This window comes from Prosopis cineraria, unplaced genomic scaffold, assembly GCF_029017545.1.
Source record: "Prosopis cineraria cultivar Desert tree isolate PC_DT_omini unplaced genomic scaffold, ASM2901754v1 PC11, whole genome shotgun sequence".
In the NCBI taxonomy this organism is placed as follows: Eukaryota; Viridiplantae; Streptophyta; class Magnoliopsida; order Fabales; family Fabaceae; genus Prosopis; species Prosopis cineraria.
In genome coordinates this window covers 2,655,137-2,774,596 of record NW_026555342.1, presented here as the reverse complement: position 1 = coordinate 2,774,596, position 119,460 = coordinate 2,655,137, and the positions used below count along the sequence as shown (strand labels likewise).

Below are 119,460 nucleotides of genomic sequence, written 5' to 3'. Positions count from 1 at the left end.
CGGGGACAGTGGCAGGAGCTTGCAGCAAGTTGCAATTGGAGAGTTTTTGTATCGGTGTACATTCAGTATGATGTTGAAGTTGCACAGATGAAGAGGGAAAAGAGTGAAGATGATGATAAAGAGAAGCAGATGGAGAAGATGAAGAAGCTGCCAGATCCATTTCAAGCCGCATTTGCATCAGCATTGTCATTTAGCATTGGAGCTCTGGTTCCTCCGCTTGCTGCTGCATTCATATTAGGTTATAATTAAGGCTAACAGTGGTTATCATTGTGGCTACTTTTGCTTTGATATGTTTTGGATTTTTGGGAGCTGTTTAGGAAAGACTCACACTGAGATCTTGTGTGAGGGTTGTGTTTGGGGGATGGATAGCTATGGCCATCACTTTTGGGTTAACCAAGGTACTGTGTTCTTGGGGACTGGAGCTGTATGGATGAATTCATTTGCTTTATTTTTGCTGCATAAGGTTAGGTTCTTAACAAGAATCTAACCAAGCTATGTTTTGTTCTCTACTTGTTTGTTTTGTAAACATTTTTGTTTCTGGAACAAAAAATAAAAAGTAGAGGCTGCTGCGTTTTTTTTTTTTTTTAAATGAGTTAGAAAATGTTAAACTTAAAAAGAGATAGTGCTGTGAAGAGAGAAAAAGTTTATTTCAGCAATGTATTAATAACTAGACAAGCTTTTGAACCAGATAAGACGTTGGTTTAAAATTTATAGATAAAATAGTAGTAAAGAATCTCATGAACAAAACATTTTATTAAATAATTAAAATCCTAATTCAATGATTTATTAATTCAATTGGTTGAGTTGACTCAACAATTTAAATCGGTTTTGTGAAGCCCATTTAGAAAATAAATGTGGTGGCAATTTTGTAATTAAATTATTTAATGTTGTGCTTTTTAAGCTGATTGTTTAAATAATTGGGTTTAAAATTACTTTCCAGGCTGGTTAAAATACCAATTGATCTTGAAAGCAATATTATTAAACTCATAAGTTTAAGTAAATTTGTGATGAAAAGTAAACTCGTATCGTACTTGGATCATAAACTCGTAAGAGTTAACCTCTATCAACAAATAACCATTAAAATATGATTGTAATTTAATTTAAATATATTAAAAATATACATAATTGAAATTAATTCTTTATCATATACAAGGCATAAAAATTTTAAAATACGAGAATTTATTTTTAGTATTTTTGTTTTTTTATTAATATTAGTTTTTATGTTTATAAGTTTTTTTTTTGAACCAAATTTTATAACTTTTAGAATGAATTTTTCATAATATATACTTAACTTGCTCAACTTATAAAAAAAAAAATTAATGACTTTAATAAGTTTAACTAAACTTATATTCAATCTAAGTTTATGAATTAGTTGATACAATTTTATAAATTAAAAATATAAAAATAATAAATTTAAAAATAAATTTATAAATTTAATTAAATTTATATTTAATTTAAATTTATAAATAAATTGATATAATTTTATAAATTAACAATGTAAAAAGATTAAATTCATAGTGAAATTGAGAGTTTGACAATTATTTTAAAAGGTGTATCATTTACATCTCCTCCGAGCCAGCCGGTCTAGAAAGATTAACCAAATAGGAAGCAACCCCTGCGCCTTTCAGATTTCCCACGATTGCTCTCTTCTCCTTTCCATCGTCGCTTCCCCGTTGCCTCCACCTTCCTCCGCCCATGCTTCGTCTTATCCGGCACCTTACCCACCATTGGCGACGTCCTCTTCTTCTTCTTCGTGCTAGGGCACAGAACGCCCCTTTTGCCTCTTATCGCTCCTTCTTGTAGTAATCCTGTTTGCCCTATTTTCTAGGAACTACCTCCTCCTCCTCTTCCTTCTCGTGTTCTCGTTTTCACATTCAGCTCATATTTAAAAAAATTCTGGCACCGCTAGATCTTATCTAAATACTGCAGAGCAGAGGCGAGTTTGCACTCCCCAGCCTCCATCGTGTTGTTCTACTAATTTCCCTCACATTATGCAGTTATTCGTTTCTAATTCTTCGTCGGTCGCTCTGCTCGTTTTCCTGTGGACTCTGAAATCTCCCATTTGTCTTTGTTTTGGGTTGGGTTCAGATTAGTGAGTCTCCATAGTAAGGAAAAGCAGAATAGGAAAAATGGGAAGTGTCTTCGTGCAAGAGTTGGAGGGCAGGTCTTACAGATGCAAGTTCTGCAAAACCCATTTGGCCCAAGCCGATGATCTCATCTCTTGGATGTTATTCCTTTTCTATCGGTAATTAGAGACCTTCAGTTTTTTGATTGGGAAGAACGATTCTTTATTCTTTTTAATGTTCGTAAATTTTAGGAAGGACGATTCTTTATTCCTGGTTATTGTAAATTTATTTTTAAAATTCTCCTGTAGTAAATAGGCACCAAGTCTTTATTATGAATTTCTGATGATTAAAATGTTGATGGATCATGGTTATGTGGTAATGCAGGATACACATGTTTTTGAGAGAGCAATATTGATACATATGTTTTTTGCTTCATTCTCAATGTTCAAGATGTTTTTCCTAGGGCTAATTTCTCTCAATATTGAGAGAGCAATATTGATTCAGTTGTTTTTGGGAGAGCAATATTGAACGATTCTTTATTCTCAAAGTTCAAGAAGTTTTTTGCTCGTGCTAATTTCTCTCAACTTTTTAAGTAATTGTTACTTCTAGCTTGAACTTTGAGTCATTGTCTCTTTTGCCTGCTGACACACAATGCTGAAAATAGAGTAGAGTACTCTAGTTCCGAAACAAGGGTTATTTTTTGAGAGAGCATATGATCCAAAACACTTCGCTCTCTCTCTCTCTCTGCAGTGACATGGTTTTTAAGCTAATTATGTGTTGAAATAGCTCTTTAGTTGTTTTCATGTTGATTGATAAAGCCTTGGTTTTTCTAGTTCTGATAAAGCCTTGGTTTTTCTTCATCTACCATTCTGTTATGGAGTCTAATATCTTCATTCTTTCCTTTTATTTATTGGTTCCCATTTCATTTATCTGATCTACAGGTTCCTTTTATTTAACTATGAGTTTTCCCTCCAAGAAAAGGAATTGACGAATGAGTTTTCACTTCTAGAGTGAATATGAAGTCTCCTACTGTGGAGGTAACCTATTTGAGATTTTATTTTAAAATAAGCTTGTTTTTATTAATAAAAATATGTATATCCTTTTCTTTCTTTCCCCCTTCTTTCTCTTTTTGGGTGGATGTAATGGCAAGTACAAAGCTTGAAAGTAAACACCAAAATGACAGAGCACCAAGAACTCTTCTCTGTCCTTCCTTTTAAGGTAAGGTTGCTACTTTAATTTTTGTTTTGTTTTTATATATAGCAGGAAACAAATATGTTATATATTTCATGTAAAATTGAATCTTGATATGTGATCTTGTAGTGCCATTATTTATTATTATCATGCTCCCACGCCCTACTTAACTATGACTCAGACGGGATCCTTGTGAGCAGGGTAAGGGAAGAAACCAATATTAGTTATATATACTAACATATGCGTAGAAATATTATCCTTTGCATTGGGTAATATGAAAATTAGCATTTTCTTTAATGAACTCCCATCGGCAGTTCTTTACATTGGTGGTGTAGTATTTGAAATAATTTCAACACTTCTAGAATCTGATTCTCCACTGTTTGGTCAGTTTGATTAGTCTATAGATACATTCATACATTATCAGCAAGTTACTGCTGATAAAATTGTGTCCACGGAGCATTTAGTTTGAGAAATTGATTGTTCTTGATGCTCTTTTACATTTGCTTATTGAATTTTTATTTATTAGCAAGTTACAATGAAAGCTAAGAGAATTGACAATGCTTCAGAGGAAATCAATGTAAATGTCAATATCAAATATATAATTTAGAATATAGTCTAAGTATTATATGTCAAACAGCGCGATTTAGTCTTCACAATGACATTGTATATGTGCTGATTTATTGAAGCATGACAAGCAAGCAAAAATGCTCCACCTGCACACGTACGTGAGTGCCAGACTACTTAGTTGACAAAACAACGTACAGGCTAGGGAAATGGTCAGGCTTGCCAGGGATGCAATGGGAAATAATATTCAAGCTTGGTGTTGCTTCTTGGTGATTTGCGCTCACTTTTGTTATTCTCAGGCTATTTCTGTGGTTAATTTGCGAAGCTCTTAATGGGAAAATTGATCAGACCTAGTTAATGCTGTCAATGTTAGCTTGCTTAGTTTCAATTGTTCATTGTGCTTGTTGTTGCTATATTTGGAAAAATTCTCTTTTCTGCTATTCACACTGTTTTTTATCATTGAACATCGATTGCTTGATTTGTGAACATACAAGAGTTGGATTGGAGATAATTTAAATATGTCGTTGTTTGAATATAGGGGCTTTTTTTTGGATTGGAGAATTTGGAGGTAATTTAAATAAGTTGTTGTTTAAATATAGGGGCTTTTTTTTTTTATTCCAATCCAAAAAAAAAAGTCCCTAAATGTCTTTTTTTTTTTAGATGTCACTTTCTAAACAAGTTGTACTTTCTAAGTTGGTTCTAAGTTACAACAGAAAGTAGACTTTCTAAACCATTTTTAGCCGATTTAGAAAATCTTTTTTATACTAGTGCAATTTTAATACTATGCATTTCAATGATTAGATAAATAGAATCTCAAAAACATGTGCCAAGAAGAATACCCTAAGTCAATGGTAGAGCCAAGACTTCAGCTTTGGGGCTCAATTTAATTTAAAAATTGATCATATAAAAATAAAATTTAATAATTTTGAAAAATTAATTCCATGCCTTATAATTAATTAAAGGCAACATTTTTGTTTTATTACAATAGTTGAAAATTGCAGCTAAAAGTGTGAAAATTGTTGTAAAAAACTAAAAGTAACATTTTTAAACTTATACTTATTCCGGTGTTATTTGTTATAAAAGGTTATAGGTTTTGCACTCTGTAGTCATACTTTTCAAAATCTATTGTTTATATTTTAAAAATAAGCAATAGTTTACATATCAATATGTTGCAATAATTTTAAAATGTTGTCTATCATATAATCATAATAATAGGTAGTTAAGAACTGTTGTATGTATATAAAATAGAAAAAAAATTAAGATTAAGATTTCTATCTATATCTGGTGTTTGAACCTCGAGCCTCAAGGAATCAAGGAAGTTAAAAATAACTTTTACCACTTTTTCAAATTTACTATCATATCATTTGGTGTGCAAATTATTTTATATATAGATAATTTTTTTAAAGTGATTTTTTAATTTAACTAATTAATAATTTAATAAATCAATCAATTAATTTTTTAATTAACAAAAGTATAGCAAAAAATATTAAAAAGTGTAAAAATAAATGGCTTTTATGTATAAAAACACAATACGCAATGATTATTAAATGTTGTAAAAAAAAATTTAAAGGTAACAATTATGTAATTGTTGCCTATCAAAAAAGGAAATAGTTTTTAAATGTTGTAAAAAAAATCATTTTATTACTTATTTAAAAAATACAATTCAACAATTTAAAAGTATTGCTTATTCTATGTTAGGTAACATTTTTCAAGTGGTGTCAAATATTTGTTGTTTAAATTAATAATCAATTGCAATGTTTGAAAAATGTTCCTTATTTACACATTAAACAATACTTTTAGAATTGGTACGAAGCGTTAGAAGCAAAAAATGTTATAGTGATTGTGATGTCATGTTTTGAAAAATCATTGAATATGAAATAAAAATAAAAAATTTTAAAAATTATTGTGAAAAAGATGGGTTTGATATTGAAAATGAAAAGTAAACAATGACATTGTTTTATAAAATTAATATTGTTGTTTATTAGGTTTAAGACTTAAGACTAGAGTTTAATAGGCTTGAGTGAAGTTATTGTATCTGAAAAAGTTGAAGTTAAATAAATTTGAAGGATATTGTCAATATATTCAAATACAATATATATATATATATATATATATAAGGAAATTCGTTTTCAAATAAAAGAAAGAATACTGACACATATCAAATACGTAAATAAAGGACCAAAGATATATGAGCGAATATCTTTCATATATAATTATATATATATATGAAGATAAATATATGTGCATTTTTTTATTGCCGTGGGCTTAATACTGCGCTCAGCTTTTTGTTGATAAAAACAAAAACTTGTGTCAATGGTTTTCTCCCTCAGACCCATGAAAAGGACGAAACAAAAGAGGTTGTCCTAGATTTCTCTCTCCTGTATGACTACCCAATTTCTGTGTTTTCATTCTTCCCTATAGTTACTGGATCATTCCACACATTTTCATTTGTTTCACTTTTCTCCCTCACACACAGGGAGTCAGACTTTTTAAATTAGTGGGACAAAATGTCAAAACTTTTCCTATGTACTTACGTGAAATTTCACTCAACTAAGGAGTGCCAAAGCAAGAAGTTGGGGTAGAATTCTAGTACGGATGCATTCCCTCCTTTCAGTGTATTGAGGTCAAACTTTTATTCTTGAATTACTTTGAAGGATAACAGTGATAGTATCTAATAATAAGAAGAAAAAATTATTAATCTTAAGTAGAGTGTCCACCGTTCAGTCATAGCCTGTTTGATTATTAGAAAGATTGTTAATGGAATGGAATGGAAATGGCAATTAGGTTTGGGTAAATATTTCCTTATATTTTCGAACCTATGAATGACAATTAGGTTAAAAGATATTAAGCTTGGAATGCGTCTAATCAAGCGACTTGTGCTATTTTGATTAAGTAAACTATTCTCAACCATTCTTAATATAAAGAGTTTGATAGGGGCTGTTTGTTAAAATAGAATCCAAATCCATGGTGGTTTCTGGTTTTGTTGGATCAATAGCCTAGCTTGCAGCATGGCAATAAGAGAATTAGTGTGAGTGTACGCTCAGTATGAAGTTTGAGATTTCACAGATCAGGAGAGAAATGAGTGAGAATGATGAAAGGAAGAATAATAATAGTGCCAAAATGCATATCAAGCAGCATCTGCATCAGCATTAATTATTATTTTGCACAGGAGCACCGATTCCTCCGCTTGCTGCGGCATTCATTACAGATCACAAGATAAGGCTAATGTTGGTTGTGGCTGTGGCTTCGTTGGCTTTGACAGTGTTTGGATATGTGGGAGCTGTGTTGGGAAAGGCTTGTATTTTGAGAACTTGTGTGAAGGCTCAAGGCTGTATTTGAAGGGTGGATATAGCTATGGCAATCATTTTTGGGTTAACCAAGTTCTTGTGGATTGAGCCTATAATTTGAATGAAGTAATTTGCTTTATTTTGCTGTATGAGGTCAGGCTCTCAACATGAGAATCTTAAAAAAATGATGTTTCATTCTCTTGTGTTGAAGTATAATGGGATATTGTTGTGGGGAGAGAAGTGATCATTTTAGTCGGTGACAGATGCAAGAGAGACTATGGGAGCCATGGCTCCCTGAATTTTCAAATTTTATTTGGTATTATATAGGTGGTCTGCATTTCTGTCCCCCAAAATTTATACAAATTTTATGCCATAAATGCTTTTCAATCCTAGTCCTCCTCATTACTAAATCCTGGAACTGCTTTGGATTTTAGTGATCTAATGTAAAGAATTTATCCTAACTCAAAAGTACTATGATTGAGGGTATGTTCAAGTAAAACATAGGCGAGTTTATTCCAGTATACTAGGTTTAAAATTTTATTCTTAAAATACTCTGAAAGATAATAGCAAACAAAAGCTATTTTTTTTATTGCTCACAGCTATCTTTCAATTGGAGGCAATCTTATTCGAGACAAGATTAAGTATTAAATGCGAGCACCTCTTTTAATGAAGATTCAAATCTTGGCTCACCATATTGGGAAAGACTAGCCCCTTCCACTAGATCTAACCCCATTGGTCAACAAAAGCCCATTAAATAAGACAAAGAGAGGGAAGAATGGTACAATTTGTTTGATAAAGAATAATATATAATGATTAATGCCTCTTCTCTATTCTTACTTTCTTTTGCCTTTTCCTCCTTGTCTATTAGCTGAAAACAGATGTATTGAATTATGCTAAACACAGATGTATTCTTAATTTCACTTATTTTTATAGTTTGTAATTATTTTTTCGTAATTCGATACCCTTTTATAATTTATAGTTATTTTTTATTAATCCCAAGAGTTGAAACGAACAATCACTCAGCACCAACTTGCGAAGCTTTATCATGATTTCACAAAAATGAAAAATGATTCTTATCATTTATTTTATTATAAATCCTATCGTATTAAGGTAGTATTTCTTAAAAATATGCAATTAATACGTGTTCTTGATTCTTGGATTTAAAAAAATATGATCCTATTAACTTCAGGCGTTGATTAAGAACAAAAAGGAATATGGCTTTGTTACGTGACTCTTGAGCACCTGCAGCTACTTCGAACTTCAGTGACGAGAGATGCAAACAAATCATCAGGAAACTTTCTCCCGATCAGAATCTTAACTTGTTGATTGTGCTTGTGCATAAAATATTATTTGAAAAGATTATTGATCCTGTCGTGACATACTCCAGTTTTGACATAAATCCGAAAGGAATTAAACTCACAATTATTGTAAGTTTATATTCTCAGGAAGATATTCTGATTCTGAACAATTTTCCTTCATGCATACAAATAGACACTATTTTCTGGATATTTTATAGTCAAAGATGAGTACTGAAATAATAGTTAGCTTCATTTATTTAAAATTAACTCAGTTTTTGTCCTTTGAGAAAGACAAAGTGAAGAACTTCGAAATAATATTCCCAATCCTATATCATTTGGCTGATGCTATAACCCAAAAAGTCTCCAGAAACGAACCTACAAATAAATGAATCACCTCATCAATAACACTCATCCCCCAGAATTTTCATCCCTTCTCATTATAAGTCCTTGAATCTCCACACCCTTTCCTGCAATCTTAAGCCAAGAAATCTTTGATTTTTCTTCTGAGTTCTTCAGCTTTCTTGAGCTTCTTTGATCTTTCCTCTTCTTGTCTGCCATGGCCGCCATTTTACCCTGTGGTTTGGTATCCCTCAACCATGTAGGAGTAGCTCCAAGCCCAATCCAACCAAATTATGAAGATGATCATGAACAAACCACCCAAACTCCAAAGGAAGAAACTGGTGAGCGCGACTACTCTCAAAGGGGTCAATGGCTTCGTGCTGCAATATTGGGAGCCAATGATGGTTTGCTTTCAGTTGCTGCACTGATGATGGGTGTAGGAGCTGTTAAAACAGAAGCCAAAGCAATGGTGCTTTCTGGTTTTGCGGGGGCAGTGGCAGGAGCTTGCAGTATGGCAATAGGAGAGTTTGTATCAGTGTACACTCAGTATGATGTTGAAGTTGCACAGATGAAGAGGGAAATGAGTGAAGATGATGAAGAGAAGCAGATGGAGAAGATAAAGGATGTGAAACTGCCAAATCCATTTCAAGCAGCATTTGCATCAGCTTTGTCATTTAGCGTAGGAGCATTGATTCCTCTGCTTGCTGCTGCATTCATATCAGATTATAAGATAAGGCTAATGGTGGTTGTGGCTGTGGCTTCACTGGCTTTGATAATGTTTGGATATGTGGGAGCTGTGTTGGGAAAGGCTCCCATTTTGAGGTCATGTGTGAGGGTTGTGTGTGGAGGATTGATAGCTATGGGTATCACTTTTGGGTTGACCAAGTTACTGGGTTGTCGTGGATTGCAGCTTTATGAATGAATTGTGACCAACCCATTTCCTTATTTTCATTGAATAAGGTTAGTTTCTCATGATAAGAATCTAACCAAGTTACGTTCTATTCTTTGTTTTATAATTATAATATTGAAAATATTAGTTGCTGTTATTATCAGTTAATTAGTTACTGTTAGTGATTATAGCAGTTAGAGGGTAGGTAAGGGTATTATATGAGAAATTATACGATTAAAGGCCTATATATAGGACTACCTATGTAAATCAATCTATGGTTATCCTAAATGAGAATCTTTCAGCATATCATTCAGTAATCCATCTTGTCTCTCTCTGTTCTCTCTCTCTCTCTCTCTCGTCTCTCTAAAATCTCTCTTCTCCTGTGTTCTTCTCTCTTCTTTCCCTCTATTTCTCTTTCTTTCCGGGTTACAAACATCCAACACTTTCCTTGTTAGTTGTCATCATTGAATTCTATTTTATCTAACTAATAAATGTTGATCATTAACTGATTATTTGTTAATTGATGTCAGTGAAAGATTACATCTTTGATCATTATTCAGTCTCATAATGTAATGCTGCGACATACAAATTCACTTTCCTCTTTCATGATTGATTGCATTTTCCTCTTTTCCTTTTGAAAAAAATAGAAGGATAATGGGATGTTGAATTGAACAGAGAAATCATTATTTCAGTGACCAGAGGTAAAGAATATCAAAGGAATGTGCCAAAAAAAAAAATCCCTTTGGGTGACATTTAGCATGTAGTTATCAGCATTTCTTAAGTATTTGGAAATTAAAAATCCCTAAAGAAAAATTAAACTTGATATACATATGCTATATAATAAAATACACAAAGCCACAAGTAACAACTCATACATGGAAGTGACAGATTACAGTAGCTTTGCAAATGAAATGATATAAATATTCTTGAAAACCTTCAAATTGGGCCCTTGAAGGCTTGAAAGTTGAAATAAATGTTTTCTTTTCTTTTTTGGGTAAATAATGATAAGTGTATCTCCAAAACATTCACGAGTTTAGGTGATGGTGAATTGTCATCCAACTCTAAAGCTTAGATCTTGGAGTTGCATCCTCAATGGTTCAGAAGGCCATAATACACGAGACATGGCATTACATCTTCAGTAAAGTTGTCAAGGACCAGAGTTCATGAGGGAGAGAAATCAAGGAAGAAGTGTCATGCTGAAAAATCTGACGCATGGCATTACATCTCTGCCTAATTTCCAATCACACTGAGCCTCACCTTTTGCATTTGAAACACCTCTGGTTTGGGGAATCCAGTAATTAAAGCAACGAAGTTCTGACCCATTGGAAATCCAACACTCACGTTAGGTTGGCAAGGTTCCCCATACTGCTCGTGACATTATTATCCAAGTCCGTAGCTGATATTTTAAGTTGGCGTGGTTGGGAAGAAAGGCGTTGGCAGGTGTTGAAAGATTTGGAAAGAAGCTAATTGTCAAGGTAGTCAGATAATTTTGGCATCCTTTGATAAATTTTGGTACCCATTGGAAAATTTGGAAAGCATTCCCAAACTTGACCAAGCCCTCCTTTATGTCTGTTGTCCAGTGATAGTAGTTGTTGTGCTGATGTAGTTGCCGTTGCAGATAACTTATTTTGAAGTTTTTGGTCTTTGTGCCTTGGTTTGAAGACAATTTCTGATTACCCAAAGGTCCCTAGTGTTTAGCTGAATTTTTGGTACTTTAAGCAATGTCAGTGTAAGATTTTCTGTCCAGGACCATTCTTTTTTTTTTTTGGGTGAAGTTGAACTCATAAAGCTGTGTTCTTGATCTTAGGACAATAGTTGATCTTTTTATGCTTACTTGTTCAAGTTGTAATAGTTTATCTTGATATATATCATATATATGTAACACAGCAGAGCATTCTTAGAGCTGCTACTTGCCTACTTTCTCTGTGAATTTTCTTCTTCTTCCTTTTCCAACACGGAAACATAGGAAAAAATGATCTTTGTGGGATTGTGCATGAAAGAAATCAAGGAAGAAAACCTCACCTAAAAAACTATAAACCCTTGAGAGATGTGAGTGATCGTTGTAATGGCTACAAGCAGCAATATTTCTGCACCTTCTCCATTTTTCACGGTAGAAAACTATCGTGTGGTCCGTGAAGATGGAAGCAAAACTTAGGGTTCTGCTACTGTGGGAAGCTGTTGGGTCAGACTTTGAAACCGCATTTCTAGAGAATCCAACCTTGAATCAGCTCAAAATGTACGAAGAAAATGTCTGCAGAAAATTTAGAGCATTAAGTAGTCTTCATTCAATAGTAAATGAAACTGCTTTTAGTAGTACCATGGCATGCAAAACAGTAAAGGACGTTGAGGAGAAGTTGAAGTCAGAATTTCAAGGAAATGAAAAGACGAAGCAGATACAGATCTTCAATTTGAGGAAGGAGTTTGAACTTCTCAGAATGAAAGAGACTGAGAATCTTAAGGAGTGCATTGATAGAGTCATGAAAGTTGTTGATCAAGTGAGGCTAATGATTTCGGGTAAAAAGTTACACCCCACACACACACACTCTTATGTAATCTACATCCCATTTTACTTTATTTGTAAAACTTGCATACAACAACTCATACACTCTTAAGACATTGACGTAGAAGATGACATAAGCATTGTAACTGAAATGTCGTAACTACTCTTCAAAATCTTTAAATGGGCTCATTGAAACAGTTCTTTCCGTTTTTGGTAAATGATGCCAGAAATATACAGAATGCAAGACGTGCATGGCTCTGCATAGCTTGAAATCAATTGGAGATTGTTACCGAGTTTAAGCAGTTTTACAGCTGTAACTGATTAAGTTAATCTGTAATTATCAATGCAACACGTCATTTGGACTTACTCATTCTCTCACTCTTTCTATTTTGCTATCTATTTGGATTTCAATTGAGTATAATTGAATGTTAAAAAAATAAATTGATATAATTGATTTTGATTATAATTAATTATGTTATAATGTTATCATGTTTGGATATTATTTTTCAGAAATTAATTTTGATAAAATTAAAGATGTTTGGATGATTTAATCAAAATTAATTTTAAATGTGCAAATTATCATAAAAGACATTGTCCTTTAAGATATTAATATTAATATAATTGCATATAATATTATTAAAGTTGTTAAATTCTATTTAACAAATAAAATATGCATAATATTGATCCAGTTGATGTTTATATAATATTTAATATATATATATATATATATATGATTAATTATGAAAATTATTTTTTTTACCAACAATTATGAAAATTATATTTGAAAATCATATTAAAATTTACACACTCACTCCCAAACATATCAACATGAGATGGGAAGGCATGATTTCTTCACTTTAACTGCACGTAATTTTCTCTTAAATAAAGGCTCTCAAACAGAGATGTAATTTTCTCTTAAATAAAGGCTCTCAAACAGAGATGAGAAGATGTGATGTCATTGTGAGGGAACTTTTCTGTTTTTTGAGTGATGTTCACAAGCCAAGCAATGCCACCGCCCCCACAGGGGTATGTTTGAAAATTTAACCATTATGACAAAATAATGATGACACCAAGAGTTATACGTGAAAATTGAAAAGTGATCCTATCAGCTTATACAAAAATTGAGTTTCTGAGATAAAATCAAATTTTTTTTAAAAACAAAAGGGGCGTTTGGGTTTCTTTTCTCAAAGCCATGGTGCCTGTTTGGATAAAGTTTTTAATCAATTTTAGAGGTTAAAATCATAGTTTTATGAACATTTATTTGAACATCCCTATTGTACATGTTAAAATCAATTATATACCTAAATTTACGTTTTTCTAAAAAGATCTAAATACCCATTATACATGCAAAAATCAATTTTGAACCTAAAATCATATTTTTCTTTAAAATAGCCAAACACATTTATATATGTCAAAATCAATTATAAACTCAAAAATATGATTTGTAAAATAATTTATGTGAATTTTAGATAAATTTTTAAAAAATATAATTGAAATATAAATTGAAAAGTAATTAATAGTAGCTTATAAGATAACCATAATTTTGGGCTCATAATTGATTTTGGCATGTATGGAAGCGTTTGAATATTTTTAAGAAAATCATAATTTTGTATTCATAATTAATTTTGGCATGTATGATGGGTGTTTAAATTTTTTTGAAAAATATGGTTTTAAATTCATAATTGATTTTGATATGTAGCAAGAATATTTAGATATATTTTCACAGAACCATGATTTTACTTGATTTTCAATTATGCTTCTCAATTCTACTTTTTAATTTTGATTAAAATTAATTTTATAAATTAAGTATGTGCCTATTTGGATTAGAATTGGATATAATTGATTATAAAAATAATTAATTAATATGATTAATTTTAATTATAATTAATTATGTTATAATCCAATTTATTTAGATATTAAAATTAATTTGAGCTATACAAATTTTCGCAAGGGACGTTACTTTTTAAAATTAAATTATTGATAAAGTTATATTTAATATTATTAAATTTGTTAAACTTTATTTAAGAAGTAAAATATATTATTTAACTATAAAATTAAATTTAAAAGCAATCTCTCAGAGCTTATTTTAAAATGTGACTCTACCTCAATAATTAATTATAACTTTTTTTGCTGTTTGAGTATTTTTTTTCAAAACTCAATTATTTAGGCCCCAAAATTGATTAATATAATAATCCAAATAGGTTATATATATCACATAATATAATCAATTATATTCAAAATTAATCATACTAATTAATTTTTTTCATAATCAATTGTATACAACTGAAATCTAAACACATCATGGTTTAGGTTTTGCATAATTGATTATATGGCATTATTAAGCACACGCTCCCAATACGGTTGAGAGATAACGAGATTACAACCATCTCTCATGGGTTGACTTTGGAGTTGCAGCTTTAGCCGTTCAGAGGGCCCTACTACTTGTACCTCTTGTAAGGAAGTCAGGGACCAAAGCTCGTTAGGGAGAGCAGTCAACCTCCGACACTCTGCGATGATCAAACATCTGAGGCATGGCATTACATCTTTACCTAATTCCTAGCGATAGAGCTCCAAATGTCTCATTTGAAACACTTCTAGTTGGGGAAACCCAGCAATGCAACAAAGCTCTAACTCAGATCTTGAGGCATTCGAAAACTCGAATGAAGATAGTTTCAAAATTCTGAGGTTGTTAAGACTCCCCAAAGTGCTGATGACATCGTTACTTAAGTTCATGCCCAAGATTGCTAGTTTGGTAAGGTTGAAAGGAAAGGCATTGACAGACGTTGGAATTTCTGGACAACCATAAATCTTCAATGCATTCAGATAATTGAGGTTTGGAAGGTTTTTCCACAATTGACCAAGCCCTTGTTTATGCTTGTTATCCTCATAGAAATGCAACCCCAATCTCCTTAGCTTTGGGAATACACCTTTCCCTATCAGAGACACAACAGCTGATTTTTTGTTTATGGCGACACAGGATAGGGTTTGTAGATTCCACATGATATTACTTTCTACATCTGGAAAATCAGGCAAGACCACAGGTCCAGCCGTATGAAGATGCCTCAGTCTCTTGAGCTTCCACATTCCACTGGTGAAGGGTATGGATATATTATAATGTGAACGCCCCAAGTCCAATGTTTCTAGATTCCAAAGATTGCATAGGAATTTAGGAATCTCCCTAACAAAAATTCGACCAAAGCTTGTCTCTATGTCTATTCTTAAGTACCTTAGATGCACGAACTTGTCCAAATGGGGAGGGATCTTATTACAGTGGTAAATAGGAAGCCCCAAATCCAACACTCGAACAAGCTGAAAACATTTCACAAGCCTTTTTGACTTGTTTGAATCAAGGTGGTAGTAGGAGTCTCGATAAAAGCAGAGCACAGAACGAGTACCAGAATGATCTTTGTTGCTTGAAACAAGATAATCAGACACGCTATATTGAATGGATAGCCTGCGAGGTTTGGTTTGCTCCAGAATGTCCACATCCCTACAAACTTCAGAAACCTTTTCCTCCTTGCTCTCGGATATGCAAAGTTCTCTTAGAAGATCATGGATACGACATGTCTTGATTCCCCCATCGCTTCTCCTTCTCCCTACTTGGATTAAGCTACGATCAATGAGCTCATCCAAGTAGTCCTCTGCAACATCCTCTGCAATTCTGGAACCATTATGAAGAATGAATCCTTCTGCAACCCATAGCTGGATCAAGCGTCTAACAGGAATCTCGTAATCTTCAGGAAACATGCCAAAATATAGAAAGCATGGCTTCAATCTTCGAGGCAAGCTATCATAACTGAGTTCAAGTACTATATCCTGGACTTGGGTCTCTGGTTGGGTGAGATACGAGTTGACATGGCCCATGATCTTGGACCATTCTCGGAATGTCTTATCCTTGTTTGCCAGAATTCCTGCTAGCACCACAATGGAGATTGGCAAGCCACCACAACTTTTTACCATATGCTTACCTAGCGGCTCTAGATTTGAAGGCATGTCCTCTCCTCGGAACACCTTCTTTGAGAAAAGCTCCCAACTTTCTTCTTCATTAAGAAAAGGGAGATAGTAGGGAGGAGATGAGCTGGCATGAGAAGCCACCTCTTTCAAACGACTGGTAATCAAGATCCTACTGCTCTTATTGTAATCTGGAAAAGCACATTGTAGGTCATCCCAATGTTGAGGTTTCCATATGTCATCCAAGACTACAAGATACCTCTTCCCTTTTAAACACCCTCGCACCTTGTCTTTCAGTTCCTCCTCACTCAAACCATAATCATCCTCGAATTTAAGTTTGCCTTTGCCCTTTGATCTCTTCTTATGCTTGCTATTGCTGTTTTCATAACATGTATTTGCAGAGATTGACGTCAAGCATTTAAGAAGGGCGTGCAAAAGCTCTCTAGGTCTATAGTCGTTAGACACATAAACCCAAGCACGACAATCGAAGTAATTCTTGACATCATGACTGTTATAGATCTTACGAGCAAGAGTAGTTTTACCTAATCCGCCCATACCTATAATGGACACCACATCAAGACGTGAAGCTCCTTGCTTGAGGCGATTGATTACTTCAGTTGAGTCATGGTGAAACCCCACCACATCTTCTTCCTCCACGTCCCTCCTACGCTTATACAATAGTTGTAATTCCTCTGTTGAAGATCCTGCTGCTTCCTGGGTGTCGTATTTGATTCTGTTCTCATAAATCTGATTGATGGTGGCTTTAATGTTGTCTATTTTCTCTGCAACATGGTGTAGCAGCTTTGCATGGTCAACGCCATGGAACATCCTGGACAACCAACTTCTCCTTCGGTATCTGGCAACGTTGGCAACAAAGGTGTCGATGACGTCCTCAGCTTCATGTGCGACATCTGTGATCTGACGCACAACCTCTTGTTCGATTTCCTTCTTCATCTTGTCCTGCTCGCAGCTCTTGAGGAAGACACTCATCATTCTGAGCTCGCTCTGAAGGGAATTCACTTTGTCCTCCACGCCACATAGCAAATGGGCTTCGTGTTGCACAAGCCGAGACAAGTTCTCCAGCACAAAACTTAGTAAGCTATCTGCCATGACGTCGTCTGTAGAATGAACCCTAGAACGGAGAAACAAATGAAGGAAATTTTGAAGCACAAGCATGGCAAATAAAGACGTTTGAGGATTTATTTATACGACTCTGTATTGCACTTCTACGAGGTTGCCTCGAAGACTTTGGGGTCAAGAGTTTAATGATAACAGAGAAAAGAAAAAGCGTGTGGGGTCTGAAAATGGAGGGAGGGTGGAAGCGTGTGGGTCCATCAAAGACTTTGGGCAGAGACTTCATAATGGAAGCCATTTTTGACTATGGTATTCACGGGACGGGACGGGACCGGGACCGTGTCCCGTCTCGAGAAAAAAATTGAGATTGAATTTTGGTCCCGTGTCCTATCCCGTCTCGGAAGTCGTCCCGTCCCGTTAAAAGTCGGGACGGGATCGGGATAAGATCGGGACGTCCCGCCGTCCCGATAAATGGAATAATATCGAAAAAAGATCTGGATAATAACATTCATTAAAATTTTAAATCATATAATTTATTAAATTTAAAATTAAAACAACACAAATACATAAATAACAATAATTTAAAATCAATTATTGAATTATATTAATCATAACTACACATTATAATAATAAATACAAATGATCTTTATACTATAAGATTAGTAACAACAGACAAGTCAATCATAACATCAAATCATTGTTCTTCTACTTTAGTGAAGATGTACTAAGCTAATTACTCTTCTAAAAATAAGCAAAAAATACGTTGTAAATAAAAGTTATTAAATAGATATATATATAAGAATAAATTATATTAATATAATTAATATATTATAAAGAAAGATATCGTCATGTTTACTCCATGCCATTAAAATTATCAATATAAAAAAACTTTAGTTTTAAATAAGAATTGTAAGTATTAAAATTATAATTGATATAATTAATATAAGTATAAATTATATTAATATAATTTATATATTTAAAATAAAAAATAATATATATAATATTCGGGACGGGACGGGACGTCCCGATGGTAATCCCGTGTCCCGTCCCGTCCCAAACCTCTTTCCTGTCCCGTCCCGATTATTTTCGGGCCGGGACAAGACCCGTCCCGATATGATTGGAACAATATCGGACCAATCGGGACGGGTTTAGATTGAACACCCCTATTTTTGACAAGAAATTTTAATAAGTTCAACTTGTTTTTAAAAAATAATAATAAGAAGTGGGATTAAGATTTTTAAATTATTTTTTTCTTTATAAAAAATTTAATAAATAGGATCAATAGTATGGACAATTTAGGTTCAATATAAATGATTTAAATTTAATATTAAAAATTATCAAAAAAGTTAATATTAAATTTTTTTGGCCAAAAAAGTATATTTGAATATTATAAAAAAATTTAACATTAAATTTGGATCTGTGAAGATGGGGAGTGTAAGCAGAGCAAAGCCAAGACTTTGGGTTAAATTTGGGGTTTTGAAGTGACAAAAGAAGCGTGTGGGTCCATCAAAGACTTTGGGCCAAGACTCCCTTTTTTTTACCACCAGAGGGGCCATTTTAGACAAGAAATTTAATAAGTTCAATTTTTTTTAATAAATAAGGAGTAGGATTAAAATTTTTAAATTAATTTTTCTTACCCTTTTCTCTTATATCTTATTTTTTAAAAAAATTATAATTCCTCTTGTTCATTTAAAAAAAAAATAAATTCGTTAAACCCTCCTATGTATTGTAACCAATCATTAGTACTTAGTGGTGTGTGTATACCCTCCTATGTATCAAGCATCATCTAAAAATACATTTTGATCTATTTTATAAATCACTAACCGATAAAATTATTTTATTTTAAATTAAAATTTTTAAATTACTCTTGAAAAATGAGAGAGAGGAGACATAAAAAATAATATTATATAATTTATTTATTTTTTACTTTTAACTAATTGAGGGTTATGTTTAAAACTTTACTTACTTTTTTTATTTTATATTAATATTGATGAGGTTGATAAAAATGATTTATAAATAAAACTGAAAAGAATCTGTTGGGGGGGGGGGAGTGTTCTGTGATTTTTATTTTTTTTAAACCTGTCTTAGCTTTTTTAATAACTTGAAAGAAAAAAAGCCATGTGCCGCAGTAAACTTATTGTCAAAAAAAAGTGATAAAAGTAATTGAGAGGTTGAGTATGTTGTAATTATTGGTCTGCATGATTTTAACCTTTAATTTTTTGTTAGAAAAAATAATGAAAAGAAATTTATTTTTCAATCTTTTAATCACAGAAAATGTTAAAAAGAGACTAATCTTACTAAAAACAAAAAAAACAAAAACAAAAAGACTAATCTCCTTAAAGATATAAAAAACTTACAAGTACACCTCTATCAATTTTTTTTTTGTATTTTTTTTGAAGACAATTATGTTTAAAGTACGATCGAACATTAAATGTGAGATATTCTTTAAATAAAAATTTAAATATTAATTCATTATATTATGACAAATTAGTCTCTTCTGTTAAATCTAGTTCTTGTAAGTCTCAATTATGTTTGTTTCATATATAAAAAGAGTCAAGATCTAAAAAACTTCTAGCCATTTTGCTTAAAGGAAACAAATCCCTATCACTCATCACGCCGAACTCAAGCAGGTATTTACACATATTTAATATTTTTTCAAATAATATTATTATATTCGAGAAATTCTTATTTAATATGAGTTTTTATTTTTTAAAATAAAATATATATTTTCAAAATAATTATTCATTTGATCTTGACTAGATTAAAAAAAACACACACAATGTTTTTCCTCAGCGTTGAGGGTGAGTCAGCTAGATAAAGGCAAATACATAACAATGCCTTGTAGAGGAAGCACCTAATACGCTAAAATGGAATATCTTGACTAATGTACAAGAGTGTCGTGTGGGTTGTGCACTCAAAAAATAATAATAATAAGTGGGGAAAATCTCAATTCTAAGAAATGGAAAATCATAAATAATAACATTTAAATATCACAAATAACCAAAATCAGGACCATAAAATTATGAGATTAAATTTTAGGATCATGGTCATTTTTTATAGTTTTAAAAGTAATACCATGACTAAAATGTTTATGTCTGAAATGCCAATTTAAAATTTATTAATGCTAAAATTATTTCAAATGGGTTGAAAATTTAGTTGAGAGAGATGATGAAATCACTATGAAAATATTTTTACTCCCACACTTGCAATTGGCTAACAAATTTCTTAGTGTTGAAATCATTTCAATTAGGTTGGAAATTTAGTTAAGGGATTGTGAAATTACTTTATTTGAGTTTAAAAAAATTGTACTCTCAGACTTGCAAGCTTAATCACCAAACTTGGATATTTTGGTTAACTTATTTTTAAAAAAAATACTAAAATTAATTTTCATAATCCTGATTAATTATTTGCAACATTCGGATGTCCAGAACAAGTATGGGGCGGGTCAAGTCCCGGCCCATACTTGTTATAACCAGCAGTCCAGCACTAATCTTTCTTGTAAAAAAAGAGAAAAATAATTCTAGCATCCTATATTTTTTATGATTTAAAATTTGGCACTCACACGTGTAACCCCAGATCCGTTCCCCAAATGAACCCAAGTCTTTGTTAATGGTGAAAGATACTCTTCATATTAAGCTCTTTAAAAGCATGCATTAAAACCCCAAAAAACAAATTGTTGGGCCTATAGTGGATTAACTAGATGCACGACTTTTGAGCATTTATTTGCATATTTTCATAAAATAATGTTAATTAGACACAATTAGAAAAAATACGACAAAAAAAAAATAAGGTTTCAGTTTCTCATCATGATAATCTAACCAACTTATATTCTGTGTATGTGTGTATGTGCTATAATTAACTGAATATTTGTTAATATTTTGCTACTGTAGAAAATGGATTCCTTGGACTTGAAGTACTCATCGTTAATGAACCATTCAAATTCAAATTAGACAGTTTAATTTAATTTTTCTCATTATTATATCTTTAATATTTTTTTGTAATAGATGCAAAATAAAAATTAAAAATAATGTTCTAGTTACCACTATTTTCATAAATAAAAAAGTAAAATTATCTTTTTAAAAATTAAAAATAGAACATTTTTAATCTACATGTCCCAATTATTTATTTTTTAAATAAAGACAACATTTGAAAAATTATAATTTTAAACTTTTAATCTCAAGCATGAGCACAGAACACTAAATCCTAACCGTGTACTCATATTTGAGAGGAGTATTGAATGTAGATGAATTGATCAAAAGAATATTCTCACGCAGAACCTTTTTTTTTTTATTCAATCCTTAAATATTATGAGAAACTTGGAGTATTACCCCCACCTAGGGCTGTGCAAGAGCCTGATAATTCAATCCAACCCAATGAAACTATATCTGGTCTAGTTTAAAAAAAATTGGCCAAATTCAAAAAAAGCCAACCAAATTAGATTTTCTATTCGAGTCGAATTGAATTAGAAACTGAACAATTGAACTGTTTGGTCCAGTCTAATCCCTTTATTTTTTTAAAGAGCCATTTTTTAAGATTTTCCTTTCTAGAGTTGTATTATCATTCAATTCACCAGTTCCTCCATTTCTCTTCTAATATGTTGCTTGCAATATTGGCCTCTTGCTTTTCTGAAGAAGAATTCCTCAAATCTATATTCACAAAGTTGACTTTGTGTCTTTCTTCACTTCATATCTTTATTGTAACCATGATAATTTAATAACCTTTCTTTCTAGTTTCTACCATTCCTCTCATGCTGAAACATTCAAATGACTCGCTGGTTCTCCCTCCCATTATTATCCTTCCAAAACTTCCCATTCTCCTCTCATGATAATACTGTAGTTTTCGTATAACATGCACCCTGTGCACTTTTGATTTCTTAATGTGATCATTGCTGGTGACAGCGTCAGGACCTTAGTTTATGGGTACAACATTTTTAAAATTAATTATTTAAATATAATTAAAAAATTGAACTTAAAATTTTTAAAATTTAGCTAAGAGATGCAAAATATTTAGGTTAAAAGATCCAAAATATTAGAATACATAGACTTTTTTAATAATTTTCTCTGAGCCCAAGGGATACATTTGCCCACCTCGACTTCAATGTAGCACCGCCTATGATCATTGCCATATTTTATTTTCTGCATAATACGGTAGTTTTTTGCTTTTCTTTTGTGGTTTATTTAATTATCTGTTTTATTTTTGTTGCATCAATTTATTCTTATTGGTAATTTTGTTGTGTTTTATCCTTGTGAAGGTTGTTATGGAACTATGATTATGGACTGCAACATTAATGCTTTTCTATTGTTGTTGAATGTTGTTGGAGATTGTTATCATTTTATTGTGATTAGGTTTTAACATTTTGTGATAAGTTTTATGATTATAGGTATTTTTGTACCAATTGAATTGTTGCTTCCCAAAAAATTAAAATACAAATAAAAAACAAATTCAAATACTAGATTACCTAAACTAGTCTTTCAATTTTATAGATCAAGTTTAGTCCAATTCATCTTGAATTCTTTTTAAATTGTACTAGATAATGTGTTGCCTAACCTAATTTCTTCCCTAAAATAGACTAAACATCAAGTTATGTATGGGACTGTCATTAATAATGATGGTTTTATGGGTATTTCAAGAATACCTTTAATATTTTTATTTAATGTGTTAGTATATACTATAATTTGAATTCAAAATTCTAAATATTTCAATTTTTTTTTAGTCAAGATCAAGAGTAACTTTAAGACTTTTTTTTTTGGGGGGGGGGACTCCTATATCGATGTCATATAGAAAAGTTTAATGTGCTTAACTTTTTTTTTTTTAAGCTTTTGGGCCAAAACTTGTTTTTGATATTATGCAGGAAAAATGATTTTAAAATTTCATACAAGGAATTTAAATAAATTTTTTATGAAATTATAAAATCACTCAAAAATCTTATATTCTTTACTAAAATTGTCAACCGCTAAAATTTATTAATTATTACTACTTAATATTAATTGAACAACTCTATTAATAACTTTTTTAGTAGTAATTGACAATTTTACAATAATAAATTAACGACATGAGATTTCAAATTTATTTTATAATTTTATGATTCGTTTCTATACATAAACTATTCCTTGTGTAAAACCTTGGAGTGTTTCTTTTCCATAAAATTAAATAGGTGTAAATAGTGACTCAAATTTCACTATAATAATGTTTAAGACTTGATTAATTATATTGTCTAATTTGTTTGATCAGAAAATTATATTGTCTAATTAACAATGAGTTTTATTCCATTTATTTTTTTTTCCATATTACAATATGAAACACTTTAAAATTCCATACTTGATTCAATAATTGGGACTTTGTTGGTTTGTGTGTCGCATGGGTATCGTATATAGGAACCCCCTACGTCTATCATTTGAGGATTTTTTTTTTAATAAATATATATTTGTGATTTTTTAAAACAAATTTAAGGACACCTGATGTAAACTTCTAATAAATTATGAGCTTTGATTCTGATATTTATAGTTAACAATATCAACATTGGAAAAAAATCATGAGCACGAAAGATAAAGATAATTAATTAAAGAATAAAAAATTAAATTAACGCCTAAATATAGATTTATTAATATCTCAAACTCTAAACTCATTTTTAGCAAAATATTTTTTTTAATTTTTTAAAACAGTACAATCTAATTTTTATTGTTAATAAAAATTAATTTTGACTATCAGTTAACTAAAAGATAATATAAAAGGACACCAAAGATTATAAAAAATGATCAAAAAAATTTTATTAGTCTTGTTTTACAATTTTTAAATCCTTATTTATAATTTTTGAGTTCTTTTCGGTATTTTTCAGTTTATTTTTTATTATTTTTTTGTCAGTTGTCTCTTAAAGTTAATTTTTGTTAACAATAGATATTAAATTACATCATTTTAAAGAGTTGAAAGGAATATTATATTAAAATTAAGTTTAAAATCTTAAATACTTTTGACTTATAAATTAGAGACCAATTTTCCATTCAAACATTAATTAAATTGACACAGGTTAAGAAAAAAAATAAGAAAAATTGTGTTTGTTTAGTAAAAATGGTTATGTATAAAGAATTCAAAACCACTAATCCACATTGTATATTGCTTACCTTAAATCTCTCTCTCTCTCTCTCTCTCTCTCTCTCTCACTCACACGTGCGAACACATTCAATCACTACTTGGGTTCGAGATATTTTTTCTGTACATAGATTTAAAACATTGACCTTACTTTTAGAAAATATGATCTCTTCCACTCGGTCTAATTAATCATGCATCGTTGGTTTCTCAATATTATGTTTAGCTAGTTCAATATTTATCTTTGCCAAAAAATTAAATAATTAATTAAGCATGTAAGATTATTTTAATTAATCAAATATTATTTAAATAATTAAGCATGTTGAAGCATTTTTCTGTCATTCCATTTTCTTGGAGTGCGAAAATTCAAGAGAATATAATGAAATTTTTTTAATTAAACAATGACAAATAATTTAGAAAGAAACTAAACTTTATGGAGCGCGGATACCACGAGAAAGGCACAAGTTGGTTCCTTAATTTATTCTTTTACTTCGATCTTTAATTAAAAAATTAAAATTTATAGAGGGACAATGAAGCTTTTGGACCATTATTAAATTTTTTTCAATTATCAAATTGGTCCTTAAAACACAAATTAAGAAGTTTTTATAATTATATTTTCAACTATACCCATACTTTATTTATTACTTTTTTTTTAAAAAAATGATGCATAGCATTTTTCAATTATTATTATTAAGGTGGAAAAATGTAAACTTTTTTAAAAGATCAAGGTTTTACTAAATTTTTTTAAGCCGTAAAATAATCATCAATATTATATATTTTGATTTAGAGGGAGTAACTATTTTTATTAGTATGTGAATTATCGTCGGAAGTCTCTTACAATTTGAATTGAAAAGAGTATATATAAGTGTGTGTATTGCAAACTAAAAATTTTAACAAATTTTTTTTAAAAGACTATATACAATAATAAAATGTAAATGATAGTGAGAGGACAGGTCATGTAATGATAGAGAGAAATTAAATAACATTGTGATTGACATGAATAAAGTCTTTTATCCACATTCTTCCTTCTCTCTTATTTTATGTATGGCTATGATATCTTTATCATTTTTACCTTTCTATAATCCACAATTATTCTAATCCATTTTATTTTTTTAATCAAATCATTTCATTATATTACATTTCTATTCAACAATAAAACCACCTCAAAGAAGATTGGATTGTAACTTTAAACAGCATTATAAAAAAAAATTGAACAGATCACCAATCCACTAATTGAAAACCCACGAAGCACTAATTCATGTTTCCACTCTGGGAAATGTTTCTTAGTCAACAAGGAATTGGAAAAAAAGTATTCTCTTCTTTTAATTTATTGTTTAGTTTGCCCGTTTGCTTGTGCCTTCTGCGTGGAATCCACACTCCCTCCGATAATATATAATTATATCACTCATCATTTCATCATTAATTTCTTAATCATGAATTTGTTGTTTAATCATACTGCTAATCAACAGATAGGCTTCCACTAACCTTGCTTGTGCAAGCCACACTCCCTTCATTTTTAAAATTGCCACACTTTGTATTTCTCTATATATGATTAATTATGTATACCCTTTTGCTTCTTATCTCCTCAAACGAGGGAATCCAAATCCAATTACATTACAGGACCGATTCTTATCGATCTAATTATATAAGCACATTCTAGGATATTATTATTAGACATATTATTAATCAAAATCAAACCAATTACCTTAAATTTTTGAGCTAAATATGTGGTTGTGTTTGGTGCCATGACGAAAAGGGACGCTAAGGGATTGTAGAAAACCAGACGCAAATCGTTGAGATAATATGTATTATGCTTTTGTTGTTATTGTATTTTTCAACTGTGGCCATTGTGTTTAATTTGTTTTTTTTTTCCATCTAAGGTTTAAATGTATGATGATTATTTTTTTTATTATTAGGCATATTTATGTTTATCTATACTTCAAGTCTAATAAGTTTTCATGCTAGAGGGGGATGTTATATATATATATATATATATATTAAAAAAATAATCCCAAATTTTCATTTATCGGTATAAATTTTTGAAAGAGTATTTATGAATAATTTAGATGGAAAAAAAATCACAATGAAACTACTATGCATAGTTAACTAGTGGTATATGGAGCTAATAGTTTAATGGAAGAATGAGAATAAACTCTCAAAATTGAAGAGGCAATTAATAACAGTTAGATCATCAATAACCTTTTTTAAAGAATACATTATAAATATTAATTTATACAGTTATAAACAAAAATTGTAATTATAAATTGAGAATTACATTTAAAATTTAAATATCTTATTTATAATTGCAACTCCTAAATTAATAATTATTTGAATTGATATTTGCTATTTATATTTCAAATAAATTTATCAAAGATGCAATTATCATTAATGGTCACTTCTAGGACTTAATTGTCATTCTTCCTAATTTGTAATTAGTGCTTAGGAATGCAACTGCCTTAAATGTTTATTGAAAAACTTTGGTTCCTCATGTTTCTACTTGGCTCAAATCAAATTAGTTAGAGTTTAATTTGAATCCAGCTAGTTTTGACAAGATATGAGTTCATGACTATAATGAAATAAGGATATATATATATATATATATATGAGATAGACACACATGCATATACTTATGCACTTATATATATATATATCTCTCTCTCTCTTAGTATATACAAAGTATTCATTTTTGAAGAATTATTAAACAAAATAAGTCATCACCGTTCTGAGTGCTCTCCACTCTATCACCACTACTTCATCACTAAATGATTGAGGCCCATAATCTCCAATGCAACCCAATGCTATTGCTATATGACACTTCTCTATATAATACCTTCTTCTCAATAAGAGTCATGTACTTCAAAAACACTTCCTTCCTTGAAATTTCTCTTCAATTCTATCTTCACCATTAACATATATCTATGGCTTCTTCTCATCATAATAACCCTAAGGAAACCCTACCAAGCCATGTTGAGATCCCTGTAATTAACCCTAATGAAGAAGAAGACCACATCAACACCATTAACTACTCTCAAAGGGCACAATGGCTTAGGGCTGCAATGTTAGGAGCCAATGATGGGCTGGTTACTGTGACTTCACTCATGATAGGTGTTGGTGCTGTCAGACAAGACATCAGAGCCATGCTCCTCGCCGGCTTCGCGGGTCTAGTCGCCGGAGCTTGTAGCATGGCCATAGGGGAGTTTGTGTCAGTGTACACTCAGAGAGACATAGAGTTAGCTCAGATGAAGAGAGAAAGAGCAGCTAACAACAACACAAAAGAGGTTGAAGATGATGAGAAGGACAAGCTTCCGAATCCAGTTCAGGCTGCCGCAGCATCAGCGCTGGCATTTTCCGCCGGTGCAGTGGTGCCGCTGGTCGGAGCTGTGTTTATAAGGGATTATAGGGTGAGGATGGCGGTGGTGGCTGCCCTGGCTAGCTTGGCATTGATGGTTTTCGGTGGCGTCGGAGCGGTGATCGGAAAAACTTCAGTGAGAGGGTCTTGTGTTAGGGTTGTGATCGGAGGTTGGATGGCCATGGCTATCACTTTTGGCTTGACCAAGTTAATTGGCTTCACCGGACTTTGATTATTATGAATATTATTAAGTCTGTCATGAAGCAAATGAATGCACAAACTTGCATGCTAGGTCAACAAATAGTACGGAAAATCATTTTAATTTTTCTTTCTTTCTTTGTTTCTTTTTCTTTTTTCTTTTTCCCTTTACTGATCCTCCCAGATAATGTAGGGGTTGTTGGATTGAATGAGATAAGCAGAGGAATTAGTTCCCTCTAAGCATTTCCCTTTTCCTTTTATCCATTTTTATTCAAAAAAAAAATATTGATAAAAGGCGCTAATATTAAGTACTAAATTATATTTATGAACAATTATATTAATATATGAAGATTAAAATTATGAAAACATCACGAGCAATGTTATATAATAGTGAATGTTGAGTTTTAATGAGATAGCAAGAATATAAATTTGGAATGGTAAAAATAAAAATGTTAAGATGGATGTATGAATATATACGTAAAGATAAATTTGAAATAAGCATGTAAGAGAAAAAGTGAGTGAGATATTTATTGAGGGGACAATGGTAAAAAATTATTTAAAGATAGTTTGGACATATATAAAGAAAATTGTGAGAGGCACTTGTGAATAAAGTGGAACAAATAACTTTCAACTTCATTAAAAAGGGTAAAGGAAGGTTAAAAAAAATACTTTTGAAAATTATTGAGTGATACCTCTCTTAGTTAATATTTCTAAAAGTTTGATAAATGATAAAGTATAATGGTATCATACAATTTATGCAGCCGAACCTACCTAGTAGAATAATGCTTATTATTATTGTACCAATGAGGGTTGGGTCAAATGTAGGGGATTAGTCCTTTGCAACATAACGAAACAATATTCAAATCTCTACTAAGAGATGTATCCACATTTAGTGAGTGATTGTATCTTGAATAGAATTGCTTTCAATGAGAGGAAAAGTATAAACAATCAAAAATCAAAATTTTTTGAAAACCTCTAGGCACCGATTAAGTTGTTATATAGCTAACTGGAAGTTGTTTTCCTATATAATGCATGGATTTAGTTAAGTTCCAAATTTTTTGCCATATCCAAGAGAGAATATTCCTGAGTTCCCTCATTGCAAAGAATCTAACATTTCTTGTCGTATTAGCCCTATTTTAAAAAGATTTTATGAAAGCACCATCATAAAGGAGGCCTGAATAAAAGCATATTCTCTACCCACCCCCACCTGGGTTTTACTAACAATGAAATCCCATATCATTTACCATCTCATCATTTTCCATCCATCCCCCACTTTTGCAGCACCTTGTTGCAATCTGTTGTTCTGACGAACCAAGTTTGCCCTACTCAATATAAAATTTATATACCAAAAGCATCCTTACAATTTCTGTTAAAATTTTCAAGTTTCATATTCAGGTGGTGACTTGTTGCAGCCGAAGAGTTTGAAGCTTAAAGGACCATGCATGTCCATTCTTCTGTCAGCAACAGAGGAACAATAAAAGGAATCCAAAAAAGACAATGGTTATTAGCCAAGAATCTTCCAAGAATACAAACCAGAGCTGAAATGTAACAAATGAGAAAGTAGTTGTGCTACTTGTTACTCAAACATCCTAAAACAAGACACCAAATGGGTATTCTATATGTAAGACTTTTCTCTCCAAATCAGAAGCAAAATCCAAAGACAAAAACTTCACTATGGTCATTTAAAAACCCATACGAACACAAACTCTTTCTATACCTCCTAGGATGAAACTGGTAATTCAGTGGTAACTATGTATATGCTCTCCCATGCATGTCACAACTCACAAGATACTCAGCCCATAGAGCATAATGGAATTTGACCACAACAGGTCATGCACAAGATTTCAACAAGCTTAAAAATCAGCATTTTGGAACATAAAAAGGGTATGGTGTATGTGCAGTGTATTGCACATCAGAACATTGATATCAGAGATCCATCCATTGAACAATCTCAGAACATAGTCATTGTGAATGATAATTGAAGGGATAATGGTAACTCCTCCAGTCTAAAAGATGAAAAATCACATTTACAGTTCCATTACAGCCATGATGAACAACATATATTAAGAGTGAAATTGCATGCCTCAATGAGAAGAAAAAAAATTCTATCCAGAACGAAAGCCTCCTGTTCCTCTCTGCTCATAAGGTCCAGTGCGATCACGACTATATCGATCATTTCCATAATCTCCATGTCTACCAGCATCCCTGTATCGCCCACCAGAATAACGATCAGCATTCCTATCAGGACCATAACGACCTCCACCGCCACTGCCACCATATCTACTTTCTCTGCCACCATACTTTCCACCTCTTCCCCCTTCACCAGGGCACTCTCTAGCGAAATGACCAGGTTTGCCACACTTGAAGCACTCACCACCATTAGAACCTCGACCACCCCCATAATCTCGGTAATGATTACGATCACGACCATGTTCTCGGTACCGATCACTATCATCTCTAGCTGATCCTTGTTGAGGTTTTGCCTTGTCAACAGTAATAGTTCGACCATCTAAATTCTGCCCATTCATGGCCTCAATGGCATCTTCCATAGCTTTCTGATCATCAAATGTTACAAATCCAAAACCACGAGATCGACCAGAGAACTTGTCAACAGCAACCTAGATCGAGGATATAAATGTAATGCCTTAAGAATATATGTCTGTTCAAAAGCAAGATGCATATAAATAGACAATGAACAGGTACACCCAATCATATATGATGCTTGAAAAGCTAGCTTCCACTTATAATATGTCAAAAAGCTCTTCTTCTGGTTTACTGAATTTTGATTTGAAGCCAGGACTTAGTAGAATTTACATTTATCTCACTATATCAGAAAGGATAGAAGAGAAACTGGAAACCCAATCAAAAAGTATAACATAGGCAGCATAAACGAATTTCTAAGGGGAAAAAAAAATCAACAATAACTTTCTTTTGAGTTGGCAAATGTCGAAACATTTGTAGGCACAGCTCGAACCCACAGGGTAAACATCACAAGTCGTGCCAGTTGAACCAAAGGTTCTTGGCTAATCAACAATAACTGTAAACAGTACAAGTGCAATGATAATACTGATAATACAGAAATATAGAATATGTTACCCGGGCTTCAAGAAGGTTTCCAAACTTTTCAAATGAATCCATTAACTTTCTATCAGATGTTGACCATGAAAGGCCACCAATGAAGCAGCGATACTCTTCTACTTCAGCCATTTTAAACTGCGTATTTTGAAGGAGAAAAATAATTACCACATAAAATTTTCAATTAGAAAGCCAGGGACAGCCATTCCACACAATCCACATAAGTAAGTAGATGATGAAACCTACTCAACACATGATAAAACCCTGTCAACTTCAAGCAAGGAGTAGGAAAATAAGACTCCCAATAAGTTTACAAACTTCACACGAAAAATATATAGAACTCTAGTTTGTATCAACTTCATTTATGATTAGGTCGATGGTTGATCCAAACCTTCATTTTTTTATATGATAATCTAAAACAATTTTTTTCAAAACCATTTAAAGTTTATGACTTCTGCTCCGAAGTTAAGCTAAAATGTCTATCTATCCACATTTGTGTGCGTGAACACACTTCTCTTGAAAAGAAACAAAATCAAGTAGCTTATAAAAAAAAAAATCAATAACTTCGCTAACACTGTGATTCCCTCAATAAATAGTCAAGACCTGCAAAACGTGACCCTAACCAAAACCAGTCACCATCTTCAGCGATTCTTCATTCTAGGGCCAGAAAATCCCGAACGCTACAATTCTCCAACCTCGTTCCAAAAAAAAAAAAAAAACCCGAATAGAGCCTAATGAAAAATTTCTAAGCAAATAGTCACGCTCAAAACGTTGCGGAATCAATATAATTCAAATCGGAACCACGCAAATTCCGGAGAAACAAAATCTTGACAGGAACAAAATCTCTTAGAAAACGTCAAAACGAAGACCCTTACCGGAGGAGAGAGAATTGTTCTGCGAATACGTCAAGAGTTGATTCGCCGTGGAGGAAAAGCAACGCAGAGTGAGAGTGAAGGACGATAAGTCGATAACAGAATGGAATCGGCAGCAGCTCTGCTTAGTGCGCGCGCACGCATATCATATATATATATATGTATGTATGTATGTGTGTGTGTGTGTGTGTGTGTGTGTGTGTGTCACACGTGCCAATTTTATAGGTATATGTAATTATTCAATATTATGACTATATTTTTTGCCAGAAATTTTAGCGCAATTATATTCATAATAAATTAATTCATTATTTTTAAAATTATACATTTTTAGTGAATTTATATTTTAACAAATTAGTTAATTATTTTTAAAATTCAAAACACGTTGTTTTTATTGAGTGTGCTAAATGCTCATTAAGACTGAGAGTAATCCTGACTCTTCATTTTATTTTAAAATATGTGTCATTCATTTCATTTAATTTTTAAATATTTTAATATTATATTTATTAATTTAAAAAATATAATTTTTTTAATATTTTATCTAGGCTGTCATGACTATTTATTAGAAAATGAGCACCATAATACCCATCACTTTTGAAGAGGTTTAGATCATTTAAATTTAAAAATTTTTATTTTTATTTTATATTTAGTAAAATAAAATTTATAAAATATAAAAAATTTAATAAATCTATTCATTATCAATCTGGCTAATATAAATTTAATTTAAAAAATTTAATTTAATATTAAAAATTTTTATAATTTGATTGTCCAGATTGACTTAGTTCAGATATAATTTGAATAATCTAATTTAATACTAAAAAATTATAAATTAATCATTTACATGTGTTCTAGATAGTTCAAATTTAATATTAAAATTTTTATATTTTTAATTAATAAATGTAATATTAAAAATATTTAAAATTAATTTAAACAAATGATAAAAATTATTTTAAAATGAAATAGAGGACTAGAATTAAGATAAGAAAGAGCACCAAATGCACACGCCTCTTATAAGAGAGATCGGACAATTCCATGAATGTTTGCGAACTTGATAGCAAAAGAGGGACCTTAAGGTAAGAGTTGAAATAGGTTAGGCCGAGTTATATTTTGATCAAATAAGTCTAAATCTGCATGATAAATTAGAAGTTTGAGTCTGATCTAAAGTTTGTATAAGACATTTTTCACAGCTTAGGCTTGAGTCTGTCTAAAGCCTAATTTAACTTGAAAGTTTATTTAAAAGCCTACTTAAAAAATAAATTTTTTAAATAGGCTCGCATTTTAATTTTAAATATCTTAAATATACTTTAACATTATTATAATATATAATTTATAACTTGATTTATAAATTATAATATATAATGATTGAAAGGACTGACTATCTACAATATAATTTAACAATAAAATAACAATATTAATATTAATATATAATATGATTGAAAATATAACTAGAAATACAAAAAAAAATAGATTGATTAAAAATTAAATGATAAAACTAATATGTTTGTGATATATTACATAATATATATATATATATATATATGTTGGCTTGTTGGGCTCGTAGGTTAGGCCTTGAAAAAATAGGTTTGATCTTTTTAACTAAATAGGCTTAACTAAAAGTTTGAATCTGGCCTGCGTCTATTTAATAAGTAAGCTTGAAATAGGTTGGGCTGTAGGTAGAGCTGGGAATAAAAGTTAGGTCGAGCTTAAAGGCCTTATTTAAATAAGGGTTCAGGCTTTAAAAATAATTTTTTTAAAATAACTAAACTTGAAGACTTAGCCCTGATAAGCACTATAAAAAAGGGTTCGGGCCTAGGTATCTTTTCAAGCCTTATTATACTATTATTAATTTTTTTCTTTAATGAAACATGCCTTTAAAACCAATGACCTGCTCACTTGAAACTCTAATCCTACATATATTATATTATCATTAATTTTAATTTATTATAAAATTAATTTAATATAATTTGATAAGTATCAGTGTATAGTATAAAATTTTTGATATTTTTATTTTCCTATAATTATTATGTTTGTGTATTTATAAAAAATGAATTATTTTTTAACCAAGATTTAAATTTTATTACTAAATTTCTAAATGTGTATTGTTTAATTTCTCAAATATTATGAGAATTTTAATTTTTTTAATTTTAAAATATTTTAATTAATTTGTAGTGCTTAATTTTATTTTAATTTTTTAAAATTTTTTTATAATAGGGCTTACGAGCCTGGCCTTGAGCCCTTTAAATAAGAGTTAGGTTTTGAAAAAAGAGTTTAAAATAAAAAATCCAGCTTAAGAGCTGAGTCTATAAGTTTTTCAACTCTAGTTGGAGGCCTCTGTTATGGGTTTGGTTTATTTTCACCCCTACCCTAAGGTAATGCTGGGTTACATGTGTTTGGAAAAGTAACTAAACTAATCAAATTAAACTTTCAAAAGCTAATTGGTATAGTATCTTCACAGCTAAACTAATAAAATTCTGAAATTAGAGCTAATTGTGCTATTCAAAAATTATAAGTATGATAATTTATCTCTCAAAATTTATATAACACATAGGAAAACTATTTGTCTTTAACATGTAATCTGAAATATAAACTAATAAAAGAAATACTCCCTTAGCCCAAAAAAATGTAAGTAATTTTTTAAAGAGTTAGATGTTCAAAAATATAAAGTATTTTTAATTTTTTAAGATGTAATCATTGTCTTTTTTTTAAAAAAATGTCCTTATTAAATAAATCATTTTATATTCATTTTTTTGTAAATTTTTATATTCAATTTAAGGTAAAATATCTTATTAAATAAGGATAACTGTAAAAAAATAGAGGTAGTTTGACGACAAATAATTATATTATTAAGGCTTAAATTTAGTTAAAAATATTTTATATTTTTTAGCCGAGGGTAAAATATTTTGTTTCCAACGTGATACAAATGTACAAGAGATACCATAATAAAAAGGAAGAACAAAAGATTTATTCGCTATCATAATAGGTAGATCTAATTAAAGGAAAATAAATCTAAAGAAAAATAAATTTCAAATAGATTTATAAAATAATTCGCATATTTAGAATCTTTTATATACATACTTACATATTACATATTTGTAGTCAGTATCCATTGTTTTACAAAATAATACGCATATATGTTTTTTTAATTGTTTTTCCTATCCGTTTAAGAAAGAATAATCTTTTTAAATGAGTCAGTTTGAATTTCAAATAGATAGAGTTATAATTTTTTTAACCGACACATTTATAATTTATTAGAAAATATATATTAATTTTATTGCAAGATTTTTTTTTGAAAAAAAAAAGACATGTGTCATGAATATACGAATTTGCATAGAGGGACATATGTCATGAATATACAGCTTGTTTTATGAATTCATTTCCAATATATTTAAGAAATATTAATCCTTTTCCAAATGGGTCAATTTGAATTTCAATAAATTTTGAATCAATATAATATGATTTTTAGGTAATCAATGAATAAGTAAATTTTCTCATTAAATTTTGGGTTTCGGAAATAATTATTATCTATTGTTATCAAAACATATTTTATCTATTTTTATTAAAAATCCTAATTTACAATATTTTATTTAGCAGTTATCCTACTGAAAATTATTGTTTAATATAGTGCTTCTTATTATTAAAATCTAGAAAATTTTAAAATTTTAAATCAACTGAATTTTAAACCTGTATTTTTTTAAGAGAGCAACATAATGCACATTTTCAAATTAAATAAGATAAATTGATTACACAGTCTAAGGAGGTAAATGAGAGAAAATGCTATAAAACTGTAGAGATTCATGAAAATATTACGTAAAATTTTTCTACAACTAAATATTAATTTGAATTTCAAATAAATTGTCTAGTTTTAGGAAAATAAAATATATAAAACTAGTAACCACCTTTTTATTTTATATTACACATAGTTTTTTATTTCCAAGCCTGACTTGTGAAAATAAAAATAGAACTTAATTTTATTATTGTACAAAAATATAAAATAATTTTATTACTCTTTTTTAAATGATTAAATTTTTCATTACTACTTTTATATATAAAATGACAAGTAGCCTATTATCTTACTTATATATATATATATATATATAAAATTTTGTCAAGTACAAAAATATTTTTATATTGAGATTTTATTGTCGTTCTCTCAAAAATCTTTCTATAAGAAGAGTGAAACTGAAAATAAGAAAAGGTAAACGAAGAGGATAATTATTAACTATACTAAATATATAGATATATGATTAAATTAAAGAATTGATTAATTATTTATATAAATTATACACGTACTATACTGGCTTTTTAAAATTATATATTTATTATATTTTAATTTAAAACTATAGTTTTTTTTAATCATGATTTAAAACAATAGTTTGCAGTTTCTACTATCCCCTGAAGGAATGTGTTTTGGCCAAAAAAAAAAAATAAAGAGAAAATTGCGAAAGGATATATTTTGAAAAATAGTAAAAATTAGAAACTAATTAAACTTAAAAATCGGAATTTGAAGTCTTGAATCACAAGCTTGCGCCTCAAACAAAGCATTAGATAAGAGTTGAGTTGCCAAGTCAAATTAATTAAAAAGATGATTATCTCCTTTTTCCTTTCCTATTTTCTTTTTCTCCCCTTCCTTTTTTTTTTATTATTATAAGATCAGCATTTTGACGGTTAGGATTTAATTTTTTATTGATTTAAACAGAAAATAAGAAAGAGAGAGAATCGTGCCATCATCAAGTCACAACATCAACAGAAGCCACAAATCTGCAGCTAATTTTCTGTTCATGATATTATATTTTCCTTTCTCGATTTTTCGCGCCACTCAGACTTACCCATCTCCTTCTCTTTTCTTATTCTTTGCCATACTCTTCTTCTGCAGAAGCTCTCAATGATCATTAACTCTCTGATAAGGTACGTCCAAAGAAACAATTAATGCAAAAATATGCCTGGACTCATCACAGAAGAAAATATAATGCCAGTTCTTGATAAGTAAGAAATTGAAAAGTGGTGCTAATTCTAGAAATTCCAATTCATCAAGATTTGGTTGTAGCTTTGACATCTTTAGTTTAAACCGAGGAAGATGAGTTTGTACCTTGCATTTAAATTTATGCTTGTTGAATATTTTTGCACTCACGTGTTTTGTTAATTCTGTTTTCAGATTTACCACCCTTTTAAAAATTGAACTACTGATTTTATTCGAACAAAAAAACGTTGAAGAAATTTTTGTTTTTAATGGGAAGGTTTTAATTCTTTGGAGTTTTCATTATACGTCACACAATATATTCAAGGAATATAAAAGTGTCCAGGAGATGCCACGTGGTTAATTCATTAGAGTTTTTTTTTTTTGGGCATTCAGGGACTATCATGGGGCTTTCCCTCTTTTTTTCTGAACTCTTCATGAGTACAAACTATTTAGGAGAGAATTGAATGACTGTCTTAAAAAGATCCCTTCATCTTGTTAATCTTGTACCTCTTGTTATTTTACCGGGGAGTTTTATTTATTTTTTATAATTTCATAATTATTTTTTCCTTTATGATTTACTTGAATTCTCCTAATGTGAGCTTCCTAGCTAATAGGTTTTAGTCAGGTTAGACTAGTAATGCTTTAAACTTGATAAATTGAATAATATTCTTTTTTATTCTTGATTTGAGGTATTTCTTGACTTCTTTATCAAAATTTGTTATCTGCATCTCAGGAGCGATGTAGATTATATGATTTACTAAGATGAGCCCTTATTTGAAGGTGGAACCTGGCCTAAAAAATTGGGTTGACGAGGAGAACATACATGTCTCTTTATTTTCGGGGCAAAAGGTTCTGCAATCTAGAACTAGCAACAAGGATAATCCTTATGAAAAGGAAGCATTGCCAACTGAACAGACTACTTCCTCTGGAGGAGATGAGGATGTGGAAGTTAATATAACTGGGGGTGCAAAGTCTAGTGAGGCTTTGATAATGAGAGATTCTTATGATGATGTCACTGAGTCTTTCAGTTCTTTTAGTGATTCCGGATCTAGCACAGAGAATACTTTACTATTCAGTGATGATGAAGTGGTATCACATATTTATGCCAACAATCCATTCTCATCCATGTTTTATCAATATTGTGAGCCATCTCTAAAGAGGTTTGTTTTTGTTTTGATTTCTTTTCATGCATGTCTTCTTTGTCTTGCTTGCAAGAACTAAGAAAACAAAACTGGAAGAAAAGAGATAAGATGAACTTCATACCATATAATTTTACATGTACCTATTCCTAATTATCCACATGCATTCAGGGGTTCATTATCTCTGATTATTGATTTATCCCATTAAGAAAAGTGGTATAGTCTAGCTATAATATTTCCATGCCGACAACTTGGCTCTCATACTAAATATGATGAAGAACCCTGCCCCAAAAGCTATTTGTTGAAGTGAGATAAGAACCTATCTAACTACCTTACTGAATATCTCATTCTACCCAATGTGGAACTTGGTATCCCTTACTACAAAGTATTCATCTATTGGCCACTATGGAAAGTTGACATCCTAATGGCTGTACTCTATGACACTTAACTCAGCTTTCCATAAGTCAAAATCTTTCATGGGTAATCCTCTTCGGAATTATTGACAACCTGATTTTGATACCAATTGATGAATACTTGAGTGGAATAAGAAATTCTACCTAAAACGCTAATTGTTGAGATGGAGAACTAAACTATTTAAATACTCATTAAGTATCCCATATTACTCAATGTATAACTTGGTATCCCATACTACTAAGTCTCCATCAATTAGCCCTTCATGGAAAGCTAACTCATACACATATTATATCATATTCAAGAGCTCTCAATTTCATTCAATGGCATTTCATGATGACGATGAACATTAACTCTCAAAATTAATGGTAAAATATACCTTCACCAATCACAAGTGCAAAAGAAAATAATATAATACCAAGTCAAGAAATAAAAACTTGATAAGTAAGGAATTGAAAAGGGACCCAAAAAGGGGGTGTCGATTTTAGAAATTCCAATTCAACAAGCTTTGCTATTACAAGTACTTAAATGGGATGGGGAACCCTACCTTAAAAGTTATTTGTTGAGATAAGAGAACTAACCTCATGATACTTAACTTGGCCTTCTATCGATCAGAACTCTCTATGAGCAGCCCTCCTTAAAACCGTTGATGACTTAGTTTTGATACCAATTGATGGGTACCTAAGTAGGATGGGGAATCCGATCCCAAAAAACTAGCTATAGAAATTATAGAATCAACTTACTTAAATACCCTATTGAGTACCCCATATTATTCAATGTGGGAATTAATATTCTGTATTATCAAGTTTCTATCAATTAGTCCCTATAGAAAGTTGACGTCCCAATGGCTACACTCTATGGCACTTAAATTATTGACTTTCTGCTAGTCAAAACCTTTCATGGGTAGCCAACAACTTGATTCTAATACCAATTAATGGGTATCTAAGTTGGATAGGAAACTCTACTCTTAAAAGTAGTTGTTGAGGTGGAAAACAACTCACTTAAATACCCTATTGAACTTCCCTACTATTCAATGTGGGACTTAGTGTTCTATACTACCAAATCTCCATAATTGGCCCTCTATGAAAAGTTAACATTTGCATTCCATGGCACTTAACTCGGCTTCCTGGTGGTCAAAACCTTTCAAATGTAGCCCTCTTCAAAATCACTGACAACTTGACTCTAATACCAATTGATAAGTATCTAGGTAAGATGGAAAACCCTACTTCAAAAACTAGCTATTGAAGTGCATAATAAACCCACTTAGATACCTATCAAAAACAGTGACAATGTTGGTGAAAGCTTATATTTTCCGATCAGGTTGTAAAAACGTTCCTTGGGTTTTGGTGCTGTAATATCAAATTTTATGTTTTGAAATCTTAATAGTTAATGATGCATTACTTACTATTCATTTGAAAGCTTATATTTTCCGATCAGGTTGTAAAAACGTTCCTTGGGTTTTGGTGCTGTAATATCAAATTTTATGTTTTGAAATCTTAATTATTAATGATGCATTACTTAACATTCATTTTATGTAAGATGGCCTTTTTGTAAGTACAAATTTTAAATTTATTTGTTGACATAATTAAGCTACTGATTTGGGTCATATTTTTCTTCAAATGACATTCTTTTGGTTGATATGAGTTTCATAAGATTACCAATTGCTTACATGGTTTGTTCTATTAAATGTTCAGGAGGAAGAAGTTGACAAGTCATTGGAAGAGTTTCATACGTCCTTTGAGGTGGCGTTGTAAGTGGATAGAATTACAACTGAAGAAACTTCGATCTCAAGAACTTAAATATGAAAAAGAAATTGCAGCATATGATTATAGAAGGCAGATTATGTCAGCAAATTTCGCATCAGATGGAATTGATACCAAGTTAGCACCTCTAACTGGGGGAATTTGTGGGAAAAAAGTAATGAAGAGGAAGAAACGGAAGAGAGTTGAGGAGACATGTAATTTAGCCTCTTATACATCTGACCATCGTGTGCTCTCATATTATGGTATGAAGTTTCTGGGTTGGTTTCTGTTTTCAGTTTTTATTATTGCATATTTTATTTACAGTCATAATCAAATATCCCTATTTTCTTCTCTAATTTTACAGAAGAAAAGTACTCTGCTAGTCATGCTCCTTTGAAAAAAGCCAATAGTTGTTTGAATAATGTCAAAGGAGTTGTTGAAGGTGAGTACCAAATTTACAATATTTGACACGCTTATATTTAAGTTGTGGATGAAAAAGTTCAAATAATTCTTTTGCAATATCATTGCTCACACCTTTCTTTGTGTTTCATTGATAACAGCACGGAATCCTGAGAGTAATGAAGAGATCAAGTGTAATGATGACATATTCTCTCATCTTGAGAATGATTTATTGTCTTCTATTGACCATAATGATACTGATAAGTTCTTGGTGAGCTTCTTTGAAAAGATTGAAGCGGCACAATCTGAAGTTCTCAATTTGAAAACTCGTATTGATAAGATTGTTAGTGAAAATCAAGAGAAGTCCAATCATGTAAATAATTTGAACATGCTAAGGCCATCTGATGACTTGAATCTGTACAATCCAAATTCTTCTTCTCCTGACAGAATCAAAAACACATTTTCAGCTAGAAATCAGTTCATGGAAAAAACCAAAGAATCAGTTAAAGTGCGGAAATCAGTTTCCCCTCCGGACTTTGTTGCCAAGAATAATTCTGTGCCTAATTTGCTGTCTAACAATTTGAAATTTTGGTCTGCTTCAAAATCCAATGTCTCTGGGAAGAAAAGGGGGATGAGGAAGAAATCTGGCTCAAATTGGTGGACTGGATCTAGTCTGGTTAAGCCAAATTTGAAAAGATAGTTATCAATCAAGATTGCCAGAGAACAGGAAATTTCATTTAGATGTTGACAACTGCTTCTGCCAAACGTGTAAATTCTGGTTGTGTCAATTTACATATCCTTTATCTTCCATCAAGAATAGTTCAACTTTGCTTGGTGTCAAAATGCAAATCACCTGATTTTCTTCAAAGGAAGCTTTCATTCCACTTTGTTAGGTGATGATTTATATTCATAGGGATACTATTTCTTGATCATATATATTTCCCAAGGCCTCCCTTTTTTAAGAAAAAACATAATCATTAATCCCTATAATTTTATTGGATTTTGTTTTTAGTCTGTAGTTTTTTTAGTGTTTTCTGTTCCTATAGTTTTGATAAAATTAAATGAAATCTATTATACAGTTTCAATGTTTTCACACTGGAAAAAAATATAAATACTAAAAGTAAAATCTAATAAAACTATTGGGATTAATGATTGTATTTTTTTTTTTAAGGTTAGAGATTATAATAATTTGACTCTTCAAATCACGTTTACCAGCAAGTGACATTGAACATGTACCTGCGACAGGAGCATAAGAGTTGTGTAAACAATAAATGTTATTCATTCTGACTTGGGCCGATATCATACTCGTCATGCATCTTCCCTCCCTCTGTTATTTGAGCTCATTTTTAGCTTCACATTGATGATTTTTAGATCAATTCGAAGGGAACGCGCTTTATCAAAATATCTTATAGCACCATTATGTATTCTCTACACATTATCTTTGTCGAGTACTGCTCAAGTTCTCTAAGGGACTGAAATGAAAAGTGCTTCTCATGCATGAAAGGATTGTGAAGGAGCCTATTTTTCTTGTGAAGGTTATTATTGTTGTTGTTGTTGTTGTTGTGCCAAGGATTTATGAAAGTTGATTTTATGCTCTGAGATATTATGTGATGTCTTAAACACTTTGATATTACATGTAATTTGGATAGCAAAGTAGGCACTTAAATTTATATATTTGTTAAATTTAGTTTCAATCAAACCAAAAAAACTAAATTTTAAAATTTAAAATAAGTTAAAAATATTCATAATGAGAAATAGTTGCAGGATGAATAATATAAAATAATTCCATGACACTGAGCGTGGAATAAAAGAAACTCCACTAAAAATATAAGTAATAAAATATATAATTTTATATTATGTATTATGATAAAAATTTGAAATTTAAAATAAAAGAGAAAATGATAGGTTATCAATGAGAGGTTGGCACACTGAATGTGGACTACAACCCTCAAGAAAGAGAACTTAGGTTTGATTCTTTAGAATGACCCTATTTAAAGATGGCAAGTTCTATGACAAATAAGGGTGAACCTAGGTTTATCCGAAGGGGCATTGTGGCCTCTCGAACTTGTCCACCCCCTTAATATATATTAAGAGTATAGCCAATTGATAGTAAATGAGGAATTTTTGGGCTCCCAATCCCAATTTTTTTTTTAAAAAAAATCTTTCAAAACACACTCACACACATATTAATATTCATACACTAGTGCTCTATGCACCTATATATGCATGTATTTATCTAGTTTTATTTATATGACATAGAGAAAATTAATTTTAATCCTATTTACATGTCATTTTATTATTTTTTATATTCACATTTACTTTTTTTGGCCTTCTTAAATACTAGAACAAATTATTACAAATAATTCCTTTGACTTTGTTAGGGGTAAAAGAGGTAAAAATTTATTCAATTTTAATACAAAATAAATAAAGTTTAAGGTTTTCTTTTTTTTTTTCCTAATATAATATACTGAAAATGACTTATGAATATAATTGAAAGGGACCAACAAGAGTGGGGTCTAATAGAAGAGGTTAGTTCTTCACAATGTGATGAATCAAAATTTAAATCCTATTAAAAGATGTGCTTACATTTAGTGCTCGAGTGTCTCAAATAGGCTTGCTTTAAAAAGAAAATACCTATGAATAATAGAAAAAACAATTGGATAGAGGATATATGATTGCTTTAATTATTTTTTATTTAAAAATATGATATAATTATAAGGTATTATTATCTAATAAAATCAATTATTCCAAATATTAATATATATATATATATATATTATATAAATTAATTTTTTTAACAAATTTGGCCCTCCTCTATATGTACCTTGATTTTGCCCGTGAGGGAGATGCCCTCTCTACTACATTGTTAGCTGCCACAAAGAGCTAAAGCCATGGGGACACTTCGAGGGGCCCCTCAATTGCAAAATGACTAATTAGGATGGGTATCAAGAAAAAAATAGAGAGAGAAAATAATAAGTTTTAAAATATTAAATTAACGGTATATAAGTCTTGATGTATTATTTGTAATTAAAATTCTTAAATTTATAATTATTTAAAAATATTTTTTAACTTATTTTTTAAAAATTTCATCAAGAAAACATAACTTTACATCCATGTATTTTACTCATAATTTACTATTGGTTCATATACTTTTTTTTAGTGTTTTGGTTGCTATATTTTTATTTTTTATTATTTTAGGTTCTTTTAAGATTTTTATACTTTGTTAATGGAGAGATTTAAAGCAATAAAAAATAAAATATAAAGATCAAAAATATAAAAAAATACAAATATTAATAACAAAATATAAGTAAAACATAAGGTTTAAAGTTATATTTTTTCAATTTTATCCAAACATAAGTTCATTAATAATTCTCCCAAGACAAAATACAATATTTTTTATTTTTTTAAAACGGAGTTCAAGTTTAGTATGGACTATTCACTTAGGAAAATGGAGCGTGAAAAAGTTCAGGGTTTTGGGTTTTGCAAGATCCTTTCCTTCTTTGGGTTTCTTCATTTTCCAATTCTTCATTTCGAGTTCTTACGAGACTTGCTTGAAAAACGAAGACAGCGACGAAGAAGCCATGTGGTATTTGTGTGTATTCTATCACAGATTATTGGATTACAGGAAACCCGAAGTAGAATCACTTGCAGAGCTTTTTGGTGCTTTTGGGGACGACCAAAATGGCGACGAGTTTTGCTGCAAAAATAAATCTTTGCAGTGGAGACTTCCTCTACACCACCACGAAGATTCTCCTTTCCATTTTGTCGATCTTCCATCAGAACCCGTTGCTCGAAACATTGCCAACCGAAGTGAGTTTTGGTTTTTCACCTCTGTTCCCATTGCTTTTGATCTGGATTTCATAAGGTTTTGTTTTGTGCTGTGAATCAGTTATGTGGGTTTGGTTTGACTTTCATGTTTGCTGGAAATTATAGGTATACTTGTAAAGGGAATGTATGAGCTGTGGGGTGAAGGAGATAATTATGAGGAATTGAAGGATTCCATCTTGAAATTCCCAGATGACATGAAGTTGCCATACTTAGATTCTAACAGCACTTTCAAGATTACTGTTGATAGCTTTGGGAAGGTCATGAGCCTCCAGGAGCAAAAGGAACTTATTCAGGGACTTTCATATATTCCTTTCAAGGTGGGTCTCCTTTAATTTTATTGTCTTTGCATTAAAATTTTGGTGCAATCTTTTGATTCAGTGTATTGGGCTTTTTCTTCCCCTTAAAACAGTACATTTTCTTCATAGTCCTATATGGACAGCTTTGGTTGAGTTTCTTTTAGATAGAAAAACTGAAATTTGGGGAGACTCACTTTTTTAAGAGTCTGGATTTTGAGTAGCATGTTGCGTGAGAGGACTTTTTGTAGTAACATGGCATCCAGCTGCTGGCTCCTTCATTAGTGATTTAATATATTATTGTTAACATTTTAAAACGCTACTTGAGTCATTGATGTGCATTGCCATTTTGTAAAAGATGATATTATCTATTCTTGTTTTTGAAAACTACACTATAGCTTCTGTGAGAAGATTCAATTCTTTCGTTATTTAATCTCGAGCAGCTTTTTTACCATTATTTCCCTGAACTTTTCAAACTATTTTATCTGTTTGTATTTGAGCCTTCCCTATTTCGCTTAGCCTCATGTTGGTTTCCATTTTGAGCTTGCATGAAGGCTTCCTAAAGATTTATTTACTTTTTAGCTTATGAAGTCAAGCAATTTAATATGCATATAGTCTCTCATTATTCATTACTCTTCCTTTATCAAACTAAATTCTTTACAAAATTGTATCCTTTCTCTGTCATTTATTTGCAGGGACAAGTTAAGTTAAAAAATCCTGATCACAACTTCTGGCTTATGGAAACTGATGATTATGGATCCAATAATGGCCTCCCTCCAATTGTCCAAAAGCGAATCTTCTTTGGTCGTGAAATTGGTGGTGCTGATAGGAAGCTTATACCTACATATCAGTTGAAAAGCCGCAATTATCTTGGGCCAACAGCCATGGATGCTGAAATGGCCTTTCTAATGGCCAACCAAGCACTTGCTACACCAGGAAAACTGATATATGACCCTTTTGTTGGAACTGGAAGCATTCTTGTTGCTGCAGCCCATTTTGGAGCAATAACCATGGTGTGCTTCTCTTTCTTCTTCTTTGGGTGACTTCTTTTGTTGTTATTTACACTGCTTTGCTCTTTGAAGACTGAAAATGTATGCATGCGTGCAGCAGAATACCTTTAACATGAATGATATAAACTTTTTAGGGTGCAGACATTGACATTAGGGTAGTACGTGATGGGCGTGGACCTGACTGTAATGTTTGGAGTAATTTTAAGCAGGTAAATGTGCTAAATGCTATTACTATTATGATTTGGTATGTGTGGAACATTATGTTCATTTGATCAGTTTAATTCAGCAGCAACATACATATCTGAATATGCATCTTATAAACTTAAATGTGCATCTTGCAGTACGGATTGCCCATGCCAATAGCTCTATTAAGGGCTGACAATAACCTTCCTCCCTGGCGTCCAGGGCTAAAAGAGGTAACTTTCTGAAATAATTTCTTCTTATCTTAACTGTGATTAATTTTTTGTCCAGTCTGTATTGCTTTCTAATTTGGCTCTTATCTATATCATCTCTCAATTCTATCATAAAGATAATTGATATCATGTGATTGTTTGTGCCTTTTATCTCAAGTAAATTATCAATCTTGATATAACATTTGTAGTGGTTGATTTTTTTCTTCTATTGTAGTAGTCCTCTGATATTCTTTAATTTTTCTATCATTACATTATGTGAGGGTTTGATTGGTTTCACTGTAAATTTTGTTTATAACCCCTTTGAGCAGTAGACTTGATGCTAGATGTGTTTCCTGCAAGGACTGGGCCTATATTTTCTAGACTTGGGTCTTTGTGATCTTACTTGTAAGCTTTGGCTTTTCTGTCAAGTGTTTAAATTAAGATTTGAAAGTAAATAAATTAAAACGCTTTTTTCACTCGATAATTTGAAATATGTCCCGAAAAAAAGATTTGACAAACTACCTTAGAACCCTCCCCTTTCATTTGTATAATAATTGTATTGGTTGTTTTATGTATATGACCACATCTTGACTACATGGACTTGCTGATTTTCCTCGAATAAATAACTGCAAATCTAAAATCTTGCTATTGGAAAATAAATGTGTCTTATTTCATCACGTCGCAAACTTGCTAAAGACCCTATGGCCTCTGGCATTTGTACGCGTAACATTTTTTCCATTGGGAAGTTTAGTCCAGAGGCTGAAGCATATTGAGGTTATCTGGAAGAATGACATACCAAGAGATGGGGGGATGTTTAAGAAAACATTGCAACTTTGAATATATGTTTTCTTTCAAAAGGGGGAAGGATTAGTCTGATCAGGTGCAGATCCTGACTCATAAAGTTTGTCGTGACGTCACTGCATTCAATTCAAACTCTATGCTGTGTTGGAAATGTTGTATTGAAGAAGATGTATTGGTTAGAATTACTATTGCCCGGCAAAAAAGGTTAGATTCTAATGGGATTAGAATAGTGCCTAACAAGTTCCTCTATTGAATTAATGACTTAATAATTCCAGACTGGGTTGATAGAGAGGAAAACATATTATAGATGGCTAGGAGCAATATCGGAACATGAAGCATTTGTGAATTAAGCATAAGCGTAAAGTTGGCTAACAAAATACGGACAAGCACTGGATCCAGGAAGGAACGGGGATCATTAATCCTAACTTTGTTGACAATATCCGGCTTCAATGAAAAGTTACATGCTTTTGATAGGTCGCTTTTTGAAATATATCAGAGTGAAAAAGAAAAAAAAAAAATTTCCCACCAACTTTCAATCTCAGTTGCCCCAGTCTGGGAACTGAGATTTGTTGCAGGAAATGGCCAAGTCTGAGAATTCAGATTGGAAGCAGTTTAGTGGGGGTAAAAGAGAATGCATGAGTACATGACATATTTATCCAGTGTGTTGTGGAGCTTAATTTGTAAAACATGGTTTAAAGACTCTGCAAACTTGTGCCATTGTTTTTTTTTTTTTTTGAAAATTATCATTTGCCTAATTCATCTTCGTAACTTCTTCTTTGTTGTTTTAGACATACTGTTTTGTCAATTCATACATAACTTTAATGTCTATTATAATAGGTATTTGATGCCATAATATGTGACCCTCCTTATGGAGTTCGAGCAGGGGGTCGCAAATCCGGTGGCCGGAAACTGCTCAAGGGGGCAGTGGAACCTTATGTTGTTCCTGATGACAAGAGGACAGACCACATACCGTCTACAGCACCCTATAGTTTAGCTGAGTGCGTGCACGATTTGCTTGACCTTGCCGCCCGGATGCTTGTTCCTGGGGGCAGGCTTGTGTTCTTCTATCCTGTATTAAGAGAGGATGATTCTGCAGAAACCCATTTTCCTGAGCATCCATGTTTCAGACTGATTTCTTCTTCCGAGCAGATTCTTAGCTCACGATACAGCAGAGTTCTGTTGACCATGGTGAAGACAGGCTCCTACACAGAGGAAATTGCTGAGGCAGCCAGGATCAAACATGTTGAGTTTAGGGAAAACCATCTAAAGTGGTTAGAAGACGGTAACCTTCACTCTGCAGTTTTCAGTCCAGCTGATGCTCAGTTTACAGCCACGGGTGATTCCAAATGCAGTAAAGATCCAAAACCTAAATACAGAGGAAAATATGTTTAGCTTTGATACTGTAGTGTTCAGTGTCCAAGAAGCAGGGCAGATTGAAGCCAGTATGCCCACATTCTCAGTTTTGTTTCTTTTATTATGACATTCTGCCTCACTTCATAGCTACTCCCTTGGCACCATAATATAAGACATCTTTTAAAAGTCTTACTTGATCTAAAATATAGTACATTGGATAACTTTTATATTTATTTTTCCAACTATACTCATACTTTATTTATTATTCTTTTTGAAAAAAATCATGTATTGAAAATTTAAATTACTATTATCAATGCTCTTATATAAGATATTTAATGAGGATATAAATAAAAAGATATGGACATTTTTATAAATTTAAGATTTCAATTATAATTTATATTATGGTTCGAAAGAAGTACCTCTTTGGTGCTTACTCTTGTAATGCTTCATTTTGAAGCCATATTGCAACTATAGCTTCTATTTGATGGGGGAAAGAATTACTTAAAAGGTATACCTTCAGTCATGAATACTTTTTCCAATTCTAAATTTAAGGTTCATTTGATGGCTTTGATTTGGTTGTGAATATAAGGTCTCATTCCCTCTATTAAATTTTTATTTTCTATGATATTTTTATTCATTGAGGCGTTTCTATCCCTACACTTTAAATTTTAATCATTAAATGGTAGGGATATTTTTGAACAAGTGTCGCAAGTTTTTTACATATTTTTTGACCAAACAATTTTTTTACATATTAATTACAACTAATCCATTTACTTCGTCCGATTCAAACTATAAAACACTTGCAATTGTATTTTACATATTGATAAAAGTAGTGATTTCCTTACTTCCATGAAAAATATATATTATCCTTTTTGCCTTTATTTTCTTTACTATGAACAGTGAGAAAAAAGTGTTTATTCAGATTATATTTTTCTTGCTCACATTAATCAATACAAGATTAACTTTGGAGGCCACTGTTTTTTTTTTTAAAACAAAAAACTTGGATGTCATCAAAAGAGGTGAGTTTTTATGTAATTTAGAAGTATCTAAAAGGGATAATTTCAATAAGACCCTTGAATCATATTTATTTAAATTTAGAACTCTTAAAATTTTGAAATTTCACTGTAGTTTGAGAATATTGATTTGATATTAAATTTTTTTAAAAAAATATAAAATTGCTCCTCATTTAAGTCAATATCAAAATTGCTCTGCTTCATTTGTTGGTTAAGTATAATTATGTTTGAAATTAAAAAAATTAAGATTAAATTAGCCTGATAATTAATGAAATAAATTTGTTTTGTAAAAATAAATATTAACTTTGTGAGGGACAATTTGAAAAAAATGTGATAAACACTTCTTGAAATTTTTAATTTTGGTTATAAATAAAAATAAAGGGGGAGGGAGTATGAATCAAGTGAATACGAAGGCTAACCATAATTTATCCTCTTTTAACATTTTCAATTTTCTTACACACATCATGTCATTGCTTATATTTCTCCTTGGTTTTACGTGGCCATTCAAATTTCATTGGTCTTCCTCATACCTTCCAAAATGACACAATTATAACCAATTAGTCTTTAATTTATCCATTATAAGATTTTAAATCTTTATTTAGAAATTCAGGATATTATTGAGACTCTATAGCGCAAAATTGCATAACTAAATGGTTAGTTTTCACCTTGAAATACAACCATTTAATAATAGATATTTAGTTTTATAATTATGTTAAATTACTAATCTTACTTTCAAAATTCTTTTTTTGGTTCTCTGCGTACCCTCAAATCAAGGGTAGCACAGTGTTGTTCCTCCCTCATATATTAAAAATGCAGCAATGCTGCACGTTGGTTAAATATCCTTTAATTTGATAGTTAGTTGATTAAAAAAAATACACAAAATGACTAAAAAAATTACAAAACATAACCAAGAAAATTATTGAAGAGGACCTTATGAAAAAATTAATATTAAAGTATCCTAAATTACAAATAAATTCTAATAGACTAATGTTATTTCTTATACTCATAAAAAGATAAAAATATCACTTTAACTAACCACTTTGATCAACTACTGGGTAATTATTAGATCACCAATGTTAAAAATATCAGAAAGTAATTAAAAATATTATATTTTGTTTTAATAAAATCTTATTAAATATTGAAAATTTTAATATTTACTAATTTAATTATTATTTATAAATATTCCTCCTAAATTTGTAAATACTTGTTATAGTCTTTTTTGTGTTTTAAATGTACATATTAAATAAAAAATTATACATATATTGTACATGACTTGCCATCATGGCATATATTTCAATAAAAAATTGTACATTAACTATCAACATTGAATATGTCTAGGGTTTTGTCATTTTGGATTTTCTCCGGTCTTCAATAAAAGGAAAGTTTGAAGAGTCACCCAAACCTGAATTTATTTTTTCAAGACTTAATAAGACCAAGTTTTAAAGCCCGATTATCAAAAAAATTTAAAATTTTAAATCAAAACCTTTCTAAAACAAGCTTAAATGAACGGCTCTTTAAGCCTAACGTTTAATTTTTAACAATATTGATACCATATAGTTGTATGAGTGAGATATGGGGCAAAAGGTTGAATAGTTGATATAGATAGACCTTTATAGGAAACTATATGCTATATGCATACACATAGATGTGCTTTTATTATCGGATATATATGGAGAGACCCAAAAACACTGGCATGGTGACGAGTGACCTAATTAACAGTAACAATGACAATAATGCATTGCATCCCTAATTTTGCATTCTCCTCCTCTGCAGCTTGCAGCTTGGCATTTTGGGTTGCATTCTTCATTTTTGCAGTTAGGAGATCGATTATCCTTGCAACATTTTATTCCCTCCTCTGCTTCTTGACCTGAAATATAATTTGTATAATAAGTCAACAATATATATGGCTTATAATTTCTTAATAATTAATTTGTAATTACAAAGGAAAAAAAAAAGAAAAACAGACCTGATGATAACATGATCATCAGAAAAAGCACAAGACAGAAGATTTTTGCAGAAGCCATTTTGAAAAATTTACTGGAGAATTGGTGTGTCAATGATGTTGCAAAAGAATTATGGGTGGGTTACTTATTTATACTAGTTTAGCACAACACCATTAATTAATTAGCTTATTAGCTTGTTCTAGAAATGTCACCGATTCATTTTTCAGTTAAGTTCATGGATTTCTTACCAATGTTAACAGTATTTAAAATAGTAATTAGCAAATGATTAGAAATCAAGGCACTATTTTTAGTTATCCTCTTAACTTCTTCCTCTCATTATTTTGTGGGAAAAAAGAAACTAGGAAATACAGGTCCTGTTTTGTCCTCTCCATTTTGGTTGTCGCCAAAATTATAACTTTTCCTATTAATAAAAACAGCTCATATTTATATTTTTCTTTTCCTTTTAACTAAAATCAAGTGTAGTACCTGTTCTTATCAGTTTAAAAACAAGTCCTGTTTTTCATTCCCTCCAATGTGAAAAATATTAAAGAATAAAAAAAACCTAAAGTTGTTTTTGTTTTCTTATATTTAAAAACAAAAAATAGAAATAAATTTTAAAATAATAGATATTTTGAAAACAACTAACTGAACAAGTTTTTGTTTTAAAAATTTAATAACAAAAAATAGTTTTTAAAATTAAAAATCAAATAGGCTCATAACATACACAATACAAAAGCAAGGCAGTTGTTCGGTATATTGAAAACATTTCTTTTTCTAAAATGAAAATATGAAAGGGAATGGAATTAGACTTTAAAATTAAAGTACGTTTGGCGTGTCAAAGAAAAAATCAGTGGTGTTATTATAGGATAATTTTTGTTTGGCATACGTGCATTTTGATTATGGAACTGGAATGCAGGACTTAAGATTGCAAAAGACATTAATACCCCTCTAGTCATCTTCACACTTTTAGAACATATTTTGCCAGTAACATGGAACAATAGTTCATAATGTAAGTTTCCTCAAATCAAACAAATATAATAAAAACAGATCAGCAACATGAATAACCTGAAGTCCTGAATCCAATTATAGCCTATTTTAGGGCATGTTTAAAAGATTAGAATGGAATGGAACCGAATGTTTCACCCAAAAAAAAAAAAAAAAAGAGTGCGACGGAACGGTCACAAGTGGAATGGAAATGGAACTAAGAATATGGGTTAGCTTGAATAATTTATTATATGAATTGGTTTGAATTGCAAAAAAAAAAAAAAGGTTATTACCTAAATAAGAATGAGTTTTGATGATCATGTTACTGGCAATGGTAAATAAACAAATAATGTTGAAAATCAAAACAAGTGAAAAATTTCTTGTGCCTTAAAATTTGGCAAATAAGTCCTATAAAAATAAGTTGAGACTAAAAAATATTTTTAATTATGTTATAATGTGAATTTAAAGTTGTATGGAATAATAACATGTATTATATAGGTATATATATTTTTTTATTTTTTTGAAAAAGGAATATAAGTTAAATAGGTTGTTTAATTAGCTTATTTTTTTAGTTTCTCAATGTATCTCTACAATTAGCAATCATAAGACTAATTTTTTGAGGAGTCCCACTACCATTTAAGGAGTTGTCATCTTTCAAGAGATGCTCTCCATACACACAATCATGGGTCAAATTCTTGAATAATGCTTAAGGGGTTTAGGTTCTATTATCTATGTCACACTCGGTTGGTTAGTTAGTCCTTTTAATTGATACTATTAAAAAAGTACAAATTAGCAAGAAATTATTTATTCCTCTCTAAAATGTTAAAGTTGCAAGGGATGTTAATTTTATAACTTGACTTAAATTAGAGAGGAAAAATAATGAAGAATTATCAATCTTTATAAAATAAGCTAATTAGTAAGAAAAATAACGAAACATTTTTATACATATTTAAAATGAGAAAATTAGTGAGGGATTTAGTAAAAGATTCTATTTCTAACTAATTACTATAAAAAATTTTTGAAGACTTTTAATTATATACATAATTATTTTCATTTCAAAAATAAAAAATATAGTTAAAAATTAACTAAAATATTCATTAAAAATCATTTAATATTTGATTCATTTTAAGTTCATTTTCCTAACAAAAATAATATTTTATTAAAAATATAATATAAAGAATCATATAAATGTAAATATAAATTATTTTATCATACAAACAATTGAAAATAAAATATAATATACATGTGAATTTTTCAAAATATATTATTTGATAAATGCATATAGTTAAGTAACATATATTTAATTTTTTATATAATAACCATATGTATATTTCAGTTCAACTAAGGCTTGGAAAGTACAGAAGTTAAATATATACATGTTTAGTAAGGGAATGTATTCCATTGTTAAAATTAGTAAACTTATTTTTGGCTATAAAATTAACAAGAGATGAAATCACTCACTAATTCCCATCTAATAAGGGTCCCTCTTCGGTGCTCGATGAGTTGCTCATCAATCAAAACAAAATTGGGTCCAGACTTTTATAAATTTAAATTTAAATTTATTAAAATAAAAATTTATAATTTTTTTTATAAATATGCTCATCATCAATTTGGATAGTATTGATCTAATTTGGGTGATGTAATTTAATATCATAATTTTTTAAAATTAATTATTTATATCTACTCTAAATAGTCCATATTCAATATTAAATTTTTATCTGTAAGGTCCAGATTTAAGTTTTTTATTTTTTATTTTAATAAATATAATATTAAAAAATAAAATATATAATATTTTAACTATAACTTTTTTAAAAATATTTTTTTAAAATTATAAATTAAAAATTTTAAATATGAACTATATAGAATAAATTTGAATAGTCAATATGTAAAAAAACATAAAAATTATATTATTAAATTGGACCTCCCAGATTAAATATAGACTAGATCAGTCATAAAAAATTTATTAAAAATTTTTAATAATTTTTATAAATTTTTATTTTAAAAATATAAAATAAAAATATTAAATTAATTCCTTAAATCTGGACCATCCATATTAAAAATTTAGATGGTCCAGATTGCACAATCCTGATGAGCACCCAAGAACGATCCTTCTTTTTTGGTTACGGTTTAAGTCTCAAATTAGACAACATGAAATATTTAATTTGTGTCATGTTAATGAAGATTGAATGTAATTCAAAAGCCAAAAAAGTGTAGGATAATAAGGCAAAGAAGGGAAGAAAAGAACCCTGATGATAATATGATTATGATAAAGAACACAAGATGAAAAGTTTTTGCAGAAGCCATTCTGAAAATTAAAATTACTCAAGATTGGTATATTAATAATGGAAGAATATTGTAAATAAATAATATACCGAAATAATAGAGTCATGTCAGAGTCTTACTGAATCTGAACGTAATAAAATCTACTTAATTATCCACACGAATCAAATTACTAGAGTCCTATCTAAGGTATACTGAAGAAAGAAAGAGAGGAAGAAGAAGAAAGGTGTTTGCTTTGAGGTGAATTCTTTCAGCCACCCACTTCTATTTATAAGGCTGCTGCCAAAAAGAAAAACCCATTCATGATAATTTGCCATGTAATAGAGAGACTAATTTGATTAGAATAATTACAATAAATATGGGGAATGACTTCCTTTTTGGAACCAATCAGGAATTAGTTCCTAATTTCTGGTCAACCATAATCCATTCGGAATATGTTAGATCTTCACTGATTGCTCCAACATAATGACCAAATTCCCATCAAAGATGTCTTAGTAAATTCCAGCAAATGATGTCGAAAAAGAATTATGGGCGGGCTATTTATACTGTGCTTGGAATTTCTAATTGTTCAGTTTTGCTCAACAACAACATTTCTTAGCAAATTAACTTGTTTTAGAATGCAATTGATCCATCAGTTAGATTTTAGTTAATTTCAAGGATTTATTGTCAACATTAAAAGGATTTAAAATAGGATTTAGCAACTGATTTATAATCAAAATAATTATTTTTCGTAGCCAGTTTTATTGGATTCAAAAGTTCTGGATGGGGCCAAATTGGTATTTGTTAGATCTTGGGCACATTCATGTTATCCATTTGGATCTGACTTATGAGCCAAGTGGTGATACTCTACCGAGCACTTTGACCCAAGATATTGATACTTTAACTTGGTGCAACTCTATGTGTTTGCTAGATGATTTTCTTTTATCTTTTTTCCTTATAACTATTGTAGTCATTTAATTTTCCTTTTTCTTTTATTTTAGTGTATATATCTGTCAACTTGACTTTATTTAAAAAAAATAACTACTTTTAGTTTTTCTATCTAATTTCTTTCTCTCATATTTGCAACAAAGGCCCTGACTTGAAACTGCCACCATCTCTAATTATAAGAACCAATTTTCAAGGTTACTGTAATTAGAATTATTAAAAGACATTTTCACATATGTTCTAATGAATGTAATTATAAGAATCAATTTTTTTATTTCGACCAAAAAAAAGAATATAGTTAAACTCTCAAGACCGACTTCTTTTAAAAAAGAATTGAAAGTTTTTAAAGTTGTAACTATTATGACATATAATTGAGGGTAAACTTGGAAACAAAATAAATCTAGACCTCAACAAAAAATCTCATGTTTTCTTGATATCTCGAAATAAGAAAATTAGGCTTCCATACAGAGAGTGTATGTTGTACAGATTTTTTATGAGAGGAAAACATGTTTGGTGTGTAAAAAAATTATAAAATCCCAAGATAATTTTTATTCTCTCTGGTCCTTAATATAGGTTACTTTTAATTATCTCACTGAAACCAATAAAATCATTAGAATTGTCTAAAAATTAAATAACTTTTTTCAAAAATATTATATCCCTACTTAAAAGTATGATTAACAACAGACATTTTCTCAGTATGGTCGTAAACGAGAGCGATTTTTTAAAATACTAATTAAGGCTCGACCTTTTATTCAGCAACTAATACATAGGATTACTGATTTGTTTTAAAAAAGGACTCATATAGGACAGGCAATATTTATCGTTGGCATGTGTGTTTTAATGATGAAATGCACTGCCTTCTTTTAAAATAATTGTCTTTTTTACACATGTTAATTGCATTTCTTAATTTGTGTAATATTTTGAAACTGTTGAAGCAATACTTAAGAATGCAAAAGGTATTAATGCCCCTCTGATCATCTTCTTGACTCTAATCAACCAGATTTGGAGCAACACCAAGTTTTCCCAAATCAAACAAATCGTGAACCAAAATTCAAAAATAATAAAACAAGTCAGCAACATGGGGAAGGTCCTTCTAAAATACTCTTGACGTAGGACATTAAATTGAACCCAACAAAAATTGTATCAATAAAATTACAGGATAAATTAGAGAGACATGAAACCCCAAAAAAAAAAAAAAAAACTACAAGGACTTACACTAAAATATATTAAAACGACCAATAGTTGTGTTTGACTATTTTCCCTTTTAAAAATTCCAACACTTCCACTTTATATCAATAAGCTTTTTCCGAAAAATCAATATATTAATATTGCAATTTATCAATACACACACACATATAACAAGAATATATTGAAATTTAGTTGAAAAAATGTTGAACCAATATATTAATATTATAGTTCTTGTAATGAAGGTCTTATACGCCGGCCGGGTATTATTTTCTCTTCTAAGTTTCCAATTTTATTCTTTAGCAACTTCAGAGTGAGATAGTTCAATGTATTATTATTTCTTATTTTTAGGATAATTTTTTACTTTTTCTTTAAAAAAATATTGAAATTCTAGTCACCCCTTCCATTCCATTCCATCCCACAAGCAAAACAAAACACACCCAAACGTAAATTTAGCTGCCAATGTCATACACTGGATAGTTGTAAGGGCAAAAAATAGACCCTGATGCATATATGTTATGTCACAGTACACATAAATAATCAACAAAGTAAAAGTTGAAATATCCATATATATATATATATATATATTTTCATTTACTCACGCACATATAGATGTGTTTATGTATATCTATATATATATCTAACAGTAACAATGACAATAATGCAATCCATTTCTAATTTTACATTCTCCTCCTCTGCAGCTAGCTTGGCATCTTGTGTTGCATTCTGCATTTCTGCAATTAGGAGTGTGATAATCCGTGCAGCAGTTTATTCCCTCAGCCACATCCATATTGTGACCTGAAAATACAAAATATATAATAAGTCACTATCATTTACAAATCAGAGCAAAGAATTAATTTATTTATTTGAATATGGAAAGGAGGGGTTTCTTCTTAAGTATTCTTATTTCATTCATTTCCTCTCTAACATAGCATTTTGAGTCATGCCAATACTATAAATAATATGGTCTAAGCCTCAAGTTAAACAATATGAAATATCTGGTTTTACATTAATGAACATTGAATGTAATTAACCAAAAGAAAAGGAAGAAAAGAAGACCTGATGATAATATGATAATGAGAAACAACACAAGATAGAAAGTTTTCGCAGAAGCCATTCTGAAAAATTACTCAGAAATTGGTATATTGATTAATGATGTTTTGCAAAGAATTATGGGCGGGCTATTTATACTGTGCTTGGAAATTTTAATTATTCAGTTTAACTCAACAATATTTGTTAGCTTATTGTCTTGTTTAAGAATAATAATGCAATTGATCCATATGTTTGGTTTCAGTTAATTTTAAGGATTTATTATCAGCGTTAAAAGGATTTAAAATAGTATTTAACAACTGATTTGAAATCAAAATAACTATCTTTAGTTGGTCTCTCTAACTTCTACCACTCATAATATTTGAAGAGAAAAGAAACTAGAAATAATGAAACATAATATACCCCTGAAAGCAACAAAGACAATCTTTTTCTTTCTTTTTTTTTTTTTAAAGCATCAATTTCATTAAAATAAAATGAATACATAAAAACGACTTAAATTAACCGAGATTAATTTGAGTTCAGAATATTTCATAAAAAAAAAAACTCGAGACAACAATAAGAAAAAAATACATAATAAACTAACAAGTCTAACAACTTTCAATTAAGTGGCAACTGAAATTTTTAAATGTACGAATGCAAGTGCTGCTTCCAACTTAAACTCACTTGTTTTGTTGATCGCCTTGGCTTTGGAAAAGCACTGTTTTCTTAGCTAACAAAGACCCTCACATGATACTTCCTTCATATGCATCGTTGCCCATTCCTACAAGCTAAGACCTTCATATATGATCTTCTTCCATCACTAATTATAAGAGCCAATTTTGAGGGGTTAGTGTTTCTAGTTATATTACAAAGTATGAGAAATAATTAAAAAAATATTTTCACATATGTCCTGGTGACGAATGATTAAAATCCCCTGGCCCACCTCGTTTTTTTCATACATAAAATGGGAAATTTAATTAATTAAAGAGTAAGAGTACAAGCAACGTTTTTAGAACCGGACTGAACATTGAACCGAAAAAGTCAGCGGTTTACGGTTCATATGGTTTAACCGGGTTGGACCAATGGTCCAACCGGTGATGTAATAATTAAATTAAAAAAATTATATATGTATATAATAATTTAAATATAAGAAATACATATGAAATTACTATTTAACTTAAAAAAATTAAATATTTTAAGTTTATCATGACTTAACAAGCCACATGATACAACATAATATCAAATGATTAAAAAAAATTGGTCATTTTTAAAAAAATGATAAAAAAATAAAAAAAAGTTTTTTTTGAACAGTCTAGTTTTTGAAAACCGAATCCGATTCCCAGCTTGATTCTGATTCCCGGTCCGACCACCGGTTCAAAATGGCTCAACCTGGCTCAACTCCTAAAATGGTTTTTCCCTATGAACTAGACCAGAAACCAGACTGGTCGAAGGTCGGACTGATCTGACCGTTTAGTCCGGTTCGATTTTCAAAATACTGAGTACAAGGCATGGCCAATTCCTAAATATTCATCAAATAAGTGGCAACTTCGGGTGGATGTGGAGGCGTCACTCTTTCAATCTTGTAGTGCGACTTGTGGAGGTCTAGCCAGAAACCACAGAGGTGAATGGTTAGGTGGTTTTACTTGTAGTTTGGATTATCTATCGATCACAATTGCTGAAATTAAAGCCATCAAATGTGGCTTGAAATTATGCGTAGACATGAACTTGGATAAGGTAAAAATCTTTACAGATTCCATGGATGCTGTGCATTACATTTACAGATGCGTTAATCAAACCCATCCTTTTTTTGAAGACATTCTTGAGGTTCAGGGGACTTTGTGTTCTCATGAAGGATATAAACTTTTATATGCTCCTCGTGAACAAATGACCTGTGCAGACTTTTTGGTGAAAATAGCTCAGGATTTTAACAGGGACTTTGTTTTTCTTGAGGATATTCCTACTGGTTGTGAGGCGCTCATTTTATCTGACTATAATGGGGGTCTATCCCACTAATTCCTAGCAAACTTGAATTTTCTTTTGTTTTACTAGCTCTGGCTAGTCTAGTTTGATGAGAAAAAAAAAATAAGTGGCAACTAAAATTTTTAAATGCACGAATGCAAGTGCTACTTCCAACTTAAGCTGACTTGTTTTGTTGATCGTCGTAGCTTTGGAAAAGCACTATTCTATTAACTAACAAAGACCCTCACATGATACTTTCTTCATATGTATCGATGCCCATTCCCATAAGCTAAGACCTTCATAGGGAGACTGGTTTCAGTGCTCATCACTATGGTGAGATTTGGACCATTCAGATTTTGATCTGGATGGTCCAGATTTAAAGGATTATTATATATTTTTATTTTCATATTTATTAAAATAAAAACATATAAAAATTATAAAATAATTTAATAAATTTTTTATTTTTAATATGGCCTAAATTTAATTTAGAGGATTCAATTTAATACTAAAATTTTTATAATTGATATATATTAACTATCTAGATGTACTCTGCACAGGCCATATTACAGTTAATCTGACTTGTGCAGAATATATCTGGATAGTTAATATATATAAATTATAAAAATTTTAATATTAACTTGGATCCTCTAAATTAAATCTAAGCCATACTAAAAATAAAAAATTTATTAAAATTATTTTATAATTTTTATATTTTTTATTTTAATAAATATAATATGTAATAATATTTAAAATCTGGACCATCCAAATCAAAATCTGGATGGTCCAGATCTCACCATGATGCTCATCACTGTGATGAGCACCGAAACCAGTCTCCTTCATAGGATCTTCTTTCATCTCAAATTATAAGAGAGCTAATTTGAAGGGTTAGTGTTCCTAGTTATATAAGACCCTTTACAAAGTATGAGAAATAATTAAAAAAAATATTTTCACATATGTCCTGGTGACGAATGATTAAAATCCCCTGGCCCACCTCCTTTTTTATAAATATAAAATGGGGAAATTTAATTAATTAAAGAGTAAGAGTACAAGTCATGGCCAATTCCTAAATATTCATCAATTGGAAAATGACCAAAATTGTAAAGACTGAAATGAACACATTGGTTAAAAGATATCCACACAGAGAAGTATTGTGCTCAATGAGATTGTGTGAATATAGCAGGATCATCACGGCAGGAGGTTTTTTTTAAAAAAAAAAAAATAGCATTGGACGAAAATGTTCCTATCCTTTGAAGTTTGGAGAGATCAGGGGTGGATGTTACCCAGTAAAAGAACAACCTTTATTAGAGAAACAAACAGTTTATGTTTTTGCATTTGTGATTGGAGGGAATAAATCATTTGAAGAATTAAGATTGTTGGAATATGTGATATGTAGATGAAGCCGAAATAAGAAGACAAGATTGTTATTCATTTTGCCAATCTTGTTTTCGTAGTGTGGCAATGATCAGTCTCATGGACTTGGGATCGTGTTGGTGTTAAGAATGGAAATGACCACCTGAGACCAAGGATAGAGGGTAAATGAACAAGAATATCATAAGAATATCAGTTCTTAAGTTAAAATCTCAAAACTTGATTTAATAGGTCTTTCCATTTTATTATACTTCATTTATCCTAATTTATAAGGTATTTTTTTTTTTTACAAAATTACTTATACCAATAAAGTTTATTAACTATATTTTATCATCTTAATTTTTTTTATAATCTTTCAAAAATACTGCTCATTAATAAAAGATTAATGAGTACTCAAAACCAAGTTACCTTTGGAAAGCTATATAGTGGATGAAAATATGATTCGAAATTTCTGTGGCATCACTGAAAACATTTAACGTTGTGAAAATCATGTCATTTAATTGAGGGTAAAATTTGAAAAAAGAAAAACAATTCTAGACATGAACAAACATCACATGTTTTCTCGGCATCGGTGAATAAGAAAATTGGCTCTCTCTCTCTCTCTTTCTCTGTTTTTTTTTTTTTTTTATAAACAAAGGGGACGGAGCCCAAACTAAGCTAATGAAACAGAAACAACACGAAAGTGTGTGCCACCCTCAATATCTCGATGAATCCATTGTAAAAAATTTGCTGTTATATAGAGGGGGTATGAGTTGTGAAAATTTTTTATTAAGTGAAAGCAAGGGAATGTGAATAAGAAAGGAAATGAAATTAGGCTTTAAAAGTATGTTTAATGTATAAAATCAAATTATGGAATCCCAAAATAATTTTTATTTGGTATGTATATTTTAGGCTAAAATATATTAAACTCTTGTAAACTTTGAGATAATTATATATGACATCCCTCATCATTTAAGTTTAAAATTAATTTCCTTAACTCATTTTGTTTTTCAAAACTCCTTGCCATTAATTAACTATTATTTTCTTAATATAGTTATTGACATGTCATATTAATACAATATACATTGCACATGACATGAAAAAATATTTTTTTTCACACAATTTAAGAAGAGGTAAAATTATAATTTTTATTTTTAACAAACATGACAATGTTCTCTGTTTTTTTTTTTAGTTAAGTGATATTGTTCTCATTGTTCTCAGGTAATACAATTTAAGAGAAAAATTATAATTTTATTATTTTTATCAATTAAAATAGCCTTTTATATTAAACAAATGAAAAGAAAAATATTTAAAAACTGTCATTAATAATAATCATATAAATAAAAATTTATACTTTAATACAAAAAACTTATGATATTTTGCAATTTATTTTTAACAAAATTGATAGAAATCAACGATAGCAAAAAAAATATCTTATTCTAAAGCAGAACATACTTTTTATTTGAATAAGTACTGATAATTTTATTCAAAGGAGAAAATAACAACTACAAACAAATAAGAGTTTGAAGAAAATAAACAAAAAAGGTGCCAAAATTTATATGACTTTTATCAATGATAGCTTTTAATTATTTTTCTTTTCATTTGTTTAATATAAAACACTATTTTAATTGATAGAAATAATAAAATTATAATTTTATTTCTCTAAAACTATAATGCACAAATACTGATACTCATATTGAATATGTCCGAATAAGGTATGTCAATATTTTCATTTTTAATAATATAGGATACAACTCGTTTATGATACGTACAAACATGCATGCATGCATATAAAATCATAAAAATTTAAAAATATAATTTTAATTTATAAAATATCCAAACTAGTATATATATATTTATAATAATACTAAGTAAAACATAATTATCAATTATACTTCTATTCTATCTGTACTTAATTGCCTACCCTCTGATCCCACTAATAGGTTATTATCAATCTTTTCTCCTCATCAACTATCCTACAAAAAAATGATAACTTCTATATTTGGTTCTACTTACAACTTGCTTATAATTTATAACTTTATATATCATAAGATTACATTTTGACATTGTTATAATTACAAAAAATGTAATCTTTATTCTTTTATTACATTTAAAAATTATTATTTTAAGGAAAATCTAATCTTTGACTTTAAAAGCAAATTAAAAAATATATTAGTAATAAAAATTTTAATATTGCAATCTTTAATAAAATTTAATTTATTAAAAATTTCTCATGGCTTTTGAAGTATCAATTCATGATTTAGAAGTATTGAATATGTATCTAGAGTTAAAATGATTTTAAATTAAAAAATAATATTCTAATACTTTTTGGATACGTACCGAAAAAGTATCAATAAGTACCAATATCAAATGCGATACAGGTATGGATATATAAGAAAATTAAAAATATCGGTGCTTTATAGCTCTAAAAGATAGTCTAGAGAAAAAATTATCCTACTTAACAATTTAGTACTCCTTAAAAATAAGTACAAGATAATATTAAACCTTAACCCATACTATTAATATTAGGATAATCTACATTACTGAAACTTTTTTTTCAAAATATATTATATTTTGAGATGCCAAATCACCTCAAAATAATATCTTTTAATAAGGGATGGATAAAGTATATTAGTTATTAATCTCAGCTTTATTTGATAATTCAATGTGGAAACTTAAATCCACTCACACTTAAAAAAGGCACAAATACATATAGTTAGGGTTAGTTTCATTTTGTGACTCAAACATGCGCAATACAAGCTTTCAAATCCTGAGCAAAACCTGCATCTGATATTATTTGTTAGGAATGAGAAGCATCTGATCAAAAACATGATGATGGAATAATTGATGATGAGTAATGAAAAAACCCTACATCTTAATTTAAAATTTTGAAACTCAAGTTGAGTCATCCTTTATTATATATCAATTATTAAACTCAACTTTATTCAATGAGACTTCTGACATCAATTGAAATCCATTCGCACAACCAAATACTTTGCATTACGTTTTTATTGCCAAGGAGCAAAGAATCTGTACGAGGATGGAATTGTCGTGAAAATGCCAGAAGACGGAAAAAGAGGAAGCAGAATCAGGTGGGAAGCTTCACTTTGTCTCAACCAAATATTGTAAGATGATGATAAGTTTGATGACATGTTCATCAAAGGTTGGAGAGATCAAAGAATCTACGAGCCACTGTGAGATATCTGAGATATGCAAGCAATCCACTTTTAATGACAATACCCAACCAAATTACCATTGCAAAGCTACAGTGGATGAAAATATGATTCGAAATTTCTGTGGCATCGCTGAAAGCATTGAAGTTGTGACAATCATGACATTTAATTGAGGGCAAAATTATTTAAAAAAAAATACTAAAATTCTCTTGTAGACATTAAACTGAACACAGCAGGCTATTTCAGCCTTTAAAAAAATAAGTTGCTGATACGTCAAAATTTTCCATTAGTATGTGGTAAGAAGGAAGGTTAAATCATTTTCATGAAATTTTCTTTCTCCGGAAAAGAGAGTTGTTTCACACTAGACATTTCAAAATTCAGATTTTCTCTCCTTTCTTTCTATTTCTCAAGTTCTTGAGTAAATCAAACAGCACATTGATTTTTCATGTTAGAAAAATCTAATGTGAAGGAAAGACTATTGATGATGGAACATAGTCAAGCAAGAACTTCATACTAAAAATAATTAACGGCCACACCAATAATATTTAGTCATGCTAGAATCAACAACAAAATATAATCATCACAATAAATTTATAGGCAAATTCCACTATCAAAAATTCAGATATTGATATACAGATAATACATGCTACATGCGGTTAATTCTAAATAATTGCCTTCAATAACCATACATAGATGTTAAAGAAAGATGAACAGAACAAATAGATTCTCTTACGTTATTGTAAGATATAATAAATGCGCTCTCATTATTTTCTTCTATTTTTCTTTTATTATCTGAAATGCCAACTTTAACATCTTTCATGTTAATTTTGAATTCTAAGGCAAGGCCTTACCAAAAGTTCAAAATTGTTTCTGTAAATTCAAGGGATATGTATTAATTAAATGGCTAATTTTTCCAGAAAATTTCATGATCGAGCATTAATTAATCAAGTTGAGATTGAAAAAGTCAAAGGACGTAAACTAAAACAAAGGAACGACCAAAAATATAGGGGAGCCAACAATATGTGTTCCAATATAGTAATAATATATTTTAATTAATTTTCATTCACACATTTTCATGCTACAAAAAAGGGCAATACATGGCCAAATGGTTGGCCCTTTTGAGGTCATCTTCCCTGTAAAGGATTGAAGGAAAGCTAGTATGTAGCAGAGGAAAGGGAAGAAATGAAGAATTAGGAAGAGTGGATAGAAAAATAAAAATTATAGAGAAATTATTTTACAAAAAAAAAATATCTCCTCTTCTGTTTCCTTACATCTTTAATTTTCCCTTCCCTCTTTAACATTACCTCTTACCTTTAACAACACTGTATACTATCAACACAGGTAATTAACCCCATTTTTTCCTTATTTATTATATATTTATACTTGTATTGTATTATCTTTGTATTTTGCATTCACAATTGTTCCTTGTTTACTTATTCTCTTCCATTGTTTTCTTTCATATGTGATTTGGGACAGGGATTCAATCTAACCGAAAAAGAGATTATCCCCTACATCAGAAAAACCAAGGGACAAATTAACCCCAAAAAAAAAATCAATGAGAATTTGCTAATAGTGCTATAATCACAAGTTCTATTCATGAAAACTGGGGTTTTTTTTTTTTTATGTTCACTCAAATGATTTCTCTAAGTATTTCAAGAGCAGCAAGAACTTAATATGGTGAATCCACAGAAAAAGCTGAGAGAAAAGTATACAGAGTATGAAATTCATGCTGAAGAATCATGAAGCCGCTTAAAGGAGCTTTATCATCTTCTTCAGTCCTTAGATTAGGCTGAATTTTTAAATTGTGTATAGAAAGAATAAAAGAAGTACGCAAAGAAAGTATGAAGATTAATGGCAATATCTTCCATGAATCAAAAACAAAACAAGATTATTTTCATCTTTAGACCAATGTTGACAAGTTTTGAACTAATCATTTTCAGGTGATAACGACATCAGAAACTTAATTGACCACCCAAAAGGATAGAAAAAATGGCTCCAAGCAAGATCAAGAAAGCCTTAGGGGCAATGAAGGATCAGACAACCATAAGTCTAGCAAAAGTAGGAAGCAGTACCTCACTTGCAGACCTTGAAGTTGCCATAGTGAAGGCCACAAGGCACAATGAGCATCCTGCAGAAGAGAAGTACATCAGAGAAATCCTCAGCTTAACTTGCTACTCTCGTACCTACATCAGCGCCTGCGTCTCCACGCTCTCCAAACGCCTCAACAAAACTCGGAACTGGACCGTGGCCATGAAAACCCTCATCCTCATCCAGAGGCTTCTCTATGAAGGTGATCCTGCATATGAGCAGGAGATCTTCTTCTCAACTCGTCGAGGAACTCGTATTCTAAACATGTCTGATTTTCGTGACCATGGCAAGTCAAACTCATGGGACTTCTCTGCGTTTGTTCGCACATATGCACTATACTTGGATGAGAGGCTTGAGTATAGGATGCAGAATCGGCGAGGAAAGAGGAGCACATTTGGATGTGATGAAGAAGAAGATGAAAACAGAGACAAAGATAAAGAGAAACAGAAAGAAAAGGATAAAGAATCAGTTATGAGATCCACACCAATACGTGACATGAAGACAGAACAAATCTTTTCAAGGTTGCAGCATTTGCAGTTGCTACTTGAGCGCTTTTTAGCTTGCCGTCCCACAGGTTAGGATTCATCAGAGCCCTCCATTTTTTAACTATTTTAGATTTAGCTCTCTATGGATCATCCAGCAGAGTACCTTAATTCAGATTGGATTTCAAAACTTTGTGCAGTTACAGTTAAGATTCACGAGACCGTATACATGTTACTATAATACAACTAGCTAGAAGAAATCTCATGTTCCTTTCAATTTAACAGGAGCTGCAAAAACCCATAGAATTGTGATAGTGTCTTTGTACCCCATTGTGAAGGACAGCTTCCAGACATACAGTGACATAACAGAAATACTCAGTAATTTACTCGATCGATTCGAAGACTTGGAGATCCAAGACTGCATTAAAGTCTATGACATTTCCTGCCGTGTCGGAAAGCAGTTCGATGAGCTAGACTTGTTCTACTGCTGGTGCAAGAGTACAGGCATTGCAAGGTCTTCAGAGTACCCACAAATTGAGAAGATCACATCAAAGCAGCTAGAGTTTATGGATGAATATATCAAAGAACAGTCAGCTTTAGCACAAGGCAAGACGGCTAAAGTAGAAGAGAAAGATGAACAAGAAGAAGAAAAAGAAGAAGAAGCTGTGGTTCAACAAACAGAAGAAGAAGTGAATGCAATAAAAGCACTACCACCTCCAGAGGAGGAACTAAAGGTTGAAGAAGTGATTGAAGAACCAATCAAAGAAGAACCTAAAGAGCAAGAACAAAAAGTAGCTGATTTGCTACATTTAGGAGATGACATACCTACCACAGGAGAACAAGGGGATAAGCTTGCCTTGGCCTTGTTTGATGGTGCTGCACCAGCAACAGCAAGTACCACCCAAGCTCTTCCATGGCATGCTTTTGATGAAGAAGCAGATTGGGAAACAGCATTGGTGCAGTCAACTAGCAACCTACCAAACCAAAAGCCAGCACTGGGAGGTGGATTTGATACACTGTTGCTGGACGGCATGTATAAGCAAGCAGAAGTAAATGCAGCCATGCAAGGACCAGGGTTCGGAGTCACTGGAAGTGCCAGCAGTATGGCGCTCGGGTCAGCAGGGAAGCCGGCAATGCTAGCATTACCGGCACCGCCAACATCCGGAGGTTGTGCAGGTTTTGGGACAGCAAATTCAGATCCATTTGCAGCTTCACTAGGTGTGGCACCTCCATCCTATGTGCAAATGTCAGAGATGGAGAAGAAACAGAGGTTGCTGATGGAGGAACAGGTAATATGGCAGCAATATGCAAGAGAAGGCATGCAAGGAGAGGCTACATTGTCAAGGCTAGAACGGAATGCTTACATGGGAGCATGTGCCCAACCTAACCCAGGAAGTAATTGTCGATGAATGTTCTAGCTTTGAGAGTTTTGCTCAGTCCTCTAGGAACTCTTGTTTTCATATCAAGACCAGGTGCAAAAACATGTCATTTGGATAGTGGCAAGTCACGATTATTAATCCCTAAAATCTAAACAGCTGATTGCAGAAACATGACAAAATTAAATCATTGAGGGGGAATGAATCGTCCCAAAATTGCTTCAAAGACTGTTCCAAGATAAACATGGGGAAACAAAAAATGAAAAAATAAAAAGCTTCAAAAGCGTCATAGGACATTGGAGTCCCAAAGTGTTTGTTCATTGTTGTACAGAAAAACTGATATTAATTCAAGTTATAAATGCATGGTCCGCACTCGAGAAATGATAAACAACATACAAACTTCCCAGCAGGCCCCACTCATTTACGTACTTCATCAGAATTTACAAGAGTTATCGCCATTTTTTTTTTTTTTTTGAGGTAGCCGATTTATAAACTGCACCATAAAGATCCAATTACAATTAAGTTTTAGACAACTAATTATTATACAAATCAGTCTCTCATTTGTTGGGTGTTCCAACTTTTGAAGGGTAACGAACTTCTTGTTGAACAACATCAGCATCAATATCAACCAAAAAGTTTCAAACTTACAGATTAGGTGAGAAAATATAAATTGAAAAACATATTCCCTCCACTTAAAAATATAACCAAATTTCACTACTCAATGAAAGAGTAACTCTATCTTTTTATATTTAACTCTATCAAACATCCTATAATAAATATAAAGTTATTATCAACAGAGATACTTTAAAACAATAATAATAATTACACATCAAAAAATTAAAAATACCTTATATTTTTTAACATATAACTCCTCAAAATTGGAGAGAGTACTTCCTAAATGTAATTTCAGTGAGATCAAAGACTAACGATTCGATCCAAGGATTTTGTTCACTCGAATCAAAAAAAGAAGAGGAAAATAAAACAATTAATTAATAATATAAAAAAGATATGAAAGACCTGGAAGCAATAAACTAATATTAGCAAAAGCAATCCTCCAACACGAGATAATTTTCATTAATAGCATATAGCTATTAGATATCCAAAGAGAAACAAAATATTCCAAACGTTTTGAACATCCGAAATGAGAACATAGCTACGTAAAATGAAGACAACATTGACACCATAAATCCTATTTTTGAAACTAGAACAGAGAAGTTCCCTTCCCCTTCTTATCCCCTCCGATCTCAAAGTGCTTGCACCTCTGCAGAACGAATTTAAACAATCAGTCAGTAACATACGACACGACAGAAAAAATAACACATTTGAAACATGCCATGTTTGATTTGCTAACCTTAATAGGATGTTGAGATACGTGTTTGCAACCCTGGCACTGCAGCCTCAAGACAATCTTCTTGGTGGTCTTAGCCTATTCAAACAAAATTAATTGACCACAGGAAATTAAAACTAGTTCCCAATAACATGACCTACATTAATATTTTGGAGATTCAGTGTTGTTGAGTGAAACAGGAAGACAGCTTACCTTTTTGTGGAACACAGGCTTTGTCTGTCCACCATAACCTGACTGTTTACGGTCATAACGGCGCTTTCCCTGAGCTGCAAGGCTATCCTTGCCCTTCTTGTATTGTGTAACCTTGTGCAGGGTGTGTTTCCTGCACTCCTTACTCTTGCAGTAAGTCTTCTTGGTCTTGGGAACGTTCACCTACATAACAACATAATTGTAACATTTACCAATAAAGAATATCAAAATGATACATCTCACAAATTAGTCCAGAACCCAGATTCCTTGAGTTTCAGTATTGACCAAAACTTAAAAAAAAAAATCAGCACAGATGAATTCCACGAAAATAAACGGATATTTACAGGCTAGCACTAACAACATACAACACCTACAATCAACAAAAATTGAAAAGCTCAAGAAATTGAAAGAAATCATATACTCATCAACTTAAACCTTGCAGTATGCTATTTTTCCGGAAATAACAAAAGGAAACGAAAAGAAACAAGACAAGAAAATAAAAAATAAAGAAGGGAATCACAAATTGCAAATAAAAATGCTTGCTAATTTCATTATCAGAACTACGCAGAAACATATATGAGGTAGTGATCCAATTTATTCCCTAAGATGAATAATACTGAAGACAGTGAAAAAAAAAACGCGAAGAAGACGGCGAAGAAGAAGATGATGATGGTGATGGTGATGAAGAAGAAGAAGGCGGTTACCATGATGCCGATCAACCCTGAGCTCGGCGCCGCTAAGGAGTGAAGAAGACGAGACGCGATGGTTACCAGGTTTTCATTAATAGAAAGAGAGATAGATGTTGGTTTAGGGTTAGGGGCGATGGTTCAGGCCCATGGGAGTTGGGCCCACCTTTGAGTCCAACAAATGTCGAAATCTAAAGTTTTTATTAAGGAGAAACTCAAATAATAATTTTTTTCAGTTGAACTGATATTTCATATTTTAAAAGAAGATAAGATTAATATAAATGATATTAATTTTAAAAAACCAGATAATTTTTTTAATTTTAATATTTATGGTTTTAAAGATAACTGTGATCTTATATTTGATCAGATAAACTTATTCAAAATTTTTAGTGTACAGTAAATTGGAGAATTGAGAATTCTATGTAGCCCAACTTTGCTGGAGAAAATTTTTAAGTAAATTTTAATACTATGAAAGAGACGTTTGAATTAGGTCTAGAAAAGGCATTGATTCCTCATGACATTGCAAATTAAAGTTCAAATTCTTGCTAGAAAGGTGCCTATCCATGCCCGATCATCCCTCAAATAAAATTACCTTAAAAAAAATATATTTATGATCAATCAAAAAAGGGTTAACATATAATTTAAACCTTAAACTATAAGTCAAGAGGTAATTTAAATTCTAAACTTTAAAAAAGTATATTTTAAATTCTAAACAATTAAAATTAGGATAATTTCACTCCTACCATTAACTTTCAACAAACATTCTATCAAATTCATTTGAAAAAAATTATACTTTAAACTCTAATTTGATGAAAGTTTGTTGAAGTTGATGATAAGCGTGAAGTTACTCCAACTTTAATAATTTAAAGTTTGAAATGTATTTTTTTTAAAAGTTTAAAGTTTAAATCGTCTCTCGACCTATTGTTCAATATCCATATTGCATATTAATTCATCAAAAAAAGATATACATGTAGTCTACTTTATTTAAGCTAAATTTAAAGAATACTTATTTAAATAACTCATTATTAAGGAAATGTATGTGAAAATTTTGAAAATAAAATAAAATTATATATAGTTTAAAAATTTAAGAAGATATATTTGTAATTTACTCTTTGAATTAAATGAATATTTTATGTTTTCAGTTATGAGTGTATTAATAGTTTTAATAAAAAATAAGATTTGTTAAATCGACTTTCACCATTTAATGCTAGTTAAGGGCAACTTTTGTTTAAACTTTTTTCATGAAAGAAATATTTTTTAAAAAAAAATTTGTAAAAGTTTATGATGTTTGTTTAATTTTTTTAAAAATAAATTAGAAAATAAAAATAAATTTCTGATTATTTTTAAAAAATTATTTTAAGTAGTTTCTAAAAATAATTTGGTGTGGTAGATAAGAAAAAATTTCATAATAATGTAAAGATACCCGAAGATATAATAAAAGTTTAAAATAACTAAATAATAACTTTTTTATTATTATAACTAATTCTACCTGCTTTTCATAAAATTTCTATAAAATAAATTTCTTTTTACAAAATCTATAATCTCTGGCAAACAAAAAATCTATAATCTATTTAAATTTTACTTATTTTTTAATCTTAAAACAAACATGCAGCCAAAAACTACAGTCTCATTTGAATATATTCATAATTGGTAAGATGTTGTCTTCTTCTTGGCCAAAAACGTATGGTTGCATTTTTATTCCCGAAGGACGAAGAATTCTATTCAAATGATTCTGAATTTTACAAGTCTTTACCTATTGTAATTACCGTCGAAATGGTACTATAGTTCTACCTTAACATTTTATATCGTTAGAAGATGTGAGAGCTGTGAGGTTTACATTAAAAAATATGCGGCCTATGTGGAGCCATAGTAAAAAATGAACATACAAAAATTTTTAATTTATACTTTTTTCAAACCATAACATATGATATTTTCAAGAAGTTCGTTTGACTTGAAAATTAAAATATTGGGTATATTTTATATATATTTTTAATTAATTATACTCTTATTTTACAATTTCTTCAGTTTTTATTATAAAACCTCTTTTAGAAGAATTTGTTGGTCTTTAACATAATGTGGTTGATAGAATATTAATCACAATTTTATAATATCATCCATATTTAAACTCATTAATTATAAGAGAAGATATAATGCAAATTTTAAAAAGTTTCATTTAAAAATTTACAACATTATTTGTCTATCTTCTTTTCTATTGAAATTATTAAAATGTCACTCATTCTATTCTCATCCATTTTCCTAATATCAATGCCCCGTGCATCGCTCGGGTGTAATATCTAATGAATTGGTATATCCAGAGTTAGACTTCTTGGAAGTTCTTCAGAGCCCCCAAAACCAAAAAAAAAAAAACAAACAAAAGTGAAGCTAAGTTGAAATTGATTTAGAGAAATTCTTCATGGTAGAACTGTTAAACTGGGTGATTGCAGATAGGCTAAGCAAATGTGCACACTAGCCAGCCCTTGTTCCTCATATATACAACTGCTAGCATAGTTAACTTATTTCTCGATCATATGAATTTAAGCCACACGTAGCACCAACTTTTCACAAAACCCATGAGAGATCCTACTACTGTAAGCTCATTTGGGCAAGAGCTCAAGTCCAAAACAACGAATTTAACATAGTCTAACATCTCACTATCGACGCAATGCACAATTTGATGGACCAATTGAAGAGATTGTGAGGAGACTCTCCTCATTTGTGTGTTTTGGAACGTAAGCTGTAGAATTCTCTGATTTTTCTTCACTTCTTCACAAACAGATCAACCCCAGAAATAGAGCCAGCAAAAGAAGTCTTTGATTTTGAATGAGTTTTAAAACTGCGTACAACTACCCACAACATCTTCAATATCCAATGGCAAGAGCTCATCACCAAATTTGTTAGGCAACCGGAGATCCCCTTGTGGAGATGCCCAGTTTCATTCCTACACAAACCAAGGTCTCAAGTGATCTAGCGCTATTTGCTAGGAGGTCTTCATCAATCGCTATTGAATTCTGCAGGCCAACAAAAAGAAAGGACAGAGATGTCATTACACTTATTTTCCAAAGATTAACACAAGAAATTATCAATCTTCTCAGAAAGCTCAGATCTCAGGCTAGGTAATAAATTAAGCCCACTGATTACACATGCAAACAAATAAATAAAGAAAGAAGTTGGACATGTAAACCATTTGGAGATTAAACAATCAGAATAGAGAATTGAGCCACAGCAGTAATGCCTCTGGTTGTCCCGTTCATATGTAATACAACTGAAGAAGCAAATGACATAGTTCAGCTCCCTTTATAGACTAGACTTCCTGAAATTTCTGCAATTGTTGAGGCATAGACAATTTAAACAAAACCAGCTCTCAGCGTTTGAAATGTGCCAAGATCATCACATCTCACATTGCAGGACACTTAAGCAATCCATGGACACTTTAAATCTTCTCATGTCATCGTGTCCGCATCCAAACTTCTTAGTCTCTGACATTAAAACTCAGTTAAAGGTTTAATAATCCGCTGCTCTGCCCCCACCTCTTTTCTTGTAAAAGAACGCACCAATTACATTTCCTTAAAACTAATGATACAATGAACTGAATGGATCAGATGAGAAATAAGAAATTACATTAAATAACAAGAGCATGTTGCAAGAGGATTGGAGGAGAACATGGCTTTTACAATTAAGGTTTGTCGTTGGTATTTTTTCTTAACCTAATGACTGGCAAAAGCAATTCATATCAGACCAAAAATCTGAAGAGAATCTTCAGACAAATTTAATAAGTAAAATAAATTAATTTTGTGCACAAGATTTATTGATGACTTGCTCGTAGATCATGCTAAAACTGCACAAAAATTATGATTAGGGAAAGAAAAATAAAGATCAGGAATATTTTCTACAATAAAAAATTTAAAAAATAATTCATGAAGAATTATCAAATGAAAATAGTGAAGCATTATCACAGTATTAAAACCAACCTTTTCAAAAATACAGATTACAGTGCTTCCGCCAAACGAGAAATATCCAAACTGCAATTTAAGCAAATGAAATGTCAATTAGCAGGAGAAACGAAAGATGGAAGGGGGGGGGGGAGAGACCAATCTGTCTCTCGAATACCTCGTCTCCCTTCTTGACATATTCACCCTTCTTTTTAGTAAAAGTGATGCTACCGACCATCGTAGCTCCTATTGCAACAAATGCCACCTGAATCCAGATCCAATGAATATATATTGAGCGTCAAATACAATTCAGGGTCAAAGTAGTAATATGCATAAATGGGTGTGAAAGTAGCTCTCTCAAAAAAATTTCAGGAACTTTGCAAACCGTCTAAAGCACATCAGAAAAACTGAAAGAATAGGCAGTAAAAAAAAAAAGGACTAAATACTTAAATCAGTATACAGGAAAGACCCTGTAAAGCTTAAAATATAAAACAAGTGTAATGTTGACTTGTGAGCAGTGAAGAATTTCAGAAACTAACGACTGAAATGTCATATTTTATTCATGGTTGAAGACAAAATTATATAGAGAAGCAGATGGCAGATGCCACTCTTCCCCTGAAAACAGCCACCATCAAGGCAGCAACATCCTAGTATCTAGAAAAGGAAAAACACTGTTGACAACCCACTCTAAATGATCATATCAGACAACAACAAAAAATGCAACAAGAACAGAGAAACAAATACATTATAGAAGACATTATCAAGGCCTGATTGCTAACACATAAAAGAAAATGAATAAGAAAATAAATAAGTTGACTCTGATGCTAAAACCCATGTGATAAAGAATGCTGATCAGAAAATGAATAACTAATGCAAAATAGAAAAGGACAAGACTAAGCATCATTGAGTCTTTAAAAGTTTGCTCCCCATGACGTAATCTATCAGAAAACCTAATAGCTAATGCCTAAATACTGTAACTTAATTGTTTTCAAACAGGGAAAATCATTACAAACCCTCAACATGTAAATAGTTTATTTATTATCACTTTGAAGTTTGAAATGCAGCACGATGTAGGGAAGAAAAAAGTTGTCAACTATGAAAATGACAAGGAAAATGAATAGGCTGCTCAGATTTGAAGAGGCACAACAGATTACAAATTGTAAAGCAACAAGACGATTACACCAATAAGCCTTATCCTAATAAGAGGAGTCGGCTAAATGGATATTTTCATGTAAGATTTGACAGAGTTTTACATTGGCTGTCAAGGACCTAACATAACCCTCTTCCTTTATCTAGGCTTTAGACTAGCTATAAAAAAGAGGCAGGGTTCATCATGACAATTTCAAAAACAAAACAATTAAGTTAAACGAGTTAAAGAGGTGATGATTAAATTAATATAAAAATGCAAAAGAAAACAATGATTGCAATCAGAATGCATGCTGAAGTTGATGATCAGTGTTGTCCTTAGTCCTACAATCATCCTTCTCAATCATTTTAGATTTATGCATTCAAGAATATAGACTTATCATAATGACAATTGACAAACCTTTCCAAAGTCTACAGTTGAAATTATTGAAACAACACGCTTATTCTCAGTGAAAAATTGCAGTACTTGCTATTTACAGCAATGGGATTGACCTGTATAAAGGAGAACAGAAGACAAAACAAATTGACAGTGAGATCAAATACCAGGAAAATAGACCAAAAAGAATATATGTAAAGGTATATAAATTATCATTTTCCTAAAGTGATTGTCACATACTGTATATAAGCATCCAGTGATATCTACAAATTGCTCAATAGTTCCTGATACTGGCAAGTGGAAACGATGATAATCCTGAAAGAAATAGAATTTATGTCAAAATTTAAGTGACACATAACAGAAATGGAATAAAATTTAAAAAGGCAACCAAAAATACCTGTGGTGCTAGACGAAATACAACAATTGTTCCATCAACAAAAGCAGCAGAAGAAATTTCATTCCCCAGAAGGCCCTGAACTGAAAACTTCCGACCCTAGAAGTGACAGAAGGTGATCCAGAAATTACTTTCCTCAGCAGCAATCAAAGTGAACAGAATAAAGGACTATAGTTATTTAGCAAATTAAAAGTAAAAGGCACCAGAAAGAACTGTAATTACAACAAGCCAGAGGATGTTTACAGGTAACAAATTGATTGAGCAACCAAACACTTTGATCTATTACACTTGTTTCTTGTTTTCATGCAAAGACAGAGCATAATAACACAAGTAAAGACCAGATCATAATCCCATTTTCACACAAATTTCTTCCTTCCTGCGCCAAAGCACTTACAGGAATACCAAGAAGGTGCTAGTTCAATAAGCACTAGTATAATGGTCCCAGAAATTGGCTGAAAACTGTTTTATATCACAAAAGTAAATTGAGTCTAAATAGTATAAATACGTTATTCGTAGATTTCCAAACATGAAAATCTTAATATTAGAAAGAAAGCATGCTTTCAAGGATGGAAACAAGGATGGAAACATTCCATGTAGAAGAGATAAGGCAAAAAAAAATTACCTTAATCCAAAATCTTAAACTATCATCAACTGATTTAAATGCCATTAGACGACAATCAGCAGCACATACAGCAATATCATCACGTTCAATGGAACAAATGGGTCTTGAACCAGGCTTTAGCTCTCTTATAAAAAACTCGTTGAATGTCTGCCCACAAATATTTAAGATATGAATCCTCAAACAAGATATCATACAACCACAAATCGAAAAATAGTTTGCATTAGCAGTTTAAGCATTCAGAATCAAAAATCAATAATTCAATAAATATGTTTACAATAGTTAAGCTGCATTGTTTACGAGCTATGAACAGTGCAGTTTATATTGGGCTTCATGCAAATGCGTGTGCCCACTCTAGTTTATAAGTTTTCAATCCAAACTCCTGATACAAACAAAAGTTCATGGAACTAGCGCATTAGAAAAGAAAATGAATTAGTTTTTCTTGTAGAGTGGACTCTACAGGATCCACGGAATAAAAAAGGGGGAGAAAAAGCATGGCGCTGGCAGGTAGAAAGGATTCTTGAATAAATATAACAAAAGGAAATAAAGCAGTATTACTGAAAACTATAATATCACTTAGACACCATTCCTGGCTTTACAGGGGACAATACAGACATCACCTCAGGAAATAACATTCCATTAATACTTGTTTAGTCTATTAGCAAGGCATGTCAGGTAACAAGATCCATGAAGGGATCTGGTACCTGAGGGGTACAAAACAAATTGCTTAGTTAATGGCTAACTGGTGTGGGGAAAACTAGTAGATGAGAAGTGTGGGACAGCTAGAAGGTGCCATATGAGCACATGAACAGTGACTGACAAATATTTCAGAACATATCAGCCCTGTTTGGTAGGCAGCATTGGAGGGTAGGGATTAGGATTGGAATTGGGATTAGTATTGGGATTGGATAATACCACCTTTAACATGTTTGATAAAAGCCATTCACCAATACTTGGGATTACTTGGTCCCACTTAGGTGGGAACACTAAAACCCACTACCCTCTGGTGTTGCAAAATTAATCCTAGGATTGAAATTTTTATGACCAAAATACCCTCCTAAAAAATACCAGATCTAACTCGTCCCCTCATCCTTGACCTCGTTGCTTGGACAAGTTCACCTCCATGGATGACTTTGGCGACAACTTCCTCCCTTGCCAGTGACAAGTTCCTTGACATCATATAAAAGGCGCTCACTTTATCATCTTCTCTGCGTTTAAATTTTTTTTTTTTTTTTCATTCTTCGCCCATCTTTGTAGGTGTTAATCAATCAATGAAGTGGAATCAAGCTAGCAAGTTGATCAGTGCTCTGCATACCAATTTTTTTTTCTTAGAATTTCCGGGTTGATTTTCCTGCATCACCTTTTTCCTCCCTTTTGTGGCCACCATTCTAGATCTATGCTACTCATTGATTTTGCTGAGTTTCAAAAACTGGGGAAGGGGGGGAGAGAGAGGATGTTTTGTGGAGGAGGGACACGATGATATGGAAGGAAGAAGAAAGAAGATAGATCTGGTTTTTTTTTTTTTTCAGTTGCAGGGCAGTCATGGAGAAGAGAAGAGGATGAGGATAATCTTGTCTTTTACTTGTATTTTTTGTTTGATTTGAGCCAGACTTTTTTTTTTTTCCTAATCCTATCACATACCAAACATAATTTTAAATATTATTCTCATGTCCAATCCCATGCCCAATCCCATTCCCAATCTCTTAAAATTCAGTGCTTCATACCAAATAGGGCCATCAAGTACTACAAAAAGTGATACACTGATCCATTGTTGGCCATATGTAACCTGGAAATAATTCTCCATACTTGTTTCTGTTTATAGGAGACTAGGATTATCACTTAGTCAAAATTATCTTTCATTTTTTTTTCCTTTATTTTTAGCGAGATTGGGTAACTTTTAATTTAACGTTTCCTATTTTTTGGGGGTTAGATTGGCCGACTTGTTGGGGCCAGCATCCTTTATATTATACTGGCTTTAGCCATTTAAAAAAAGCAAAAGTTGGCACTTGCAATGAATCCAACCTTCTTTGAAACTCATCCTTTTTCCCCAAACAGCCCTTTAAGGGGAGATCACTCAAATTTATAATTGAATGTCACAGAAATGAAGGCATCTTTGAATAATAATGATCAATTTTCTTATTCACATATAATATTAAGAAACCAAGAGCTAGCTTAATGAAAAACAGAGATGTAAAATAGTGTTAAGATCAATAATTTTAAGTCACCTGAGTTTATTAATTGATAACTAGAAGCCTCTTGTTTCAAAGCAATTGGGTGATAGAAACAGAAACTAGTGCTTTGCTTCATAAAACTTAAGACAAAAGGAGATATGTAGAGACAAAACACCTTTCACTAAAACATAGTGAAATTAACCACGCAGAGAATCCTTAATATGTAATAGGATCTTCAAATTTACATTGGTGGTTCAGACTAGCTAACAGAGTATTCAGGTACAACTGCACATCATCAACAAACGTACTTAAGAACTTTAGAAAGTATTAGCCCACCTTAAACTTGTCCAAAGGTTCCTTGACTTCAGCCAAATTAATTTGATCCTACAACACAATGTCACATCATTTATAAGAAGCATGTAATTTCATGCACAAAAAATCCAGTACAAAAACTACAGAACATCAAAGTAGATATACCAGGAAGGGCATCCTACTCCATTCACAGAATAATTATAATTACTTTCATAAAACTCTCCCCTTTCCTTCAGTTTCTCATAAGACAAGTTGCATATAATTCATACTAGTTTCAGGTCAATCAAATGTCAGTAGTTGAAACTCAAGTGAAAATCAAATAAAAGGCACAATGGGAAAAAAAGCAATCAAGATAACAGATGAATAGTTTAGTTAAAGCAAGACCATTCAAACAGTGAACATATAGGTAACAATTGAAATTATATATCATTGACTTGTCTCGGTAGCGCTTGTATGTAATGAAGATGGAACAGTAATGTTACTTCCTATTTCATTGTTTGTTCTTATGGTATATGTTGATGAATTTCTTTCAGTCAATACCAGCTGTAGATCATCTAAATTTCTGGTGAAATATGTTAGAAATGAACATTCTGATCTACTTTAGATCCTGCTATTGCCAGGCATTAAGTATGTAGAAGGATAGAAATATCTTTCTTCTTTACAAGACAAAATCTTGAAGTCTAAAGCTAATCATGCAAAGTTTATTGCTGATTTGCTACAGGAAAAAGGCATCAACATACAAGTTACTTGCGTATATGATTTTGTTTACCAAGGTGAAATTCACAAGCAATGGCACCATTTGGCTTCGTACTTGCAAGCATAATCACAAAGTTTCCAGCCATAAAGCAGCTCATACCTTAAAAAGTTCAATAAATTTAGGTATATCCGATGCAGATTCAGGTGAATTCATCTTATTTCCCTGGCTTTCGGAAATTTTTTGCAGGATTTCCTTCACCCCTTCAAAAAAGAAATCCACCATTTTAAGGCATTACAAAGGATCAAGTGACTCAACACAAAGGAAAGATTTAGAAAGGGGGGGATTAAGAAGCTGCTAGGGATCTAGCGGAGGTAATGCTTCAAAGAAAAGATTTAAGTAAGTTTGATTGACTTGGTGAAAGTGCCACGTCTGAAATCAGTGACCCAAGCACATAATGATCATTATTTTTTTTCAATTAATTATATTTTTGCTCTTTCTAATGCATTGACAATGCACTGTCTGCCTCCAGAAAGTGCCATTTCTGAAATCAGTGACCCAAGTACATAATGATCATCATTTTTTTTTTCAATTAATTATATTTTTGCTCTTTCTAATGCACTGACAATGCACTGTCTGACTCCAGAAAGGTCCACAGGATCTAACATTTCTGTCTGGCTTTTTCCCTGTATCACTATCAGTACAGCTAATAACAATCATATGCCACAAAAGAGAGTGGTGACGGGAAGTTGCTTATATAAGTAGCCTGAGTCAGAACAACAAGGAGAAATGAACCCATACCTACATTTATTAGGCCAAGACCTACTTTTGACTGATAAATGGCTCTCATTGACAAAACAATCTTTTGTCAATTAATTCTTCAACAAGTCGTTTAGTCTTCCGGTCAAATACCTGATGCCAAATAATGGATAAAGAATTATGAGCTTTAAGACTTGACTCAACAAATTGTGAGTATGCATGCCATATGATAGCATGAAAGTACTTAACATGGATGCAAATCATTAAATTCCAACCAAGTCACTCACGGGCGCACGTGCACATAATTCAGTGGTATTATGATCGTTTCAACCTCTCAAAAAAATTCAGTAAAATTGAGTTTTGTTCACTAACAGAGGTATCTCCATTTTGATAGTTATCTCAAGCCCCTGCATTTGAATTTCTCACAATTGTGAAACGTAAGCATGGCATAAGCTGACAATAGCATGAAAAGTGTGAAAAGATAGACATATCAAAAAATCAGATTGAAAATCTTCCAATTTTGATGCGCCTGTTTTGAGAAAAATCAGTTATTAGCATAGGAGAAAAGTAAAATCCCTAAATGATCCTGTATTTCTCGTCATGACTTGAAATACTTTGACATTATACGTGAATTGCATCAATGTCAGCAGACTATTAGGAAAATGAATACCAGAATGTGAGAAGCGCTTGATCCTGAGCGTATACCAACGTCATAGGATGAGAAATGGGCCCATTCACTCAGTTTAAAGAGCCACCTAGATAAATAGGTAATTTGATCATTTCATCATATATAGAATCAAATTTAAAACCAGTGTATATCATACAGAAAAAATATAAATTGACAGTATACAACTGAAAAGTTAAGACTATCTTTGTTCTCTCTTCTACTGTTTCTCATGGTGCTGAATTAGCAGCATGTTCAGAAATTTACCCATATGATGCCTGTTTATCTGTCAAGAATCCTCCAGTCATCACCTGATTTCCAGTCCCCTCGTCAAACATAGAGTTAAATGAACTACTGTGTTCAGCTTGTCAGAAACCTGAAGAATCTCACCACAAACAGGGCAGCAATTCAATAATGTTTCCCTGCAATACCAGAAAGCAGCAAATTAGAATCAAATAACTATACACAACGCAAAGATAGAATCAACATAAGAGAAGATTTTCATCCATTCCCGGTCCTTGATGACAATTCGAACATGGGAATGATTAACTTTAAAGAATTTGAGAACAAATAAACAGAAAAATCAAAAAAAGATTCAAATGTTTTTTTTTTTAAGAGAGGTTATTATTGTCAACAGTAGACAACAAAACTTTAAGAGAAGTAAATATATAAATGTAATAAAGAGGGAACTAGACTCTTTGTTGGAACATATTATATAAATAGACAGATATATGGTGCTCATAAATAGATGGAAATAAAATGACAACTATGATTGGATGCATTTGCAGCCAAAGAAACTAATTTGCATGCAACATATATGCATGTATTGTGATTCTTTACTCGTGTTTCCATTAGTAACATAAATAAGGAAACAAATTCCGAAATAATACAAATCCCAGTTCTAGTCTTCCTCACAAGATGCAAAGGAATGACACAATGAAATAAGATGACTATAGCAACAACAAAAGAATTAATAATTTTAAGCCATTGGACCTAAAAAATGACGGCAAATGGATAAAAATAACGCCAGCAGTCTCATATCAACCATTACTTTTCTTGTTGGAAAGCAAGAAGGTCAGCCAATTCATCCGTGTTAACCATGCCATCCCCATTTTTGTCAGCTGCCTTGAACAGTTCTTCTTTCTATGGCAAAGAAAATAGCATTGCTCAGAGTTAAACATATTCAGACAAAATTAAAGAGTACACTGTAATTACAAAACTAAATATTATATTGTAATGAAGATATTGAATTACATACAATCAAGGAATCAAATTTCTATATAATTATTAACGGTTTTAACGTTCAAAAGGTTACTCTTTTATGCTATTTATAAGACCATAGAATCCAAAATCTGAAATTCTCTAATTAAAAAAATCTAAATTTAGGTATATAAGCAAAATTAAAGGAATATTCTACAAGCATTGGCATCATAAAATGAAAGTCACATAAGTTGTACTCAAGTGTGATACCTTGACGGATGCTGTTTCATTGCCAAAGGCATCAATTAGGTCAGAAAATTCAGAAAATGAAAGCACACCATCTCCATTACAGTCCTGCACAGCATGTTACCTCTCAGGTTAAAACTAGACTGTAATAAACTGGTCTCAAAACCATAAACTAAATATATACAACACTTTCCCTGGCTCACATGATGCATATATTAAAGTTATTCAGCTTGATCAGTTTCCTTTCAAATTATAAGAGCACCCAATAGAGAAAAAATGATAAAGGGATGTCATAAGAAATAATTTAAATAATATGGAACAATCTTTTAACTTTAATAGCTACATAAACATGTCCGCAAATGATCAAGTATATCAGTCTCACAAATAATTCGCACTTCAAAGTTACTTTATACCAACGTCCTTGTGCAAGAAAGTGATCAGATCTTTTATCATCATCATTTCTCTTTATATATCCCTCATATGTCTAACTGTCAAACCCGTATTAGGGAAAACTTATCCCAAAAAAAAAAAACCCAAGAAGAAAAAAACAGCCACACTTACCACAGTAGATAAAATGCGTTTAACAAAGCCTTTCTCTGTTTCAACAGGATCCTGTTAAAATTTTCTCATAATTGTTACTAATCCTTATCATATTCAAACAAAAACATGGAATATATTATATAATGTATACCTCCACAGAACAAGAAAGAGAAATTTTCCCAACCACTTTATCTGGTGAAGATGGATCAAACAAGTTGAATGCCTCAATGTCAGAATCAGAATCCTGTAAAATCATAATAAAAACAAAGAAGCCAATAAATGAACCATTTCAACAGCTATAGTTAAAATAGTCAAAATATGGAAGAAAAAAAGGAAAAATAATTTTTCTGATAACCAATGAGCCTGAACCCACTGCATGCAAAGTTGAAATAAATGCTGGAAAATTTTTCTGATATATTCAATTAAGATTTTCAACATGTCATAGTCAAGGCTCGAGCTGGAAAAAAATTTTACATGTTCAAAATAGCATGTCAACCATAAATATTCCTCACCTGGGTTAGAAATTCAAGCAGATTAATCTCACAGTATCCAACGAGAGTATTACTTCTTACTCTGTTGGTCTACATAAGGAAAAGAAAAATCATTTGAAATTAGATACAGTGATACGCTAACGGAATCACAAAGTAGACAGAAGGAATAACAATTTCAAAAGTTTACTTAGGAGAATTATGCAGCATTTCTCTGTCTGTTTAGTATAAGCACGTTTCCAAATCTCTTGGCATAGGATTTCAAATTTCATATATTCAAGACTAGCAATGAACTGGATACGCTTATTTTAAGGTAATCCAAATAAAAATAAAAAGGTCAAAGGATCTAATTGCACACCTCAAATACAGAAATCCTAGCAACATGAGGGCCATTGTTTTCCAGAAGAAGTTTTTTTCCCTGTGGAAGAATGAAGAAGTCATGGTGAACAGAAAGCAACCTATTTTCTGAACTATATTATCAAAAGTCAATGGAAATCTGGATCATCACCTCATGAAGTAGGGCAAATGAAGTTGAGTAATAATAGTTAACACGTGCTCATACATACATTTCATAAGATATATCTAGAAACTTAAGCTTTTCAATTTTTCATGGCTACCTCAACATCTTCCATATACCCTTCAAATCTTCAACCATAATGACCTAGTGCTCAACAATAAACATTAGAAGGGAATTATTTGAATTCATATTCCCTGATACTTTATAAAGGTGAACCATATTATTTTATTGGCAATATAGATGAAATGATGAGAACATCAAAATCCATAACTTTCTTTTTTGGAAACGAAACCCATAACTTCTATTATTTCTGTAATGACACGTTCCATATTTCATAAAAGAAGGGGAAAAATGAATTTTCATTAGGGAATTGCCTCCTCTTGAATTTGGAAATTGCATATGTAGTATCACATGCTCAAACTTCGTTGAAGATAGTTTTATTTTCCATAACCTTTAATAAAGTTGTTTAATGGGAATTTTATCCCAAAACACACAAGAAGTTACACCAAATTCTACATTAAATGTTTTACACATGAGTTATTTTCATCGTACAGAAATACATAGTGCCCACAGATAAAATGTTGGACTGTAGCATGTTCCCTTCCAGATGTTTATGTTGCAACTGCTTAATAGGTTTATAATTATATATAATAGTATGAATCTTCTTAAACCTGCTTTTATTCATTACTTAAACACCCATGAAAATGATATCAACACACTTATATGCCATTACTGATAAATTTGCAATGGAAGGTCACTATCTTTCACTGTTATCCCTATGTATATATATGTATATATAAATCCTCCAGAAATCAAAAGACTTGCCAATAAACTAAAAGTAAATGAAATCATGCTCAAACTTTCAATAATTTATGATAGAGACTAGGGTACTCACAGAGTTCCAAACCGGGTTGTCTGTACTGCACCAGCAGTAGAACAAAATGAATACATGAAACAATAATGAAAGGAAAGGTTTCTATTGCTAATAAGAACTAAAATATTGCAAGGAAACCCTTAAATCTAAACACAGGTAAAGAGAGCTATATCGTAAAGATGTACTTACGTATCCTTAAGTAATAGAACCCTATAGGCTCACCTCAAAAATTAAAACAATAAATCCACATATTATTCTCATAAAATTCTAATTGAATAGAGCATCTCATGAAAACAACTTTTTGTAAGTTGTTTTCATTTTAAGTAATTGATCTTTTTATTAAAAAAAAATTGAGTAGAGTATCTGCCTTTTTACATGATGAATATATACAGCTAAAATGATCAACACAAACCCAGGAGGTTTTTCCAGCACTTAACTGATCAGAAGTGTTTGTGCGGAATGCCTGTTCTCCGAGAGATAGACAAGCAATCCATTTATCCTTGAACTGCATCTCCGCCTGTAACCAAAAGATTCACATTTTACCATTTTTAAATTAAATATATGTGCGTCGTCCAAAGAAAGAACAACAACGTGTGCGTGTTTATATTATTAGTTATGAAAAATGCGATACACTTCACATTGTTATGTCCAGTGCTCAGACTTCCCTAGTCTTTTGTAACCACTTCTGTTATCCCCAAAAAATAAGTCTAAAAGCAAACATAAAATTTTCAACTCAATTAATTACACAATTGCAAACAACAACGAAAGAAGGGGGGGGAACCGCTTTTCGTTAGAACCCAAGAAGTAAAAGAACCACTGATAGTGACGTATAAAACGTACGAAATGGAACAAATGTAGAATCTAAAAGCTATTTAAATTGCAGCGTCATAATAACATTTATCAGTTTCACAAGGAGGGGGAGGAGAAAAGTCACCGTACGAGAACCCCGAAAAAAAAAAAAAGTGACATCTTATTTTAAAAAACACGAGTTATATGGTCAGTCTTAACAATTGTGGCGTCATTATCACCGGTGACGAGCATGTAATACATATCTGATATCACAAAAGCACTCAATTCAGAATTACCGGTAACAAAAACAAAAACAAAAAGTGAGACTGAACAAGAGGCTCGTCTTGAGAAAAATGAAGAATGAATTGTAAAACATAAATGGGGAAAAGTGAGAACTAGATTAAAAGGAGATTGATATGGCCAGCCTTAACTAATTACAGCAATTTCACAATTCGTCAACGTCAAACAACCGGAAATGCTCTTAAGAAGGTAAATTGAGCAAGAGAACGCACGCTGATGAGAGTGAGGAGAGCGATTCCGGCGAAGTTATCAGCGGAGATGAGTTTGAGAGAAGAAGAGGAGGAATCAGAGGAGGCATCGCCATTCCTAGGACGGCGATCGTGACGGAAGTGGCGGCCTAGATGAAGACGCTCTTTGAAGCGAGCACGACGCGAGCCTTTATTACTTTCTGAAGAAGAAGAAGAAGACACCTTGGAGTCTCCATTACCCATAGTCGCAGTCTCTGGTTTAGATGCGAGATGATGCTACGGCTGAGTCGGAGATGGTGCTTGGATAGAAGTTCTAGCGATATGCTCGATGGTGTGGTCGGGGACACCCTATGGCATCGTTGACCCCACAGTGGATATTCGCTGTACACACATTGGCCCTGGAGGACGGAGTGAGACAGCTCTCTCTCTCTCTCTCTCTATATTTTTATAAAAGAATGTTTGGAATCAGAGAAGGTGAGCAAACTTTTCGTTGCAGGACACTGGTTGAATGAGGAATTATTTATATCTAGAAGCTACCTCCTTTTCAGTGTCCAATTAACCATTAGCTTCGCCTTCACACCCTCCCTAATTGAATTTTTTTTAGATTAAAAAGTTTATAATTAAAATTAACAAATTGAGATTAAGAAAAAAATTAGTGAATATAACATGATTTATATTTTAATATTTTTTTAAAAATAAATTAGATAAATTAAAATTTATTTGGATGATTTAAGGTAAAAGTCAATTAAGATATTTAAGGATAAAAATAAATCTAAATTTTCTTATTTATATTTTTGTTATTAATTAAAAAATAAAAAATATTAAACTTAAAATTACAATTAATAACTAAAAAAATCTTAATATCATAAAAAATATATAATAAAAAAATTTAACTCTAACTATATAATATTATCTAATAAAAAATCAAAATATTTAATTACGAAAAACTAAAAATTTGCTAAAGATGGAGATAATGAAGAGAGAGAAGCAGTGCAAAGGAGAAGGGACGACAGCAACGCACACGGTGGAAGATGAGAAAGCTAGGTGGAAGAGACACGGGATACAGGGAGAAAGTAATCTCACTATTATCAAGGCACTCACAGCACGTCTTTCCCACATGGTGCAATGTTGGTTCAGACTAAAGCCTGAATATGAAGCTGCACAATTTCTAGGATCATACGGCATCAAAGCCTTTCCTGACCCAAAGTGTGGTGACTGTGGTTTGTTCCAATATTTCTGACTGAGCATCCGAAGGAGATAGTCTTTCAAATGAACAAACAAGGTGACTGTGATCCAGCTCCATAAGATTGACTTCTTTGTTTGTAGCTAAAACTATTGACTGTTGAGAACAAAGAATATGGTAGTGAACCTGGTTGAGAAGCCAATATCCTTGATCTTCGTAATAGCAGGGCATGTTAGACAATACTCTTAAAAACAATTTCCCATAGAACTTGAAGGAGGAGGAGGAGGGGTGAGGTTGACTGCAACTAGTGAGCCGTTTGCTTGTGACCATGAGTGAGAGAGAGAGAGAGTCCTCAAATTCCAAAAAGAAGGAGAGAGTAGGGAGACCAAGAGTGCAACTGTGCGAGGGATGGAGAGAGTAGAGATTGAGACTTAAGTACGACTGTGCGAGCAATGCTAACGCTAACATTAACGCAAAAGTCAAGTCTAATGGGTTTGGAGAAAAAGCTCATTCTGGCCTCAATTGAGATTGAAATATTTTGTTTGTCCAAACAAAATTTTTTAATTTTTTTATATTCTAACCTCAGTTAGCTCATCCTAATCTCATTTACAAACTAATCCAAACACACTCTAAATCTATCTCCTCCCTTCCATCATTTTCATAAGGCCTTGTACTATTTGTAACGAAAAATATTTAGATTCACCGAATGCACCACCTTATATATATATTTTATTCAATTAAATTTTCGTACAAAACTTTTTAAATTAATTTTATTTTTATAATAGAATGTATATTTAATTTTTTTATTTTTTCTTTCTACTATTATTAATATCATAATTAATTTATATTTAATATTATTTAAATATTATATTTTTATTAAATATACCACAGATGACATAATGCATCAATTTACCTAAGTAATTCTCATTTGTACTTGTTCTTCATGGGATTAAGAAAATTAATTAAAGTCAGATAAATGATATAAATTTTTAAATTTATCTATGAGAAAAGAATAAATTTTGAATTTTGATTGTATTTTATTTTTAGTCTGTGTAGTTTGATTATTCTCATGTGAGTTTGTAATGTTAATTTTTACAGTTTTAAAAACGTATATAAAAATCCTGAGTTATTGCTAGTAGAGATAATCTTGTTGTTAACTTTGCTAACCTCTTTACTAACATAGTAAAAACGTCCCAATGACAAGGAAATAAATTGACTGGGCACGATTAAAAATAAAAGGTAAATAGATAAAAAAAAAACTTTCTTTTTATATTTAGTTTAAATAGTATGTGAAAGGCAAAGGCGAAATTAAGTATACATAAGTAAAGGAGTTAACAGAATTAAGTATACATTGGTAAAATTAATTTTATTAGTATCAAATCATGGTCCTTATTTATATTTTAAAACTATATGGATTAATACTGCAGACGGGTCAAATTAAAAGAAATAAGAATAATGAAATAAAATTATAATGATTAAAAACAAAATTCTCAATGTACCTGACCTATTGTTGTATTTTTTTTTTCCTTTATTTTTTTCATTCTTTCATTGGAACAAAAAGTAGAGGGGCAATGGAAATGAAAAACTTATGTATAAGTCCTATAAAACAGATTTATTTATAAATAAGTCTAACAAAATTTAAAACCACAGCCAAGTTTCTTAAGACCTAAGTATAATTTGAAATTGAAGTCAAAAGATAATGATGCCCATATTAAAAATATATTAAATTAATTAAATAATTTATAATTATTTTATCAATAATTTACATCCATCACTTCAACTTTTTATAACAATAACTTTATATATTTAATAATTAAACTAATTGCGCATTATTAAAAAGTTTAACATTAATTGTTTACAATTGTCTTATCAATAATTTATAATTATCACTTTTAATTTTTTACAACCTTAACTTCACATATATAATAGTTAAATTGATTGTGTATTATTAGCAAAGTTTAATGCTGATTGTTTTTAACTACTTTATCATTAATTTATAATTATAACTTTGACTTTTTATAAATGTAATTTCACATATTTAATAATTAAAAAATTTAAATGTTTAATGTAAAAAGTTAAAGTTATAGTTGTAAAAAATTAAAATGATAGTTTTAACTTGTAAATTATTGATGAAGTAGTTGTAAATTAGTTAACTAATGTAATCTATTTTTAATAAAGGCATTATTGTCTTTACACTTTAATTTTAAATCATATTCAAATCTCAAAAAACTTAGCTATACTTTTAAAATTTTGTATGACTTATTCATAAAAAGGTATACTCCATAAAACCTATATCAATAAGTAAATACTATTTTTATCTCCTGTTCTTGATTAATTAAAGAACCTCCTTTTAAAAGCATTTTGGAAGAAAAGCATATTACCTAGTGCTTGAATTTTGGAAAATGTGTTATAAATAAGAATAAATTTTTGTTAGAAAAAGGAATAAAAGGATACAAAAGAAGAGAAAAAGTAATAAACCTTTGGATGAACATAATTTATTTTTTATTTTTTCCGCTCTGTGCAACCGATACAAGCCAATATGGATTTGGTGGGGAGTGACGTGTGACTTTTTTTTCTTTTTTTTTAAATGGGTGGAATCTAATCTAGATTATTTAAATCTAATGTGAATTATTTTAAATTCAAAACTCTTCAGTCAAATCTTATATAGGATGGACTCAAAGCTGATCAAGTGGGGTCACCTTTTGCTGAGTTAAGAGAAGCCCAAATTTTTAGTTAACAATAATCAAAAATTCAAATTAATATCAACTAACATCAGGTTGAGTCTAATAGAAAAAACTAATTTTTTATAATATAATAAATTAATATTTAAATTTTTATTAAAAGAGATATTTATATTTAATACCCATTATGTTTAAAATAGAATTGTATCCAATAACAAAGTGCATGTAAACAATAAAAAAAATTTAAATTAATGAATTTGGAAAACTGAACATCCGGCCTCTATACTTTTGCCTGATTGTAATATATGTAGTCCCTGAAATTTAATTCTATGCAATTCAGTTTCAAAATTTTAACTCAATTTCTATAATTTAATGCATTTAAAACATTAGTTCCTAAACTTTAATAATAACTCTATTCAAATTTTTAAAAAATGTAAGGAGCAAAATTTTAAATAAATGAAACTGTAGTGTCTAAATTATAAAAGTTAAAATTCAAGAATTGAGTTTTAATTGAGATAAAATTATAAGAATTAAGTTGTAAAGAATTAAAATTTAAAAAATCAGTTTTAAAATAAGTAAAAAGTATATGAATTGAATGATTATTTTTTGCCAAATAAATTTATTCACAGCCGAAATCAACACCCGTCAAATTGAAACATCAAATTAAAATGACAGGCAAAAGTGATATCGATAATTGACGAAATTAACGGCTAGAATTCATTGATAAATACAATGAACTATTAAATATAAGAATTCACCAACTAAATTAATGATTCGGGTCCAACTTTAACCACCATTTTAACATTTTACTCTTAATCCAACAATTTTTTTTTTTTGGGGAAGAAAAGGAGACACATATACCTACACAAGCACGCAGCACATATTAGTGTTGGATTCAAATCCAGAACTTTTTCTAAAAGAAAAAAGTAACGTTGCTACTGGAACGGCCAGCCTTTGATAAAAGTACAACAACGATAATGTTAAATGACAATATAGAAGACCGTGTCGCATCAATAGAAAGGTCATTAAGTAATATTATTAATGTGAATATCTTTTGGAGCAGGAGCAAGAGAAACATTTGTAGACAAGAATTAGAAATATTTATAAATAAATTTTTTTAAAAAAATTAATTATTTAATTCTTATAATTTTAATCTACTTATATCTCATTTTCTAAATTTTGACTCATTATAACTCAGTTTCTGAAGTTTTGACTCAGTTGTAAATCAGTTCTTGAACTTTACTTCTTGCAATTCAATCTCTGAAGTTTAAAAATATTTATCCCTATATTTTAAAAAATAAAATTATAAAAATTAAAAATATTTTAAAATTTATTACAAATATCTTAAATTATTAAACCCTTTTAATATTTATAAATATTAAAATTTTAAAATATTTTAAATTTTTATAATTTTATTTTTTAAAATATAGGGATAAATATTTAAGAGATGAAAACTTTATGGATTAAATTGTAAGAGGTAAGGTTTAGAAATTGATTTATAATCGAGTCAAAATTTCAAGAATTGAATTATAACGAGTCACAATTTAGAGATTGAGTTATAATTAGATTAAAATTATAAAGATAAATGATTAATTTTCTCTAAATTTATTCATGAATGTGTTGTATAAGATAGAAAGAATGAAATATCAAAGATGACCCAGTTCAACTATATACTGTCAGCCTCCTCCTCAAAGTCATGAAAATCACAAGGATCAATTTTCATTGTACCTGAAAAAACATTTGTGCGTTTGTACCTAAAAATGCATTTTTTTATTATATATTGCAATTGCAAATGTGCATAAAATGCCAAAAAAGAGAAAGACCTGTAGGGGTGGGTGGAAACTTGCCACGCTTTAAGCATTTCCATCTTCTCACCCCATAAATTTGTTAACCATAGAAAATACTTTTTGTTGGAAAAAAAAAAAAAAGAAAGTAGACTAAGCAATGTTTCAAAACAAAAAGGCCCACAACACAGAAGTCCTACAACATATTCCCCACAAAAAATCCTAACCCTAACCCTAAATTTCATTTTTTTTATATATAAAAAAAAAAGAGTTTCCTAATGATGTTGGATCTTGTCTGGCCTAAACATTGATAAACTTGACAAACCCTAATGTTAGATTTATGACGTTTGATCTACCACATTTTTTAAAATTTAAGTAAAACCACTAGTTGTTCAGTACCATGCCCCACAAACAATGAATATTCTTCATGCAATTGATACAAAAAGCATCTTTGACCTTTCGGTAGGATCTAACAAATCTCTCTAAAGAAAGTACACACAAAGCCTAATTTGTCCGTAGCATTTAATAAAGCTCCCATGATCAACAAGGGATTCAAGCTTTTAAGGTTGCATCAACACATGTTTCGTATTTGACCCTTCACGTTCTTAACAGAGTTTAATTAGGAAAGTGTCAAAATTCCAAAAGCATATACAATACAAAGTTTGGATAAATTTTGAAGCTCATAAATGTAAATTACATTTATAATAATAAAAACGGTTGAAAACTTGAAATCCATGGCCTCTGTCAATCCTCCCTCATTCCATCGCTAATTAATCCTATTATCACCATTTCATTACAAGACGCCTTAGTAAGAAACATACTCAAGAAAGGAAGCAGATTCTCTAAAGCTGAGATTTCTAAATATTGTGAGGTTTTTTTTTCCCCTTCATTTTCTTATTTTTTTATAAAGCATAAAATCCTCTCTCTCTCTAAATAAAGACAAAATTCATAAAATTCACATATTTTTAACTTCAGAGAATCTATTCTCCTCAAGAAAAGCACGCATGTTGTCGGAAAAATTGTTATTATATGTACATTAGTATTAATCAATTGTTAACTTTGTTTGCTTGGCCACATTTATTAATATTACGTAATTGTGTTGAATACTTTATTAAATTGAATGGGTCTAGTTAAATTGATTGCTGTTCAATTAAGTGTCATGCCAAAAAGGAAAATGAAAAAAAACAATCCATGGACCAAATTTTAAAGCCATTGATTGTTGGTATTTATGCTGAATCTTCCCTAAAGTGAGCAACGTACATATCAGCTTCGTCTTCCTTTGGATCTTCTGAAACTTCAAAACATTTTTATTTTTTTTGGTTGCTCACGCAAGTAATAGTGACTAATCCTTTGGATCTTCTAAAACTTCAAAGCATATCTTAACAGAGCCTCTTGCATCTAAAATCATGTGGGAAGAACATGGGCCTTATATGGGCCTGGACTGGGCCTTATCCTACCCCAGAATCAAACCAAGTGGGTTTTACCTCCCTATGTCCAAGTCCTTTGGGCCACCTGTTAATGAAGCCCCGATACTAATACTCAGAACATGAGGACATAAACTCACTTTCCAAAACAGAAAAAGTGGTTACTTTTCCAGTGCGTGTACAGAGCCTCATACACAAACTCACAAACTTGCACCACATTTTTCTCACAAGTAATATTTGTTTCTAACGACTGGTTCAACTTACAAAGAAGTTGTATTAGTTTAACTAGAAATTTTAAAAAAGTAAAAATGTTGATAGTATTAGTCAAAAAACTCTCAACCTAGTTCAACCCAAATTAGTTTGGGTTCTGTTAAAGTCTCCTTAACTCGACTTGAAATATGCTCGAGATATTAGGTATTTAATGCAAAAAATAAAAATAAAAATTCTTAATCCTCTCTGGTCAATTATATATTTATATCAATTTAATGGGATAAAAAAAAAGGTGATCACAAGAAAATTTGAAGATATATTTAATGGTCATATTCAAAAATAAAAATTCAATGATAGGACAAACGAAGTTTAAAAGTTAATAAGGAAATAATATCTTTGTAAAAATTTATTTCATTGCCATAATATAATTCTTAATATGTAAATTCGGCCAACGAACCAATAACTTCCATGAATCAAATCTTTGCAAATAATATTACATTGCCATGAATCATGATATTTCATCTTTAATTCAAAGATTTAAATGAATACATTCAACCGCACCTTTTCCTCCTTTTCTCTTTTCCGTCTTTTGCTGCTTCCTTTTTGATAAATAATAAAAAGAAAAGTTAATTTAGATAACAGAAATTCATATTTTCCGCCTTTATGTCAGCTAATTCAAACTACACAATTAGGGGGGGGGGGATAAATTCTTTGAAAAAAATGCATTCACAAATACCCACACACATATGTATTATTATTTTTTTATTTTTTATAAGTACCATTTTATTAGAAACAATTCTATTCAAGATACTGTTAGATATTGAATGTGGATATCTCTCCTAGTAGAAATTTATGTATTATAATATTTTATCATATGTCCAAATCAAAGCATTGAGGGAAAATTATTACAGCAAATTGCATAATTAAGTGGTGAATTGGATGATTATCTAAGCAAAATAATTGGTCTTTGCAATACTATAAAAATTCTAAGGTACTTTATCTCAAACAAAGGAGAGAGAAAAAAAGAAATTATTAGGTCCTTACAACTTATAAGTTTCTGAGTTCACATTACTAAATTTGGGATTGAGACCCTTTCACTTTGATTCGATGTAATATTTTCTATAACCCACTTGATAATTTATAATTAAGTATTTTGTAAGAGGTAGCTTTCATATAGATTTTCCATTTAATTTTAGGCATGCAAATAAGAGCATGAAAAGAATTTTTCCATGCATGGCACAACCTTTAATAATTTTTATTGATATATCATATATATTACACTCAAATAAGAAAAAAAAATCAAAGAATTTTTAAATTAATAACATCATCCATATTCAAGTAACAATTAATAATGTGTCAAAAATGGTGAAAAGCATCAATACATCAAATACCAACATGTTAAAACAATAATGTATATAGTGAAATCTATAGTAAATCACGCAATCGGTTGATTGTTCAAGCTCAACGCAACATATGGAAATTAAACATGTCTAGTTTTATGGCATCAACAAGTTAAATTAAATCCAATATCTTATATGAGAGAAAATAGTGTAATTTTAAACAATTTGCATTTAATGTATTATTTCCAGCTCAAATAATTCCCTGATTTCTGAATCTCATAGTTAAATATATTATTGGTTTTTATATGCTACACATATTTTAAAATACAGACAATTAAAATTTAAAAGAAATTTACTAAGCTTGCATCATGCATTTTTTGTTGTTGCTTTCGTCCTAATATTCTAAGTCATTGACCCAAATCAATCCTGTTGGCAACTTATAGAACTCGACCTCAAGATTTATAATTAAGAGAAATCATCCCTTAACTAGTTGATTCAAGCACTTGATGGTATGCATGTTTAACTTAAGAAAGGTATTTACATTTGTATGCTAGCTTAGAGTACTTTTCTTAATTAAATTAAAACAAGCATATTTTTAACTCATTATTACTTACTCAATAAAATAACTCGATTGAAAGTAAATACATTAAATATATAATCTTAATTATTTAAAAATATAAAAAGAAAAGTAAATAAGAAGGCAGACTCATAATTACTATGGCTTTTCATAATGAACACACTTTTGAATAATCAAACCAATAATAACCATTAATTCTTAGGGATATGGACGATCGAGTCGCTTTCGAAGATTTCGGCTTGTCACAATTGCGACACTTTCATCCAATATTTCAACATTCTTGACCATAAACTTAAAAGCACTCCTTATCTTTTTCTTCTCCTTTTTCTTGTATATATGCTATTATAATTTATAACCCATAGTAAAATTGGTCATTATTAATCCTTAAAATATGACTTATCAACATTGTATTGACTAACATATCTCAACCCTTAACCTACAAGGTTATTAGGTTGACCTACTAAGTATGTGAGCTGACCTGTTTTTAAAAATTTATAAGAATTTTAACTTTCAATTTTAAATTTTTATGGAAAAATGTGGTGCATTTTGATGGTTCATTATGTGATCCATTTATCTAATCTATCTTGATAAGTTAGGATGAAAAAAAAATCTTAAACCCATCAAAAAATAAGTTGGTTTGACTTAACTCACTTAAAGACCAATTCAGTTTGAGCTAGTCAATTGAGTCACCTACTCACCTTATTCTTCAAGTTAGACCCATATTACGGTTGCGCTTGGCATCACTTCAGCCTGATGGTTGGCTTGGTGTGCATTTCGAGCCAACTAATGCCTGAATGTTCAAGCCGAGATATGTCCTTGCCCGAACAAAATATTTTTTACATAATTAAAAAAATGAGAAAAAATTTTCGTCATACCCAAAAATATAATGGGAGAATCAAATTCAAAGACCTCCCAAAAGATACTTGCAAATAAGGACCTATTCAAAGTTGTTTGTTATTAAAATGGTAATAGAAACTTATTGTTGGTCATTATTTGAAAATAATTCTCTTAGGAAGTCCTTGGATGTGATTGTCCCAAATATAATTATCTTCATTTAAGATGCACTTTATGTGAAACATTATGATGAAAAGTAACAATTTTTAAAACTATATATGATTAAAAATTATTCATTATTTTTACATTCTAATTTAAAAATTACTTTAAAATAATTAATAAAACTAAAATAATAAAAATATCAATAATAATAAAAACAAGATAATACATGAAAATATTGAGAAATATAATATTATAAAACAATTATTATTCTTTATTAATTTTTTTAAAATAAAAAATACATATATATTTGGGCCGGGAAGAGTAGTGTGGGACTTGATTCCAACCCAATGCTCTGCTTGATGACCCCAAACAACCCGGGCAAGGTTGGGCAATTTGGCTGCTTGAGAAATTCTATATAAAGATAATTACTCATAGATAACCTATGTAAAATTGTTTATTGTTAAAATGATAATAGAGATTTGTTGAATAGCCCTAACCCATACCATGATTAATCACATTTTTTTTAATGTTTGAAAGACAAAATAATTGGAACATATCACTTCAAAAGGACACAATATATATATATATTGATCATTCACATCTAAATCCCACTTAAAAATGAAAACTCAGATAATTCGATTAAAAAGAATGTGAACCCCTGGGACCCAGCAAGTTTATATGAATCCCACTAATGTGTGTTCGTTTTTCAAAAATACCTTTTTAATTCAATTATTTACAATATAAATTATTCCTGCTGATAGAGACACTCCCTTTAATTAATATTTGCAATCAAGTGAATAGCTTAGAAATAAATTTAGGAGATAAAATAAATTGAGGTCTTGTATCCATGACTAAAATAACCTCCTCAACTCTCTCTAACATTTAAGAATGGAGGGAATGTATAATCAAATCAGAATCAATAATGTATATACAAAAGGCTATTGTATTGTTCTTGACTTAGTCAGCAATTGAGCTCCCTTCTACCTTATTATATATGTATATTAATTACTATTTTTTCCTGAATATTAATTACAAATTAGCAATAGCCTAGTGACACAGGGAAAACTTCTAATTCTTTTTTAAAAGAATCACATTCAAGGACTGTTCAAGAAAATTATTTACAGACAAGAACTAATACGAAATGGGTTATTATTAAAATAAAAATATGACTTATATTTTTTTAAATGGGACTTGTTAATCATTTTTTGTGAATAATTTGCTTGAGTAGTCCTTAGATTTAATTTTCCCTTCTTTTTTAATATAAACGATTAATTAGGGGAGGTCAATGAGAGGACTCTAGCTTAATTGGTTTCCTTTTGAAAACTTGATCCAGAGGAGAACTATTGCCTAGAAAAATGCATAAAAAAAGTTCCTCATATGTTCTTGATATTTCTAAAGGCGCGTAAAAAAAAAATAATAAAATTCAACCATATTTCACATCTGCATGAAAAAAACAGAACACGTAGAAGAATATTTTGAGCTCATCTTTAATCTGTTTTTACCTGTCGTCTTCATTTTGATAAAAAAAAAAAATTGCCATCAGCATTATTATATTGAGAGAAATTAAAGGCAGGTGGTTATAAACAATAATAATAAATTCTCTAATAAGAACAAACTAACTTTATAGGAGCGTTCACACAGATTTGACGAATTCATAATCCTGATACATAAAAAGTTTTTTTTTTTAAAAAATTCATATTCTATGTCTCCATCAGAAGAATAAAATTAAATTTAAAAGATCAAATGTTTTAAGTTATTTTATATATATATATATAGAGAGAGAGAGAGAGAGACAGGAAATCATGTTGCTTCAACTGAATTTAATTGTTTTGGTCAAAAAAAAAAACTGAATTTAATTGTCTGAAAACCTAACAAATACAAGACTCCAGAGTAAAGCTAGAAATTAAACAACAAAAATCATGGACCCCACGATTGGTGTTCGATCATAAATTCATAATACAGTCCACATATCCAGTACTTGTACTATTTAAAATTACAGAGGATCTGGATCGAAATATATATAATCGGAAAACAGGAGAATTATTTTGGATACAAACAAAGAGAAGTTAATCTCATACACATACATATAATCATATTTTTTTTATAGGGATAAGGCATCTTTTAATCCTTTACATGTGAAAAGTTATCGGTTTAATCTTTTAAGTTTAATTTCTATAATCTCGGTTCTTAAAATTTGATTTCTAAATTTTGCAAGAAAAATTAGCCCTAAAAAAAATTACCTATATATTAGGTTGCTGATATGAAATATACAATCGGATTAATTAATACACATAAGCTAAATTTTCCAATCATTAATTTCTAAGGTGTTATTATTTTTCTATTTTTTAATTCATAATTAATTTAATCTCTGTGGCCTTTTTTTTTAATCCAAGTCAACATTTTTACTTCTCATATTATTAGTGTACCTGACTACCACATCACCATTCTGAAGCGTTAAGGACTATTTAGATAAGTTTATGAAGTGTTAAGGACAAAAATATTACTGAAATAATGATAGAAATTAAATTTAAGAGATCAAATTGATAACTCCTCTAAATGTAAGGGATTAAAAGTATTGCATTACCATTTTTTTTATATTATTCCTATCTTTATATATGTGTGTATATGTATATATTGTAATCCAATTCTTTTGCAACACAAAAAATTGGAGAAATACGTGATGAAGATATATAGATATATGTATGTATGTGGTTTAAATACAGTAGTCGGCAGCGATTTTGTTTTTTTTCATGAAAGGGAAGGTTCATGGCGTGCCTTTAATGTCATTTCAACTTACTTTTCTTCCTTTGATTAATCCTTCAAATTTTGTGGACTTACATGAACCCTTTTATCTCTACACTTGCATTGGATGATTCGTATCAACTTGCTTCAACTTTGAAAGGCGCTTATTGAAGCAATCCAATAAATGATTATTAAAATAGGATTCAATAATTCTTGATCCCTTATGACACTTTTATATGCTAATCTATGATGTCAAATTTTATACCTTTACATTAGATTATTATTGATATAGAGGTAATTAAGTTATACTCTCTTCATTCAAAAATAAAATAAAGTATTTTTAGGTAAGATATTAAAAAAAAGATGTTTTGCATTTTTCAAGGTGTAATTAATAATTCTTTTTTCAAAAGCACCCTTAATTAGGGGTGTAGTTGATAATTTTTTTTAATTGAAGCACCCTATTAAATAGGGATAAATATAAAAGGTGTATGTAATTTTAAAAATAATTAACTAATTTATTATGGTATATGATTTAGTTAAAAATGTCTTATAGTAAATATTGAATGGAGTTGGGAGTGTGTGTGTGTGTATATATATGACTAGCATAATGAAATCACTTAATATAGAATTTTAGTATTCATCCATAATTAATTTAAGTTAATTATCAAGTTGTTTAAGAATTTTGATGCAAAGCGTCTCAAAGGAAAAATGGCCATTAAAGAGAAAGCAATTAATATGGAAACAAAAAAATAAATTAAAAGAGCATGTTTTAGGAGAAAAGAAATCGATGACTCAAGAAAAAGCAACAAAGACAGATGATGAACGTACACACACAAAAGCAAATTTCTTATAAAGTTAAGAGACAGGTACAAGTAACTTTTCTCAGTCAAAATGACAAGTGAGTTAAATTTCCACAGCCTCAATTTTAGCAGTAGATGAAGGATTGATTAAAAATATATGTGACACTTTGATTAACATTTTTCTACCATTATGTTTTCGAAAATCACATTGAACCTCAACTTATTTAGATTGAGTTGGGTCGAATATATAAAGATAAAAATATATCAAATATTCACTGAATTATTAATTGAGAAAGTACACTTTTGATCCTATAATTTTATATAATATTTTAGTTTGGTCTATTAATTTTATTAAATATCTTTTCAATCTTGTAATCCTGATAGTATTCGTCTCAAATGATGATATTTTTTGTGCAAATTATTATTATTTTAAAAAAATAATCTTATATGTCAATATTTAAAAATATTTTCTTAATGTTTAAAATTTTAATATTGGCATGTTTTGTTAACGGTGTTAGAGTTAGAAAATTTAAAAAAAATACTTTATAATATTAAGAAATCAAAATAAAAATTTATGTAAAGTTAAATGATCAAATATATATTTTAGCCAACTATTAACTATCACTCAAGCATGAAACTTTAATTAAGCAGACCAAGAGTGTAATCATCTGAACCAACCGTGGTTGATTTAGTCAAATATTTTCAGCGCTAATTAGAGTAGTTAGCATTACCATTTACTCTTCAAATGTTGTAATGCGACTCAAAGACGTAATCTCAAATAGGATTTTTGAAACACTAAATCTAGTGTATGTTGAAACTTGATTAAAATATCACCACAATGATAATATGTTTTTTTGACAGCTTTCATTGGGAGTATGAGAATAATACAAGTTTATATTTATTATTGTTATACGTAGAGTGATTTGAATTTGGGTTAAATCTATCATTTGGATTCATAGAAAATTATAAATTTAGATTTGATTAAAATCCAAATCTATATATTTTATTTAAATCCTTTGTAATAATTCAAATCTTCAATTCCATGTATCCTAGTTATTTAAAATGTCAGTCACTCTATTTATCTTGTTCTCTTTTCGTTTTTGTTTCTCATCTACCTCTTTTTACTGTCTGAGTTTGAATTTTTTATATTACTAGATAAGTAATTTTTTTAGTAAAGATTTGGTACATGATTCATAAAATTATAAGTTCATATTCTGTTGTCAATATGAGGGTCTTAAACTTTATTAATTAGCGATCTGTAAATACTTCTATACCATCTCTTTAAGCTCGGAGGCATGTCCTAGCACTAATGAGCTTGAGGAACTCAACTCATATGAACTTTTTTTTTTCATATAAAAAATTAGGTCATTGCACAAATCAATTTTTCTGATGACATATTTCATCCAAAAGCTCAATTTGCAGTGGAAATTTTTTTTATATAATTTAAATATTATCAAGCTTAATTGAAGTAACGCTCTCCCAACGTGATTTTTTCGATCACAAGATATAAATAATTGACCGTACGTAAAAAAGAATGAGTCTTTTTACTTGATCCAATCACAAGTGGTACAAATTTGTTTAGGATTGTAGTGCTGCGATGTTTATCCATGGCTTTGTTTGGTTGCTACACTATAATTTGTTTGAGGGTTAAAAGCATGCATGTTGTAGTAATAGTTAGTGGAAGAGTCTCGTCTTGAAGACGAGTGCTAAGTGATAAAGATTATCTAACTGCTAACACAATTCAGCTTGCACTTGTTTCATCTATCTATCTTTCTATCAAATAAAGTTGTATTGGTATTGGCAGGTCACCTAATCTATCCAATTCATGTCCATCCAAGTAAAACATTAATTTACAAAACGTGTACCACATTAATTGTACTTTTGTTGATTCGGTGATGATTTATATACATTTTCAATCTTAATCTTATATTACATTATTTTTTTCATTGGAGAAATTAATTGGTAAGCCTTCATAACGTTTTCCTCAATTTTAAATTAGATTCCTCTATATATATATATATATATATATTATTTTAATTGAGTCCGTTTGTTAAATTTGTTAACCCCTAAAGGCTAAAATACTTGAATTTCTCCTTTTAAAAAAATAAAATTGATTACCCAACTTTAAAAATAATTCCATGATTTTTATAACTCATAATTTATTTAGTAATTAAGCTATGTCTTCCATATATATATATATATATATATTTATACAAATAGAATTTTCATAAAAAATTTAATAAAAATGTAAACTTTGTATTTAATCAAATTTTCTATAAACGTCAAAAGTATTTTTATTTTGATAAAGTTAATAACTCATTAACATATATAATGAATCTAATTATGAGGGCTTGATTAAAATAAAATAAATTATAGAGATCTAATTTAATATTTAAAAAAATTATCTGCAGATTAATTTTTTCATTGTAACTCCCCACCCTTTTTTTCCTTCTCCTTCTTCTTCTTCTTCCTTCTTCCTTCTTCCTTCTTTCTCAGTCAAACCCAAAAAGAATGGTCCATTTAACGCACAACGGAAATGAGTTTTCTAGTTCACACTAATTTGGTTCTCGTCTTTCAATGAACCTGCCTGCTTCAGCTTCAATTAAGGTAATTAATTCCTAAAGCATCTTTAAGATCCGGATTCCATGGACCCTTTTTATTTTTTTCCCTTACTACGATGGGCTCCAACTAGTGCACTTTCATATTTGATATGAATATGGTACATATATTTTAGAGGTAGTAAAATTTTTAGTCTCTCAAATTTATCTCAGTTATTAATTTAATCTCTCAAGTGTAATTTTTATTGATTTGGTCCTTACATTTTTTAAAATTATCTTTTTAGTCCTTTAAGTTAAAAAAAACAAATTTACTTTCAAACTAATCTAATATGTGAAGTACTTATTTTGATGACTTAGTATGCACACGTAGTTAAATGAGAACAAATTAAGCCTCAAGTTAATTTAATTTTTACTAATATAATCTCTTATGGTGTGTTTTATTCTTTTATTTTTTAATTTCTATTTTTTAACCTAAATAATTACACTTCTTTTTTTATTAATCTACATAGTTGTCATTAATATTTTGTTATCCATGTCAATAAATTTGAATAGTATTACCTCCTAGCTATTGAAACAATAAAAATCAAATCGATAACTAATGAAACAAATTTAAATGATTAAATCAATAATTGGAAAAAATTTGAGAGATTAAAAGTTACATTATCACCATATCATATTATTTATTTGTTATTTAAGCAAAATTTTTATATAAAACGGTATTATATATCATGAAATTGCCATATGTGTATCATATTTGCTGTTGAATTTTCGTCTTCGTATTTTTAAGAGAATAAATTTTGGATGATGGAGTGCATTTCACTTCTTGATCAATAAATAAATTGATTTTTAATTTTTATAAATAAATAATCAGAAAAAGGTAAACTTTGAAGTAAAATGACCCAAATTAAAGCCCTAATTAAGTGGTGACTATTCATCAGTTAGGCGAAAAGCTAAAATATTACGCTCTCTCCGAGAAGAGAGTAAAATGGGAATTTGAATATTCCATGCAATATCCATGGCATCATGTTCAATTCAATGGGAAAAAAAAATTACTTTCTCCATCCAAATTTATTAGAATTTTTTTAATAAAATTACATATATAATGAAATTAATTAAATATAGTTTACAATTTTAATTCTCCATAAACTTCTAAAAATATTTTTGATTAATAAAAGAGAGGGGAAGAAAATTTATTTAATAAGAAGTGAAAAGTTATTTTTTTTCCAATACATATTATAGTTTAAAACACTAAATCACTTCAAAAAATATCTTTATAAAATGGGATAGATGTCCAACATGAGATTCAAACAATCAATTTATACAAGAATTGGCCTCCCTAAAGATATAGGAAGAAGTGATCATATATAAACAAGGAAATGAAAACTAAACAGTGAAGCTGGTATCTAGCAACAAAGTTACATCTAACCCAACAATATAAGAAAGGGCCAACTTGGAGAGCATATTTGTAGTGATAGATGTTTACATCTCTTGAGATTCTCTAAGTCTGAACCACCCACTCACGAGCCAGAAGAGCTTGGATTTCAACAGCAAACTCGGGGTAAGAGTGGTCAGTGGGAGTGAAACTGTTAATTGCAATAATAGCTTCATTGAAATCGGATTTAAGGATAAGCTTCCTATATCCAAGATCCCAAGCCATTTTAATTAAATCCCGAAATACAAGCCCAAAGTTCAACATAAAGAGGATTACCATCATTCATTTTAAGAAAAATATAACTTTTAATTTTTGCACTTTGTTAAAAAAGAGCACAATCTACATTGAGCTTAAGCTGGTCATTTGTTGGTGGATTCCAAGTGCCACGTATATATTTTAATAAGAGCTTATATATATATATATGCCATCATATGCTTTTAAGATTTATATAATAATGTCATTTACTGGTTAAAATTAAACAAATTAATAAGATTTTTTTATCGCATGAATTATAAGCTAAAAATTTACAGCCTAGGTACGTATACATTTGAGGTGGTACATATGTATAATAATGAATGTTTGGTAGAAAATGAGTGAGAAAAGGACAATGAATGGAATTGGAAGGTGATCTTTTATGAAATGATAGTGCGAGAGTACTTTATACAAGTTATTACAGTGAGGGGGGGGGGGAGGGGGGGGAGAGAGAGAGAGAGCAACAGTAAATGATTGGTAGATATTATACATCTACATGCTTCCTCTACATTAACATGTCGGCCAACAAATTCACAGCACATAAAATATATATATGGCATAAATTCTTCCCAACCTTGCCTAACCCTACAAGCTAGTCCCCCCACTTCACTCCAAAAACATCTTTTTCGTACTTAAATCTTCTTTTAATTAATTGTTTCTATTTTCAGTATTAATTATTCACTTACTTAACTCTTAATTTTACACAAATATAGGAGCAACAAAATAATAATGCTCAACATTTCAACTCTCATTGATCCCTCTTATATATCACTATCTAGCATATGGTCGTTAAAACTCATACTTCCCATCCTTAAATTACTTTTAAAATATACTTTTTTCTTATTCTATCTATAAGCTAAGTCATAATTTTCATTGAAATTAAAAAAATTGTTAAAACTCATCAACAAAAATTAAGATGTATTCAATTTTGTTTCTATTAAACATAAATACTTCAATAATATACTTTTTCTCACTAATATTTAATGGGGTATACATCTTTAAACCACCCTAATTTAGTTAGCAACTTGTAGGCACTTCTTTAAGGGTATGTCTCCAGCTGATAATTTAATTACTATTGCATATTTAGGACTTGAACTTGAAAAATCTGATTAAGTTAAATTAATAGTCTTACCCGTTGATCTAAATGCCCAATACGTAACAAGAAAGTGTTTGCCTTTGTGTATGTGTACATGTGTGTGAGAGAGAAATAGAGACAAAGAGTGTTGTTAAATAAGTAAAGTATATATTTATGAAACTCACAAGTCTCATTGTTCACAATTAATTAGTGTGAGTTTTCTTTTAGTTGCATGCACATGGTTAACTTGATCAATTAGTTTTTCTTAAATGTTTTAAAAATAATATAATAAATTAGAATTAAATAATTGAAGTCTACGAGAACAAATTTAACCACCTTAATTGAGATTTATAATTTCCTTTAATATAGATATATTCTTTGAGACTATAATATCCTCTATATAAATTAAAAGTTGCAAGATAATTACTTCAAAACATGGCAATGACATGGAATTGTACGCGAATGTACATCTCACTCCAACTTTTAAGTGCTCCAACACCGAGGGGTCGATGTCATTTTGATGTCAACACACACAAATGTGTGTGTGTGTGTCCTTAAAGTTGTTAAAGGGAAACAAACAAAAGAATAGGAAAAAAATACTTTTCCCGTAGATTGTAATCCTGTCATTGTCCATGTTTTAATCTGCAAGTCTTTTTCTGATATAACCCCACCACACACACATATTCAAAACTCAACTCTATCTGCATTTCTTGTATTGCCCTTTCAGCTTCAGTTCTTTAATTTCTTCTAAATTAGTTAACCTACCTTTTTACTTAATTATTTACCTCAATTTTCCTGCCAATTGCCAATATACATAGTTTCATTCCTAAATCTTATATATTCAAACCCAACTGTGTCTATATATTAATCAGTAATCACTAATTGAATTGATTATCATATACTTTAACAAGCTAGTTATTAATTGGCTAGCTAGATTATCGTTCAGTTGTGCTATATATGAATCAAGTTTAAGCTAATTAAATTACATTATTTATGTGCAATATAACCTGTATAATATTTTCATCTCAATGTTATTATTAACTAGATGTTATGGAGATCAAAGATGAGAGTTATAGTTATATGAAAAATGAATAACAATTTTAATTGTTAAAATTTAAGTATCATTACTATTAGGTAGAAAATTTTTATTTTTATATAATTAAGAGTGCACTATAATTTGATATAAAAAAGACTACACTATAATTAAAAAAAAAAACTTCCTTTAATTTCCAAGATTTGATAACTTGGGCAAGTAATTAAGAAGGTCATGAGATGAAGAACAAGGATTAAAGATTTCTCACTATTTTGCATATAATTAATCCCTTTGGTCTAAAATATAGGACAACTTTTAGAAGCTTTTTTTGTCTGAAATATAGGGAAATGTGTAATATTAACAATTTTCTTCCCATATTACTCATTTATTAATTTTTTATATAACTTTGCATTAGCGCTCTTGAAAGTTGAAAGTATACTATTAATTATTGAAGATTCATGAGTTAACTTTCAAATTAACAATAATGAAGGAGAGAGAGGTATTTTAAAGAAGTTAATAAAATTTTTTACAATATATAATACAATAAATAGGGTAATACTTCAAAAGAAATGAAAAGAATTTAAGACAGGCAATTAATGAAGGTAGGTTTCATGAGAGATTTGGTTAAAGAATTGCTTTCAAGGCAGAAACAAAAGGTACTCAGCTTCTATCAATGCCCTACAATTCAACATCATCTCTTCTATTTCATCCAACACTAAATGAACATGAACGTCCCAATTGTTCACTTCTTAAATAATGACTTGAGCAAGATACTGCATGTATAATACTGAGATTGATATCATTTGATAGATATATACATGTGAAGTGAGGAACAAAATGATATATCCCTTTGATTTTATTTATAAGGTGGCCAAGGACATAACTTTTTTATGATTTGTAAGTCATGTCATTATTTTTTTATATTACAAGTTTTTCTTTTTTGATATGGTAATATTGACCAAACCAAATTCAAGCATTGCCGGGGTCAATTCAGGATGATTATTTCAAAAGTGTTTTTTGCATTCACATGAGCTTGAACTCGAGACCTATGGCTCAAGTGACTATAGTCCTTTCCACTAGGACCAATGTCTATTGGCACATGTTTTTCTTTTATCCCAATATAATTAAATTTTTGTGAGAGAAAGCAGATTCTTAAAGTATGTATATTTAATAAGGATAAAATTAAAAATTTAATTAAATTTTTTGACATAATTAATAAGTTTTAAATTTTTATTAATTAAGGTAAAATTTATTAAAAATGACTTATAAATAAGACTTGGAGTTATGTATCAAGGGTGATGAGTCTTAGTTTATACATACACACACATATGAAATTAATTCACTTTCTTTTATTATTATTTTTATTAATTAACTCTCTCTTGTTAATTGTAAAGTTGTTCTTATAGAGCTTGTGCCTTAAAAGAATTCAAATGAATCACTAAAAATTTATTTAATTGGATTTATGTAAAAACTTCCCCTTTTAATTACTTTTCATCCATTATATCTTCAACTTGAAATATCATGGGATTGAAATTTAAGTAAACTAAATTTTTTGGTTGTCTCTCCCCAATTAGTCCTTCCATGTTCCTCATTCAATTCAACTCAGAAATATCCTAAAGAGTGTAGTAATTTATAGTACTTAACATTAAATGTGTTTGTCGCCCCAAATTAAATCATAATAAGAAACAAATACTTGATGGGGAAGAAAATTGGCCAAACACTTTGATACGTATAAATGTTATCATGTCATTGAGAGACAGTACAAGATAGGAATTAGCAATTAATAAATACACATGACAAAGGTACCTATAATTTTTGCTATCATATATATTACTCAAACTTTTCTCCACTCTCTTTTTATTGTTATCTTTCATAATTTTTCCAGTGCTTTAAATTTGCACAGCATATATAAGAAATTTGACTTTATAGGGAAAATATTTAAAAATGGAAATTAATTAATTAAGCTTTCAACTTGTTTAAATAATTTTAATTATATCAACTGCTTAAGTTTTTGAAAAAAAAAAATCTTCATATAGGTCAATTCTACAAATAAATCAAATCACCAAGTCACTAACTCCTTCTAGTTCTGTTTATAAGGCTGTGAAATAAATATTTTTTGTATTATCTATAAAACATGTCATTGACATTTTATTATAAGTTTACCATTTTATCTTTATTAAATATTGGTGAGGTAAAACCTATTATTAAAATGCATATTTAAATTGGATAAAATTAGAAATTTATTAAATTTTTAAAAATATTTTAAAAAGTTTTAAAGTCTTTTTATTTCTTTTAAAACATATTAAAAGTGACTTATAAATAGGATCAATGGACTATGAGTATAATTTATTCATTTTTTAAAGAAATTATTGAAGTAGGCCAACTTGATTTGCTTTTCAAATCAGAACTAATTGGTATGATTAAGCTTAATTAGAGTCAATCCAAGAAAGTCCTCATTATTAGATTTGTGAACAGGAAGAGAAGAAGAATAATAATAATAATGTTGTCTAGTTGAATGGAAGAAATATTATTGCCGACTAAGATCATAATCAAGGAGGGAGGTGGCAACATGAATAATAATATATATAATTTTATGGTTGGAAAAGTTATAAGCAAAGTAGCTCATTACTATCATATTTTTATTTTTTATTTATTTGTCTGTGATGTGTGTTTCATTCTTATGCAAGATTTAATAATTGAGTAATTATATATTAGTCTTGGGGGCCATCCCTTACCCTTGGTCCCACCAATATTCACCCTAGCAAATCACTTCAACATCAACTTAATCCTCAGTCCTATATTTATCACAAAATTAATTGTTCATTGCCTTCCCTAATGACTGTTAAATCTTGAAATAAAAAAGTAATGATAATAAAGTTTTTGATAATTTTTTTTAAAACTTGTAAATACAGATTCAAATAATTATAAATTAAAAATTTTCAATTATGAATTAGATATTTACATTATAAATACAATTACTTTCATTTTTCCGTTGATATTTCTGTTTATAGTTTGTCTAAGTCAATAATTATCAAAAAAATTTGTTGGGGACTATTTATCATAAATTCTCTCTTTTAGGACGTTAGTGTCTTTCTCCTCTTCATTGTTCTAATCTTTTGATTATGTTTTATATATATAATCACCTAATAATATTTAAATATCATAGGGTCAAATAACTCCTCAATATATTTCAAAGTTTGAACCATCAATTTTCACTTAATACTCCATCAGTTAAAAAATATAAGATATTATTAACTGAATTTTACCTTCAATAAAGTAATTACTTATTTTTAAATTAATTTTATCTTTTCATATTTACCTCCTATTTAATAGAAAATTTTATCCTAATATAAATATAAAATAATTTATTCAATAAGGATACTTTTAAAAAAAACAATGATCACATATTAAAATATTAAAAATATTTTATATTTTTAAACATTTAACGCCTTAAATAAGGAGAGTAATTTTTTAATTTTATGGAGAAATTCTTGCATTGTACCTGAAAGTGTTGGGGGAGGAAACAAAATGCCACCTTGAATGGAAAATTAATATATTAAAAGCAAATATATGAGAATGAATTGATATTAATAACTATGAAGTATGAAGGGCACGCAAACATATATGTATAGGGACACCCCAGAAGAGTGGGTCACTCAAGTTCAATTGGTCCGTGACCAAACTCATACTGATGTTTGCCACGTGGATCACTGCAGGTGCATGATATCAGCATGAAGTGTGATGCATCATGCACCCGCACTCCCAATTTTAATTTCTTTCATTTGTTTTTTAAAAAACCACCATCTTAATCGCTTAATACACAAAGTGAGATGAAATTAATTATGACTTGAAAAATAAGGATAATATAAATTTAATTTAGCAATCAATATGACAAATTAATAAATATTTTATATCCTTTTTTTATGCCATAAAAATAAAATAATTTTTCCACATTGATATCAAAGAAGAGATCGAGTATAAGTTCTAAACTCATGATTAATTTAATTGAAATTTAGTTTTAATTAAAAATTACTAAAAATATATGTTAAAATAAAATTTTTACTATAGAAACGTTTAAGATATTATGTTAAGAATCCATATATATATATATATATATATATATTTCATATATAGTATAATCTTTGATTAAAAAAAACCCTATTCATCATCAAGGATGGAAGATATATATTCCAAAAGATTAATATTGCCCAATTCTTTAAACTTAACAAAGGTTTTTTTATATTAAAGTTATACAAGGGAGTTGTTGGGAAAATTTTTAAATTAAATTTCTTCCAACAAGTTTTCATATCTATTTCCTCTAGTCTTATTTATAAGGTAGATAGAGGATTTTTTTTGTCATATTTATAAGTTAATTTTCAATACAAATTTATCTTTTTATTATCCATTGAATGTTGAGGAGATAAAATATAGTGTTAAAAAATGTATATTTAATGGGGGCAATGTTAAAAACTTATTAAATTTTAAAACATAGTTAATAAATGTTAATGTTTTCTTTAATTTTAATAAAATATGATGGAAGTGATTTTATAAACAGAGCTAGAAAAATATTTAGCTTAAGGTGCTCTTAAAATTTCACCTTGCATAACTTAATAAAATCACTTCTTTTTCATTAATTTTAAACAAACGTATTAATTCTCTCTTGATAAAAAAAATTGAGAGAGAGGGAGAGATACCTCAGTTTTCTCAAAGTTAACATAATATTACTTAATTAGCCCAAAAGCCTAGACAAGATCCAAGAATGTCTCACTCCAATAGCCAATATGTCAACATTAAAAAAGAAGAAGACCAAACTGGTTATAAATACATATATTTATTATATGTAACTTGAAAATTTCTAGACTTCCAAGGACACACACATTATATAAATGAAATAGGAATTAAGAAAAAAACTTGTAAATACAAGCATCGGGTGCCATGCACACTTTCTCCCACCAGCCTCCCTCCAACACACTTTCGGAGATCCCGTTTTCTCTCTGTTTGTTGGGACTATCTATCAATCTCCCTCCCTCCCTGTCTCTCTCTCTAATATATATATATATATATATGTATATATCTGTATATGTAAACACGCGCCCACACACACACACACAACACACATGACGTTCCGTTATATATGAGCCGCCTCACCCCTCTTGCCTCCTACCTTCCTCTGTGCTTCTTAAAATGCGTCTCTGATATATGTGTACGTTCTCTCAGATTCATCACCACCTTCACTTTCACGCCATCTCTCTCTCTCTCTCTCTCTCTCTCTCTCTGATCTCTCCCTCTATAAATTCAAACCTTATATTCCTTCCAATCCATCTTCATCTTTCCATTATTTTGCTCTCTCTCTCTCTCTCACACACACACACTTAGCTTTCACTCTGATCGATCATCACTATACTCTCACTTAGTACTGATCTTCCTCTTGGTTGGATCTTTCATCAAGCTTCTTCTTCTATTTACATATGGGAGATTCAGAGCATCACAGGGATAACAATAATGCCAATCTTCCCCCTGGCTTTCGCTTTTATCCTTCAGATGAAGAGCTTGTTGTCCACTTCCTTCACAGAAAAGCTTCCCTCTTGCCTTGCCACCCTGATGTCATCCCTGATCTTGACCTCTTCCCCTACGATCCTTGGGATCTTCACGGTATAGAGATTCTCTCACTTAAGTTCCAAGCTTTGGCTTTGTAAATGATGAGTCAGGGACTGACTTGAAAGAAAAATGTGGGGGAGGGATCAGGTTGAGATTTTGGTATTCATGTGGCGGAGTAGTAGAAATACAGAAATGTATAGTTGCTACTGCTTATATTAATTGTGATTTTTATTTGCAGGGAAAGCTCTGGGTGAAGGGAATCAATGGTACTACTTCAGCAGAAGGACACAGAATCGAGTGAGTAATAATGGGTACTGGAAGCCAATGGGAATGGAAGAGCCAATACTGACAGACTCAGGAACTAAAATTGTTGGAGTCAAGAAATATTTCATCTTCTTCATGGGAGAATCACCTTCTGGTATCAAGACCAATTGGATAATGCAGGAGTATCGCCTATCAGATTCTGCTTCGTCTTCTTCTTCATCTTCATCTTCTAGCAGATCATCATCAAAGAGGAAATCTAAAACAGTAAGTAGCAGTACAACACACACATATATATAAAGTACAAGTCATCAGTACAGATTATACTAAACTTTCTCATTAATTATTCTGATACAATTAAGTGTTTGTGTACTACAGGACCACTGTAAATGGGTGATTTGTCGAGTCTACGAGCGTGATGAGGATGATAATGATGGTGGTGGTGGTGATGGAGGAACTGAGCTCTCGTGTTTGGATGAAGTTTTCTTGTCACTGGATGATCTTGATGAAATCAGCCTTCCCAATTAGCTAGCTTCCCTATACCTAGCTGCATTGTCCAAATGGATATCATCGTCATAATTACTTTAATTTTTCCTTTCAAATTCTCAAAAAAAAAAAAAAATCATATATAGCAGATTAGCTTGTTCCCAACTTAATTGTAAGATTACTTACTGCAGTTACTAGCTAGACACATATCAACAAAAAAAGTTCACCAATATTAGTCATGAGCCAACTTTCTTGACACTTCAATCTAATTCATGTGCACACATATAATATATATATATATATACATACACACATATATGTGTGAGTGTGTGTAAATAAAAGGCTGCTAGCTATGTATACATAGGTGAAAATGAAGTGGTGGGGCAGTGAATATGAAATCTATGGACAAAAGGGAATGTGCAGAGTGACGTTATGGCTTAGAAAGATCCCACATTGAGGTTTCTTGGAAATTTCAGGCTCTGTGCACATCATCAAGTGGGATGCTCAGCCACTAACACATATAAATGAAAGAAAATATACGATCCAACCAAAGGATCATCGTCATCATCATTATGCTCATCCTTCAGCAGCATTTTGTTTCTATACTGTTGCATGCATGAACCTTTGATTCAATTGGATAAATGCAATGTAACGGATAGTACTATTCAAACGAAATCTTATCACAATATATACATATACACTCCATCCGTGACTATTTATAAGACAGAGGGAAAGATTTTTTTTTTATCTTATTTATAAGTCATTTCAATAAATTTTGGAATAATAAAACTTTTCACCCTCAAGTTTATTTCAATTATCAAGTTGGTCATTGAAATTTGACCTTCACCAATCAAGTCATCAAAGTTTTATAACTATACAAAATTGTTCTTAGGATATTTCTCCTTCAAATCAAAAGGACTAATTGGTATGGCTTTAAAACATTAGGGACTTTATTGATAAAGACTAAAAAATTGATAACTAAAGCAAATTCGAGTAACTAAAAGTTTCATTAACTGTTGAATTATCATCATAAATTTTTCCCGTTATTTAGACATGGATAATGAATTTTAAAGTTTATAAAATGTGTTGAAATTGCCTTATAAATAGGATTTTATACAATAATTAAAAAAATTGCCATAATCTTGACAAGCTTCCACCTCCTTTTTCGTGGTTGAAAACAATGATCATTATCATGAGTTATACAGAGGACAATGTTTGAGCAGTACATTTTCAGTTGCACTATTCTTTTTGCAATGACTGTTCCGTTGTTAAAAGATTAATTATTATGGCATATTCCCAATAGCAGCTATGAAATACATCAAGAAAAAAATCTTTTAACAGCAAATTACATGTGGATTTCAACTGTAACTCTATTTGGTATAGATGCAGCCCTTTCAACTACTGCAAAACAGGAAATAATCATAATCATCAAATTTTCTAGTTATATTCTCGTGCGTGTGTACTGTATGCAGGGGGGTATTTGATATCTGGTATATATAAACAAGTCAAATTCAAACATTTTTTAGTCCAAACAGGGGCAACTAGTCCTCATGCCCCTTTTACTTTTGCATAGATTGAAACTGCGATCCCATACTTAAACCGTCATAATCCTTTCAACTCATGCCAAATGGTATACTCATTCATGTATTCATCAAATTTATTAATCTTTTTTCATAGCAATTAACTAAATCTCTTTATAATGAGTCCCCATCAATTGTTTCACAGCTCGGTTTGGCTCAGTTTTGGGGGGAATATCAAACTGAGCAAAACTACCAAAACTTGGAGCCTATTCAATTTTTTTCTTATTGATTTGAATTGGTTTTTGAGCGGTTTGATTCAATTTACTTTAAACTTAAATCAAGTTTGAATTTTTTTGTGGTGAGATTTTTTTATAATATATACACACACATATTGATTGGTAATTTTTAATTATTAATTACTATATTTAACAAAAAAAATTCTTTAGGACAAAAAATATTTTTTAACAACTAATCAACACATTTAACTATTAAAAACCAATGAATCATCTTTAGTATTATAAAATTTAAAACATATCATAAAAAATTATAGAAAATATTTATCTAATTGTAATAATTTTTTTTCAATAATTTGTAAACAACTAAAGTTGGGAAAGATAAAACATTAGGGAAATTTATAAAATATATATATATATATATATATAAAATAAATATATTAAGGCTTGAATCAGTTTGGTTCAAGCTTCAATAGGCAAAAACTTGTTTATAAATTATTTACAATCAATTTTCATTGGTTCATCTCAATTTAATTTAGTATATATGATTTGGTGGAACCAATTTGAACATCTCAGTTTTAGTTTAGTATGTATGATATGGTGTAATCAATTTAAATTAGTTTTGAATACCCTTAAATTGTTGTCTCAAAAATCAAGATACTACTATATTATTGTACTTATGTATATCCATCTAACTCTTGTTATGCTAATGTATTCTCTACATAATTAGTTGCATCAAATATATCTAAAACAAATTTCACTGTCTATAAAGAGGTTTCTCATATAAATAATCTTAATATTGATGCTACTAGTATTACCCGCAGTTATATAGGATCTTAAAATTAATTTGCACTTGAGAGGATTTATTTAAATTTCTTGAAGAAAGAGATCTAAAGAGAGGGAAAACTTGAAGACCAAGTAGAAGAGGATGATTCATGAAGCATGGCTAATTAATTTGTATAGTTTCAAAGCATTGTTGTGATTGATCTCACGTGGAGCCATCGTGGATATATATATATATATATATAGAGAAAAAAGGTTATTAAAGGTTATTTATAAGTAAGTTCATGGAAACGTGAAGAGGAGATTGTGGAGCCCATTGAGCACTGTGAAGAAGAAAGCTTTAAAACTGAGCATATTGTTTGTGGCAATAACCCTATTAGCCTTTATAGCTTTTGCCTACTATGCTTTGATGGCTGTATTTGGTACTTGTCTTGTTTCACAATATATGCTCTCGCCAATATTCTCCTTTTTTTATTTTTTTTATTTTTTTGGTTCATATATATCATTCATAAAAATTGGTGACTGCTTAGGGAAGCATCAAGTCATGTGTGATGCAAGCATATATACTGGCATGCTTTAGAAGCATCATCACAATCACTATTTATTTATTTTATGTATATATTTATATTTATATGCTTATGTTTGTCACAACATAGTAATATCCATAAGGTGTTACTCATGTATATCCACTTGAACAGACAAGATAATGACCAAGCAATTAGTTTGTAATTTTAGGACAAAATTATGTCTTTTTTTTTTAGCTTTTGATTAATGGGGTGAACATATAATGGATTCCAAGGTAGAAGATTCCAAAATTGGGGTTAATTATATGTTGATATCATTAGGGATGATGATTAAATTTAAAATTTAAATATCAATTATTGTAGCAAAAATATGGAGATGAATTATGTGCATTTGGTCATGTAATTCTTAACATGATTTGACACCATTGTTGTTAATGATTGTCAGATATATTTGGGCCACACTATGAAATCACATTATTTTGAAGTTACTTTCAGTTCTCCAACTTTAATATATCATGCATTTGGGCCACTTACTTTCAGTTCCCTTTAATTAAGTTAAAACAATAATACATTTTTTGAACTTCAAAATAATCAAAGATGGGATCAATAATCCACGTCCAACATTTGCATAAAGGCTTAATTCTCACATTTTAAGAATATATACAATAGTTGTTGGCAAAGGTTATTCTAATTTTGTATGATAAGAATGAGACTCATACCGCATAAGGGTATAAGTTCGAACCTCATTACTAATGTGCAAATTTTTTTAATAGGTAATTTATAAATATTTTTATAAGTATTTTTAAATCCTTGAGATTTGTCATGATTTTGACAAGTCTCATTACCCACTATACTATTTTTACAACTAAACAATAAATATAATAAAGGGAATTAAAGAGGTAGCATTCTCAGCCAACATTCTCTTTTCAGGTTTGAAATGAAAATAATTAAATATAGATGAAACTTGAAGGTTGTTATGAATATGTTATTCTGTTCCATTTTATAAGACATTTTTAGTTGTGATTTAGCATTTCAAAATATAAGATATTTTGAAATATTATCTTTTATGAGTTCACTTTTTAAATAAATTTCCCTCCCTTCCTCCCTTATTAATGAAGGGTAATTTTGAAAGTTTATAAAAAAATTAAGATTCTCAACTTCATTGGCATTAATTTTTTCAGAAAAAATATCTCATAAATTAGAACCGATGAAGTATATGCATATATAATTTTTATAGTATTAGCTTTTGAGGTACACCAATGGGAACCATACCTGTGTTGGCTTTGAGCACATTGTGTTCCTTCATGCTCACATTTACGATAATTACAATCACAAGTCAGGAAGAAGAATGTATCTGAAGCATAACCTTGTGTTTCAAGTCATAGGTTCACAACTATTGAAGTAAAATTTCAATTATGAACCACCTTTTTTTTTTTTATTTAATCCCAAGTCACATGGCTCCTTTCAACCATGTAGGTTTCATTCATTCCCCCCCAAAAACACAAAAGTAGGTTTGATGATAGGCGTAAAAAAATAAACTTAATTTAATAGTCAACATGTTGACATGCTTTTGCTTATTTGACAAGATTATTGATTTACATATTTCAAATAAAATTATTTTATTATAAATAAACAAATTTTAGTCATGAAGAGGCATGCCAAGTGTCAATATCGCAAGTCAGTTCAATTGGTCAAAAAGATTTGAGCTGAATTTTCTCACCTTTCTGTGTATGAATTCAACCCTTTCAATCAAGAACCATTGACATATTAAGTCAATGAACTTGTATTACTAGAGATCAAAAGTCCAAAGAGATAACAATCCTCTAATTTGAATATCTATATCGTGCTGCTTTAATTATTCTTCAAGTTAGAAACACTAAATAATAACAATACTTCTAACTAATGGTGGTTTGGTCGAATGGAATGAGTTGTTTTTAAAACTAAGAAGTTCAAACTTTGTAAATAGAAAAGAATAATATTAACTGACTATAATTGATTTTAATGAAAGGAGCTAGAATCACTTAAACATAAAATATCAAGTTTGAATTTGTGTGGATGGAAAAAAAAAAAAAGGCTTTTGGAAAAGCTGCCTTAATTAGACCTGAAATTTTCAAATCTAACTCAATCAGATTGTCACGTGTGCGTGTGAGAAAGAATAATGTTAGGATAACTATTTTTAATTGAATTCAACAATCGTCAAATCTTACCTATAACACGGAATATCTTTTGGTGTATTTAGAACATTTTTTTTTTAACTGAACCTTAGAATAGAATCCAATATCTGAAACTTCGTACTTAGTGAAAATTTAAAAAAGTAATGGAGGGTTTTGTCCTTATGTGAGGGGGGGCGATCTTGGTTGGGCAAAAAGAAAAATGTTGGTCTGGGAAATTCCATCTGCTTGATCGCTTTAAAGAAGAGTATGTGTGTTTATAATAATAGTATTTCATTGCTTAATCAGCTCGTAACCACTGAGCCTCCTAATCATCTCACTCGTGCTCCTCTTCGTTATTAACATACCACATGCGCCTTAACATAAAGAGAGAGATAGAGACAGACACAGAGACTCACTGAGAGAGAGAGAGAGAGAGAGAGAGAGAGAGAGTGCATGTGTTTTTCAGTGGCAACTTCAAAGCCACCAACAACATCATTACTAAAAATACATAATTAGACTCTGTCCCTCTCAATCCCACATAATTAAATCTCACTACGGACCATATATATATATATATATATATATCATTCACACTCTTCAAAAATTGAGAAAACTGGATCAAGATATAAGTTTGACCTGCAATAAAAGCTTGACAAATGACTGTAAAATTAGAACTTGAAAAGAATTTTACTACACAACTCAACCTGTTGTTATTGATAGACTCCATAAGAAATGTGTCTGTCTGACTGCTATTCATCCATGACAGTAACAGACACGATATGCTTCTTGTTTGGACATGGAAAGCTGAAAATGCCAAATCAAATTGGAAGCTATAATGATTACACAAGTCATGAAACCATTTCCCAATGGGCCTAGTTTTCGCAACTTGCTCACAAAGCTTTGCGTTGTTTGAAACAAAATTTATGTGTAAATAAAGACATAAAGGGCAAGCAGGTGTTTGACATGTACCCATCCCAACCATCTTGACCTTCCTTGGCTTGCTTGTTTTCTAGGCATGATGATGGCTTTTTTTATTTTAAAAAAAGCATTGGCAAAAAGTTGCAACTAGCAAGCATGATTGTGAAGCCGATAACTGTGGCTTTTGAGTGAAGTTAATTTATGCTAAAACCATTGATTCTTCTATCCATGCAACCATCAATAAGTCAACAGAAAAGTTCAAACTAAGTCAACCCCACTCCAAAAGATTCACCCAAATGGCAAAAAGGTTTATCAGATGAAAGTGCTGAGTGAATTAAATATGCCCAAGGAAGAGACAACTTGCCTCAGAAGTGATGGGTCCAAACAAATAGAGAGGACAAGATACTCGCGCTCTGCGCCATAAGGATTTAAGAAAACTGAGGGCCACAAATATATATATTAAATAGAATTGATGAAACTCCTTCACCAAAAAGAAAATTTGATGAACGCTCAAGTAGGATGGAGAATGCTTCCCTAAAAGATAGTTATTGAAGTAAGAACACTGACTCAGTTGATCATTTCATAGAACATCTCATACTCCTTAACATGAGACTATGCATCCCATAC

The 119,460-nt window shown here is 30.4% G+C and overlaps 10 protein-coding genes and 2 long non-coding RNA genes across 14 annotated transcripts; 7 read left to right on the top strand and 5 right to left on the bottom strand.

Moving 5' to 3' along the window:
- The first annotated feature begins 3,109 nt into the window (after positions 1 to 3,109).
- LOC129286855 (uncharacterized) lies at positions 3,110 to 7,497 on the top strand. Of its 2 annotated transcripts, XR_008587525.1 has the most exons (3): positions 3,110 to 3,284; positions 3,944 to 4,090; positions 7,030 to 7,497. It is a non-coding gene; the product is annotated as an uncharacterized LOC129286855 (long non-coding RNA). The 2 variants fall into 2 exon arrangements; XR_008587524.1 differs by lacking the exon at positions 7,030 to 7,497 and having other exon boundaries at positions 3,944 to 4,354.
- A 1,017-nt stretch (positions 7,498 to 8,514) lies between these two features.
- On the top strand, positions 8,515 to 11,386 carry LOC129287150 (vacuolar iron transporter homolog 2-like). Its single transcript, XM_054923316.1, has 2 exons — positions 8,515 to 9,705; positions 10,672 to 11,386. The coding sequence occupies exon 1, from the start codon at positions 8,963 to 8,965 to the stop codon at positions 9,665 to 9,667; it is 705 nt and encodes a 234-aa protein (XP_054779291.1). The 5' UTR covers positions 8,515 to 8,962; the 3' UTR covers positions 9,668 to 9,705; positions 10,672 to 11,386.
- Positions 11,387 to 14,350: 2,964 nt separating this feature from the next.
- On the bottom strand, positions 14,351 to 17,244 carry LOC129285390 (putative disease resistance RPP13-like protein 3). The gene has a single exon (XM_054921069.1). The coding sequence runs from the start codon at positions 17,193 to 17,195 to the stop codon at positions 14,691 to 14,693; it is 2,505 nt and encodes an 834-aa protein (XP_054777044.1). The 5' UTR covers positions 17,196 to 17,244; the 3' UTR covers positions 14,351 to 14,690.
- A 9,859-nt stretch (positions 17,245 to 27,103) lies between these two features.
- Positions 27,104 to 28,029, top strand: LOC129287095 (vacuolar iron transporter homolog 4-like). Its single transcript, XM_054923248.1, has one exon. It carries the CDS (start codon positions 27,161 to 27,163, stop codon positions 27,821 to 27,823), a length of 663 nt encoding a protein of 220 aa, XP_054779223.1. The 5' UTR covers positions 27,104 to 27,160; the 3' UTR covers positions 27,824 to 28,029.
- Positions 28,030 to 29,709: 1,680 nt separating this feature from the next.
- On the bottom strand, positions 29,710 to 31,863 carry LOC129286759 (glycine-rich RNA-binding protein RZ1A-like). 2 transcript variants are annotated; one of them, XM_054922776.1, is made up of 3 exons: positions 31,740 to 31,863; positions 30,886 to 31,002; positions 29,710 to 30,407 (listed from the first exon to the last, which is right to left on the bottom strand). In XM_054922776.1, exons 2-3 carry the CDS (start codon positions 30,994 to 30,996, stop codon positions 29,895 to 29,897), a joined length of 624 nt encoding a protein of 207 aa, XP_054778751.1. In that variant the 5' UTR covers positions 30,997 to 31,002; positions 31,740 to 31,863; the 3' UTR covers positions 29,710 to 29,894. The 2 variants fall into 2 exon arrangements, with proteins under 2 accessions (XP_054778751.1, XP_054778752.1); XM_054922777.1 differs by lacking the exon at positions 31,740 to 31,863 and adding an exon at positions 31,468 to 31,557.
- A 5,567-nt stretch (positions 31,864 to 37,430) lies between these two features.
- On the top strand, positions 37,431 to 41,148 carry LOC129285240 (uncharacterized). Its single transcript, XM_054920831.1, has 4 exons — positions 37,431 to 37,850; positions 39,935 to 40,245; positions 40,347 to 40,424; positions 40,543 to 41,148. The coding sequence occupies exons 1-4, from the start codon at positions 37,453 to 37,455 to the stop codon at positions 41,079 to 41,081; spliced, it is 1,326 nt and encodes a 441-aa protein (XP_054776806.1). The 5' UTR covers positions 37,431 to 37,452; the 3' UTR covers positions 41,082 to 41,148.
- Positions 41,149 to 43,844: 2,696 nt separating this feature from the next.
- On the top strand, positions 43,845 to 48,257 carry LOC129286747 (uncharacterized). Its single transcript, XM_054922757.1, has 6 exons — positions 43,845 to 44,191; positions 44,315 to 44,526; positions 45,198 to 45,515; positions 45,647 to 45,721; positions 45,854 to 45,928; positions 47,543 to 48,257. The coding sequence occupies exons 1-6, from the start codon at positions 43,963 to 43,965 to the stop codon at positions 48,095 to 48,097; spliced, it is 1,464 nt and encodes a 487-aa protein (XP_054778732.1). The 5' UTR covers positions 43,845 to 43,962; the 3' UTR covers positions 48,098 to 48,257.
- Positions 48,258 to 50,637: 2,380 nt separating this feature from the next.
- Positions 50,638 to 51,142, bottom strand: LOC129285407 (uncharacterized). Its single transcript, XR_008587187.1, has 2 exons — positions 51,038 to 51,142; positions 50,638 to 50,938 (listed from the first exon to the last, which is right to left on the bottom strand). It is a non-coding gene; the product is annotated as an uncharacterized LOC129285407 (long non-coding RNA).
- Positions 51,143 to 65,092: 13,950 nt separating this feature from the next.
- Positions 65,093 to 68,067, top strand: LOC129284758 (putative clathrin assembly protein At1g03050). Its single transcript, XM_054920219.1, has 3 exons — positions 65,093 to 65,236; positions 65,836 to 66,557; positions 66,751 to 68,067. The coding sequence occupies exons 2-3, from the start codon at positions 65,885 to 65,887 to the stop codon at positions 67,872 to 67,874; spliced, it is 1,797 nt and encodes a 598-aa protein (XP_054776194.1). The 5' UTR covers positions 65,093 to 65,236; positions 65,836 to 65,884; the 3' UTR covers positions 67,875 to 68,067.
- A 788-nt stretch (positions 68,068 to 68,855) lies between these two features.
- LOC129287145 (60S ribosomal protein L44) lies at positions 68,856 to 70,222 on the bottom strand. Its single transcript, XM_054923303.1, has 4 exons — positions 70,083 to 70,222; positions 69,382 to 69,561; positions 69,193 to 69,267; positions 68,856 to 69,102 (listed from the first exon to the last, which is right to left on the bottom strand). The coding sequence occupies exons 1-4, from the start codon at positions 70,083 to 70,085 to the stop codon at positions 69,043 to 69,045; spliced, it is 318 nt and encodes a 105-aa protein (XP_054779278.1). The 5' UTR covers positions 70,086 to 70,222; the 3' UTR covers positions 68,856 to 69,042.
- A 2,219-nt stretch (positions 70,223 to 72,441) lies between these two features.
- Positions 72,442 to 86,723, bottom strand: LOC129285534 (phosphatidylserine decarboxylase proenzyme 2-like). Its single transcript, XM_054921274.1, is given in 24 exon segments — positions 72,442 to 73,072; positions 74,033 to 74,083; positions 74,172 to 74,258; positions 75,540 to 75,595; positions 75,598 to 75,631; positions 75,756 to 75,830; positions 75,913 to 76,008; positions 76,532 to 76,678; positions 79,036 to 79,083; positions 79,868 to 79,968; positions 80,507 to 80,572; positions 80,575 to 80,617; positions 81,135 to 81,219; positions 81,396 to 81,462; positions 81,465 to 81,550; positions 82,180 to 82,271; positions 82,599 to 82,682; positions 83,136 to 83,186; positions 83,266 to 83,358; positions 83,627 to 83,695; positions 83,961 to 84,020; positions 85,015 to 85,039; positions 85,431 to 85,510; positions 86,295 to 86,723. Coding segments are annotated over 24 exon segments (1,929 nt in total). The 5' UTR covers positions 86,514 to 86,723; the 3' UTR covers positions 72,442 to 72,958.
- Positions 86,724 to 111,536: 24,813 nt separating this feature from the next.
- On the top strand, positions 111,537 to 113,377 carry LOC129287174 (NAC domain-containing protein 104-like). Its single transcript, XM_054923356.1, has 3 exons — positions 111,537 to 112,009; positions 112,194 to 112,483; positions 112,595 to 113,377. The coding sequence occupies exons 1-3, from the start codon at positions 111,826 to 111,828 to the stop codon at positions 112,742 to 112,744; spliced, it is 624 nt and encodes a 207-aa protein (XP_054779331.1). The 5' UTR covers positions 111,537 to 111,825; the 3' UTR covers positions 112,745 to 113,377.
- The last annotated feature ends 6,083 nt before the right edge of the window (positions 113,378 to 119,460 follow it).

Excerpts from the sequence above, each read along its gene's own strand:
- LOC129287150 (XM_054923316.1), top strand. The coding sequence starts at position 8,963 with ATGGCCGCCATTTTACCCTGTGGTTTGGTATCCCTCAACCATGTAGGA.
- LOC129285390 (XM_054921069.1), bottom strand. The coding sequence starts at position 17,195 with ATGGCAGATAGCTTACTAAGTTTTGTGCTGGAGAACTTGTCTCGGCTT.
- LOC129287095 (XM_054923248.1), top strand. The coding sequence starts at position 27,161 with ATGGCTTCTTCTCATCATAATAACCCTAAGGAAACCCTACCAAGCCAT.
- LOC129286759 (XM_054922776.1), bottom strand. The coding sequence starts at position 30,996 with ATGGCTGAAGTAGAAGAGTATCGCTGCTTCATTGGTGGCCTTTCATGG. Across the intron at positions 30,408-30,885 it reads GAAACCTTCTTGAAGCCCGG|GTTGCTGTTGACAAGTTCTC; the intron begins GTAACATATTCT and ends TCCTCGATCTAG.
- LOC129285240 (XM_054920831.1), top strand. The coding sequence starts at position 37,453 with ATGAGCCCTTATTTGAAGGTGGAACCTGGCCTAAAAAATTGGGTTGAC. Across the intron at positions 37,851-39,934 it reads TGTGAGCCATCTCTAAAGAG|GAGGAAGAAGTTGACAAGTC; the intron begins GTTTGTTTTTGT and ends TTAAATGTTCAG. Across the intron at positions 40,425-40,542 it reads TGTCAAAGGAGTTGTTGAAG|CACGGAATCCTGAGAGTAAT; the intron begins GTGAGTACCAAA and ends CATTGATAACAG.
- LOC129286747 (XM_054922757.1), top strand. The coding sequence starts at position 43,963 with ATGTGGTATTTGTGTGTATTCTATCACAGATTATTGGATTACAGGAAA. Across the intron at positions 45,516-45,646 it reads ATTTTGGAGCAATAACCATG|GGTGCAGACATTGACATTAG; the intron begins GTGTGCTTCTCT and ends TAAACTTTTTAG. Across the intron at positions 45,929-47,542 it reads GGCGTCCAGGGCTAAAAGAG|GTATTTGATGCCATAATATG; the intron begins GTAACTTTCTGA and ends CTATTATAATAG.
- LOC129284758 (XM_054920219.1), top strand. The coding sequence starts at position 65,885 with ATGGCTCCAAGCAAGATCAAGAAAGCCTTAGGGGCAATGAAGGATCAG. Across the intron at positions 66,558-66,750 it reads TTTAGCTTGCCGTCCCACAG|GAGCTGCAAAAACCCATAGA; the intron begins GTTAGGATTCAT and ends TCAATTTAACAG.
- LOC129287145 (XM_054923303.1), bottom strand. Across the intron at positions 69,268-69,381 it reads AGCCTGTGTTCCACAAAAAG|GCTAAGACCACCAAGAAGAT; the intron begins GTAAGCTGTCTT and ends TTGTTTGAATAG. Across the intron at positions 69,103-69,192 it reads TATCTCAACATCCTATTAAG|AGGTGCAAGCACTTTGAGAT; the intron begins GTTAGCAAATCA and ends TTCGTTCTGCAG.
- LOC129287174 (XM_054923356.1), top strand. The coding sequence starts at position 111,826 with ATGGGAGATTCAGAGCATCACAGGGATAACAATAATGCCAATCTTCCC. Across the intron at positions 112,010-112,193 it reads CGATCCTTGGGATCTTCACG|GGAAAGCTCTGGGTGAAGGG; the intron begins GTATAGAGATTC and ends TTTTATTTGCAG. Across the intron at positions 112,484-112,594 it reads CAAAGAGGAAATCTAAAACA|GACCACTGTAAATGGGTGAT; the intron begins GTAAGTAGCAGT and ends TGTGTACTACAG.